This window comes from Lycium barbarum, chromosome 4, assembly GCF_019175385.1.
Source record: "Lycium barbarum isolate Lr01 chromosome 4, ASM1917538v2, whole genome shotgun sequence".
Taxonomy (NCBI): Eukaryota; Viridiplantae; Streptophyta; class Magnoliopsida; order Solanales; family Solanaceae; genus Lycium; species Lycium barbarum.
Genome location: NC_083340.1, coordinates 82,307,958 through 82,452,136, shown reverse-complemented (window position 1 = coordinate 82,452,136; position 144,179 = coordinate 82,307,958). Strand labels below are relative to the sequence as shown.

Here is a 144,179-nt window from a genome sequence, read left to right as displayed (position 1 = left end):
TCAAGTGTAAGCAAACCCATTAAAGATCATTCAAGTCAAGAAATCCGAATGAAGAAAAACTAGGATTTTTCCTCAAGTGGAGTATTTCGACTAAAGCTTGTTCCTACAACATATAAGGTAAGATTTATGGTATTTATATGTTGTTTAAGGAATTTGGAAGTTGAAATGCTTGGATTTTAGAAGAGTACAGCAAAATGGGTCATGAAAGATTAATAGTGACGTTTTGAGAAATAGTTTGAATTGAATCATGATTGTTGTTGTGTTGTGACATGAATGGGTTATAAATAACGTTAAGATCATGAAATAGGAATTGTATGTAAATTTACAAACACAAAAGCAAGAATACCCTTCCCTTTCCCCATTCTAAGGGTGGATGATTTCCTAGGTGATAAACAATCTATCAAGGCCCCTAGTATTCATTTACCATCAATTTATACAATATTCTATCAAATATTCCCATTACAAATAGTTTTCTATGGTAACGACACCATTTTTATAAAACCCTAGGTGTCAAATGACTTAGTTTATGATTCTAAATGTTCAATTTATGACAAATAGCAACTAATCTATCCATTTAAATGATAAATAAGTGATAATAACCCCAACCCATCAAATTTAGAAAGTTTATGGACATTCTAGGATTTCTACTTTACTTTCACCATTAAAGACCCATGAAGATGATTACAATAATGAAGGGGAAGGGAATGATAGAAAGAAAAGTAATGGAACTTACCTCTCAAGGTTATCTTGCCCTAGCTTGAAAATTCTCTCTAGGTGCTTGTTGGGAAGTGTGTTGGGGTTTTGTGAGAAGAGAAAATATAACAGAGTATATAAAATTCGGGCTCCTGTTTTACGTCGACCGCTATAGCGGTCATCACGCCGCTGCAGCGGTACCGCTATAGCGGTCAAGTGACCGCTTTAGCGGCCCACCACGAAACCTCAATGACCGCAATGGCGGTCCATCCACCACTATAGGGTTGCCGCCATAGCGGTATATTCCTCGCTACAGTGGCCACCAAGGAAATGTATGGCCGCTGGCAGCGGTACTTCCACCACCACAGCGGTACATTTTAGGCAGTGAGCTCTATTTTATCTAGGTTTTCCCCCTATCACCCCACAGTTCATCCAAGGACTCAAAAACACAACACAACACATGTACACATACAAAAAGATGCCCTACGAATCCACCCGTGGCCTCAGAATTCCCAACGGAGTCCTAGTTTCCTATAACGATCGGAAGGGTCGTTACATGGTAAGTGCTTTCTTCTGTGGTGCTGAATTGCCAAAGTTCATTACTCATACTAATTTGGTACCCTTGCCAAATAAGGATATCATTTGGATCAGGCTGGGTTTGTTAACGGGAGAAGCATAGTGGAAAATGTGCTACTTACTCAAGAAATTATTGCAGATATTAGACTGAGAAGTAAGACTACTAATGTAGTAATGAAACGGGATATGGCAAAAGCATATGATAGGGTGTCTTTGCTGTTTCTGACAAAGACTTTCAGAAGAATGGGTTTTTCTGAGGGACCGATAGACATGGTTTATATGATCATTAAAAATAATTAGTATCAATACTTAGTAATGGGCAACAACAGGGTTTCTTCCAATCATCTAAAGGGATCAAATAGCGTGATCCATTGTCACCTACTTTGTTTATATTGGTTGTAGAAAGGTTAACCAGGAATCTAAATGCTTTACATCAGGTTCCACAATTCATAGGGTATGGGATGCCTAAATATAGCCCAAGGATTAATCATCTGAATTGAATCATAGTTTGAATTGAATCATGATTGTTGTTGTGTTGTGACATGAATGGGTTATAAATAAATTTAAGATCATGAAATAGGCATTGTATGTAAATTTAAAAACACAAAAGCAAGAATACCCTTCCCTTTCCCCATTCTAAGGGTGGATGATTTCCTAGGTGATAAACAATCTATCAAGGCCCCTAGTATTCATTTACCATCAATTTATACAATATTCTATCAAATATTCCCATTACAAATAGTTTTCTATGGTAACGACACCACTTTTATAAAACCCTAGGTGTCAAATGACTTAGTTTATGATTCTAAATGTTCAATTTATGACAAATAGCAACTAATCTATCCATTTAAATGATAAATAAGTGATAATAACCCCAACCCATCAAATTTAGAAAGTTTATTGACATTCTAGGATTTCTACTTTACTTTCACCATTAAATACCCATGAAGATGATTACAATAATGTAGGGGAAGGGAATGATAGAAAGAAAAGTAATGGAACTTACCCCTCAGGGTTATCTTGCCCTTGCTTGAAAATTCTCTCTAGGTGCTTGTTTGGAAGTGTGTTGGGGTTTTGTGAGAAGAGAAAATAAAACTGAGTATATAAAATTCGGGCTCCTGTTTTACGTCGACCGCTATAGCGGTCATCACGCCGCTGCAGCGGTACCGCTATAGCGGTCAAGTGACCACTTTAGCGGCCCACCACGAAACCTCAATGACCGCAATGGCGGTCCAACCACCACTATAGGGTTGCCGCCATAGCGGTACATTGCTCGCTACAGTGGCCACCAAGGAAATGTATTTTATCTATTTTATCTAGTTTTTCCCCTATCACCCCACATTTCATCCAAGGACTCAAAAACACAACACAAAACATGTACACATACAAAAAGATGCCCTACGAATCCACCCGCGGCCTCAGAATTCCCAACGGAGTCCTAGTTTCCTATAACGACCGGAAGGTCGCTACATGGTAAGTGCTTTCTTCGGTGGTGCAGAATTGCCAAAGGTCATTACTCATACTAATTTGGTACCCTTGCCAAATAAGGATATCATTAATTCATTTTCTGACATGAGACCTATTAGTCTGACCGATTTTTGAAACAAGATCTTCTCAAGGTTAATACATGAGAGACTGGCTGGAATTCTACCAGATATAATTTCTTTGAATCAGGCTGGGTTTGTTAATGGGAGAAGCATAGTGGAAAATGTGCTACTTACTCAAGAAATTATTGCAGATATTAGACTGAGAAGTAAGACTGCTAATGTAGTAATGAAACGGGATATGGCAAAAGCATATGATAGGGTGTCTTTGCTGTTTCTGACAAAGACTTTCAGAAGAATGGGTTTTTCTAAGGGACCGATAGACATGGTTTTTAGGATCATTAAAAACAATTCGTATCAATACTTTGTAATGGGCAACAACAGTGTTTCTTCCAATCATCTAAAGGGATCAAATAGGGTGATCCATTGTCACCTACTTTGTTTATATTGGTTGCAGAAGTGTTAACCAGGAATCTAAATGCTTTACATCAGGTTCCAAAATTCATAGGGTATGGGATGCCTAAATATAGCCCAAGGATTAATCATCTGGCATATTATAGGATCCTATTTTCCTCAGATGATGGGTTTTCACTACAATTAATCATGGAAGTTTTGGGGAAACGTGAAGGTACATCAGGTCAGAAAATTAATATAGAGAAAAGTGCAGTATATTCACATCACAATGTGACAGGGGATATCAAGGTGATTGTTACACCTCGGAAAATCTTCCGTTGGTACGCAAGTGAATGAACTAGTGAGGAGTATGAGTATACGATGTTTTCATGGGCGAGCGATGACATTCGATGATTCTAGCTGAGAGTTCTAAGACGTTAGAGATGGGGGAAGAGGATTGCCAAGAGAAGGCAAAGTATTTGATAAGCATCGGAAAGAAATTACGAGTGACGAGTTAGTAAGGGCTTAATGATGTCTTGGAGAAGAGTGATAACGTCCCTTGGATTGGTATTGAAGTGTTGAACAAGTGTTAAGAAGGTTCCATAAGGATTGGAGATCAAACGAGACGATGAAACGAACTTCGGGATCACTGGGGATTATACGGCCAAACATACTGGCCGTATAATTTATACGGTCCGTATGTTTGGGACCGTATAATCAACCCAGATTGGCCAAACTCTCTGGACCAATTGTACGACCAAACATACGGCCCGTACAATTTATACGGACCGTATGTTGGTCCGTATGTTTGGTCGGGACAGTTTTTGTCCAATAAATGTAATGGACCAATGTTATTTCATTTCATTTCTTCTTGACACCCCTTCTCTCTTAAACATCTCTCTACATATGTTCCACAAGTCTTCAAGAGTTTTTAGTGATCAACAACACAAAATAAGTGAATCAAGTGTAAGCAAACCCATTAAAGATCATTCAAATCAAGAAATCCAAATGAAGAAAACTAGGGTTATTCCTCAAGTGGAGTATTTCGACTAAGGCTTGCTCCTACAACATATAAGGTAAGATTTATGGTATTTATATGTTGTTTAAGGTATTTGGAAGTTGAAATGCTTGGATTTTAGAAGAGTACAGCAAAATGGGTCATGAAAGATTAATAGTGACGTTTTGAGAAATAGTTTGAATTGAATCATGATTGTTGTTGTGTTGTGACATGAATGGGTTATAAATAACGTTAAGATCATGAAATAGGCATTGTATGTAAATTTACAAACACAAAAACAAGAATACCCTTCCCTTTCCCCATTTTAAGGGTGGATGATTTCCTAGGTGATAAACAATCTATCAAGGCCCCTAGTATTCATTTACCATCAATTTATACAATATTCTATCAAATATTCCCATTACAAATAGTTTTCTATGGTAACGACACCATTTTTATAAAACGCTAGGTGTCAAATCACTTAGTTTATGAATCTAAATGTTCAATTTATGACAAATAGCAACTAATCAATCCATTTAAATGATAAATAAGTGATAATAACCCCAACCCATCAAATTTAGAAAGTTTATTGACATTCTAGGATTTCTACTTTACTTTCACCATTAAAGACCCATGAAGATGATTACAATAATGAAGGGGAAGGGAATGATAGAAAGAAAAGTAATGGAACTTACCTCTCAAGGTTATCTTGCCATAGCTGGAAAATTCTCTCTAGGTGCTTGTTGGGAAGTGTGTTGTGGTTTTGTGAGAAGAGAAAATAAAACTGAGTATATAAAATTCGGGCTCCTGTTTTACGTCGACCGCTATAGCGGTCATCACGCCGCTGCAACGGTACCGCTATAGCGGTCAAGTGACCGCTTTAGCAGCCCACCACGAAACCTCAATGACCGCAATGACGGTCCATCCACCACTATAGGGTTGCCGCCATAGCGGTACATTGCTCGCTACAGTGGCCACCAAGGAAATGTATGACAGCGGTCCGCGTACCGCTGCAGCGGTACTTCCACCACCATAGCGGTACATTTTAGGTAGTGAGCTCTATTTTATCTAGTTTTTCCCCTATCACCCCACATTTCATCCAAGGACTCAAAAACACAACACAAAACATGTACGCATACAAAAAGATGCCCTACGAATCCACCCGCGGCCTCAAAATTCCCAACGGAGTCCTAGTTTCCTATAACTACCTGAAGGGTCGTTACATGGTAAGTGCTTTCTTCTGTGGTGCTGAATTGCCAAAGTTCATTACTCATACTAATTTGGTACCCTTGCCAAATAAGGATATCATTAATTCCTTTTCTGACATGAGACCTATTAGTCTGGCCGATTTTTGTAACAAAATCTTCTCAAGGTTAATACATGAGAGACTGGCTGGAATTCTACCAGATATAATTTCTTTGAATCAGGCTGGGTTTGTTAATGGGAGAAGCATAGTGGAAAATGTGCTACTTACTCAAGAAATTATTGCAGATATTAGACTGAGAAGTAAGACTGCTAATGTAGTAATGAAACGGGATATGGCAAAAGCATATGATAGGGTGTCTTTGCTGTTTCTGACAAAGACTTTCAGAAGAATGGGTTTTTCTAAGGGACCGATAGACATGGTTTTTAGGATCATTAAAAACAATTCGTATCAATACTTTGTAATGGGCAACAACAGTGTTTCTTCCAATCATCTAAAGGGATCAAATAGGGTGATCCATTGTCACCTACTTTGTTTATATTGGTTGCAGAAGTGTTAACCAGGAATCTAAATGCTTTACATCAGTTTCCAAAATTCATAGGGTATGGGATGCCTAAATATAGCCCAAGGATTAATCATCTGGCATATTATAGGATCCTATTTTCCTCAGATGATGGGTTTTCACTACAATTAATCATGGAAGTTTTGGGGAAACGTGAAGGTACATCAGGTCAGAAATTAATAAAGAGAAAAGTGCAGTATATTCACATCACAATGTGACAGGGGATATCAAGGTGATTGTTACACCTCAGAAAATCTTCCGTTGGTACGCAAGTGAATGAACTAGTGAGGAGTATGAGTATACGATGATTTCATGGGCGAGCGATGACATTCGATGATTCTAGCTGAGAGTTCAAAGATGTTAGAGATGGGGGAAGAGGATTGCCAAGAGAAGGCAAAGTATTTGATAAGCATCGGAAAGAAATTACGAGTGACGAGTTAGTAAGGGCTTAATGATGTCTTGGAGAAGAGTGATAACGTCCCTTGGATTGGTATTGAAGTGTTCAACAAGTGTTAAGAAGGTTCCATAAGGATTGGAGATCAAACGAGACGATGAAACGAACTTCGGGATCACTGGGGATTATACGGCCAAACATACTGGCCGTATAATTTATACAGTCCGTATGTTTGGGACCGTATAATCAACCCAGATTGGCCAAACTCTCTGGACCAATTGTACGACCAAACATACGGCCCGTACAATTTATACAGACCGTATGTTGGTCCGTATGTTTGGTCGGGACAGTTTTTGTCCAATAAATGTAAGGGACCAATGTTATTTCATTTCATGTCTTCTTGAAACCCCTTCTCTCTTAAACATCTCTCTACATATATTCCACAAGTCTTCAAGAGTTTTTAGTGATCAACAACACAAAATAAGTGAATCAAGTGTAAGCAAACCCATTAAAGATCATTCAAGTCAAGAAATCCGAATGAAGAAAAACTAGGGTTTTTCCTCAAGTGGAGTATTTCGACTAAAGCTTGTTCCTACAACATATAAGGTAAGATTTATGGTATTTATATGTTGTTTAAGGAATTTGGAAGTTGAAATGCTTGGATTTTAGAAGAGTACAGCAAAATGGGTCATGAAAGATTAATAGTGACGTTTTGAGAAATAGTTTGAATTGAATCATGATTGTTGTTTTGTTGTGACATGAATGGGTTATAAATAACGTTAAGATGATGAAATAGGCATTGTATGTGAATGGACAAAATCGTGTGTTATGGTATTGAATATGGAAAATTGGAAGTGAATTAATAATATGGATGATGTAGATGACTAAAGGCTATTGTTATGATATTGTAAATGTATTATTGACGATTCGGAGTTGAATTACGATATGGAGGAATGTTGTATAAATAAAGGAGATGCTGTCCGATTTTCCCTAGCTTTAGCCATTTATGCTAGTTGTCAATTCTAACGATAGTATGACCTTGATGAAGGTATAAACGCAAGCGTGGAAGGGAACGTGCAAGTGTTATATAGTTGAATAAAAAGGTATGTAAGCCTAACCCTTCTTTCATAAGGGATGGTTCTTTGGCCAAACGTCTAATTCTCCTATAAGACTATGATTCCCTTCAAACGATTTGATTCTCCGAGCTAGTAAGCTCCCGATGCTCGATGTGCTATGATTGTACTAAGTTTCTCGTATGACGAGTAAGCCTATAGGGTAGATGTAACGATAATGACAATGATAGTAATGATGATGAGAATAAAATGATGCTAAAGATGCTTATGAGCTATTATATGTATGTGTGCCTATGAAGGGCTATAATAAGACCTCGAGCTTATGACGCCGGGTAAGAATATATGTATATGAATATGTATAGAGTATGTATATGATTATGAAATGCGCACGCACTTCTGCAAAAGGTACGGATAACCCTGAAGCCTTGGTAGGGCCAGGTATGTATGACCTTGAGCCTTGTTTGGCCAAGTATGTATGAAACACCGAACCTTTATGGTCGGGCACGCTATAGCTATATATATATGTGTGTGTTTGTGTAAATGACATCAATATGAGTACAAATATGTTATAAAACTGAATGTGAAGGTAAATAAATACGGATATGGATGTATGTACACAGATACGCAATAGAAATGGAATGTCCTTGTGGAAAGCAAGTAAGTGCTATGACGACGATATTATTATTATCTCCCATGTTATGCTATCTCATATGTTGACTCTTAAGCTTTCGTATTGATATTGATCATGCTTTATATAATCGGTACATTCTTCGTACTGACGTCCTTTTGTTTGTGGACGATGCGTCATGCCCGCAGGTGCACAGGGAGACAGGCTCGATCCATAGCTATATTTTTCAGGGACTACATAGCGGAGCTCCATTTCATTCGGAGCTATAGCTTTTGGGTACTTATTCTTTTGTGTACATAATTATGGGCATAGCAGGGTCCTATCCCGCTCATGTGATATGTTATAACCTTCTTAGAGGCTCGTAGACATGTGTATGTGCTTAGATGTGTTTGTCCTTTTCGGCCTATATTTTTTTTTTGTATGTCATTTTGTTGGCCTTGCGGCCCATGTACATTGATGTGGCATAAATGCCTGTGATGATATAAGAAATGTTGGCGTCCAATTGGGACTAGTATGATTGATGGATAGAATGCATTATTTGGTTTATGGCTCACTTAGACATTATGTGAAAGTATGTTAAAGGGGTGCCCGGGTGGGGTAGCGCCGGGTGCTCGTCGCGGCCCTAGTCGGGTCGTGACAGTGATTGTGGAAATAATTACTGGAATAGGTAGAAAAGATTTCCCGTTCACATATTTGGGTTGTCCAATTTTCTGGAGCAGAAGAAGGAAGTACTATTATAATGCTACTTTGATGAAGATTCATGAATAGACTTCAATCTTGGAGGAAGAGACGTTCTAATCAAGCATGTGTTACAAGGGATACCTATACATCTCTTATCTGCTATGAATCCCCCAGATAGTGTCATTAGGGAAATGCATAAAATCTTTGTTAATTTTTCTAGAGTAACACTATAGGGGGAAAGAGTAGACATTGGACTACTTGGATTAAGATGTGCATTGCAGAAAAATGCGGAATGGGCCAATGCACCTCCCCCGGTATGGCAAGAGTTTGTTGATGCCTTTCTCCGTCATTATATGCCTCCAGAAGTTCGGCGAGCTAGGGCTGATAAATTCTTAAATTTGAGGCAGGGTAGCATGAGTGCTCTAGAGTACAGTCTCCGCTTCAATTCCTTGGCCAGGTATGCTTCGGCCATGGTAGCGGATATGGGTGACCGGGTACACCGATTTGTGAAGGGCTTAGGACCACACTTGATGGATAGATGCTTGACTGCGTCCCTTCATGGTATGGATATTGCACGCATTCAGGCATATGCTCAGAACTTAGAAGAAAGCCTACAGTAGCGGAGAAGTGAACGCGAGCAGGATAGGGGTCATAGCAATAAGGCCAGATCTTCAGGCCCGATGAGTGAGTCCAGAGGCAAACACAGGCAGCAGTTCCCTAGACATTCAGGCTATTCTATGACCAGTGCATCTCCACGGTTTTCAGGCCAGAGACTTGATAGATCTGCTCGTTCAGGGCCGAGTCCGAGCTATTCAGGACCTCAGTTCAGAGATGATTCAGGCCAGTCAAGGCCACCTGTACCATGATGTTCCCAGTGTGGGAAGTTGCATTGGGGGCGATGTTGATTGGGCTCAGATGGTTGCTATTCATGTGGTCGACCAGGCCATATCATGCGTGATTACCCCTCAGTACATGGTGGAGGTAGGACGCAGCCATCAGGGTCGGTAGCCGGATCTTCAGCATCTGCACGCCCTACAGGGCTAGGTTCACATGCGCCAGTCGGCCATGGTACAGGCAGAGGGAGAGCTCCCACTTCTAGCGGTCCTCAGCACCGTATTTATGCTTTGGCTGGACGCCAAGATCTTGAGTCTTCTCCTGACGTGGTCACAGGTATATTATCGGTATTCTCTCATGATGTATATGCTTTGAGTGATCCGGGCTCCACATTGTCATATGTTACTCCCTATATAGCGGGTCGATTTAAAATTGAGCCGGAGTTGATCAAACCTTTCGAGGTGTCTACACCCATGGGTGAATCGGTAATAGCTAGCCAAGTATATAGAGATTGTGTAGTTGTGATATGTGACCGTCGTACTATAGTTGACTTGCATGAACTAAAGATGGTAGATTTTGATGTCATTATGGGTATGGATTGTTTGGCTTCTTGTTATGCCAATATTGATTGCCGGATGAAGATGGTTTGTTTCCAGTTTCCGGGAGAACCAGTTTTAGAATAGAAAGAAAATACGGCATCACCAAAAGGTAGGTTTATTTCCTATCTAAAGGCAAGGAAAATGATCACAAAAGGGTGTATTTATCATCTAGTACGAGTTCAAGATGTAGAAGCTGAGTCACCGACTCTACAGTCAGTTCCAGTGGTGAATGAATTCCCGGATGTGTTCCCGGAAGAGCTTCCAGGCCTTCCTCCCGAGTGGGAGATTGATTTTGCTATTGAGGTGTTGCCAGACACTAAGCCTATATCTATTCCTCCCTATAGAATGGCTCCCGCAGAATTGAAAAAGTTGAAGGAGGAATTGGAAGATTTGCTTGATAAAGGCTTCATTAGGCCTAGTTCATCCCCGTGGGGAGCACCCGTATTGTTTTTCTGAAAGAAAGATGGCTCGTTGAGAATGTGCATTGATTATCGGCAATTGAATAAAGTGACGATTAAGAACAAATATCTTCTTCCGAGGATTGATGATTTATTTGATCAGTTGCAAGGTGCCAAATGGTTTTCAAAGATCGATTTGAGGTCCGGGTATCACCAAGTGAGAGTTAGGGAGAAAGATATCCCTAAGACAGCCTTCAGAACGAGATACGGCCATTTTGAGTTCCGGGTAATGTCATTTTGGCTAACCAATGCGCCGGCAGTGTTCATGGACTTGATGAACGATGTGTTCAGGCCCTTTCTGGATTTGTTCGTGATTGTATTCATCCACGATATCTTGGTGTTTTCTAGATCCAAGGCAGAACATGCGGATCATTTGCGTATTGTCCTTAGAGTTCTTCGAACTCGAGAGTTGTTTGAAAAGTTTTCCAAATGCAAGTTCTGGTTGAACTCAGTGGCATTCCTAGGGCATATTGTTAAAGTCGATGGTATTCGAGTGGATAGCCAAAAGATTGAGGCTGTGAAGACTTGGCCACGGCCCACAACTCCTACGGAGGTACGTAGCTTTCTGGGCTTAGCAGGTTATTACAGGAGATTCATTGAGGGTTTTTCTTCTATTTCTGCACAACTTACAAGATTGACCCAGAAATCGGCAAAGTTTCAGTGGACAGATGCTTGCGAACGTAGTTTCCAAGAGTTGAAAGATAGGTTGACTTCTGCACCAGTCTTGACACTTCCAGAGGGATTGGAAGGATATGTCGTTTATTGCGATGCTTCAGGTGTTGGGCTAGGCTGTGTATTGATGCAACATGGCAAGGTGATTGCGTATGCTTCAAGGCAATTGCGGAAACATGAGCAGAATTATCCTACCCACGATCTAGAATTGGCCGCAGTGGTTCATGCTTTAAAGATATGGAGACATTATTTATATGGTGTCCATGTGGATATTTATACCAATCATAAGAGCCTTCAGTATATTTTCAGGCAGAAAGAGTTGAATTTGAGGCAACGACGATGGCTAGAGTTGCTAAAAGATTATGATATTGATATCTTGTATCACCCCGAAAAGGCGAATGTTGTAGCTGATTCTCTTAGCCGCAGATCTATGGGAATTTTATGTGATGTACGACCGGAGAAGAGATAAATGACTCGTGAGCTTCAGCAATTAGCTAGCCTAGGTGTCCGAGTAGTGGACTCAGGTAACAAGGGAACTACTATTTAGAATTCAAAAGTTTCATCGCTAGTCGCGGAGGTGAAAGAGCGGCAATACGAAGATCCCATGCTAATGCAGTACAGAGATACACTCCCCCAGAAAGAGGAGTCATCATTTGATATTTCAGGAGACGCAGTCCTTCAATGTCGAGGCAGATTATGTGTTCCCGATGTGGCGTGGCTACGCCACCAAATATTGAGAGAAGCTCATTGTTCCCATTATTCTGTCCACCCCGGAGCGACAAAAATGTATCATGATCTCAAGTCTGTATATTGGTGGAATAGGATGAAGAAAGATGTAGCGGAATTTGTGGTTCAATGTCCTAATTGCCAACAAGTGAAAATCGAGCACCAAAAGCCGGGCGGATTGTTGCAAGCTATAGAAATCCCAACTTGGAAGTGGGAAGTGATTAACATGGATTTCATTACAGGCTTACCCCGCTCTCGATGTAAGTATGATTCTATATGGGTGATTGTTGATAGACTCACAAAGTCAGCTCACTTCTTGCCAGTCAGGACGACGTATGTGGCTGAAGATTATGCAAAACTATATGTTAAAGAGATAGTGAGACTCCATGGTGTTCCAGTATCGATTATCTCAGACAGAGGAACTCAGTTTACAGCTAAATTTTGGGAGTCTTTCCAAGCGGGTTTAGGGACCCAAGTGAGCCTTAGCATGGCATTTCATCCACAGACCGATGGGCAAGCCGAACGTACTATCCAGACTCTTGAAGATATGTTACGGGCATGTATGATAGATTTTGGAGGTAGTTGGGATGATCATTTGTCACTCATTGAATTTGCTTACAATAATAGTTATCATTATAGCATTCAAATGGCACCGTATGAGGCTTTATATGGGCGAAAATGTAGATCCCCAATTGGGTGGTTTGAAATAGGAGTGGCTCAGTTGATAGGGCCAGACTTGGTCCAACAAGCCATAGAGAAAGTCAAGCTCATACAAGATCGGTTGTTAGCGGCCCAAAGTCGTCAGAAGTCCTATGCGAATAATCGTCGAAGAGACTTAGAGTTCAAAGTTAAGGATTGGGTACTCTTGAAGGTGTCGCCAATGAAGGGCGTTATGAGATTTGGCAAAAAGAGGAAGCTTAGTCCCCGGTATATAGGGCCTTATGAGATTGTGCGCAAGATAGGCAAGGTGACCTATGAGTTAGATCTACCTCCCGATTGGAGTCAGTTCATCCAGTTTTCCACGTCTCGATGCTCCGGAAATGTATTGGAGATCCTACCAGGATCGTCCCAGTAAATGATGTGCAAGTGACAGAGACATTGACCTATGAAGAAGTACCCATTGCCATACTAGATAGGCAAGTACGGAGGCTTAGAAACAAAGAGGTGGCCTCGGTTAAGGTTCTATGAAGAAGCAGTAAACGAGAGGAAATGACGTGGGAAGCGGAAGAAAGCATGCAATCCAGATACCCACAGTTATTTCAGCCCTTGGAAGAGATCCAAGACGAAACGTCAAGATCATAAGGTATGTATGTTTTGTTTTTATGCTTTTGGGTCGTGTGTGGCCAAATTCTATTGCTATTATGTTGTTGCCCGGTGAGGCATTGTTATTGTGGGTTGTTATGATAGGATGGTAGTGCCATATTACAGAGGAAACTCTGGCGAAATTTTTATAGAATCCCCGAAGACTTTAACATTCGAGGACGAATGTTCTTAAGGGGGGGGAGAATGTTACACCTTGGAAAATCTTCCGTTGGTATGCAAGTGAATGAACTAGTGAGGAGTACGAGTATACGATGTTTTCATGGGCGAGCAATGACATTCGATGATTCTAGGTGAGAGTTCAAAGATGTTAGAGATGGGGGAAGAGGATTGCCAAGAGAAGGCAAAGTATTTGATAAGCATCGGAAAGAAATTATGAGTGACGAGTTAGTAAGGGCTTAATGATGTCTTGGAGAAGAGTGATAACGTCCCTTGGATTGGTATTGAAGTGTTGAACAAGTGTTAAGAAAGTTCCATAAGGATTGGAGATCAAACGAGACGACGAAAGGAACTTCGGGATCACTGGGGATTATACGGCCAAACATACTGGCCGTATAATTTATACGGTCCATATGTTTGGGACCGTATAATCAACCTAGATTGGCCAAACTCTCTGGACCAATTGTACGACCAAACATACGGCCCGTACAATTTATACGGACCGTATGTTGGTCCGTATGTTTGGTCGGGACAGGTTTTGTCCAATAAATGTAAGGGACCAAGGTTATTTCATTTCATTTCTTCTTGACACCCCTTCTCTCTAAAACATCTCTCTACATATATTCCACAAGTTTTCAAGAGTTTTTAGTGATCAAAAAAACAAAATAAGTGAATCAAGTGTAAGTAAACCCATTAAAGATCATTCAAGTCAAGAAATCCAAATGGAGAAAAACTAGTGTTTTTGCTCAAGTGGAGTATTTCGACTAAGGCTTGTTCCTACAACATCTAAGGTAAGATTTATGGTATTTATATGTTGTTTAAGGTATTTGGAAGTTGAAATGCTTGGATTTTAGAAGAGTGTAGCAAAATGGGTCATGAAAGATGAATAGTGACGTTTTGAGAAATAGTTTGAATTGAATCATGATTGTTGTTGTGTTGTGGTTATAAATGACGTTAAGATCATGAAATAGGCATTGTATGTGAATGGACGAAATCGTGTGTTATGGTCTTGAATATGGAAAATTGGAAGTGAATTGAGAATATGGATGATGTAGATGACTAAAGGCTATTGTTATGATATTGTAAATGTAGTATTGACGTTTGGGAGTTGAATTACGATATGGAGGAATGTTGTATAAATAAAGGAGATGCTGTCCGATTTTCCCTAGCTTTAGCCATTTATGCTAGTTGTCAATTCTAACGATAGTATGACCTTGATGAAGGTATAAACGCAAGCGTGAAAGGGAACGTGCAAGTGTTATATAGTTGAACGAAAAGGTATGTAAGTCTAACCCTTCTTTCATAAGGCATGGTTCTTTGGCCAAACGTCTAATTCTCCTGTAAGACTATGATTCCCTTCAAACGATTTGATTCTCCAAGCTAGTAAGCTCCCGATGCTCGATGTGCTACGATTGTACTAAGTTCCTCGTATGACGAGTAATCCTATAGGGTAGATGTAACGATAATGACAATGATAGTAATGATGATGAGAATACAATGATGCTAAAGATGCTTATGAACTATTATATGTATGTGTGCCTATGAAGGGCTATAATAAGACCCCGAGCTTATGACGCCGGGTAAGAATATATGTATATGAATATGTATAGAGTATGTATATGATTATGAAACGCGCGCGCACTTCTCCAGAAGGTACGGATAACCCTGAAGCCTTGGTAGGGCCAGGTATGTATGACCTTGAGCCTTGGTTGGCCAAGTATGTATGAAACACCGAACCTTTATGGTCGGGCACGCTATAGCTATATATATATGTGTGTGTGTGTAAATGACATCAATATGAGTACGAATATGTTATAAAAATGAATGTGAAGGTAAATAAATACGGATATGGATGTATGTACACGGATACGCAATAGAAATGGAATGTCCTTGTGGAAAGCAAGTAAATTCTATGACGACGATATTATTATTATCTCCCATGTTATGCTATCTCATATGTTGACTCTTAAGCTTTCGTATTGATATTGATCATGATTTACATACTCGGTACATTCTTCGTACTGACGTCCTTTTGTTTGTGGACGTTGCGTCATGCCCGCAGGTGCACAGGGAGACAGGCTCGATCCATAGCTATATTTTTCAGGGACTACATAGCGGAACTCCATTTCATTCGGAGCTATAGCTTTTGGGTACTTATTCTTTTGTGTACATAAATGTGGGCATAGCGGGGTCCTGTCCCGCTCATGTGATATGTTATAACCTTCTTAGACGCACGTAGACATGTGTATGTGGTTAGATGTGTTTGGCCTTGTCGGCCTATATTTGTTTTTTGTATGTCATTTTGTTGGCCTTGCGGCCCATGTACATTGATGTGGCATAGATGCCTGTGACGATATAAGAAATGTTAGCGTCCAATTGGGACTAGTATGATTGATGGCTAGAATGCATGATTTGGTTTATGGCTCACCTAGACATTATGTGAAAGTATGTTAAAGGGGTGCCCGGGTGGGGTAGCGCCGGGTGCTCGTCGCGGCCCTAGTCGGGTCGTGACAGTAATTGTGGAAATAATTACTGGAATAGGTAGAAAAGAGTTCCCGTTCACATATTTGGGTTGTCCAATTTTCTTGAGCAGAAGAATGAAGGACTATTATAATGCTACTTTGATGAATATTCATGAATAGACTTCAATCTTGGAGGAAGAGTCGTTCTAATCAAGCATGTGTTACAAGGGATGCCGATACATCTCTTATCTGCTATGAATCCCCTAGATAGTGTCATTAGGCAAATGCATAAAATCTTTGTTAATTTTTCTAGAGTAACACTATAGGGGGAAAGAGTAGACATTGGACTACTTGGATTAAGATATGCAATCCAGAAAAATGAGGAATGGGCTTTAGATCTATGCATGATGTATCTATGGCACTATACTGTACTGTAAGATCTGGTGGAATTTCATAACTCTACCTTCATTGTGGAGTTCATACATGAGTAATAAATACAGTAAAAAGATACATCCAATTATTGTGCAATGAAAAACTAGAACACAATCCTGGAAGAAAATGTTACAAGCAAGGGACATTATAGAACATCACATTTGGTGGCAGATCAAAATAGGAGATGCTCAGTTCTGGTATGACAATTGGACTGGTTTGGGAGCTCTTTACTATGCTACTGATACTGGTATTTATGATGAAGGGATTCAGAATGTGAATGAGATGGTTACAGATGGAAGATGTATGTTGACAAACTTGCAGAAGTTTTACCTGAGGAGATTGTACAGCATATCACTAGCACTATAATTCCTCCTAGTGTAGAGAACAAGATGGATAATCCTTGGTGGATACTTGATACAAGAGGGGAATTCTCTGTTAAATCAGCATAGGATTATTTAAGACTAAGAGGACAAAAGCAAGAGGTCTATAAGAATATTTGGGTCAAAGGACTGCCTTTCAAGATTTCTTTTTCCTTTGGAGATGTTGGAAATTTAAAATTCCAATAGATAATGTGCTGAAAAAGGTGACTTTTAATCTAGCTTCTAGATGCTGGTGTTGTGTTAATCCTAAGAGGGGAAACAATGCAACATCTTTTTGCTAAATCATATGATGCATACAAGATCTGGCCTTATTATGGTTCATGTACAGGGCTGAATTTGGAAAGACTGCAAGTACAACAAATCATTGCCAAATGGTGGACAATAGCTAGCAATGAAAGATTAAAACCCATATATCAAGCTTTACCAGCTGTGGTGATGTGGGAGTTGTGGAAAAGAAAGAACGCAATCAAACATGGAAAAGGAAGATCAGTTGGAAGATGTGTCTATCAAGTGTTTCAAACTATTCAGAGATTTGTACAATATATAAATCTTTCTCTTACTAAAGTTCCTAATAGTTGGAGTGAGTTGATTCAGGTCATGGAAGGATATAAGCCAAGACTGAAAGTTACTAAAGTGATGTGGCAGCCACCTTCACTGGGCTGGCTCTTATGCAACACTGATGGTGCATCAAGAGGCAACCCAGGTAGAGGGCCATATGGATTTGGAATCAGAAATGATAGAGGGGACTTGGTTTATGTAGAAGTAGATGAAGTTGGATTTGCAACAAATACTGAAGCAAAGACATTGGCAATCTTAGAAGCAGTTACATTGTGTCATCAACAGCAATTGGACCAAATTATAATCCATACTGATTCTCAAATGGTTCAATAGGTTCTAAAAGAAGAAAGGAAACCACCATGGAGCACAGTTAGATGGATTGAAACAATCAGAGAGCTGATTGAGGGGAAGCAAGTCCAATTTAAACATATACTGAGAGAAGGGAACAAATTAGCTAATTCAATAGCTAATTTGGCACTGGATAAGGGACCTGTACAATATGGAAGCTTTATGGAGCTAGAAGTGGAACAAAGGAGGATCATCAATAGTGACAAGTCTCAAATACCATACCTGAGGATTAAAGCACAGAAATTGGGAAGCATAGGAGGGCAACGGAGAGGACTATGGGCCAATAAGCTATATCATCATGCTCAAATCCTTAGAGAGAAGAGCATGGTGGTATTTTTCACTAACTTTAGTTTCTTCTTTGCAGGTATACGGACCAAGGAGGAATCAAGAGCATAAAGTAAATATTTGGCAGTATACACAGTGCAAAGCAACCATAATAAGCAACAAAGTGGGTTCATATAACAAACAGTACAATAGCAAGAAGCAACAATACTATCAAGGTCACAAGCATATATTGTCTTTCACTAACACAAGCCAAGTAGACAAACCTGATGTACAATTGGTGGTATTAGTGTCTATAGGTGCTCATTCCAATGTACAAAAATCAAATCTACACGGTTTAGTCTTAGTCATGAAACATGAGAATCAGTACCTGATGAGGCAAAGTGTGAGAGTCCAGAAACCACGACTGAGAGCCGCTCAAGGTCAGCATACAAAGGGATCCAAATTGAACAAGCTCCAACAAAGTGCATGCATAACAGGGACAAGGTAAGAATACTTCAGTTGCAACAAGAAAGGAAGTGTCACGACCCAACTAGGGGCCGTGACGAGTACCCGATACTTGTACCGAGCACCCCTTATCTATCTCGTATAAACAGTGCCATATTTTTTTTTTTTGAAACATAGACTTGCAAACGTCGTTAATACTTTATACAACAACATCATAATGCCCAAACATCGTATATCTACTGAACCTGCCTAACTGTACATATCTGTCTACGAGCCTCTAGACATAGTGTAATTACACATAGAAAGGGCCGAGTACTATCGTGCCCGAATATACATATACAAAATAGTACCGCTGAAGTAAAGCTCCGGAACAACTGGAGCACTGTAGAGTACTGCTGATAAGCTCCTATAGATCACGTCCACCAGCCTGCTGACCTGCGCGGCATGAAACGCAGCGTCCACAAGAAGGGACGTCAGTACGAATAGTGTACCGAGTATGTAAGGCATGGAAAATAATAGAAGCAGTAATATAGAGCATGATTAACAATATCAGGGAATCATAGGATCGATAATGCAGCAAGAAAATAACCTGCACGTAGCGAGGCCCCTTCTCGGGCCGGCTTTCATATGGACTTGTCCCCTTTTTTTTTTTTTTTTTTTTTTTTTTTTTTTTTTTCCTTCTGCAACGTTTCTTTTTCGTAGACTTAGGAACTAGGGTTAATATCATGTTGCATTTTGTCACATTACGCTCTGCACTATCATAGTATGTCGTATCCGGTCATATCGTAGCTTATCACCTCACGGTATTTTATATTCTAGCGTATCATGTCATAGTGTGGCTTGCCACAATATAGTCTAGCTTATCATATCCTATCTTATCATATCATAGCATTTCGTGTCATAGTATATCATCTTATTACATAGCTTTCCTTTGAAAATCTCTTCTTATACATATATGTAAAAATAAGATGTCTCATATTGCCGAGGCGTCGGCAGCCGATCCATTTAGCCATAAATGTACTTCCCGCGTCCGGGCATCCCGCGTCCGGGACGATATCATGTCATGTAATGCCAACTGATCAGGTGGAAATGCGTGTATAACGCTCTGCCCTTATCCCCATCTTCCCCGTATACGTGTACATACATCATGCTTATATGTCAGCGTCTATAGCGCTCTGAATCTTTGATTATAGACATACTCTGGTATCATGTATGGATGTCGGCGACTATAGCGCTCTAGATCTTTGATTATATACACAGCTTGTACATACATATGTGTTTTACATACATTTACTTACATTATCTACATATACATATAGTGTATAAGCGTACAAGGGGGCCAAGGAGAATCATGTATCCATCGGAGTGACGTAAGGTCGGTGACCTCCGATTATCTTATGAAAGGATAGTGATCGTTTTGTCTTACCTCGGAAAGAAAACAAGTATTTAAGATGAGAGTATCAATGGAGGATAATATTATAATGGACGTAAAATAAAATCGGGGTATTATAGATGTCATTTCATAGACTTTGAAATCTTCTAGAAAATAAAATCATGGCTAGGGAATATAAATAAGTTTCAAGAATTAGCTTGTCACTTTCATGTTCGTATAAGATGCTTAGCTTAGTCGTCTTAGTCATAGGGTCATTCCGGTGGTACGTATTATAGGCATTCCCGCTTGTCTAACATCATGGTCATCCTTGTCATCACAGAGGCATCCTCGTTAGAGGAATCATAGTACTTATCTCATGGTAACAAGATCGGGATCAAAGGTTCCCTTCGGGTTCACTTGAAGTACATCAACCAATACTATAGGAAAGTCCGGGGGTAGCGGGCCCACCTCGGGCCGGATGAGGTGGCGTATATTATTTACATATACTACAGGTCATGACATTACTTGTGAGGGTTCTAGGGTGATCGGGTCCCATTTACGCACGTCATAGAGGTCTAGGAGGTCTTTCTATCATTTTGCGCACTTTCTACTTCAATTCAATTGAATGAAAAGTTGAAAACTTTAGGTGCGGATTCCGGGGATTGAGGTCGTCCCCGAGGCTTGTGCCCGACTTCTTACAACCAAGACATGCCATAGAAAGAAGGGTGAAGCCTTACATACCTCTCTCCGCTCCTTTAGCTACTCCAAAATCGCGTCACAATCTCGTCAAAATCTGCAATTTGGTCAAGTTTACCAAAACTTTCATTAGTATACTTTGAGTTAGAATCTTAAGGAAACATTTGGCTACCGAAATTTCGACAGCACTTCCCCTATAAATACCCCATCCCACCAAGTTCAACTTGGCTAATTTCAATCAACAACAATCCCGGGAATTCAACCCGGCCAAAATATCAACCACAATTCCAACAACAACAATACTAACAACTTCCATATTCAATCCACTTACTACTTCTTCCAAAACTTTCTAACTTTTATGAAAACAATGACAACCTCATAATCTATATTCCAACAACATCATACTAAATAAAATTGACTCATTCTCTTCCATTTTTTCCATAACCACACGGCCAACACCAACATACACACTACAACTTCTCAATATTCATTCAACTTCCATTTTTTTTTTCCATATATCATTCACAACAATAACAACCAAACATTAAATAAATTATTGAAGCATGGCTCATACACATATATACATACACACGGCCATGTACTATATTTCTCTCCTTCATAAATTTCATCCATTTTAGCATACTACAACACATATAAACCATGTATAACACATAAAGCAAGGTTAGAATTTTACCTTTATTCTTCAACTTCTCACTTGCTTATCTCTTGGAAACCTATATGATTTTGAATTTTTCTTGCTCCAACAACAACTTCACCTTGTTGTGCACCCTCTACTTGATAGAAAATAATTTTTGGAGAGATTTTTTTCAATTTTTCTTGGAATTTTTGTTCTTGGCCGAAAGGCCTTGGGGTTTCTCCCCTTCTTTCTTTCTTTTGAGTTCTTGAAATTTCTAGACACTTAATGGATGAAGATGACTTAGTCATCCCTTATATTGACTAAGTCTTATTTCATATTGGGCTTGGACCCTCTCCAAGGCCGGTTGGGCCTATAAATTCCCAAAGAAAACCTTCAAGCCCATTTATATTTTGGGCTACTACTTGAAATTCTTGAAGGAAATTTTTCCAACTTCCAATTTTGCCCTTCGTCTTCCTCCGTATTTCCACGAGTCATGTCGTGAACTCCCCTTCATGCTCTTGACCTTTCTCATTATTTCCACTCCTAGACTCTTCATAAACAACTCAAGTGCCAAACACAATAAAATGTAGCCTCGCTTGTCGTTTTCCCGCGATTGTCTTGAATTATCCAATTACATAAAACGCGGGGTATAACATCCTCCCCCCCTTTAGAACATTCGTCCTCGAATGTTAAACTCGCCTCATAGCGTAACACATCATTTCGGGGAGGTCTCCGTTGTAGATGCCTCATGTCACTTAACATGTCCACCTTAGGAGCTTAGGTTGCCCTCTTTGCGATCTTCACAGTTGTAATTCCTCATTCGTGGCGTCTGCCGCGTCTATCCCCTCACTAGACATGTTCCCGCACACCGCCTTATCATAAATTCCTTGCATTAGATAGTGTGGACTTAATATCGGTCTCACCCTGTGACATCTGTACTTTTCTCCTTCGTTCCCAAAGCTTTCTGTTGTCATGGCTCCCCCTTTCTTGTTAGTTTAGTCCGTCTCGGCCTATATGACTCGTATGGGGTTTCTAACCACTTTCCACACCCCAATTTACTTTGAGCTGCCTACTCTTACACTCGTCTCTTGTTTTCACAGTTACGAAATTTTCAGCATATTTCCCAGGGGGTCACCCATCATGAAACTACTCCCACCTGAGCACGCTTAACCTTGAAACTCTGATGCATTTCAGCGTCACGGTGTTAGTATTTTTACTTCCGCTTCCCCGTACTACCTATATTATATAATATGGGGTAAGTTGGGGTCTCAGCAATGTTTGAACACCCTCGTAGCGAATATTTCTCTTTTAATGACTATTTTAGCCTTCGCAATCACAAAGATTCACTTTTTACCTGTGCGGGTGACTATTCCTCACTCTAATATCCAAATTCTTAGTATGTTTAGCAATACAAAAGGGCAGGGTTGGATAAGATAGAATCCGAATCAATTAATGCACATATTATAGAAAATACCAATAAAAAAAAAGTACCTGTGGCCGCATCAGCGGGAGGCTCAGGGTCCTGTCGTCCTGTCAGTGCATATATACGGTGTGGAGGACCGGCTGCGCTGGGTATCCTTCCTCTGCCTCGGCCACGACCTGCTGGAGCCTGGGAGGCCTGTCCCTGAGGGCGTACGGTCGACGATGAACCAACTGCGGACCCGGTAGGCTGGGCTCGGTCTCCGTCATCTCTCAATGGGCAATCACGCATCAAATGGCCAACCCGCCCACAAGTATAGCAAGCACCCGTACCTGCGCGGCACTCTCCCGAGTGTGGCCTGCCGCATCGAGCACATCGTGGCGGGGGTGACATTATCCTGCCAGCATCAGCCCTAAACTGAGATTCTGAGGCTCGGGTACCTTGATCCGGTCTCGAGTGAGTAGAACGGTCAAACCCCCTATCAGCAAATCGAGGAGGTGCACTGGCCGCCGGTTGGTCTGAGTACCCGAATTGCCCCTGTGTCTGTCCCCCTCTGTACTCACTTCTAGTCCTGGAAAACCGGCCTCTCTTTCGGGAACCCCTGTCTGGATAGCGCTCCTCCCTCCGTGGCTGATATTGTTCTTCCAAATTTTGGGCGTGGGCCTGGATACGGGTAATAGTCATCCCGTCTTGGAGTGAGGCCGTCAAGCATTCTTTAACCAAATGTGGCCCTAACCCACTCACGAAACGGTGCACATGATCTCCCCTATCCGCTATCATAGCTGGGGCATACCTGGCCAATGAGTTGAAACGAAGACTGTATTCCCGAACACTCATATTTCCCTGTCTAAGGTTTAGGAACATGTCGGCTCGAGCCCGTCGAACCTCTGGCGGTAGGAAATGTCGTAGAAATGCCTCTGTAAACTCCTGCCAGACCGGAGGGGGTGCATTTGCTCCCCTCGAAGATACCCAACTGCTATACCACAGAACTGCCACATCCCGCAGTCTGTATGAAGCCAACTCTACGGACTCCGTGTCAGAAGCATGTATAATCCTCAGAGTCCGCAGCATCTCATCTATAAAGCTCTGCGGGTCCTCCTCTGGCTTTGATCCATAGAACTCTGGCGGCTTCAGGGTAATAAAGTCTCGGGCCCTTGCGCTTACCGCCCTGTCTCCCGTGTCTATATCTTGCCGCTGAGCTTGTGCGGCAACTAACTGGGTCAATAACTGGATGGCCTCTGCCATCTGCTGGCCCGGAGCTGCTGGCGGTGGAACTGGGGGTGCGGGGGCTGGAGCGGGAACTCTTCCCTGCTCTGCTGGTGCAGGGGGAGCAGGAACGGTCTGAGGGGGAGCCTCATTATGAGATTCTTCTTCTTCTAGCTCCCGTTCAACTCTGCTGGCCGCCACTCTCTTGGCTTTCTCGGCCATCGTAGCCTTTTTCTTCGGCGGCATTACTGAAACCATAACATAGGATTAGGAAAGGAATGTGGAAGCCTGGTAGCATAGCTCTATCGCACGATCTTAGAATGCAAAGAAGGTCATATTTCCTAAATGCCCTGTAGCCTCCTGCCTATAAGTATGGCGCGCTACACACCCATAGACAAGACTCTACTGGACACGGCTCGTAGACAAACCCTAGGACCGAACTGCTCTGATACCACTTCTGTCACGACCCAACTAGGGGCCGTGACGAGTACCCGATACTTGTACCGAGCACCCCTTATCTATCTCGTATAAACAGTGCCATATTTTTTTTTTTTGAAACATAGACTTGCAAACGTCGTTAATACTTTATACAACAACATCATAATGCCCAAACATCGTATATCTACTGAACCTGCCTAACTGTACATATCTGTCTACGAGCCTCTAGACATAGTGTAATTACACATAGAAAGGGCCGAGTACTATCGTGCCCGAATATACATATACAAAATAGTACCGCTGAAGTAAAGCTCCGGAACAACTGGAGCACTGTAGAGTACTGCTGATAAGCTCCTATAGATCACGTCCACCAGCCTGCTGACCTGCGCGGCATGAAACGCAGCGTCCACAAGAAGGGACGTCAGTACGAATAGTGTACCGAGTATGTAAGGCATGGAAAATAATAGAAGCAGTAATATAGAGCATGATTAACAATATCAGGGAATCATAGGATCGATAATGCAGCAAGAAAATAACCTGCACGTAGCGAGGCCCCTTCTCGGGCCGGCTTTCATATGGACTTGTCCCCTTTTTTTTTTTTTTTTTTTTTTTTTTTTTTTTTTTTCCTTCTGCAACGTTTCTTTTTCGTAGACTTAGGAACTAGGGTTAATATCATGTTGCATTTTGTCACATTACGCTCTGCACTATCATAGTATGTCGTATCCGGTCATATCGTAGCTTGTCACCTCACGGTATTTTATATTCTAGCGTATCATGTCATAATGTGGCTTGCCACAATATAGTCTAGCTTATCATATCCTATCTTATCATATCATAGCATTTCGTGTCATAGTATATCATCTTATTACATAGCTTTCCTTTGAAAATCTCTTCTTATACATATATGTAAAAATAAGATGTCTCATATTGCCGAGGCGTCGGCAGCCGATCCATTTAGCCATAAATGTACTTCCCGCGTCCGGGCATCCCGCGTCCGGGACGATATCATGTCATGTAATGCCAACTGATCAGGTGGAAATGCGTGTATAACGCTCTGCCCTTATCCCCATCTTCCCCGTATACGTGTACATACATCATGCTTATATGTCAGCGTCTATAGCGCTCTGAATCTTTGATTATAGACATACTCTGGTATCATGTATGGATGTCGGCGACTATAGCGCTCTAGATCTTTGATTATATACACAGCTTGTACATACATATGTGTTTTACATACATTTACTTACATTATCTACATATACATATAGTGTATAAGCGTACAAGGGGGCCAAGGAGAATCATGTATCCATCGGAGTGACGTAAGGTCGGTGACCTCCGATTATCTTATGAAAGGATAGTGATCGTTTTGTCTTACCTCGGAAAGAAAACAAGTATTTAAGATGAGAGTATCAATGGAGGATAATATTATAATGGACGTAAAATAAAATCGGGGTATTATAGATGTCATTTCATAGACTTTGAAATCTTCTAGAAAATAAAATCATGGCTAGGGAATATAAATAAGTTTCAAGAATTAGCTTGTCACTTTCATGTTCGTATAAGATGCTTAGCTTAGTCGTCTTAGTCATAGGGTCATTCCGGTGGTACGTATTATAGGCATTCCCGCTTGTCTAACATCATGGTCATCCTTGTCATCACAGAGGCATCCTCGTTAGAGGAATCATAGTACTTATCTCATGGTAACAAGATCGGGATCAAAGGTTCCCTTCGGGTTCACTTGAAGTACATCAACCAATACTATAGGAAAGTCCGGGGGTAGCGGGCCCACCTCGGGCCGGATGAGGTGGCGTATATTATTTACATATACTACAGGTCATGACATTACTTGTGAGGGTTCTAGGGTGATCGGGTCCCATTTACGCACGTCATAGAGGTCTAGGAGGTCTTTCTATCATTTTGCGCACTTTCTACTTCAATTCAATTGAATGAAAAGTTGAAAACTTTAGGTGCGGATTCCGGGGATTGAGGTCGTCCCCGAGGCTTGTGCCCGACTTCTTACAACCAAGACATGCCATAGAAAGAAGGGTGAAGCCTTACATACCTCTCTCCGCTCCTTTAGCTACTCCAAAATCGCGTCACAATCTCGTCAAAATCTGCAATTTGGTCAAGTTTACCAAAACTTTCATTAGTATACTTTGAGTTAGAATCTTAAGGAAACATTTGGCTACCGAAATTTCGACAGCACTTCCCCTATAAATACCCCATCCCACCAAGTTCAACTTGGCTAATTTCAATCAACAACAATCCCGGGAATTCAACCCGGCCAAAATATCAACCACAATTCCAACAACAACAATACTAACAACTTCCATATTCAATCCACTTACTACTTCTTCCAAAACTTTCTAACTTTTATGAAAACAATGACAACCTCATAATCTATATTCCAACAACATCATACTAAATAAAATTGACTCATTCTCTTCCATTTTTTCCATAACCACACGGCCAACACCAACATACACACTACAACTTCTCAATATTCATTCAACTTCCATTTTTTTTTTTTCCATATATCATTCACAACAATAACAACCAAACATTAATTAAAATAATTGAAGCATGGCTCATACACATATATACATACACACGGCCATGTACTATATTTCTCTCCTTCATAAATTTCATCCATTTTAGCATACTACAACACATATAAACCATGTATAACACATAAAGCAAGGTTAGAATTTTACCTTTATTCTTCAACTTCTCACTTGCTTATCTCTTGGAAACCTATATGATTTTGAATTTTTCTTGCTCCAACAACAACTTCACCTTGTTGTGCACCCTCTACTTGATAGAAAATAATTTTTGGAGAGATTTTTTTCAATTTTTCTTGGAATTTTTGTTCTTGGCCGAAAGGCCTTGGGGTTTCTCCCCTTCTTTCTTTCTTTTGAGTTCTTGAAATTTCTAGACACTTAATGGATGAAGATGACTTAGTCATCCCTTATATTGACTAAGTCTTATTTCATATTGGGCTTGGACCCTCTCCAAGGCCGGTTGGGCCTATAAATTCCCAAAGAAAACCTTCAAGCCCATTTATATTTTGGGCTACTACTTGAAATTCTTGAAGGCAATTTTTCCAACTTCCAATTTTGCCCTTCGTCTTCCTCCGTATTTCCACGAGTCATGTCGTGAACTCCCCTTCATGCTCTTGACCTTTCTCATTATTTCCACTCCTAGACTCTTCATAAACAACTCAAGTGCCAAACACAATAAAATGTAGCCTCGCTTGTCGTTTTCCCGCGATTGTCTTGAATTATCCAATTACATAAAACGCGGGGTATAACAGGAAGGACAGATCTATTGAACTGAAGATTTACCTGAACATGGAGATATCGAAGCAATTCGACATCTGGAAGTGTGAATCAGCAATAAAACATTAGATTAACATCATATGGCATGGTCATCATCTTCACACGATCAATGTGGACAAGAATCATTGAACAATGGATACAGAGCGAAAGAGAAGGCACCGGAGAATTAAGGCACAATTAGGAAAGTAGATAAATATAAAATGTTTCAGCTGTTATTTGGTTTTGATTTTTTAATTGGGCCTGACTCGTCTATGGGTTGGGCCTTCAAAGACCAATTTTGATTTTCTGAAAATTAATAAAAAGCCATATGGGCATAATTCGTTAAAAAAAAAATTAAAAGACAAAAATGCTCTTGAGTGCCTCGGGAACTGGACCAACCCCTCTACCAAGTTATAATCGACCCTCCGGATCTCATGGAATTGACAAAATTTCCAAAAAGGTTCTTATACACAAAAGTCAACTTTTGGTCAATCATTTTTCACTTTAAGCCTCTAATTCCCTCAATTTTGACCAAGACTTACCTGACTACCTCGGGAACCATTCTACCCATCCCCACACAGCAAACACACTCTAACGGAGCTAGACGAAGGGTCAATAGGGGTAAAAGGGTCAAAACGTTCAAACTACCAAACGGGTCGTTACAACAAACCATGTAACAACCTCCCAGACCCCTTTCATACTTAGGATGGACATGACTGGTTCATTTTAACCTATATTGTCTTGTCTTAGTTTAACTTAGCATGAAAGGATTGATAGTGCATCCTTTATATTACTTACTCCTTTAAACCTAAACTTTCAGTTGGTTTACCAAGTAATAATGACATAGACCCCATCACATAAAACACCCTCCAATAATTCTCAACACAAAACAGTTCATGGATACACCATTGAAAGCCAAAGCTAAGTTCATAATCACTTGAATAAGCAAAACAGTCATACAGGGTATGAAAAATGTAGTCATTTGTCTACACTAACCACAAGTAAAGCATAAAGCATATTTCCTTGAACATAGTTAATTAGTCACAACCTCAATAGGCTTTCCCAATCAATAACAAACCCTAACAGAAGGTTCTCTATATGTTAACCACAACACAGGAAAATACTAATCACATTTGGCTCATACTAATAACATAACCATATTACTACATGTTTAAACTACATTATAGGCCAAGAAGTTCTTATTAACACAAAGTGATTAAATCAGATTTCATTAAGTAACTAACCAAGCACATAATTAACTAAAATATACATATGCTGGGACATACTTACTATAATTGAACTAAATTAATTAGCACTAAACACCTGAATACATACGACTATAGTTTAACTAATCTACCTAACACAATAACATGAACACATATAAACTAAGCTAAGCTAAGCAGACACAAACACATGCTAATAGACACTAACTATGATTAAACTAATTTAACTAGGAAACTAATAAACGCATGATAACACATAAACTTAAAATCATACAAACACATAAATAGGAAAATTACTAAAATAAAAGAGAAGGAAATGGAATTACCTTTTTCAAGTGCGGCCTTTGGTTAAGAATGAAATTGGAGATCTTTTGCTCCTCAAACCCCAACCCAGCCACAAAGCAAAAATATTTTTTTTAGAAATTTCAAAGAAAATAAGCAAGGGTTCTAATTCTAGTCGGATCCCTTTGCTAAAACTCCAAATCTCAGGTTTTTGCACTGTGAAAATGCTTGTCTGTCTAACAGGATGGGGGTTCTTTATATAGAACCCCAAAATCTTAAAAATCAAGTCCACAGCTGATGTGGGACTTTGAGTTTCAAGGGGATTTTTCTTGAATCCATGTGATTTGTTGAAAACCAATAGAAATCGTTGAAAACAGAGAACAAAATGACAAAACTAATTAAGACTTGGTCTTTCTTTTGTGTCGCACCCCGAACCTGGACATGGACGTAACACGGCAGTCGGTGCCTGACTACATGTGACCGAGCGAATCATATGGCTAGCTGAATCAATATGGGACATGAACTAATGCGGAATATAATTTAAAAACATGAATATTCTAGATAAATCATGAGTCATCATAATAATATCAAAAATACAATTTTGAACATAAATGCGAAAATAGTTTAGAAACATAGTTGTGTAGCCACCAAGGCTAACCATAGATGTGTAGCCCACAAGGCTAACCATAGATGTGTAGCCCACAAGGATAAACATAACTGAATATTGAACATGACACAATGACTAGTCTATGAAACCACTGACATGAAAATACTGAACTGCTGCCAGGAAAAGACCCCGACATACCTGATTGTCTGACACAACCCAACTTCTGAATAGTAAATGATAATGCCCCGAAGTAAATGGGGCACACCAACTAGCTGATATGGAGGAATACTAGCGAGCCGATCCCTCATCCTGAAAATTATCACCTGCTACGTGAAATGCAAGCCCCGGGCAATAGGGACATAAATATACTGGAATGTAAGCTGTAAACCGTAACTGAATACTCTAAAGCAATAAAAGTAACTGAAAACTAGAAATGACCATGATCTGCATGATCGAGTTGTAACATGAGTAAAACTTTTGTAAGTGGGAGAGCCTTAGTATTGTGACGGTTCGCATTTTTGCGGGCGGGTTCAGCGCTCGGAAAAGCTTCTTCGAAATCGTTAGTGCTCTTTCGGACTTTGTTTTAAAAGAGTCGTCACCTAATTTTTAGGAAATTAGGAAAACCAGTTTTGAAGGGTTTATTCATACACCGTGAAAAAATCTTTCTTAATCCAAAGTTCTAGGTAAGGGTTGCGGTGATCCCTTATGAAAGGTGTTAGGTACCCTAGTATTAAGGATCTGTACTATACGGTTAACCTTCGGATTCCAATGTGTGAGTATTTGCATGAACTGTTTATTTGGTGTTTATTTCCCGAAAAAAGTTTGTGATTTTGCATATCATTTTTTTAAAATAATTGGATATATTCCCTTTACATATAGGGTATTTAGGTTCGGATTTATAATATCCGGATACAATTAGTTCCTTTCATATATAAGGATAATAGTAGTTTTTGTAAAGATAAAAAGTTCTTTAAAAGTATGGGATAAATAAATTTTGTTCCCTTGACTCATACATGGTCCGGGTTAATACGTTTCTTATAACGTCCTTATCTAAAACTTTATGTTTACAAATAGTTTACATGGGTTTAATTTACAAGTGTCTGTTTACATAACCAACTAACTTTTGGTCCTGGAATTTATCTTTAAAACCCAATTTGTTTATAACATAAGAATGACGTTTTCTGACATGGGCTTTGGACCAAATTTATGCTCCTTTTCTAAAAGAAATGATCAAGGTTTGTTGCGTTTTTTGCCCAAATTCTCATTTCTTCTTTTAACTACTGGGCTCAGCCTAAAACATGTTTTCTCTTATTTTTTTTCTGAAAAAAAAAAAACATTGGTTAAGTTGGGCCTAAAAATATGATTTTTAGTTTGGGCCTCAGCCCTCAAAATTCCTCAAACTTTTGTCTGCATTAAGCCCAGAAAATATGTGCGTTTTGGTACACAAATACACTACATATGCATAAATTTAAACATCATTTTCTGACTGGTTTTTAGTCCAAAATTACTTATTTATGGCATTTTAAAACATATTATTTAGGCGCATTTTGAAACCTATTTTTTCTGCCTGGACTTTTGGAAAAAAAACTTATTTAAAAAAAGACGTTCATCTTTAAAGAAAAAATGTCAAGCCTGGTCTTTCCATGTTGAGGGAAAATGATAACAATATATTTTGTAGTAAAATGAAACTAGTCCTTTTCATTCCTTTACTAATTTTAGCCATTTTTTATTCTTTCAGAAAAAAACTTTTATATTAATTCGGGTTTTGAAAAGATCACGTTGGGGGCCTAAGGTCGAACTAAACGGCATATGTACCGTTTACCAATGATGCCTAGTCCAAACCATAAATGATTCCACTAATAATGTGAGTTTGTTTTACAACATACAAATACAACACTTTAATCAATAGAGGAACTAGCATAATGAAATTTAACGAAAGAGGGATATGCTAGGGTTGTGCCAAACCCCCTAATGGACCATTTTTACCTATGGTTGGGCTTTCGTGTTATGCTTACCCATGACTGGGCCTTTAACAATATTAGCTTCCCTTTTCTGTTCTTGGTTTTAACAGTTTTTTTGAAAGAAAATTTCCTATTGGGCCTTTGGTCTAACAGGGTGGCTGGACTCCGGCCCAAATGGCCATGCAGTAGGGAGGAGAAAAGGAAAAGGAACCAAATTAGTCTATGTTTGCTGAACCTATTACTAGCATAATTATATGCATATACATACATATACACAATTTGATTATAACTGCACAATTAAAGGGCTTGATCAAACAATATTGGCTTCACTGAAACTGCAACTCATACCATACCAAAGGGAAAAAGGTTGTCACCACTCTTATTCCCGACACCACACAAGTTCCAAGGGGTTTCACGAACCCCAGGAATGGTTGGACATCGGGGAATGGCTAGACCTATCCCCCAAACCAGTGTTGCCATAGTATACAATCAGAGCCCCAAAGTTGTGCACAAGCATCATCACACAGGGAAGTAACTCAAAATCATGGCACGGAGACTGAGGCAGATATTGCAATGCAATGATGTATAAAATAACATAACAGCTTCCAAAGACTTAGTCAATAGGTGATACAAACAAACCATCCTCTTTTACTCATGTATACATACTGCATATAACTGGCCCATTCTCTTATATACGCACAGTATACTTATGATATACACATGTGATGTGTATCCCAAGTCTATACCATGTGTATATTCCTCTTCCTTTTCATTAACCTATACATATTCTGTGTATATCCACACTCTATGTGTTTAACTTTAGACCTCAAGATCATTTCATTCACCTAATTAATCCTTGTCCCTTAGAACAGTGTCCAAATATATAAACTAAAGCTAATTCAACTCTAATTTAATTCCTGTACTTATCAAATAAATAATTCACTAGTTTCCCATGTTAGCAGACCTCATAGTAGTAAGTTAGAGCTGTTTAATGTAGTAACAGGAACACAGTAAGGAGATGCGGATAAAGAGAAAAAATCGTATAACTTAGGATCATCAAAACAGGGTTGGAACACCAAGAAGTCTGAAACTAAAACAACATTAACTGAACTGAGACTGTGCAGTTCATATTCTCAGGAAAAAACAACCACAAAAATGAACTTTTATCTTAGTCAAGCAGTAGTAAGAGCATATATACACAAGATTTCATGTAAATTGCCACTTGAATAAAAGAGAGAAAGGACCGGCTATATATGTCACCAAGTCCCACAAAAAAAAAATAATGGCATAATGTTTAAAAAAAAATCATTGCAACTCATGATTTTTAACTCCTAACAGGACACATGTTATCAACAGCCTTAAACTAGTCCATTTTCCTTAGAAAGAAAGCAAAATCACCCTATTGAAATAACCAGTTTCCTCTTCTTAACTTCCTAAGTTCCCTTTAGACATTTAAACACGTTAACTTTCCTACCCTTTTTATCTCCATCCTTTGGTAAAATGGTGAGATTTAAGGAAGACCAATGCACCCTCACAGAAGGAATGCCCCCCATGGTCCATAGGTTGTGTCATGACACCCCTCATTTGGAGGGTAGGTACAATGAGTCAAGCTAAGCTTGACTCTTTCCTGACCCATCTTTGAGGTGTCTTGAAAATACCACCCTATGCCAAGTGGTTCAAACTGTTTTTAAGCGTACTCACAATATCCTCAAACAACAACATTAAACCAATTTCAGCTTATCACTATTCATTTTTTTAAAAACACAGACTCAGTATTCAATTATCTCATCCCCATAGTTCTGGACATGATAGGATTTTAAACACACCAACAATATAGAGACAGACCTTATTAAACAGAGTACCACTTTACCTTTTCAATTCAAGTTACATTACAATGCACCTTAAAGTCTAAATGCAACCGTTCAGGTTCAAGAGTAAGGATTCTCACTAACCTTAGGTTAACTAAAATGCCCTCTTCAAACCAAGTCTAGCACACAATACAGACAGGTCTAAACATAATTGTATCATACAGGTTTTTGAACATATTCATTCTAAAGCAAACATAAAATCAAGCAAGTTGAGCTGTACAACATGAATCTAGGTCCTGATGGATAACTTACCCTCAGCACTTAGCTAATAGCAATTTTTTAATCCCTTTAATTATGGCAGAAGATGTGACAGACCCTTACCCTTTGTTTTAACTTGGTTTTAAATAGCATAAAGCCTCAAGGATCCCCAAGGCATGATAAACTCTTCCTAACCAATCCTGTCATCTTTGTGAATCCCACAGTCATGGGAACAAGGTTTAGGAGACAAGAAAACCTCAGGGTCCTGGAAGAGAAATAGGATAGGGTGAGGTCATCACCTCCCCATCCCTCTCCTGAGTCTTACTTTCAGTAAAAAGGATTAAAGGCCCCACTGGTCACTACCTCCAGTTCATGCCTAAGCTCACCTTTTACTCTCCCAAGGCAATCTCAACTCCCTTGCCTTATCCTCATGCCTAATGGCAATCACCAAGACCTTGTGGTCAAGATTTATTTGACACTATCCTTAGACCAAATTTCACCTAAACACCTAGTTGATCACATAAGTTAATAGTTTTAATCAACTCAGTTTATGGTCTCAACTATGCAAAACTTATTTTGAATTCCTTTTAGACATTACTACTTTGAAAAGGTTTGAACATCTTAATCATTTAAAAGCTTAAGTTCAGACTGAGCACCAGCCTTTAGACTCAAACAACGCTTTTTCACTAGTTGATTAATCATTTTTAATAGTCAAGAGCATATTAGGACTCAATTACCCCTTTTAACCCCATTAGACCTCTTTTGAAAATTCAAGCATGAATTAGACATGAAAAGTGGAGGGTCTGATAACATGCATAGTCAAGACTAGACTCTGCTTAAATGATCAAACATGACACACCATCATCCTAATTGTATCTAGGTGTCCTGATTCATTTTAGATGATTTTTATAACTTTATAAACTTACATTAGCTTATAATGGACCATTTGGGAACCTGTTACCAAATAAATGAACCTTAATCCCAACCTTCATTTTAAATCTCCATATCATATTCTAGAGTGTTATTGCTTCAACTTACCTTTAATGTATAGCATACAACTACTCAAAGTTATTTTAGGCTAATCCAAACATATTCAAACAAACTTATGTAGACTCAAACCCATTCAAATGCAAACAAACCCCTTTTAATCTTTACTCTAATGCCTTAACCACATCATGAGACTCCTATAAGTGTGCCTAGACTCTTTAAACCTTATTTTGATCCAATCATGATCTGTATTTCATCCTAATGATGACTCATGCTTTCTAATTGACATAGACATAGTATACAGACCTATGAAAGCAAATTGAAGAGTCAAATTTGACATAGTCTCATCCAAGAAAGAGCAAGTGCCTTAAATGATTTAAAATGGATCATCACAGTACCTTAGCAATCTATTACATTCAAATAGGATCAGTATTGGTCTGTAAGTTCACTAAATTACTATTATGAATTCTGTAATCATATTTTTTGTCATGTTTAAGGTTTGCAGCCAAACAGGAAACTCCAACAACTAATAAAATACATAACAATCTGCTCAACCATATCTATAGAATAACATCAACATATTATCTAATCTCATACCTTCAGCCCCATTAACAACCAACATTAAGGTTTAAAGAGGTATCTTTTGAGAATAAGGAAGTAATCCCCATTTCCAAAACATCTAATGAACCTTAAACATTACCTAGAACATCACATTGTCACATAATTGAACCAAAAGTAATTCAAAAACAAACTAACATCAAACAAGCTACTATCACACAACAAAACTACTGAGAAATAACATCAATAAGCAAAAAAGATAAAATGTTACCTTTTTAAAGTGCAGTCGTGATCAAAATTGGACTTGAAAGCCTTTTGTTCTTCCAAAACCACTCTCAACCAACACCAGAATCGAAAACAAGAAAGAAACAAATTTTTAGAACTAAGAAGACCTCAACCTAAGTCAATAGTCTTAAAATTTTTATACTAAAAGGCTTGAATTTAAGGTTTCTAGCCTCTTTTAAATTTTTCCGACCTTTTTCTTTGTTGAGGGTGGGGTTCTATTTATAGAACCCCAAAAATTGTTCAAACCCTCAAAACAACGATGTGGGATAACTGATTTTTCCCCAGAACATAACTTGTAAATTGAATCTATGGCTTAAAACAATTTGACAACGAATGAATGGCCAGATCTGAGCCTCATTCGACTCAATCCAAACCCTTCATCCCTAACCAATGAAAATCAAGCAAATGAACACGATACAAAAAAAATCAACTTTGTCTAAGTAATTTCGAAGAAAAACAAAAGGAAAAGAAATTGTTACCCATTTTGGAAAGATATAGGTAAAAGCAACCTTTGAATTAATTCTTTGCACATAAATAACACTACAAAAGTTGTGTACTTCACATTTGCATTGTAATATTTTCATTTTTGGGACGAGAGAGAAAGGAAAAGGCAGGCGGCGGCTTAGGGTTTTTGCAAGAAAGAGGAAGAGAGAGAAAGGGAAAGGGCGTTTGAAAAAAATGAAAAGAAAAGGGGGTATACCCCCTTTTATCAGCTTTGACTGAGTTGGGCTGGGTCCTGGTCTGGTTTGGGCTGGGCTCGGTCCAATTTCTTTATATTAAGGTTGGCCCCTTTGTATACATATATATGTATACCTAGTGTATACATGTATATGTATACCTAGTATATACATATATATAGAGAAAAAAATATAATATGATAATTAAATAAAAATTAAAATTGATTATTGGTAATAATATCTTAATTACAGATAAAATTAGGACATAATTATCCTATTAAAATAATATTAAAAAAAATGGCCAACTGTGTAAATGGGCTTAAAATTGTTAATATGGCCTTAATTGATTTTAATCCAACTGATATTTTCAATTATGGCCACATTTGGCCTTAATTAATTTTAATCTAACTAGTTATTTCAATTATGGTCATATTTGACTTAATTAGTAGATTTAAAAATTAAATTTCATTAATGACTGTAATTAATTTAAGCCAATGAATTTGATTATTTCAATTAAGGCCATTAAGAGGCTAATTTTACAAAAATGGCCCCAATTTCCTTAAACCATGAATTGGTCAAATTAATTATGGCCATAACAAAATAATTAAATAATTTAAACATCAATTTGCAATAAGGACCACTTAATTGACTAATTAAAACATTTATAGATAATTATAAATAATTTTGACAAATTACACAATTATGCAAAAAAATTAAAGATTAAAGGGGTGAAATGGTTAACTATTTAAATTACTCAAACTCCTTGAATTGAAGGGAATAAAGTATTTGCTAATTTTTACTTTTGATAATTTAAACCATTAAATAGGTGATTATTATTTTAAAACAAGATACTCTTTTTTCTTTTGATTAAATCTAACAAGCATCTCATAAATGTTATAAAAGTACAAATTAACTTCTAAATAAATTTGTGATGTCCTGGAAAAACCTTTTCATCAATTTAAAGAAGTAAAATATTGATCTCAATAATTTATAAAAATTATTTAATGTGCATAGCTCATTTTATTTATTTTTCAAGGACTCTGAGTGATTAAAAATAATTACAGGAGGTCAAAAATTAGGTGTCAACAAGTATAACCGACAACATGAAATCATCATGTGGGTATGCGGAGTCTGGTCTCTGGCCCCGCCAGCAAAGTGATCTCATACGTTGCCAGGGTATGACACACAAACTGACATGAAAGGATCCAATCAATAGTCTAAAGGTATCGTCCTAACTAATCAGAGCGATCCTTAACCTAAGTTGGCATATTTAGTTTCAGGTGTTTGAACTTTCTCAATAAACTATGCTAGTCCCAAAAATACTAAAATGTACATGGTTGGATTAAAGCTCAAAAATTGCATAAACATGGTTTGTAAATAGTTTTACATGAAAATCTGTATAAATATGTATATAATTTCTGAGACATGAAAACATGTAAAAATCCATATAATGGAACAATGTAAATTCACAACTGGTATCTGAGAGCTCGTGAAAAGGATGACACGAGCATACATGGATTATGGACAAGTTCATGACAATCGTAATAATATACATGAATATAAATATTGAAAAATGTTGATCCCACTTTTGGATAGAAACCCTACATACCTGTAAACACTCCAATCTGACAAACTAGTTTGCTTTTCTGACGAAGAACGCCCAAAACCCTGAATCACTTGAGAAGGATTACCTTGAAAATCCTATGTTTTTGTTTAAGAATCATGTGTTTAGTACTAGGATTGATTAAGAATTGTAGAGATGTTCATATGTTGATATGGGGGGTTTGAGAGGAGAGAAAATCACTCTTGAGGGGTTTTCTACGTAGTTGGAATGTCTAATAGATGAATTTAGAGTGAAGTGTTAAACTTATATAACAGCACATTTGGACGCCTTGGCTCGCCAAGTGAGCTTTATAGCAATGTCCTACCTCGCTTTGAGCTTAGTTCAGTGAGCTCACCTATCCAAAATGTACTTAGAAAAGATTTCTGGAATTTTTTCCTTATGGTCCCTACACCTTGCTGAGCTAAGCCTATGGCACGACTATGTCTCGCTTTGAGCATAGCTCAATGAACTTAGGCTGAGCTCTATAGCAATGTCCTACCTCGCTTTGAGCTTAGCTCAGTGAGCTCACCTATCCAAAATGTACTTAGAAAAAAAAATTGGAATTTTCTCCTTTTGGTCCCTACACCTTGCTGAGCTAAGCCTATGGCACGACTATGTCTCACTTTGAGCATAGCTCAGCGAGCTCCTAAGTCCATTTTCAAACTTAGTCAAAATTTCACATATTTGACTTTTGCATGGCTTGCCTTGCAGGGGCGAGGTCTATTGTCAGCTTTACACGACCTTAGTGTCTGTCCTGAGGTAAACCTATTTCTCGCCTGTGGACAGAACACGTTACCTAACCTATTCTATAAACGTGTTTTGCAGAACAAAAACAAACAGAAAGGTAAAGGACACAGTAATTTTATGTGGAAACAACCCGGCTCAAAAGGTGATAAAACCCACGACTTACAAACCTGTAGGATTTCCTCAACAACTTCACTACAACAACGAGCCAACAGCAAATTCAAGTTACAGACCTGTAACCTAGGAACTAAAATCTAATCTCTATCTTACTAATTACACTCTCACTAGCAAGCAACCTTCAAATTGTAAACTCCTACTTGAAGTTGAATTTACAACAATTGTTTGTATCTTCTTATAAGCGAATAAAGATAAAACTCCATAGAACAAACCTAATACATGATATCTAGACTTGTGAACTGGACAACATTATACAGTAAAACAGTTCCTTCAATCCTTCTTCTTGTCCTAGGGATGCAACCCTGGATTCTTGAATATTCTTGTATATATCTTATTAGCTCAATATTCTGAATTCTCTCTTTATGGGTGCGTGAACTTCTTCTTGGAAAGACCTGGATATATACAGCCCTTGATGCCCTGCAGATTGGTGAATACAAAACCTTGTCCTAGTCAGTCAATGTCATGTAATAGGGTGTGTGTAGTATTTGGATTGTTGCCTTGTTGAGTCTGCTTCTAATACTTGTAGAAGGCTTATTAATCCCTAAAAATATAACAAGAAATATTTCATATTTGATCACCAAATTCTTTTCATAATTCTGCAAATCCTAGTTGTTGTAGAAGCCCTGGAACATGCTCACAAACCTGGTTCGTTTGCCTCTAAATCTCTGTACTGTCTAAGATAGAACATTTTATTGTACCTGTTCCACCAATCTCTTTCATTCCTCATCTGCTGTTGAGCTACTGCTAAGATCTTGGCTGGAACATATTGATAGACCTGTTTCATATAACTGTAAACTCTGTGTCTGCAACTGGTCAACTTCACCTCTGATCACTTTAAGCTCTTCTTCAAATAATGTCTTCTCTTCTAGGTCATTCATCCACTCCACCTGATAACCTGTGATCATTCCTCTTTCTACATATGATGACTCTTTGGTTTAGAATTTACATACTTGTTCTATTTCTTCAATGAACTGCTTCTTTCACTAAGTCATCTATTCTCCCTTTGCTACCTCGTTCAGTTGTCTTATTCATTGAATTATTTATGTTTCATATTGAACATCTCTGTAGGTTGGCTTTACTATGTTTGTCTGCTTATTTGTATCTGATGGAACATGCTTATGGACCTGATTTATATGCATCGCTTGCAGTTGTCTCTTGCGATCAATCAGGTGCATTGCATTCTTGCTCATTCAAAGTGTTTGGAACATCTGCTTCAATTAGCTATAGGTATAGTCGGGTATGTCTTCTTCATGGTATCATGATCAATCATTCATCTTCTTTTTTCAATCATCAAAACTCATATATGCCAACAAATTCCTCCTTTTTGATAATGACAAACTCTCTGTCTTTTCTGTGCTCATTGCACCATATTTTAAACTGCTCCTTCAACCTGCTCCAAACTCTCAAATGTTTGACTTGACTTCAATTTAATCTTGTTAGTATATGAGTCATACTGCTGATTAGCACAGTTCACTCTTCCCCCTTTTGGCATCATTAAAAAGTTAATCCCAATTTATGGTTAGAAGTATACTCATGGTCACTAGGGCTATTGCATATACACAGATAAGAACATTTGCTTGTTTAGTCAAGAAAACATTCATGTCATACAATTTTAGGCACAAATTAGTAAGTTATGCAATATATTTTTGATGTCAGCAAATACAATTCTAGTCCCTTGGTTACAACCACATACAACAGATCATCGAAGCTGGACTCTTAAATTTGTACAAGGATATTTTTAGGGAAAGACTAATCTTATGGAGTTCTGGCTACTGGGGTGACTTGGGTTGGAGGATTTGATTGATTCCAATTTCTTCTTAGCTTTGAGATCTCCTTCCTCATGCAGGTTTTTCCCCCAAGAAGACCCACTATTTGCTTTCACCAGTTTTTCCCATGAGGACCAAGATCCGAATTGTAATTCTTTTCTTGATGGTGAGGGGTTCTAATTCTGTTTCAACCTTTCATATTTCTTCATGAACCCTTATATCTCCATAGCTCCTTTTTCGTAATAGCTCAGATGGATCCTTTTTAGGTGAGCTTGTATCAATGATTTTCTCCATTATATCCCTTATTTTTGAATTTTTCACGTATTCCCCCTGTTTATGTGCTCCAACCAATGCTCTTTTCCCCTTCCTCTTTCCAGTTGGTAAAATCATTTGGCCATCAAGAAAAGGTGTGTTTATGAGCACAATGTGAGGTACATATTTTGATTTGGAGGGATCAAGGGAGTATGAGGAGGTAGGAAGCTGATTGGAGCTTGAGAAGTATTTATACATCTTGTATTTTAATTGAGCTCCGAGGTGAGAGAGATGGGATGAGATTTGTTCCATGATCTATTGACTACAAGTCAAAGAACATACCTAACGCATATTTTCAATCTTTGATCAAAGACCTGTTTCTGTGACAGTCATCATACTTAGACTTTGCAAGATCATGAGCTTACCCTACCTAGTCAAGTTTGAGGGTTACATGTGCAGCTTTAATCCTTTCCAGTGCTAGCGTAAACTAACTTTTATAAGCCTGGTGAGAACCCTTCATTATTGTAGTTCGTATACACATGATCACACAGTTTTCCTTTGCCATGAACGGGTCCTACCATTTTACTCCCTGGTTTTTAGCAATTCATCTCCCTTGTGTACAACACCTGTTCCTATTTGACCGTCTTCTTTTAAACCGAGGAACATGTTCATAAACTTGTTTCATGCATATTCCCCCTATCTGATTGCCTTTCTCCTTTTGATAACCCTCCTTTCTGCAGAACCTTCTTCCTTCTATCTTGAGAGTGAGCAGAATTATTAATGTTTTTCTCCCTTCATATATTGAGCAAGCACTAGTCATAAGTCATTGTAGCATGCTCTTATACTCCTCTTTCCTGGAAGGGAATCAGGGATTCGCTTTGGGCACCCACGTAAGCTTGGGTCCCTTTCCTTCACTCATGGGATGCATCAATTCCTTCTTTGTCCATTCTGGAAATGTCCACATGAACCTATTTCCAACAGTTGTAGCTTCCTTCTTGACAGATTTGGTGTTCTTCTTAGAAATCTTTAGGTTTTTTATCTTATAACTTATGTTACTGGACATTCAATTTTGTAGTGCCCCAACTTTCCACACAGAGTGCATAAAACCTTTTCTGATACTTCATGTTCCATTGTTCTATCAAATCCCAATCCTGTAGTAATATTGTCCGTACGACTCGTGAGATTTGAAAGTAGTTGAGAGGCTTGATTCCATCGATTAGATTTTTCAAGATCAAGCTCTATTTTTTAAGCAGTTTTGAGCTAATATCTCTGGATTTTTCTTTTTCCAACTACAGCTCCCTTCTTACTCTTTTCAATTTGGACTCAACCTTTAGTTGCTCATTATTGGCCTTATACTCTCCTCCTTTGAGTATCACTTTCAGAACTTCATATTGAAGACTCAATATGGATGAACCAAGTTGAGAGACCTGTTCTTTCAACAATTGATTCTCCTATTCCATTTTGACTCTACATTCTTCACTCTTCGGTAGTTGATCCTTCATATTTCTGAGCTCATTGAGTGACTTATCTCTTTTCATGCTCATCTCAATGTCTTCCTCCATGACTGACTCTAGATGATCATCAGCCATGGGTGCAGTGTGATCAGCCTCCTCCTCAGAGTCATCATTAGATCCCAAGGCTGCTACCATACCTTTTGTAGTCTCCTTATTTTTGCTAGCTTCCTCTTTTCTTTCTCTGCCTTTCTCTTCTTCCATTCTATTTCCCACAGTAGGAAATCCTTAATCAGGTAATCTAATTTATCACACATGAAACATCCACCACCTTGTCCTCTATCAAAACTCCTTCCTCTTTCAGAGTTTTTTCCCAACTGATATTCCTTTCTAAGGAAATTTCTAAAATTCCTCGTAATCAGGGCCATATCTTCTTCATCTTATTTATTTGTGTCATTGAGAGCTAACAACCTTTCTGAGCTTCCTTCTTTCATTCTAGCATTCTCCATGTCCATCTTATAGGTTTTTAAATTTCCCACTAATTCATCTAGCAACATCTCTTCTATATCTTTTGCTTCCCTGATGGCTATAACTTTCATCTAGAAGGATTTTGGTATGGTTTGTAAAATTTTATCCACTAATTCTTCTATGGAGATGATCTTTCCAAGTGAGGTTAATTCATTCACAATGGAAGTATATCTAGTGAACATCTTTGCAATAGCCTCTCCTGGCTTCATTCTGAAATTCTCATAATCAGTGGAGAGCATAGCTTTTCTAAATTTCCTTACTTGGCTTGTTCCTTCATGGGCAGTATTCAAGGCATCCAAGATTTTCTTGGCTGTAGTACATCCAGAGATTCTATTGTACTCGTTTGGCCCAAGCCCACAAATTAGAGCGTTCTTGGCCTTTGCATTTTTTTCGAGTATCTTGTAATCTTTTTCACCATATTCAGCCTTTTCTTTTCTCACTTTTGTCCCATCTTGTTTCTTCTTAATGGGATAGTTAGGGCATTCTATCACTCTATCCCATAATTCATAATCTCCTACTTGCGGATGATCTTCCATTCATGTCTTCCACCATTGATAGAATTTTCCATTGAATAATGGTGGCCTTATGGTGCATTGACCTTCTGAATGTCCTGTAGGTGGTGTAGCATTCAACGGGATCTTCTCCAAGGTGTTAACCCTTTGAGGAGAACCTACCTTTATACCAATTTTTAGCTTTGTACGACCTGAGTGTCTGTCCCGAGGTATACCTACTTCTCGTCTGTGGACAAACACGTTACCTAACCTGTTTTATAAACGTGTTTTGTGAAATAAAAACAAACGGGAAGGTAAAGGACACGGTAATTTTATGTGGAAACCACCCCGGTCAAAACGTGATAAAAACCATGACCTACAGACCTGCAGGATTTCCTCAACAACTTCACTACAACAACGATCCAACTACAAATTCAAGTTACAGACCTGTAAACTAGGAACTAAACTCTAATCCCTATCTTACTAATCACAGTCTGACTAGCAAGCAACCTTCTAATAGTAAACTCCTACTTGAAGTAGAATTTACAACAACTGTTTATATCTACTTGTATGCTTCTATGTAAGCGGATAAAGATACAACTCAGTGGCACAAACCTAATACAAGATTTCTATACTTGTGAGCTAGAAAACATTATACAGTAAAACAGTTCCTTCAATCCTTCTTCTTGTACTAGGGATGCAACCCCGAATTCATGAATATTAGGATGCAACCCCGGATTCTTGAATATTCGTGGATGTAACTTCTTAGCTCAATATTCTGAATCCTCTCTTTGTGGGTGCACGAACATCTTCCTAGAAAGACCTGGATATATTTAGCACTGGATGCTCCACAGGTCGGTGAATACAAAACCCTACCCTAGTCGATCAATGACATGTAATAGGGTTTGTGTAGTATTTGGATTCTTTCCTTGTTGAGTCTGCTTTTATACGTGTAGAAGGATCACTAATCCCTACAAATATGGCAAGGAATCCTTTATACTTGACCGCCAAGTTCTTTCCATAATTCTGCAAATCCTAGTTGTTGTAGGACTTGCCCTCGAACATATTCGCGAACATGTTTGATCCACCTGGTTCTTCTGCCTCTGAATCTCTGCACTGTCTGAGATAGAACATGTTCATGTACCTATTCCACCAATCTCTTTCATTCTTCATCTGTCGTTGAACTGCTTTTGAGATCTTGGATGGAAAATGTCGACAGACCTGTTTCATATAACTTTAAGCTTTATGCCTGCAACTTCTCAACTTCACCTCTGATCACTTTAAACTGTTTTTCATATAATGTCTTCTCTTCTAGGTCATTCATCTACTCCACCTGATGATTTGTGATCATCCCTCCTTCTGCATATGATGACTCCTTGTTATAGAACTTGTTTTGCATACTTGTTCTATTTATTCAATGAACTTCTTCTTTCACTGAGTCATATAATCTCCCTTTGCTGCCTTGTTCAGTTGTCTTATTCATTGAGTCATTTATGTTGCATACTAAACATCTCTGTAGGCTGGCTTTACTGTGTTCGTCTGCTTGTCTGTATCTGATGGAACATGTTTGTGGACCTGATTCATGTGCATTGCTTGTAGCTATCTCCTGCGATCGATCAGATCTTTGTACCAGTTCCATGTGCATTGCATTTTTGCTCATTCAAACATTGCTCAATGTTTGGAACATTTGCTTCAATTATCCCTAGGTATAGCCTAGTATGTCTTCTTCATGGTATCATGGTCAATCATTTATCTTCTTTTGTCAATCATCAAAACTCATATATGTATTAGTCTAGCTAATGCCAACATATATGAAAAGCCTTGGCCTCACTTTGAGGCTCGCTTAACGAGCTCTTACGACTCTGAAACACTTAGACAAATTTTTCCCTTCTGATTCCATGGTTCTATACTTTTGTTCGGAAGTACAAAATGTTACAATATCTTCCCCTTGGGATCATTTGTCCTCGAATGATGGATCATGGTTAATAACACGGCTATACATGGCTTAAGTACATGAACATGAGGAAACATGACATGGAACATAGGGACTGAAATGACATGATTACATGGAAACATGAATGTTGGGAGCTGAGATGTGTGTAGTGGATACATGAACGTGAAACATGAGACATGAACACACATGAGGCATGACATGGATATGAAAGGTATTTACCTTAGATGTTTTCTGCTTGCTCCTCAACCAAGTGGGGATATCTGAATTTCATGACCTCTTAAGCTTCCCATGCAGCCTCTTTGACTTTCTGACTCCTCCATAATACTTTTACTAAGGCCATTTCCTTAGTCCTCAGCTTGCGAACCAGACGATCAAGAATAGCCACATGGAACTCTTCATAGGTTAGGCCATCCTCAACCGTTATACTTTCGGTAGGAACAACTAACGACGAGTCTCTCTCACACTTCCTCAACATGGATATATGAAACACTGGGTGCACAAAAATGACATCTTACGGTAACTCGAGTTCATAAGCCACTTGACCAATCCTTCGCAGGATCCTGCATGGCCCGATATATCTGTGACTAATTTTTCCTTTCCTTCCAAATCTCATAACACCCTTCACATGTAAAACTTCAAGGAACACCCAATCATCGACCTGAAATTGCAAGTCTCTATGCTGCACATCAGAATAGGACTTCTGGCGACTGTGAGCCGTTTTCAAATGCTCCAGGATCAACTTCACCTTTCGCTACTTTTCTCGATGTCATTGGGATCTAATCCTTATTGACATCCGAACATATAAGGACGACTTCTTTTAACATGTCTTATATTTTTCCTCCTTTGACCCACTGTCGTCATCAGAACGCTTAACCTCTGTTTGGATGGCCGTTACCATGCTTTCATAATGTATTGTATGGTATTGTATGGTATGGTATTGTATTGTATTAATGAATATAGTGTTTGGATGAATTGTATGGTTTTATGGTTTAATAAAAATTTATTGTTTGGTTTTATTGTATGGTACTGTATAATAACATGTAAGTTTACTAAAATGCCCTTAACCCTTAATTACAAACTAGTTTTTATATATTAATAAATTTAATATAAAGGATAAAATAGAAACTTTAAAAATAAGTAGGTGGTGGGTGGGGGTAGTCATTGGGGGTGGTGTGGGAGCGGGCTGGGGATGGGGGTAGTAGATGGTGGTGAGGTGGTAAAGTGGAAGTGAGTGGTTGTGGGGTGGGTGGTGGTAAGGGGTAGCAGGTGGTGGTAGGGGTGGTAGCTGGTGAGGGGTAGTGGTGGGGGTGTGGTGGTGGGTGGTACGGTGGGGGTAATGAGGGGTAGTGGTGGGGGTTGTGGGTGATAGGGTGGGGGTTGATGTTGTGGGGTGGGGTGGTGAGTGGTAAGGTGGGGGTGGGTTTGGGTGTGATGGAGGTGGGTGGGGTGAGGCAAAATGGGAAAATGAAATACGTAACCACACAAAACCACCTAATTCGTGGTTACAAATATTGGGCTTTTTCATGGTTATATAACTAAGAAATTGTAACGGGTTTACAACACCATACAACATAATTTTAAAAACAATGGAAACAAACATGGTTTCATAGAAAACAATATAATAATGAACCACAGGAAAGAACCATCCAAACAGGTGGCTTGAGACTTGACCAAAGATATTCCTATATAACAACGATAAACACATATGATAAGAGTAGGACTTAGTCTTTGAATGTTAGCGCAACTGGGTGCGAATGTGTTACACCTCGGAATTTTTCATTCATGCACAGTGATTAGACTGACGAAGAGTACGACTTATGCGATGTTTTGATAATTAAGAAATAGCGTTTGACGATCCTAGTCGAAATTTTAAAGACATTGGAGGTGAGGGAAGAAAGTTGTCAAGGAAGGCAAGGCATGCGTTGTGTATCGGAAAGAATTATGAGTAACGAGTCAACGATGGTTTAATGAAGCTTTGGAGAAGAGTAATAACGTCCCTTGGATTGGTATTGAAGTGTTAAACAAGTGTTAAGAAGGTTCCATAAGGATTCGAGATCAAACGAGTCGACGAGAACGAAATCGGAACAGCTGGGCATTATACGGCCCAACATACTGGCCGTATGTTAGGCTGTATATTTATCCAACAGGGGCAAAGTTCACTGGACCAAACATACGGCCCGTATTAAAGATACGGACTGTATGTTGGTCCGTATATCCTTGACGGGTCAGATTTTTGTGTATTAATAAGGGACCCAAGTTCATTTCATTTCATTTCCCATTTCACTCCCCTTCTCTCTAGAACACTCTAGAATTCTCCCCACTCTTCAACTACAAGAATTCAAGAGAAAACCATGATCAACTACATCAAACCCACAAAATCAAGTGTATGAAACCTATCAAAGTTCATCTACACCAAGAAATTTCAAGGGAAGTGAGCTAGGGTTTTGGTGCAAGAACAGAAGTTCCACTCAAGGCTTATTCTCCCATCATCTAAGGTGATTTTTATGATCATTCCATGTTGTTTAAGGTATTGGAAGGCTAAGACACTTGAATTGTAGAAAGATATAGAAAATGGGTCATGAATGTGTGAATAGTGTCATTGTTGAGTAGTAGTTTGGGGTGAATTACGAATATTGGTATGTTGTGATTGTAAGCATGTTGAGAACGACATTTAGAACATGGAATAAGTATTATATGTGATAGAATGCAATAATGAATTATGACCATGATTATGGAGAAATTGGAGTGAAATTACGAAATGTGGGTAATATAGACGAATGATGATTGTTGTTTACGATATTGTGAATGTCGTTATCAATGTTTGGGAGTTGATATAGAATGTGGGGAAAGTTGTATAAACAAATGAAATGCTGCCTAATTTTCTTTAGCTTTAGTAAGCACGTTTAAGTAATCGATTAGCTAATGCTAACGCGAATTCTCTTGAAGGTAGAAACGTGGGCATCGAAGGAGAACAAGCAAGCGATACATTAGTTAAACGTAAAAGGTATGTGAGGCTAGTCCTTTATTTCTATGGCATGAATCCGATGGCATGATTTTTCCTTCTTCTCCATGAATTCTCTAAATCCCGGAAAACTAAGAGTCTATGTTCATGAATAGCTATATGAGATAAGAGATATGTTACGAGCCCAATAATGATGATGATGAGCTTGAGTCTAAAGATTCTATAGTTCATGATATGATGTTCCTATAAATTTAATGATGTCATTTATTGTATACACTCACCTTATCTACTATTTCCTTCAAGGTGAAGCAGAATACTTATAAATGTTCCACAATGGAATCGGGTGTTCATGACCTTATGTCACCTCGATAAAGTATAGCTATCTTTGAGTTATTATACATGCATTATGATGAGTACATGTTGATGATATTACACCGTACCTATATGGACGGGCAGCTTAATGATTATCACACCGTACCTATATGGCACGGGCAGCGCCACTAGTGGACAACATGAGATGGTACAGCGGACGCGGGAGGCCTGGACGCAGGCTAATTATTATCACACCGTACCTATATGGATGGGCAGCTTATACATTTATGCATACATGATATGACGATGATTATGAAGTAAGCCAGCATGCATTATTTCTTTTATAATTTACAGGCAGTTACAGTTGCTCCTTATTTGATGCTTCCTTTATATCATTGACGTATTGTTATTATTTGTGCCACTCATACTCAGTACAATGTTCGTACTGACGTCCGTTTTCTTTGGACGTTGTGTTCATGCCCACAGGTAGACAGGGAGGTGATCTTGATCCAGACTCGTAGGAGCTATTAGCTAACTTGAGAGCACTCCATTGTTCCGGAGGTGCCGTGTCACGACCCGGCTAGGGGGCCGCGACGAGCACCCGGTGCTACCCCACCCGAGCACCCCCTTATCGTACATAACATAACATCTAGGTGAACCATAAATCAATTCGTGCTTTTCTTATCGTTAATCATATTGATCCCATTAGATGACCATCATCATTTAACATATCATAGGCATCTAAGCCACATCATAAGTACAAGGCCGACGAGGCCAACAAAAGATACAAAACATGGGCCGACATGGCCGAACATCTCTACCCACATACACATGAATACGAGCCTCTAAGAGTATGACATATCGTATGAGCGGGACAGGACCCCGCTATGCCCATAATTATATACACAAAAGAATAAGTACCCAAAAGCTACGGCTCCGAAAGAAATGGAGCCCTGCTATGCAATCTCTGAATAAGCAGCTATAGATCAAGTCTGTCTCTCTGTGCACCTGTGGGCATGACGCAGCGTCCACAAACAAAAGGACGTCAGTACGAAGAATGTACTAAGTATGTAAAGCATGATCAGCATCAATATAGAAGCATAATAGATATCATATGAAAATAGTATAGGAGGGGAGACAGTAATATCATCATCATCATGTCGCTTACTTGCATACATCGTCGTTCGTATCCCATAATAATACTCGTACCATACTTGTGCTCATATTCGTATACTTGTCCTTATTCGTATTCTTATACATAGTCTTATCACACTCATATTCATATTATATACATAGCCATACACTTATATACATACATAGCATTTACATAGCATACCCGACCTCATAGGATCGGTGTTTCATACTTACTTAGCCAACCAAGGCTCAAGATCATACATACCTGGCCCTACCAAGGCATCAGGGTTATCCGTACCTTCTGCAGAAGTGCGCGCGCGTTACGCAATCATATACATACTTTATACATAGTTATATACATATAGTCTTACCCGGCATCATAAGCTCGGGGTCTTATCATAGCCCTTCATAGGCACACATATACATATATCATAGCTCGTAAGCATCTCTAGTCTCATTTTCCTCTCATCATCATTACTATCCTCATCATTATCGTTACATTTACATTATAGACTTACTCGTCATACTAGGAACGTAGTATAATCATAGTACATATCAAGGGTCGTGAGCTTATGAGCTCGGAATGTCAACCATGTGAAGACAACATACTCATATAGAGGAATTTAGGAATTTGGCCAAGAACCATGCCTTATGAAAGAAGGGTTAGCCTTATATACCTTTCCGTCGAACTATTCTACACTTGCATGTTCCCTTCCAATGCTAGCGTTTATACCTTCATTAATATCATAACAATGGCCATTAGTCATTCACATTATCCACATTATCTAGATTCCTCAATTTGCCTCTAATCCACCCACATTCATGGTCATAACACCCATCTTCGTCCATTCGTCTAAAGTGTTTAGTTCATGATCTCAATACCATTTATAACACATTCATATCACAACACAACAACATTCATAACTCAATTCAAACTATTTCTCAAAATGTCACTATTCATCATTCATGACCTAGTTGACCACATTTTCTACAATCCATGTATTTTAATTCTCCAATACCTTAAACATCTTGTAAAAATCATGAATCTTACCTTAGAAGTTGTAGGAACAAGCTTTGGTTGGTAATACTCTTCTTTGAGCAAAACCCTAGTGTTTCTCCATTTGGATTCCTTGACTTGGATGATCCTTGATGATTCCCTTATCCTTGATTCACTTGTCTTAATGTTATTGATGGCTTATAATTCTTTAAAACTCATATAATAAATGTAGAGAGAAGTGGTGTAATGTTGTAATGAAATAAAATAAGTCTTGATCCTCATATTTAATGAATTGGAAAATCTGTACTGGGTGAACAGTGGTCGTCCATGGAGGTTTACGGTCCGTATTTCAGTTTACGGACCATCCCTCGTGGTCGTTTTTAAGCTTAATCAGAACCAGAAACTTTGGCCTGCATGCATGGTGATTTACGACCATGGTTTACGGGTCGTAAATCACTTTACGGTTCGTCCACCAGGTCGTATTTAGCCATTTCCTCAGCTGGCAGAAAGTTGAAGTTGGACATGCCAGTTTACGACGTCAAGTTTACGGACTGTATTGCACTTTACGGTCCGTATTTTGCACTACACGACCACTGGGCAGTTTTGCCAACTTTCAATTTTTTTCTCATTTCTCGACTTTTCATTCTAATCATCCACATCCCTTCACATACATTTCCCATGAAACATTATACACTCACACTCCTCGCCCACATTATTATTCCATTTACTTGCGTACCAACGGGAAATTTTTCCGAGGTGTAACATTCTACCCCCCTTAGGAACATTCGTCCTCGAATGTTAAAGGCTTGGGGAATTCTATAAAAATTTTGCCAGAGTTTCCTCTGTAATGTGGCACTACCACCCTATCACAACAGCCCACAATAACAATGCCTCACAGGGCAATAATACAACAGCACTAGAAATTTGGCCACACACGACCTGAATGTATAAAAGGGAAAACATGCATACCTTATGATTTTGACGTCTCGACTTTTCATTCTAATCATCCACATCCGTTCACATACATTTCCCATGAAACATTATACACTCGCACTCCTCGCACACATCATTAGTCCATTTACTTGCGTACCAACAGGAAATTTTTCCGAGGTGTAACATGTCGTGATTATTCTTTTATGTATATATGTATATTTGGGGCACGACGGGGTCCTGGCCCATCCATATGTCTAGTACTCTAGTAGAAGCTCGTAGATACGCAGGTGTGGGCTATATGGTCTCACGAAGTTGCTATTGTACACCTATATATATATATTATCATTTTGATAGCCGAAAGGCTTATGTATATAAAGTATTTATGTTTCCAAATGAAAAATAATTTTCTTATAATATGAGTATGATGAGTAGTAGAACGAGTGGTGCTCGGTGGTTAGCCGCGGGTACCCGTCACAACCCCTAGTCGGGTCGTGACAAAAGTGGTATCAAAGCAGTTCAGTCCTAGGAAGTGTCTACGAGCCGTGTCTAGTAGAGTCTTGTTTATGTTGTGTTTCGCGCCACATTAATAAACAAGAGGCTATAGGGCATTTAAGAAAAATGACCATCTTTCATCTTAAGAGATCGTGCGGTAGAGCTGTATTATAAGGTTTTCCCCTCTCTAAGAGTGTGTTATGATTTCAGCAAAGCTGATGAAAGGAAAAGCTACGGCAGCCCAGAAGGGCAAGATGGTGGTTGAAGAAGGGCTTGAACGAGAGCCGTCTATAGATATGGAGGAGGGCGAACCCCAGAATAAGGCCCCACCTCGATTTTCCCATACTTCGCCCACTTTCGAGGATCAAAGGGGAGCTTCAACTTTAGCTCCAGCACCCCCTGTTCCTCTACCAGATGCCTCAGGCCAAGAGATGAGGTAGGCTATTCTTTTACTGACTCATTTGGTAGCCGCTCAAGCTCAGCGGCAGGATGTGGGCCACGATAACAAGGGTTGGAGAAAGGGATTTAATTCTTCAGGGTTGATCATGAGTTTAGGGGTGATCCGAGGCAACAATTCTCTAGGCCCTCAGTTCGTTCAGCAAGAGGTGCTCCTCCGCAGTTTCCTAGACCCAGATTTGATGGATCTACTTATTCTAAGTCACCCCAGAGTCTCAGAGTTTCCAGTTCTCGGATTCGGAGTGGTTCTAGTCATACTAGATCCTCGGTACCACGATGTACTCAGTGTCGCAGGTTACATTGGGGACCGTTCTGCTTGGGCTCGGATGTTTCTTATACCTGTGCTCGGCTAGGCCATATCATGCGCGACTGCCCATGGAGTCGTGGTAAAGGTAAGGTTCGGACTACGGGAGTGGTATCTGGCTCTTCGTCGTCAGTACGCCCCTCAAGGCCAAGGCCACAGATGTTAGTAGGTGGTGATAGAGACCAAAGAGGAACGCCCAGTCCAAGTGGATCCCAGCATCATATCCATGCGTTAGCTGAGTGACAGGATTCTGAGTCTTCCCCTGATATTGTTCCAGGTATATTGTTAGTATCCTCTTATGATAGGTGTGCGTCGATTGATTCGGATCCTATGTTGTCATGTATCACCCCGTTGTGATGATTGTGTTGAGGTGAAAAATCTTAGCCAATCCGATAATTTGAGATGACTATATTTGTTAGTAACCTAGTAATAGCCAGAATCGTGATTTATGAGTAAGTTGATTGACAGTGAGTGAATATAAATAATATGTGTATGTATATAGATAGTGGAATTCTAGACCGTGTGTGCAGGCACAACTTATGAGACAAGCCTTATTATTTATATCCTTTAATGGTAAGTGATCTTGTGTTGTTCAGTTTCGTATTATGTGTGTTACGATATATGTCCTATTGAGACATCGGACGTGTTTTCTGGGCTATGTGCAGGCTTGGGATTGTTATGCTTACAAGAGAAACTCTGCCGAAATTTTCCTAGAATTTAAAGGAGATAAGATATAAGCTTGAAATATGTCCTAACGGAAAAGGATGCTGTGCAACCAGGTAATGGCAGGACGAGATCAAGTTAGGAGTATCATTAACAACTACACGAGATGAGTTAAATACTATTGAATTGATAGTGGCAGTAGTTATAAGAGCGACATTGATACGGTAAAGAGAAATTCTTGGTAGTAGTAAAACATAACATGGAAGAGAAAGGATAACTCCAATAAAGTGTGATACTGGAGTATTGATTGGATGGATAAGTGCGAGTAAGATACGATAAGTTTACTAGCAAATAAAGTAACAGTACCCGGAGACAAAGGTACGAATACGAAGGATTATAATGAATGAGAATACGTTAGTAAAACAATTTATATGGTAAGTGTAATAGGTCTGACTAGAAAGAGTAACAGGTTGAGTATGCTTACTTCACGAGGTTTATTCTATTGTATAAGCGGGATTGCGAATGAGATCAAGAAGTGTCACTCTATAGAGTTGATTATGATCAGGGTATAATGAGAACGTAATAGGAATGGTAATACAAAGTATAGCGAGGAAACGACTAAAGATGTGACATGCTCTATATGAATAAATAGTGAATGCAAATATGAAACCAACAAGCGAGCCATGGAGCAGTAGATGAGAAATTTTATAAGACCTGGTTAGGGGAAAGTCCAGCATAGGGGTTCCTCAATGACAGAAATGATAGCAAGCAAAAGGGGGAAGTCAACTTGAAAAAGAAATCAAAGAAGAGTGAGATGGCAAAGTAGTAGTTGTTTGTGATTGGCATAATCAAGAATATGAGCGATATTTTTAGCCGGATGTAAAAGACCAAGACTACAGAAAGATGAATAACGAAAGGATCAACACAATAAGGATGAGAGGAGATGATCAAAATGAACAGTATAAGTTTTGAAAGCAAAGAATGGATTGTACAAAGGTAGTATATTCTAAAGGGCAAGCGGTACTAAGTTAAGAATAGGGTTCCTCATGTGAAGAATAAAGGATTGATTATAAAATGGGAGGAAATAAGATAAATTGAGGAGGAAGGAATGTAAAGGAATAAGAATGGGAATAGAAAGAGAAGGAAATACGCCACAAAGTACGCGCACTTAAGAAGTAGTCATGTTATGATTAAAGGAAGGTGCATCTCCTACGAATATCCTATACCAAGTTAGAACGAGTAAAGTATATGAAGTAAAGAGTTGAAAATAAAAAGGTGATCATGAGTTATGAGTTACCATACGACGATAAAGCGATAGAGTAAAGCTATCATCAACGACAAATATAATACGACTATGATTGGTCTTGAAATCAGTGTTGAGTGCAAAACAAGAGTAAAAGAATATGAGGCATGAGGGGTATTAGTGGCGTATGAGACTCAGGCCCTGGAAAACAAAGATGACGTTACAAGTGAGGTTATATGGATGGTATGGATAACTACACCTATTACTATTGTGAGCATCCCTATGGGACAGAAGTTGTTAATTGGAGCGGATTTAGGCATTGACTCATAACTACTAGATGAGCTAAGTAAAGATACATCCTTGTTCGGATTGCTATATCGGTTGTATTATTTGGTTACAAGACTGCAAGGTGAGTATGTTAAGACTTCACACATGAATTATTGTAGTTATAAATTATGGGAAACGGTATGAATAAGATGTAGTATATTGAGGGGTCTATGAATTCAAGATTTGAAGGTGAGGCAACGGATTTGAGAATGGTACAAGTAAAACCCTTAAAGGGGGGAAGCGAATAAAGAGGATACAAGTGTGGAGATTGAAATGATGGACCCTAAGATGTGACAGATATAGACTCTAAAATAAAGAGTGAGAGTTATGCAGAAATGAGTCTAATGACTAGTGAATAAACGAACACGAATTGAACGGGCATCTGAACTGTAATGGAGACCATTCCCAAAGACCTTGAACAAACGTGACTTTGAGAGCAGATAACTCAAGGGATATTGTAAAAGATAGCGATGCTATACTAGAATGGAGACAAAGGCACTAATGGTAGAGTTGTATTTAATGATATTGCTATTTATGAGTGACAATTAAGAAAGGAACCTAAGGTTTTCTATAGTAGAACATAAGATATGATAATCAAGGAACTAAAGGAAGGAAGAGTGCACGATGAGATAAGCTGCTACAGATAGACAAAAGACTTTTGGTATGAATGATCACCGAGCCTAGTCATGGTCGGGTACACGAAACACCGAACCTTCACTGTCAAGCATGCTATGTAAATGATATGTATATGAATATGACCATGGATACGAAATGTAAATGAGTACGATTATGTAACTTGCAGATTTTTATGCGTCGCCAATGAAACCAAGTGGGTACTTAAAAAGGGAGTAAGAGGTAAAACAAGGATAATGTAATCATGATGCTCCAGGTCAGTTGAAGGAAAACATATGGTAAATTGAGTTGAAATGTTGAGTTGGGATTATCGTTAGGGGCAAATAGGACAATTACTTGGAATATGACAGAAGTACATGCTATACGCTTCCTACGGTAGCCCTGGGGTGTGACAACTTACGAATGAAATAAGATCACTGAATGGAAGGGAAGCTTAGTCCCCGATGCATTAGGCCTTATGAGATAGTGTGCAGAATAGGCAAGGTGGCTTATGAATTAGATCTACCTCCTGATTTGGAGTCAGTTCACCCAGTTTACATGTCTCGATGCTTCGAAACTATGTTGGAAATCCTACTAGGATCATGCCAGTAAATGATGTTCAAGTGACAAAAACGTTGATCTATGAAGAGGTACCCATTGCCATATTAGATAGGCAAGTACGGAGACTTCGAAATAAAGAAGTGGCCTCAGTTAAGGTCTTATGGCAGAATAACAACCGAGAAGAATGACTCGGGAAGCGGAAGAAAATATGAAATCCAAGTGTCCGCACTTTTTTCAGCCCCGGAAGACATTCGAGACGAAACATCAAGATTATGAGGTATGTATGACTTCTTTTTATGTATATAGGTCGCGTGTGGCCAATTCATATTACTATTGTGTTGTGGCCCTGTGAGGCAATATTATTGTGGGATTTCGTGACAGGATGGTAGTGCCATATTATAGGGGAAACTCTGGCGAAATTTTCGTAGAATTCCCGGATAGTTTAACATTCGAGGACGAATGTTTCCAAGGGGGGAAGAATGTTACACCTCGAAAAAAATTTCGTTCATGCACAGTGAATAGACTAATGAAGAGTATGACTTATGCGATGTTTTGATAAGTAAGAAATAGCGTTTGACAATCCGAGTCGAAATTTTAAAGGCATTGGAGGTGAGGGAAGAAAGTTGTCAAGGAAGGCAAGGCATGCGTTGTGTATCGGAAAGAATTATGAGTAACGAGTCAATGATGGTTTAATGAAGCTTTGGAGAAGAGTAATAATGTCCCTTAGATTGGTATTGAAGTGTTAAACAAGTGTTAAGAAAGTTCCATAAGGATTGGAGATCAAACGAGTCGACGAGAACGAAATCGGAACAGCTGGGCATTATACAACCCAACATACTGGCCGTATAAATTATACTGGCCGTATGTTAGGCTGTATATTTATCCAAGAGGGGCAAAGTTCACTGGCCCAAACATACGGCCATACATACGGCCCGTATAAAAGATACGGACCGTATGTTGGTCCGTATATCCTTGACGGGTCAGATTTTTGTGTATTAATAAGGGACCCAAGTTCATTTCATTTCATTTCCCATTTCACTCCCCTTCTCTCTAGAACACTCTAGAATTCTCCCCACTCTTCAACTACAAGAATTCAAGAGAAAACCATGATCAACTACATCAAACCCACAAAATCAAGTGTACGAAACCTATCAAAGTTCATCTACACCAAGAAATCTCATGGGAAGTGAGCTAGGGTTTTGGTGCAAGAACAGAAGTTCCACTCAAGGCTTATTCTCCCATCATCTAAGGTGATTTTTATGATCATTCCATGTTGTTTAAGGTATTGGAAGGCTAAGACACTTGAATTGTAGAAAGATATAGAAAATGGGTCATGAATGTGTGAATAGTGTCATTGTTGAGTAGTAGTTTGGGGTGAATTACGAATATTGGTATGTTGTGATTGTAAGCATGTTGTGAACGACATTTAGAACATGGAATAAGTATTATATGTGAGAGAATTCAATAATGAATTATGACCATTATTATGGAGAAATTGGAGTGAAATTACGAAATGTGGGTAATATAGACGAATGATGATTGTTGTTTACGATATTGTGAATGTCGTTATCAATGTTTGGGAGTTGATATAGAATGTGGGGAAAGTTGTATAAACAAAGGAAATGCTGCCTAATTTTATTTAGCTTTAGTAAGCACGTTTAAGTAATCGATTAGTTAATGCTAACGCTAATTCTCTTGAAGATAGAATCGTGGGCATCGAAGGAGAACAAGCAAGCGATAGATTAGTTAAACGTAAAAGGTATGTGAGGCTAGTCCTTTATTTCTATGGCATGAATCCGATGGCATGATTTTTTCTTCTTCTCCATGAATTCTCTAAATCTCGGAAAACTAAGAGTCTGTGTTCATGAATAGCTATATGAGATAAGAGATATGTTACGAGCCCAATAATGATGATGATGAGCTTGAGTCTAAAGATTCTAGAGTTCATGATATGATGTTCCTATAAAGTTAATGATGACGTTTATTGTATACACTCACCTTATCTACTATTTCCTTCAAGGTGAGGCAGAATACTTATAAATGTTCCATAATGGAATCGGGGGTTCATGACCTTATGTCACCTCGATAAAGTATAGCTATCTTTGAGTTATTATACATGAATTATGATGAGTACATGTTGATGATATTACACCGTACCTATATGGACAGGCAGCTTAATGATTATCACTCCGCAACCTATATGGCACGGGCAGCGCCACTAGTGGACGGCATGAGATGGTACCGCAGACGCGGGAGGCCTGGACGCAGGCTAATTATTATCACACCATACCTATATGGACGGGCAGCTTATACATTTATGCATACATGATATGACGACGATTATGAAGTAAGCCAGCATGCATTATTTCTTTTATAATTGACAGGCAGGTACAGTTGCTCCTTATTTGATGCTTCCTTTATATCATTGACGTATTGTTATTATTTGTGCCACTCATACTCAGTACAATGTTCGTACTGACGTCCGTTTTCTTTGGACGTTGTGTTCATGCCCACAGGTAGACAGGGAGGTGATCATGATCCAGACTCGTAGGAGCTATTAGCTGACTTGAGAGCACTCCATTGTTCCGGAGGTGCCGTGATTATTCTTTTGTGCATATATGTATATTTTGGGCACGACGGGATCCTGTCCCGTCCATATGTCTAGTACTCTAGTAGAGGCTCATAGATACGCAGGTGTGGGCTATATGGTCTCACGAAGTTGCTATTGTACACCTATATATATATATTATCATTTTGATAGCCGAAAGGCTTATGTATATAAAAGTATTTATGTTTCCAAATGAAAAATGATTTTCTTATAATATGAGTATGATGAGTAGTAGAACGAGTGGTGCTCGGTGGTTAGCCACGGGCACCCGTCACGGCCCCTAGTCGGGTCGTGACAGAATGGGACAGACTTGAGTCATTTAACAAAAATATGATCCTAATATATAGCATAAAGCACTAGCATAGGCATGACATGAATATGTCAAATCTGTGTAGAATACTTTTGAGATAAGTACCACAGGGTACTTGAAAATATCTCCCTTTGAAATTGAAACATACCTTACTTCAAACCTTACCTTGTTCGCTCTGAAACATAGATATGAATACCTTGGCTCATCTTGCTTTTTACAGTAAGCGGATCATAAAGGATTGATAGAGAAGGAATCAATGGTACGAAACATATGAGACACTTCATTTTAGAGCATAGACATGACATGGGTACATTGAACATGAAGGACGTAGCATGAAATATGCATAGACGGAAATGTGATTAAGGTAGCATAAAACGTGAATACATGAATAGCATGACATAGGAATGGGGACATGTGCAACATGACATTTACATGAGTATATCGAAGCTACATACCATGGCGTTTGGACATGATTTCATGAGCATTGAGGTAAGAACAAGGCATAAGTATGACTTGCATCGAGTACAATTGTACGCTTCACTCTTGGGTCATGAACATAGGGCATGGATAAAGCACTACCTTTAGAACTTAGATATACTGAAAGAATGTGACATGGTTCAACATAGCTTACTCTTATCACTGTAAGTCAACACCATCCTCATAAAATAAAGCTCATGAAGAACGGATCATAGGAATGAATACTTCGTTCATCAAGCACCTAAGACATGAGTAGAAAGTCACTTTGAACATAAGCAGAGCATAGGTACTTAGGGAAAGAAAAGGGCATCCTTTGTGCCAAATTACAAAAGGGCTTCAAAAATCCCCTTGGAAAGGAAACTCATCATTTGTCCAACATCTCCTTTACTCATAACCTTTCCCCATAATTAATTATTATCATCATGATCGTGAAACATTAATAAGAGGAACATAAGCACGAATTACATAGAATCGTGGGTAGGAAGTCCATCTTGACTTACTTTCATCATTACCTATCAACATCATTGTTATGATACTATTATAAGTGGAATGCATAAAGAAATGGATAGTGGATATGAGTATGTGGGGATGTGGATAGCATAATTATTGGGGTCAAAATAAGTCATTTACCTTTGGCATTCTCCTATTGTTCAAGGAATAGGTGTGGATCCCATAGGAATTCTAGTTTTTTTTAACATTTGGAAAGCATTTAGAAGCTAGAACATGGACATGGGTATATAAGCTCAATAGATACGTGTCATGAATACGGTTTTAACTTTAGACGTAGGCACAACCTGATGTGCGAAGATTGATAGAACATTTCTTTCGCATAGCTTACTATCTTTATGGAATCTTAATTCCTAAATCATAAACGTGGAGCGTAAGCTCTATCGTGGGCATGACATAGAAACGTAAGATATGAGTAGAGTACATCTAGGCATAAATACCACATGGTACTTGAATTACTCTAAAATTGGAATCATATGTAAGTAGAGTACTCTAAAAGTAGAGTACTTCAAATTTTTCTTTCTCGACACTTTGATATATGGAACGCATGATATACCTGGGTACCTTATAGTACTATCTCCCCCTTAGTTCAAAAGCTAGCATTTAAAGCGTGTGGGTCACTTAAGTTTAGCAATAAGTAGTCATCCGATCATCTTTCTAGTTCCGCCTCTAAGACTATCACCATAAGACTTCACTTACTTACCTACCTTATCTATTACCCCTCAAAATAATCCTTTAAAGAAAAATTAATAACACCACGCCCTCTAATGCTGCCCAAAACACTTAAACAAGTTAGGATTATGTCAAGAGACTCAACATCATCTAATCATACCTCATGCTCGAACACTACCCTCTTTAGCCACATGCATAGTCACACTAAAGTATGTTTACATCCTTAAAAGGAAAATTAAAATAGTCCACTTTGAACTTTCAATCACAAGATAGCCACATAAGACAAAGTAGATCTAGGAGCACAGCAGGTCATACATATCAAGCAGGAAAAACTGTTGGTATACCTAAGACAACATTTGGCGGCAGCGCCTCTAAATCGTAACGACCTAACATACCATGACAATGGGTCTGACCCCTACTTGATCCTGACACTTCACCCCTACCAGTGCCTCGGTATGCCAATGTCATGGGCTAGGAACGGTGTTGTTCATGTGGTTGCGGCTGGTCCGGTGGGCTCCACCACTATTAGTATTGCCATACCTAGCCGAGAGCAACCTCTCTACATGTGTCCTCAGAAATCACACTTATAATACACATCATATTCATAGGACACTCTCCTGCATGCCTTTTGCTACGATTGTTGCAACGAGGATGTCACTGAAACTCTAAACCCATACTATTATGAAACTGGGGGCATTCCCATTGTAGATCTCCCAATAGTTTGCAAATGAAGCATTCACTGGCGTCCTTATGATAAGCAGATGAGCGACGCTCCCCAGGGCCTAACTTGGGGAACTTGGTCCTCTTGTGGGCCCCTCTTACGACAATGGTAGCATATTTCGAGTCTCACGTAGCATTCACCTAAGTGGCACTTCCCACATGTAGGGAAATTTGGTATGTTGGTAAAAGCGACCCTCTTCGGTCTTTTTGTTGTACGAGCGACTCTATTAGGAGTCGGGGCCAGAGTTGCATTACCGAGAGGGAGAATAAGATCATATCCCCTCGAAACAAAGGCTTCAAATAAACCAAGGGCTCGGTCCATTTTCTCCTTTTGGTGACTACCCCTTGTTGAGCTAATCCTATGGCATGACTATGCCTCACTTTTAGTGCCACGGCCCAATTTACGAATCATGATGGCACCTACACTATCCCCCCGGTAGGCGGACCATCCCCAAATTATTAATTAAGTATAGGAAGGGGAAAATGCGAAAGTAAGTACAAATAAGCTATATAACAGTCTTAATAATATAAATAAGTGCGGAAATGATAACTTAGTCTTTGGAACCCCAAAATCTTGTCAAACTCATACAAGAGCCTCTAAATACAATGCAAGTTTGAAATACAAGATAGAAAACTATCTGACAATCTAAATAGTCGGGAACATAAGATAGGAGGATATCCAGGGGCTGCAGAATTTTCTGATGGCTCACCATGTAACCTGGAAGTGGACCACCAGGGATCAGTCACAAGGCCTAACGCTGGATCAAGAATCAGTATCTTCACCTAAACAAAAGTGCAGCAAGTGTAGCATGAGTACAACCACTAGTACTCGTAGGTACCATAGGCCAACAACGAAGGGAACAAAAATATAAGATATAAAGATTGAAGTCAGCATTTAATGCATCAGTTCAACATAACTTCACCACTATGCCCAATTGAATCAAAATTAACACTAAGGTAACCAACACATAACATATAAGGAGAATAACATATGGACACATGAGTGCACGAATGCAATGCAATGGCCAATATCAAACCTGATACACACACGCTAGTGGTCATTCTATCTAGTAGTGACCCATTGGGGACTCGCAAGGTCTATATACATGTCACTGTACAGCCCGAGGTCCTTTCCCTTCGGACTGTGACCACTCCCTATACCGTCCAACTTTACCTCTGAATTGTGAGACATCACTGTACCGCACAACTTTGAGAACAATAACCTTACCTTATCCTCATCCTTATATCATCTAGTATCTTTCCTTTGATAAATGGGGAATGAATGCAACTGTTTAATATTCCATGTCAACAGCATTATGAACTAAAAGTACGAATATGCATGATCAACTCGATACACATGCCAACTCATAAATCCATTGTAATATCCTTTTACAATTATACGAGATATGAAATGATGAGGTAAACAATCTAGTCAAATCACGACTATCATAACCCATATAAACAGGCACATAACAACCTAAGTGGATTATCACCACAACCACGCTTGAAGGCTCAACATGCGTGGATTTATCACCACAACCACGCCTGAAGACTCAACATGCTTTCCCCGTCATTCTAGCTACCCAACAGTATACACCGGTACCCACCCAAGTGCTCATCGTAATCACATGGCTGCCACACATTTGATGAGGTGGATGCCACGTGGCATGCCACCTCAACACCCCTAGCCCACTTTACCCCTCCCCTCTATTTGTTCTTCCACCACTAAAATTTTCTTCCCCTCCACTGCCATTACCGCCACGACAGAACACGCCCTCTGGGATTATTATTCCTTTCTCTAATTTACTACTTCCCATTGTCACTACCCACAATCAAATTGGAAACAAACTTAAATTTCCCCAAGAGGAGCGTCCTTCTCTTCTTCATTCGGAGAAAGAGCTTCAGCACAACAAGTCTCCTAGCTTGGAGACTCTCCAACATCACATCTATCCAACTCCGTTGCCTCAACATTGACCGCAAAATTGCATCTCACTACTTCATTCTCTCTTCTCTCAATTCCCACCTCCACCACCACAATCCCAATTATCAAAACAATCTCAACATCTACAGGCTTTAATGTCGTATATTTATAGATAGCTATTTAATTTACCTTAAATATAGTGATTATTTAGTTTATTTTTATTGAATAATAAGTAGTAGTACTAATTGTTAAGATGAATTTAGAAAATAAAGGTCATTAACCAAAAGTACATTCGTGTTAGCTTTTGAAGTTTGGAATATGGTGTTGTATCAGGAAGTGATATTCGATTACCTGTTGAATTCAGAATTACTATTCTGTTGAATTATTAATAATAATCCCAGAGGGCGTGTTCGTGGTGGCAGTAATGGTGACAGTGGCAGTGGAGGGGAAGAAAATTTTAGTGGTGGAAGAACAAATAGAGGGAAGGGGTAAAATGGGTTAGGGGTGTTGAGGTAGCATGCCATGTGGCATCCACCTCATCAAATGTGTGTGGCAGCCACATAGGATCGGATGTCCATCTTGGACAACTTTAACGGATGAGGGGTATATTTGGCCCCAAAGTATAATAGTAGGGGTATATTTGATCCTAAAGTATAACGAATAGTGTATTTGGCCCTTTTCTCATAGTACAGGGGTATATTTGGCCCTTTTCCGAACATGAAATCTACATTAAAATGCTATTCTATAGGTACCCATATTGCCATAAAAGAATTTGGTTCAAGAAAGTCAACCTAAACTCCGTTCCAAACCCCGAAGGTCAAAATAGTAAATTTATTGTGAAACTAAGGTCAACATAGTCAAATTAGTGTTCTACAAGCTCATACGAACCCAACAATACCCATATTTCTATACTTGAGTTCGGAACCCTCAAATGGTCCCAAAATATTCAAACCCGAGCCCCAAGGTAAAAACAAGAAATTGAATTTAAAATCATGTAACTCATAGTCTAAATAGTCCATAGCCTAAATTTTATGAAAATCTAACCACAATTTAGCCTTAAATTCCACTATTTAGTCAAAAACCTCAATCTATGGAAAATTCTTATTTTTCTATGTGGATTCATGGATTGGAAAGGAAATTCAAGGATGAAATCACGGATTAAAGTCTAGTAGGGAGTTAGAAACTTACCCCAATGAAGAATCTTGAATTTAGAACATGAAATCACCCAAAACCGAACTCTAGAACCACAAATGTTTGAGAATGAAGTCTCCCCTTCGAAATTCGGAATTAAATCACTTTTCAGTGATTTCCTTCATTGCAATCGCGGAGACCTGTCACGATTTTGACCAAACGCGACCCGGCCCAATAAATGTTGCCTTCGTGAACGCGAGGCTTCGCGCCTGGGCCGGCCCAACCAAACTCCTCTTCGCGAATACGAGGAGGCCCACGTGAACGCGGCCCCTTCCTCGCGAACGCAGAGAAGGACATCAATAACTAGGCACCAGAAAATTCTGATGTCTATCAAACTCGGAATGGAAACCCAAAACTCACCCGGAACCTACCGGACACAAACCAAATATGTAGACTGAGTATAAACCCTAAAGGGTGGATTATTTTCAATGTTAATTTTTTGTGGAAGATAAAAAAGCTATATTTAGAATAATAAAGAGAATCTATTCAAATTCATATTCAAAAATGGGATTATCAACTATACTTGATTGGAAAAACCAGCCAATCTACTCTCCTTTTTTTGGTCTCCCCCTTGTAACTTGATAAATCATAAGAGAAGAAAAAATAACATTGAAAATGATCCACCTAAATGTGGATCATTTTCAATGTTAATTTTTTAACGTTGTTGTCACGATCCAATTTTACTAAGTCGTGCAGGCACTTACCCTTCCCACCTCGGTAGGCGAACTCTTACCCCAACATTCACAGTATGATAGAAATAGTGGAAGAAAGTAAATTAACGTAAGTCTAACAGATATAATATAAGTAAGTAAGGAAGTAATTGAAATCCACCCCAATATCTGGTCTGGTTATACAAGAGCATCTAAACCAAAATACTACCAGACTGAATAGTGGTAATAATACATAAGTAGTCTCAAATCATATCTCATAATGAAAAGTAAGTCTTAAGTAGTAGGAAGAGTCTTCGGGCAGCGAACGTCCTCATGGTCACCCTGAATAGACTTGAATCAACAACCTTGAACTATCAGCCACAAGTGATAGAAGCGGATTCAACCTGGTACTCTGCATTCATAAAAGAATGCAGCAAGTGTAGGTCAGTACAAACAACACGTACCGATAGGTATCATAGCCGACTAAGACTAGCTAACGTATATAAAGAAAACAAAGCAAGATAAACACGTAAAACAACAAGGTACAAGTCAACACGAATCAATAACCACAGTACAAGTCATCACCTATGTTATAGCATCTAAGCCCAACTATGCCAAGTCTCAGTATAACCAATCTGAACCAATATATCACAATCATATCACAACCATGTCATAGAAAACCAAGAGGTAAATCCAATGCAATAATGTATGAATGATGAATGCAATGCATATGCACCATACACGTGTACTCCGACGATGGAACATCACATCTCGGCAGCACAACCTATAGGGGACCCGCGAAGCCCATTTACCAATCACTCCGCACACAACCCAGAGATGACTCCATATCCAACCAATACGCCTCATGTCAATCATTCCGCACACAGCCTAAAGACGACTTGATATACAATAAGTCTCAGAATTGTACCGTCACTCCGCACACAGCGTAGAGATGACTTGTATCAAAGGTGTCTCAATGCATCTGTATTTCCTTCTGACTTTCCATCCTCAGTACCATAACAAGGAAATATCAATGTATCATGGAAATAAGTATGAATACGATGCAATGTAATATCAAATAACTAATTCAATCTCAAACAGTACCACACATGGCACAGAAGTAATATCAATAATAAGGCTACACAAAGCCACAATGGAATCACAATTCTCATTTTAGTATCAAATAAAAGTAAGGTACTGCAATATCATAATCATGATATATCACTAATCACCAATATCCAATGTCTCAATGTGGCAACGAGCCAATAAGTAAATAGAACAAGATAGGTCTACAACACAATGGGGTGGCTAGCCCCCAAATCATTCAACAATGCCAAACCTAAGGCAATATCCAACCTAACTTCATACCCAAAGGTTTACATGCATTCTCCGACAATATCATCTAAACATAAGCTTTGCTAATCGAAGTCTCACCATAAGGTAAACCGTAACCTACCTGGAAAGCCGAACAGCAAAGTCTCCAATAGTCAAACCTTGGTTTTTCCTTCCTTTGAGTCTCGTGTTAATGGAAGTCTAATCGTAACTGAATTATGAAATTAAAATCAAGAAGAAACATCATTCAACCCTTCTATTCAAGACCCAAATCCCAACCTATGGAATTGGGTTTATGAACTAAAGAGATGAAATTAGGAATCTATAGGTCTCAATATGAAATTAATGTTCTAGGTGATTAATTCCCATCAATTATAAGCTAGAATAACTAACAAATCACTTAAATTCATATTCTAGGCAAAACCCCCAAATTTGGGTATAAACCCTAACTTTCAATTTCATAAATTACACACCACTAATGAAGAAATCATGAAATAGTAGACTCTAATCATCAATCACATGCTTAAAGGAGCCAACCCAACCATTAATTCGAGATTTAATAGCCTAGAATGAAGAACCCACAAAACCCTCTTTCAATTCACCATTTCTTAAGGAAACTAGCATGTTTAATGGATTCCTAAGATGATTAATGTAACATGGAATGGAAAGGAAGGTGAAAGAACTTACCACAATAATTTTCTATGAAGAACAGCCTTGAATGCTCCCAAAATGCTCTAAAGTCAGAATGGTATTGAATGAACAACTTAGGGCTTTTAATACACATTTAATGAACTCAACTGGCTGTCACCCGCTTCTGCGCTCACTCGAACGTTTCAGTGGTCCCTCTTCCGCGGTCCATGCCCAATGCACAAGGCCACTGTAGCGGTAGGGTCACCGCTATAGCGGTACCGTTGTCGCGGTCCTGGTGCCGCTATAGCAGGACACCAGACACCAGAAACTTCTTAAGTTTTATCAACTTATCCCGAAATTCTAACTATCACCCGAGACTATCTGCTCGCAAACCATATATGGAGATATACATAAAAACACGCTCTACTCGCGGCCTCAGAATTTCCAACAGAGGTCTCGTTGACCGACTCAACCCTCGATAACTCAAAACTAACATCCCAACCTAAGTCCCAAAATGCACCCGAGTGCTTTGGGAACCGAACCGAATCTACACACGAGTTTTAAAAGATCATCTAGACCTCTCGAAATCGATAAATTCTCGAAAAAGGTCAGTTTACCAAAGAGTCAACTTCGAGTCAACTCTTTTTCTCTTTAATCCCAAATTTCTCACAAAGTCACCCAAATCATATCCAAAGACCTCGGAAAGCATGTCAACAGTTCCCTTAAGTCAAATGTGAGCTAAACAAGCTCGGGAAAGGGTCAAAAGCATCGAAAAGGCAATAACGACCAAACGGGTCGTCACAGCTATGAACTTGCTCGTGCACTTGGATTTCCCAAAAGATGTCGTCTTGACCCGGGGTTGACCACGGCCACAACTTATAATTACAACGAATGACCCAAATCACACCTGTATGCCTCGGGACCCAAAGCAAAAGCTCAACTAAATCATAAACGACGTTCCGGACATATTGGGATCGATGAAACTTCAAAATGATAAAATTACCCCTAAAGTTGACTTTGGTAAAAAAAAATCCATTTCCTCAACTTAGAAATCTCTAAAATTGTCAAAAACACCAAAACCCGCCCGATTGCCTCAGGAATCGGGCCACTTGTCCCCACAAGTCATAAACACCAAAATGAAACTACATGAAGGGTAATTTGGGGAAAATATAAAATGCCTAAAATGACCAAACGGATCATTACATCGATCTTAGCTCAACGAGTTCCTAGGTCCATTTTCACACTTAGTCAAAATTTCATGTTTTTCGATTTTTGCATGGCTTGCCTCGCTGGGCAAGGTCTATAGCTTTCCTTGGCCTCGCTTAGCGAGCTCCTACGGCTCTGAAACACTTAGAAAAATTTTGCTCATCTGATTCCATGATCTATACTTAGTTCGGAAGTACGGAATGTTATATTTTGGACAAAAAAGCAAAAGAGAGAGGAAAGAAGAGTTTTACCTCTTTCGTGATAGCTCAACGACGGAGAGAACGTAAGTGGAATTAATGCTCTTACCCATTTTGGATGGTCAAGGCCTGATACAAGGTTGAACCTCTGAAACTTTGCCATTTTAAGGCTGTGATGACAGAAAAAAAAAAAAAATGGGTGGTGGTTAGGGTTTCTCGTTGAAACCCTTGCCAACAATATAAATGAGAGTGTATTTGGTATTTCTCGAAACTCAAGGTGGTCGGATTGTGTTGGCAGGCCCAACATCTACTATATTCCAGTCATCCGAATCTGTATCCGATGCCATAGTACTTGAAGCAACAGAAACAACAAAGCATGTGACATAAGAAATAAAGACTTAGAAAAGTTTTCACACTCAATAGTAATTTTCTAGACCGTATTCCCCAAGAATGACGCTAAAATTTGATACACTCAAATTACATACTTTAATAGGCATAAGCAGTTGTCATCAAATATATAACCCAAAAGAGTTGGGTATCGAATCCTACAAGGAATACAGTAAAGAACATTCACTATTTTCGTGTTAAACTCCATTTCTTGGGTGACATATTTTAAAGTTGATTTTTCGTTTTGTTTAGAAATGATTAATGCTAATGATTATCAAATATTGATTAATTGTAGAAGATATAAGGAAAGGAGCTAGGGTTGTGATACTTTTTACTAGGTCATGCAATTGGGTTTAATTTCTAAAAGTTAGGAATAGCTGCATATCATAGGTAGTGGGGACGAATAGTCTGTTTGGCCAGGCTTGTAAAATTAACTTATTTTGAAAAGTGTTTTTTCATAAGTGCTTATAAAAAAAAGTGCTTTTGGCGAAAAACAGTTTGTGTTTGGTCAATTAATTTAAAAAACACTTTTGAGCAGCAATTTATATTTAGCCAAACTTTTAAAAAGTGTTTCAAAGTATATTATTCTCAAAAGTGCTTTTGGACAGAAGCAATTTTTTTAGCTTCTAAAAAACTGTTTGTGCTACTCCTCAGAAGCATTTATTTTCTCCCAAAAATTTGGTCAAATATCTCACTTTTTTTAAAATAAGCACTTATTGAAGAAAAAAAATAAACACTTTTGGAGAAAAATAAGCTTGGCCAAACAGGCTATAAATTACTAGTGGGAATGTATCAGTACACCCCCTTGACACCACACTTGGACTTTCTCAAGTCTATGGTGTTTAATCCTTAATTATCCACTCATGCCTTAGTTAGATTCCTTCCCTTGAGCTGAGCTCAATTCAAGTTTTGATGGTTGATAAACAATTTATAAGAATGATTGGCAAACGACACACAAGAATCAGGTCCTAATTAATCCAATTTAATAACTGTAGCGGAATGATTAACCCAAATATTAAATCCTAATAATAGTAGTAGTAAAAAAATTGCTGCTCAAACCATGATTAGACGCAGTAATTTTCTTTGTTCCTCTGTAATGCTATCCAGCCAATTCCAAACAAGGGAAAGCAAGCCTTCCCATCATTTTCTGTCTCCTTCCCTAATACTTTAATATTGGAAAATATTCGTGAGCAGAGTATATATATATATATATATATATATATATATATATATATATATTGCCAAAGCTTGATATTCCCTTACATTTGAAATTGCACGTCAGAGCAATGAGAGAGCATCATGTTCAAACGCCATTGAAGGAGTTCGGAAATCGCCGATCCAAATCTATCTCCGATCAAACTAAGAAGCCTGTCAAAGTATACACATAAGCTTTTTTGTGTAATGAACAATAATCATATTGTTTTCTCTTGTTATATATATATTGATCATCTTACTTATTTGTATGTGCAGACAACTAGGAAGAACTTGAATCCTGTGTTCGAATCGCAAGGCGCCTCAGTTTCTGAAAAGGAATCGATCGATAGTTCTCTAATTTCAGATGATCATAATCTCCTCACTGAGGTAATTCCGAAATGCATCAATTTTAAAGCTATATATATCTGCAATTTCATCAGTAATTGTAGTTATAGTTAACAGCGAGCAAGTTAACTCCAAATTCTTCTCTAATTTTGAGGTAATTCAGAATATGTGTGTGTGTTTGTCTGTCTGTGCGAATTTTCATCATTAATTGTAGTGTTCACGGAAAATTTTCTAGTTGAGTTAGCTGAATCCGGTCGTTTCCAATTTCCGTTTGTAATTTTTTGAATTTTTGTTGATTTGAAGTGTATTTTCTCTGTATTAATGTGTATTTGAAAACAACCTACTGTTTCGGCTATGAACTTCGTTTTCACTAGTGTAGTGTGTGTCTGGTTAAAGTAGTACAAGTATGCAATTCGCTTAGACTCCACTAATTTATTTAAAATCTGTCCATAACTTCTTGCACTTTTTTGCGATAATATATGGTTTTATAAGCTATTTGTATCCCAGTTATGCAGATACATGTTTCATTATGAATTGAGTTTCATTTACTTGTATACCTCATCGTATTGAGATGTAACTTTCGGATCCCTATTCCTTCCAGGAGTTGGTGTTGATTCAAGAAAGTTCTCCTTCATCAGAAGCAGTTGATCCTCTTGCTAACCTGACTCCATTGTCATCAACACTAACTTCTGAATGCACTGGCTCGAATAGCGGTAGTGATGTGAAGTTTGGTTTCATTGAGGCCGAAATGGCGGTAACGTACCTAAGAGAAGCTCAAATGCAAGTTGTGAATGCAACAGATATTGATATTAGGTATAAGAAGCTTCTTGATGCGGTCATCAACACTGTAGTTGAACAGTTCTATGGACTGCCAGAAGACAATAAGGACTGCTATAATACACTTGTCTTAAACAAATTCCATTTGGTGATGCTCACTTTCTCGCTCTGGATAATTGCTATTTTCATCGGGTTCTTTGTTCGTTCTGGCGAAAAGGACTCTTCCTATGGAACTCTGCCTACCTAGTTATGTTGCTATCACAGTTGCTGATTTACACGTGATTGCAGGTATATTTTCTCTTTTCACCTATGGTATCTTCATTTTGCGCAGGTGCATTCGTGTCAAAACATATTCAAAACAAGTGTTTGTAATTCTGTTTTGGTTCTTCATTTTGGCATTTGGTACGACTTGTGTGAATCATAACTGTGTTGAGTATGGAATGTATGTGTCAAAGAGATTCAACCCTGCAATCTGTTTAGGCCTGCAATCTGTTTAGGTTTCTTGCTTGCTTGTTCTTCTACCCTACTATTACTATGGAGTTGAATAATTACATTGCCTTTCTGTTACCAAGAGCTAATTGATTGGTAATCCTTTTAGACAATCATTTACGTTCTCATCTAACATTGGAGCTTGAATTCTATTTACACAGTAAGAGTAGAAGTCTTGCCCATTATTTGTGTCATGTATAGCTGGATTTTAATTAGAAAATGTTACAATTATCTAACAAAAGCAGTGAACAGTAAATGACACCAAAGTGAAATTAGCTTTATACCACTTCTTAGAAAAAAAAAAATATGCGCATGTGAAAGTGAAATTTGCTCCATGTGATGCAACTTCCAGTACTTGTAAGGAACGTTGCTGTGAACAATGTTGATCACCATAAGATGCTAAATGTGAAAAACAAGTATAGAGAGACCATTGATCCACTCCATCTCGTTGACCAACCACGGTCCTTGCATATTTTTTCTCTTTGGTTCAACACAAACGCAGCACTTGCTGATTCATTTAGTGACAGTAGCAAATATTGTTAAGTTTTCTGAAATTAGAACATCTTATGGATTAATCAAGTTGACCTTGTATGGAGGAAATACTACCATGTGCTTTTCTTTATTCTGGCTCAGATTCTAGAATGCGGGACATTTTGATTTAGGAAGTATAAAGCCACGTTGTGCACCGTTATTCCAATATAGGTCTATCACCGGAAACGTCAAAATTAACTTTTGATAATTTACAATTCCGATATGTTGAAATCATTTCTATTGCCTCCCACGACCAAGAACTAATGCGTTTACCAATATTTCGATCAATCATTGTTATCTAAACCTGCGGTTTAAAATACATAAAATTCTCGCAAATATTTGACTGACTCGGAAGACGAGATACCGCGTTGAGAATTTTCGTAATGACCAGGGTTGATAACTTTTGGCTCCAGAGAAATATGTTAACCGTCTATTGTTAGACGTAGAGCTGACCTAACCAAAATCAATCTAGAGATCCTCTCGGATGACAAATACCCGTACCAAAACATAGGTTGAATCCCTAAAAGGGCAAACTTATAGAAAACAGACCAATTTGAAGCAATCTGTCATACTAAAGAAATAGCACTCATGGAAACAGAGATGAGCGCGGAAGGAATGGAGGTGATTCATATGGCTGAGAATGGCATGTGATTGTTAATAGACTGTCTAAATGATACTTTAGGCAAGTTAACCAGTTGCAAGTACGTACATAAAGAGAAGTTGAGCCATTGCCAGTTTCAACAAAAAGAGACTAAGTAAACCTGATAGATGCACCATACGACTTCCCTTACTAATTAGGAACGGCGTCAAATCACCGGGAGATGTTAAAAACTTGAGAGAGAAACTACAGAGAGACCACATCTTTAAGAATCCAACCCAAAGCTGCTTAGAATTAACTTTGATTTCAAATTGCAATAGAGCTCGTTGATGTTCCTCCTTTATTCCAGAACAAACTCGGGTAATTTTCATTTTGGTTGAGATACAGATAGATGCAACTTGAGAATAGAATGCACTTGTAAATGAGTTCCGTCTGTTCAAGCGAACAATTTGATGCAACCAAATGGAGGACCTCTTCAAGATTCTTTTGATGTCTGTTCCAAAATTAAAAACTTCTGGGAAAACATAGTGCATATAGAATGAAATCTTGTGAGACTTCTCAGGTATAGAAAAATTTTCTAAAGGCATGTTGAAGAATTTCGCAGCTTAAAATTGGAAAAAATTGCCTCAACTCTATGGTGCAACTGACAAATCAAAGACCAAGGAAAAAAGAAGCTCAGCCCCAAAATCTACTAATGAAGCCCTTCTTATCTTTCTTCATCCGAGCGTCCAGCAGTGGGAACTCAATAAGGTTATAAGCCAGGTCCAACACGATGGGATTGCGAGGAACTGGTTGGAAGGCAGGTGGAAAAGTTTCAATTCGCGGAACAGCCTTCATGTTGGCTTCACCAACAGCTGATTCGTATGTATCCATTTTTTCCATGAGAAGTTTCTCCATCTGAAAGAAGTATTACAAATGGATTACACACGTTGCGGAAATCAGAAGAGCACAAACAGAAATGGAACCAGAAACTAGACAAACTAGAAAAGGAAGAATGCAAAATATAATGCCTAAAAAGCAACCCCGAACAAATAAAGATGATAAAGGATCCAATTCTTGGAATACAAAACAGATAGGCAATCAACTGCCATGGAATTAATTAACAAGTAGCATGAACATGACCATTTTAAGTAACTACCACATATTGAATATCAAAAGTTTATCAAAGGCAGAATTATTTGTAATACCTGGTGCTTCAAACATTCAGGTTAGCCTAATCTGTACCAAACCAAAACTAGAAGAAAATGGGAAAGGTTGTGCTAGCTTATATAGAAGTACCAAGAAAATATGCCCAACAATTGGGAGCATCTAGTACTAAATGGATAAAAACCTAAAAGAACTGTAAAAGTGGAACTTCTACTTGGGGCGGATTTGTGTCAAACACAATGCTGAAGTGCTCAGTGAGAATTATCAATGAAGAAACACTATTCTTGTTCATGTTTACATGACCACAATTATAACACGAAGAAATCCCCCAACAGCATTATCATTTCATAAGTTGAAACCTTATCCAGCACAAACACTTGAAAAGCAACGGAATTTACAACTTCATTTCACAATATGCCTCTTGATTTGAGGAATCATGCACACAAAATGCAGTATCCTCTGAAAGATACGAGATGCAGTGTTAACTAGATTCCGAATTACCACGAATTTAAACCTCTTAGTTCAAACAATTAATGTTCCAACCCTCACGTTAGGAATCCAAACTTTCTTTCTTCAATGTCATCAAAACCAATCAGAAAAGGTCATAGATGAAGTTGGTTGGAAGTAGTTCAACGACATAGAAAAACTTCATGGGTTCCTTCCCTAGTTTCAGATAGTAATCTAAGAATGTGTGGTTCCATATGCACCAAGAACATCGAAGAAAAGGTGAAAACTACAAAATATTAACTAATGGGAATCATCAAAATAGTACTCATCAGACGTATGGAAGGACAAATAATACCTTTTTATCAGTTCCATTTAATGAGATATTTGAAATCTTTTTCGAGAGATTTTCTGGAGCCTTTTCCTCCTCCATAATTCCTTTGGCATGCTCAACACAGCTGTTAGATCTGCTCTCATTATACAGTGCTTTCAGTTCCTTGATCATGACCTGATACAGATAGAGAGAGAGAAAACAATGACGAAAGGAGAAACAGAAAGGACGAATTATTCACACTCATAATCATTTACTGATTAAAGCGAACATAAGTAGAAAAAATAATAATGCTATAATTATGCTTCATAATTTACTACTTATATAAGGGAGAGTAGTAGCTGAAGGTCAACATGGCTGCTTAAAGTCATAAAAGCCATTTTTATGGCATTGTGGTCATTTTGTCTCACTTTTGTGCATTGTTTACTCGTAATATAGACTCTAGTGCTTTGTTGTGCACTCAAATGACGAAAATACCAGGAATCTTTCACTTAAATGCCAAGCGTATCACACCTTTTACAACATGGGCCCATGAGGGTTTTGACGTAAACGTGTCAAAATAGAGCAATGTTATTGGCTGACGGAATACTTTACTTTGGCTTCCATACAAAATTAGATGTGCCTTGACCAACTGCCCTTTGCTTCTATCATCACATTCTTTCTCAGCACCCTCCCCCAACCAAAAAAAAAAAGAATACGGTTGTACTTCCCCACGTGACCCATCCCCCCAACACTTTCTTGCCCTCTAGTATTTCTCCAGCAAACCATAAGATACAATTCCTTCCTCTCTATGTAGTCTGCACACATATATACATGAATTTTAAAAATTCCTTACCATTTTGTGGGAAAATCTTTTATATTACTTGTAGTTATTTTGCAGAAAAATTATTGGGTGAAAATATTGAATTAATTTACTTGCTTTGTCAAAAATATTATTCACGTAATAAGGATCACCTCATTATTTTTTTAATTTCAAAGATTTTATTCAGATTTCAGTTTAAGGTCAACTTTGATTAATTTCTGGATAAAGAAGATATTTTTTTACAATACGTAAATTTGTTCAAAAATAAAACAAGATAAAAACCTAAACTATACATAGTATTTAAGAGAAGAAATAATACTTAGGTAAGTATCCGGGAACTTAAGAGGATTATAATAAATTATGATATTAAAGAAAAGGAATAATTACTATATTGAAAATGAAAATATATAACAAAGATTAGATGGTGACCCTCATACTGTGCCATCATTTTTAAAGACGAATAGAATAATAATTTTATAGCTTAATGTTGGATCTTAGACACATTTTGTTATGTACCCACTTGTCCTAGAGCACATTTTAACTCATTAATTAATAATACCAACTATCCAAAAAGTAAAATAAATCAAGCATATATTTTTTATTTATAAAAAGTAAAAAGTATAATAGAGCAACTTTTCACTATTTTTAACATCAGTTTCAAGACCAAATACCGTTAAACTAAATAATGATTCAGAAAATTTTCCCATTTTGTGGATTTCATTGGATATGTTGTCGTTGAATGATATCAGAAAATTTTAAAAAAAATGAATTAGCTATTATATTTAAATTTTTTAGTAACATATAAAAAACAATTGTAAATATTAATGAGTATAAAGATACATTACTAAGTTTAAAACTATAGAAGTTCATATCACATTTAATCTTTTAGGAAAAATTTAATCAACTTAAGTTTAATATTGTAGAAACTGTATTATACTACAAGTTAAAAGAAAGATCTTAAGATGATTAAACTTGTGAGGAAGTTCCGAAAATTGTGAATAGATACAGATACACATTTGAACATTTTGAAGTAGAATTCTTTTGGAGTTGGGCACGTGTCTAGCACAGGCATCTTCGTACTAGTTCATCCTATAAGAAGCAGCTAAGAAGCTCTATCATTGAAGATTTAGAGCACATGCACAATCAATTTAATTATTAATATAATAAAGCAGGTAGTTTGACTGATTAAGTACTTACCTGATCAGCAGCATTAGCGGACTGCAGTTTCTTAAGAGCTGCATCAGCTAAAGAACGAGCTCGAGAGTACAAGGCATAAGCTTCTGTCCTCTTTCCGGCAGAACTATAGGACTTTGCTAAGTAGAAGCACCTGGCGGGAAATTGAAGTAAAAGCTTTTAATTGATTTCAAACAAGAAGATACTCATTCTAGGACTATGTTAAAGCTACACAAATCTGCAACCTCGAAAGCCCAGTAAGATCCTGAAAAGATAAGATGACTAGCGGTTCATGGGGGAAAAGGGGCAAGAGGACTGGATAACAAGCCTCATCACAGCGCAAAAGCAAAATTATTTGTCAGAATAGGCTTAAAATAGAAGGATCAGCAAGATTCGTAATGTCTAGCAACAAGTTGAAATGAATGCATCAAATTACAGGTATACCACATCAAAATGAACAAGTGCGGAATGAAACTCAATCCATGTCATGAAGTTACAGACAGGAGGCAAATATACTAATCCAATGATGTCCTTCAATAAGATGATGAACATTTTATTATAGTTTAATAGATATTGGCACTGGAACCACATTCAAATTACTCCAAACAGACAAAGTACAATCATACATAGTATCACTGACCCATAATTTCATTGATCATCACGTGAGCATTTTGTACATTGAAGGTTTTTTTTTTTTTTTTTTTTTTTTGGAAATTGTGTTTTTTGTACATTGAAGTTGTACAACTTCCTCATCTGGGACATTAAAAGTTCCAGATCTCCCTTTCGTAAATTGACTAATCATACATAGTACCCCTGACCCATAAGAAATGCTAAAACAATATGCTAGTCTCTTTTTTTTTTTTTTTTTGATAGGTACAATATCCTAGTCTTCACTCTCCCCTTCTTACCAGAAACTTCATTTCAACTATCACATAACGAAAAAAACAATGAAAGATCAAAAAATAATGAACTAATAGAAGTCAAACCTTTCTGCTCGGAAAACCATACTTTTCATTTCGCACTCTTCAGCTAAGGCAACTTCTTCCATTTTTCTATCTCTACCAGAACTAACTAGATCAGAAAGATCAGCAGTATTCTGCACCAGAGAAAGCAGGTAATAGTGCAGTCAAAAATTGGATAAGGTGAGTCTTGTCATATTGCCAATTGCACTGATTAAGAATGTAATTAAGAAAATAACGCTCAGAATAATTGTTACCTGTAACAGTAGATCATACAGCCGAACAAGCTCCTCGGGCTTTGCGACCTTTTCATTTTTATCATCACGGACCTTGTTGAGCTTGCTTTTAGCTATTTTGACTAGCAACTGATTCCGTTCAATGGTTCGCTGCCCTAAAATTGCACCAATGGCTTTATCCAGGCCACTTAACTCATCCTTCACATTTTCCGAATTAGCAGCCGTAACCTAGAAGAAAAACCATGTGTGTAAGATGAACCAATTCAGGACGTTAATGTATGCAATATCAGGATCAACTTGAAATTTACTCACCAGATCATTCCGGATGCAGCTCCTGGCTTCGTGATATGCTGCAAATATTTTGTCATATAACACTAGTTTCTTCTCCGCTGGAAGAGAATCAGCGGCTGAGCCATGGATATCTTTCTCCAGTTCCTGAGCTGATGAGTTTTACAGTGCATAATATAAGCTTGAGATAAAGTTAAAACCAACATGATGTTTTCAAGACAGATATGCAAATATGCAATTAGTTGACCAAAATCCAAAGTGGTTAAAAGTTACTCACTCCCATTTCAATTTATGTGGGAGTGTTTGAGTGGGGACGAAGTTTAAGCAAGAAAGAAATTATTTTGGATCTTTTAGTCTTATATACATGCCATGATATTTTTGAGGTTATAAAAGCACTAGTGTCAATTGGCCAGTGCTGAGCCTGGGTCCAAACTACATTAAAATTTATATTTACAACCTTTTTTTTGTGTGTGGTTTTTTACTCTTGCTTTTTATTTTATTTTTGTAACACTATATTAGTTGTAAAGGTAGTTCGACAATTTCTCAATGTTTCTAAAATATTGAATCATATAAAAGTTTTTGTAAGTTAGAAAACAACATTTTTCTTAGGATATATTTAGACTTCCTTTTTATTTTCAAACAAATGTATGCACCAAAGTTCTTCTCCTTTTTATTATACTGAAATGTTTTGGGGTAACAGTCTCTAATGATTCAAATTGAGTTTTACCTTATGTTGGATTAGCCTATTTATTTTTTTCTCAACTAAACTTATATTGGCTAACCCATTTTTTGGGAAAATAAAATATTTACCATAATAAAAAAATATTTGATGCTACAAATTGCTGTATGATGACGTCAACGAAGTTAACTTATAAATAAAATAGCATTTAAAATTAAATAAATAAAAGTCTTTGTATGACGAAATACTTTTGTAGATGTTCCATCATATTAAATTATGTTCCATCATATTAAATTATACAAAAGGAACTACAAAAGTTCATAAAATTATTTATTTTTCTTACTTTAATCTTTCCTTTTCCTTAAAAAAACATGTTAAGAAATGATATATTTTTTATTAATTTAATTTAATTTTAAAAAAAAAATTATATTGTAATTTTTTAAACGTGTATGTAATTACTTTTGTCAAATATTTTTAGATATATCAAAATAATTTTTAATTTAATGATTAAGCATGTACTGAGGTAGAAAGAGAATGTCATGATAATTTACTTGTCTATAATAAATTTTATACGAATAAAATAATTTGAAACAAGTTTAATAATCAGTTCCACATAAAAAATAAAAAGACAACAAACTTTTTGATCAATTTTAAATTTGATTGAATAAATAAATTTTTTTATAGTGTCACTATCACCTTTTTCACATCGTCACTCCTTGTAGCATTAAAAATACCCCTATAGTTATTCAAATTTACCAAAATTAAAGCTTCAATTAGGGGTAAAATCGATAAAAAATATTTAAATTTGGTTGAATAAATAGATGTTTTTGTAGTGTCACTATCACCTTTTAAATATCATCACTCTTTGTAGTATTAAAAAGCCCGTATAGTTATTCAAATTTATCAAAATAGATGATAACTTTGAAGGTAATTAAAGCTTAATTTGGGGGTAGAATGGACAAAAAAAATCATGTGAGGACTACAAAAGTTAGGGATTCTCCCTTATATATGGTAGTAATATGCCATTAAGGGTAAAATGAAAAGTTTATAAGTTAAATTGTTTCCAACTATAAAAAGGTGCCATTCTTTTGGATCAAACTAGCAAGGAAGGAGTGCCACATAAAATGAAACAAGTGGATTATTTCACTAAAGATGCAAAAAAGAGGAGAAATAAACCTACATTATAAGCCTCTCAAGTTCAAGCCAGTGAAAATTCTCATTTCCCACTGAGGTTTGCAAAAGCAACAACGTTGATGTACTTTTTTTAGGTATGATATATGCATCTGTATATTTCATTCTTTGTAAGATAATGGACTCGTTTCACTATGTATAACATAGCATTCTTCGTGGGCATTTCCTTACAATGTTTGCCTCATCTTGTTACATAATTTATACTTCATTATATTTATCACCACTGTCGCTGGAACTAGACATGTAAATCTGCCACTGTTAACATGCTTAACATTAGAAGGCAACTCATTAGGGTCATGGAGAGTGCTCTGCAACCTACAAGGACTTCAAGGACAGACATCCAAAAGCTCATGGAAAATATCAAGGGATGCCTAGAAATGCTTCGTTGCAAAAAGAACACAAGTGTGCAGACCAAAACCCGAAACTAGGATGAAAGAAATAAAATTTGATTTAAAATAGTAGACTAGAAGAATTCCAAACTCATAGACCAAAAAAAAAAAAATCTAATGTTAGAACCTCCAGTAAGTTGGCTATTGATACATTTTTCAAACCTTTTGCATCGAAGTAATTACATACCTTTCAAAATGGACACCCGTGTCTTTGCATTTGAAATTGGAAATCTATTTCCAAGCCAATGGAATTCTGTCATAGATGCTGCCTGCTGAGATATTGCCTCTGCCATAGCAGCCTGTAAACAAAGAAAAGAGAGTGATAGATCAATTAGGAGCAAATAATCCTCAAAACTCATTTTTCAAAAAATTCTTGAGAAAGACAGCACCCTGAGTACAATGGAAACATTGATATCTTACAAAACGTTAGTGCCTATATATCGTACAAGCTTTTATTTTATCAGGCTAAATGGTAGATACACTCAGAAATGACAGCTCACCTCCAACTTTGCTTTGAAAAGGTCCAGTGCAGGCCCTTCCATTTCACCGATGGAAACGAGTTCAGAAGTTTGTAAGTTAGACTCACCAATCTTGTGTAAGCAATATCTAATACTAGGTTCCAGTTCCTCAACCCGCTCACGGCACAATACTTGGTTCTCTAGATCTCCATACTTCCCAAGTTCCTCATACACAGCCCTATCCAAATTAGTCAGAAAGTGAGCATTCAAGACCTTGTTGAAACAATAGTATGATTTAAATTAGAGATGCGGATATGGAGAGCAGGACAATGAAGAGATTGTTCTACAACTTCCTCTATGGATAGTGTTTGAAAACAAACAAGACACACTGGCCATTATACTGTCAGCAATAGAGAAGTATACATCTCCATAAAGACTATGTTACCTGGCGCTTTTGAAGCACTTTAGAGCAACTTCCCAATTTTGATCTTGTTCAAACAATAAACTCCCTTTCATGTATGCAGCATAAGCCTGCAGATCAGGAAACAAGATTGCTCAATCACACTATAAAATAAATTTCTTGAAGATTTCGGTCAATAATTAAATACTATATTGAGTTGCTTTAAGCATTGAAATACAAAATGAAACACCACACCTACACAAGAACAATGAAAAAAAATAATGACAATACTAAAAGGGTGTGATTAGAAAAGGAATGGAGGTGTTCAGTAATTTAGATTAATTCACTATCGTCTATGCAAAATTTCCAAAAAAATCCTATTTTGACAATCTGCAAAGTTTGATTCTCTTTTTTTTCACAAGGTAAATAATTTTACTAATCATAGAAAATCTCCCACATACAAGCAGTATACTAAAAAGTAGAGAATTAACAACATAAAATGATTCTTTACAATTGATTCTCTGTTCTACCACCAACATATAAAGGCAAGGTGAATAGCACGACCAATTTTACTAACTTAAAAACAGATTTTTCATTATACCACCTCCTTAAGAGCAAATATGTATAAGTTCTCATTGAGCAAAGAAACTTGATAAACCAGGTCGCCTAAATGATTAGCCACACAAAAAGGCAGACAGATTGGTGGAAAGGGCGGCTTTAAAACCGTTATTTAAAACCGGATTGATAGAGAAGAAGCTGCATTTTTTCATCTTCTGAGAGTGTAGCTGAATATAACATCCTTGACATAGCCAACATTAATAATTGTAGTCGAACAGATTCCCTACTGTCCCGTGTCCACCACAAATGACTAACAACCTCTCGATGTAGCTACATGTGGACCACGCTTTTTTTTTTTTTTTGGAGGATTGTAACAGTAACTATATATCCACAGTATACTACATCAAAAGTGTAGTCCCCCTTCCAAAGTATTACAACTTACAGCTTAAGTCTCCTATCTATATAGCTTTGTCTTACAAATAGTCTAAAACATCAAGAATATCTTCAGTTTGCTAAGACTTGCTGTTTACACCAAAAATAATACAGAGCTAAACAATTCATTTTAAACTTCCGCAGACCATTTTGTTTGCCCTCAAAGCATTTTTGATTTCTTTCTTTCCATACTGTCCACCATATACATGCTGGGACAATCTTCCATATCTCCTCCTTTCTTGCAGCATTGTCATCCCTGTTCCAGCAGCTAAGAACTCCTCTAACACTTCCTGGTTTCATCCACCTGATCTTCCTCAGACTGATGAATATCTTCCATAACTAATCTGTCCATCTGCAATGCAAAAAAAAAGATGGTTGATTGTCTCTGCTTTTCCCCAAATAAATAGCATCTAGAGTACAAATGGAATCCCCTTTTGTTTAAATTTTCATGAGCCAACACTGCTTCCTTTGCCAACAGCCAAGAAAAGCAATTTACCTCATAGGGTATTTTTACTTTCCATATCATCTTCCATGGCCATCCTACCTCCTGATTGTTTGATGCGTTCATGTTCCTGTGTGCTGAATTTACAGTGAACATCCCTTTACCGTCAATCTTCCATACTATAGTGTCCCTTCCCCCTGTTAAATTATTGAAATGAGCAACTGTTGAGTAGAAAGCTGCTATTCTTTCCATTTCCCAATCATTCAAGTGTCTTATGAGATGTAAATTCCAACCCTGTCCTGTCCATAGCTCAGCCACAGTGGCTTGTTGTTGAAGGCACAAGGTCTATAAAACTGGATATAGTTGCTTTAGAGGTTGATGACCAATCCACTTGTCAGAATGAAACTTTCAGACCATTCCAACTTTGAAACTGGATCTATTTAGGACTAAAGGCCATAAATTTCTGATTGCTCTCCATACACTACAACCATATGGTGTTGTCACCACATTTGTCACCCAGTTATTCTCCAGACCATACTTTGCAGAGATGACCTCCTTCCATAGCATATTGTTAGTTGTTGCAAATTTCCATAACCACTTCATCATCAAACTTCTGTTTTGCATTTTCATGTCTCTGATCCCCAGACCTCCTCCTTTCTTCTTCATTGTCAGTTCCTCCCAATTGACCAGATGAGACTTTTTCTTTTCATTGCCCTGCCGGAAGAAATCCGTTCTTAAGGCATCAATTCTTTTTATCACACTAACTGGAGCAGGAAATACTGACATCATGTAAGATGGTAGTGAATCAAGCACACTATTAATCAAAGTCAGTCTTTCCTCCCAAGGAAAGATACCGACTTTTCCAGTTTGTCAGCCTCTTTTCACACTTTTCAACCATTCCATTCCAGATTCCCTTAGACTTGCTTTTTGCTCCCAAAGGCATGCCTAGATATGTTGTTGGAAGCTCTCCCACTTTACCTCCCAACGTTTCTGCCAAGTTTTCCACATTTGCAACTTCATTGATTGGATAGATGAAACTTTTCCCCCAATTGATAGTAATCCTGATACTGCTTCAAATATGATGAAGATAACCCTCAAGATTAGAATCCGTTCTTCAACTGCTTCACAAAAAACTAGGGTATCATCTGCATATTGCAAATGAGTAACTTCCAAGATGTTTGCTCCTCTATTGTCCACCTGAAATCCCCTGACCCAACCTTTTTCCTTGGTTGTTTGGATCATGTTACTCAAACCTTCCATTGCTAAGATGAAGAGAAATGGGGCTAAAAGGTCCCCGTCTCAAACACCTCTGAGATGGAAAGAAACTTTTAGGGGTTCTGTTGATCCAGACAGAGAATCTGCCTGTGCTAACGCATTGCTTTATCCACCTGATCTTCTGTAACTTTTAGCTGTGGTCTCCAATCCGCTGTCTCAGTGTACAGTTTCTCATAGTAAGCAACAATTTCGTCTTGTATCTCTTTTGGATCAGTAATGGTTTCTCCACTAACCTCCAACTTGCGAAGAAAAGAGCTTCATTCTTTTGGACCATGCTTTCTCTTGAGCATTTGCACATACACCAGCTAATATATGTATATTTCCTCCCCTCAAAACTTCAACAGCAAGTTTGGCCCCCTAATTGTCATCAGAATGAAGCTCTTTTCTTCGCTTTTATCTTTTTTATCCAAGTAAGTCACTTGGGTAGATTTGTTTTATCCTTCCAAGAGCATAAGCTACTACCTAGACAAGGATACTAACACTTAGGAATTTACTCAAGTTATGAAGTCATTCGAAAATATAAGGCAAGTCCACTATGTAAGCTTCAAACCGGTTCCATTAACAAATTAAAGATAATTGTGGTAAGTGGACGGTCAATATAAAAAAATACTTATAATTTGATATTCATGATAATATATTTGTTTGGATCATATCCGCTTATAGGTGCACCACTATGGTAATTAAAGGTGCTAACAAGGGACGAGATAAAACTAAAATAACATTGAGAGGAATTGTCTCAAACGTTCTACAATTGTAGGAATCACTGCTGACTTAAGTAAGAACAAAACAGAATAGAAGCAAAAGATCTATTCATTGATCAAGTAGAAGAAAAAGATCCATATAGGCAATAACAACTAGTCGGGGTTAATACTCAATTGTGGTTTTTACACTTAAATTAGGTCCAATTTGAAATAAATACAAGATTTAGAGAACATCTAATTTGCATCACAAGACGAATTACTTACCAGTATTATAATGACATGGACCCAAATAGAATGAAATATATAGATGATTCTGTTCTCTCTCTTCTCTCTCCTCTCTCTCACCAACGGTAAGTTTGCTCCTCCTCCCCCCTCCCCCCCCAACCCCCACCCCACCCCCCCCAACCAAGCCACCCCAAACGGCCACCGGCCGGCCAGATCTCTCTCTCTCCTCTGTTCTCTCTTTTCTTTCCTTCTTCCTTTTTTGCTTTTTTCCCTCTTTCCCTCTCTTCTACCCTGCGACCGAAAATCCTCCACCACTAGGTTTCCGGGCAGTGATTCCAGTCGTGAACAGTGATTCCGGCCGTGAACAGTGATTCCGGCAGAGAACAGCATTTCCGGCGGCGAACAGAGATTTCTCGGTGGTGAACAGGTTTTATTTACTTGGAGTTGATACCTCCAATAGCCCATTTCCCGTCTTTTAGCCTTATAAATTTTGCCTGCTCCACATATTTCACTGCTTATAGACTATTGCTAACTTGTGCTTTAGCATTGACCCTTCGTTTGTCTTAGATTAACCTTTCACTAGCGTATATTTGCTTTACTGGCTTTGGTGAGGGATGGTAGACTAGGGTCATGTTCTCGGTTGGGATCGAGGGCCACGGTTGGGAGGGCTAAGGGGGTTGAGGGAGCTTCTAGGTTGAGAGTAGGGTCTTGGAATATTGGGACTTTATCGGGAAAGTCCATAGAGTTAGTTAAGATTCTTAAGAAGAGGAGGATTAATATAGCTTGCGTCCAAGAGACTAAATGGGTAGGACCTAAAGCTAAGGAGGTGGACGGGTACAAGCTTTGGTTCTCGGGCAAGTCGAGGTATAGGAATGGGGTAGGGATCTTAGTAGATAGTGAGCTTAGAGATCAGGTGGTAGAGGTTAGGAGGATCAATGACAGGATGATGGCGATTAAGTTAGTCGTTGGAGGGTTCACCTTGAACATTATTAGTGCCTACGCGCCACAAGTGAGTTTGGACGAGGAGGTAAAAAGGCGCTTTTGGGAGGACTTGGACGAAGTGGTGGTAAGTATGCCGCCTACTGAGAAGTTATTCTTAGGAGGAGATTTCAATGGGCACATTGGGTCTGTTTCAAGGGGTTATGACGAGGTGGATGGAGGATTTGGCTTCGTGAACAGGAATGGTGGAGGAGTCTCACTCCTGGATTTTGCAAAAGCTTTTGGATTGGTGGTAGCCAACTCAAGTTTTCCGAAGAAAGAGGAGCACTTGGTAACCTTCCGTAGCTCGGTGGCTGCGACGCAAATAGACTTTCTGCTTCTTAGAAAAGATGATACAGGCCTCTGTAAGGACTGCAAGGTCATACCGAGTGAGAATCTTACGACCCAACATAAGCTATTGGTGATGGATTTGGAGATAAGAAGGAAGAAGAAGAAGAGGGTCGTGGATGACCGACCGAGGATTAGGTGGGAAAGTTTGACTCCGTCTAGTGCCCTAGAGATGGGGGAGAAGTTGATGGCTATGAGAGCGTGGGATAGTAGGGGGGATGGGAGTAGTATGTGGGATAGGACGGCCAGTTGCATTAGGGAAGCAGCTAGAGAGGTATTGGGGGTCTCACGAGGCCGCCGTGGTGGGCACCGAGGGGATTGGTGGTGGAATGGAGAAGTCCAAGGGAAGGTCGAAGCAAAGAAGCAGACATATGTGAAGTTGGTAGATAGCAAGGATGATGAAGAAAAGCGGACGAACAGGGAAAAGTATAAGATGGCAAGAAAGGAGGCGAAGTTGGCAGTTTCGACGGCTAAAACGGCTGCCTTTGAACGCCTTTATGCAGAACTAGAAGACAGAGGTGGGGATAAGAAGCTATATAAGCTCTCCAAGGCGAGAGAGAGAAAGGCACGCGACTTGGATCAAGTGAAGTGCATCAAGGACGAGGATGGTCAAGTGTTGGTACAGGAATCTCGCATTAGACAGAGATGGCAGTCATACTTTCATGAACTCTTCAACGAAAGAGGGGACAGAGACATTGTGTTGGGAGACTTGGAGCACTCGGATAGGCGTCGCAACTTTGGATATTGTAGGAGTATAAAGGTTGAGGAGGTTAAGGGAGTTGTTCGTAGCGCAGGGGAAGAGCGACCGGACCTGACGAGATCCCTGGGGAATTTTGGAAGAATGCAGGCAGGGTAGGCTTGGAGTGGCTGACTGGGTTGTTTAATGTCATTTTCAAGACAGCGAAGATGCTGGAAGAATGGAGGTGGAGTACAATGATTCCCGTGTACAAGAACAAAGGAGACATTCAAAGCTGCAACAACTATAGAGGTATCAAGCTGCTAAGTCACACTATGAAAGTGTGAGAAAGGGGGGTGGAAATGAGGGTGAGCAGAGGTATGTCTATTTCAGAGAACCTGTTTGGATTCATGCCGGGGCGCTCGACTACACAAGCCATTCATATTGTAAGGAGATTGGTGGAGCAGTATAGGGAGCGGAAGAGGGACTTGCACATGGTATTCATTGACCTAGAAAAGGCCTACAACAAAGTGCCAAGAGAGGTCCTATGGAGATGCTTAGAGGCTAAAGGTGTACGTACCTGTGGTGTACATTAGAGCGATAAAGGACACGTATGATGGAGCTAAGACCAGGGTAAGGACGGTAGGAGGAGACTCGGAGCACTTCCCTGTTATGATGGGGTTGCATCAGGGATCAGCTCTTAGCCCGTTTCTATTCGCCCTGGTGATGGATGAATTGACGCGACAAATACAAGGTGAGGTGCCTTGGTGTATGTTGTTCGCGGATGACATAGTCCTGATTGACGAGACTCGCAACGGAGTTAACGATAAGCTGGAGGGCTAGAGACATACGTTGGAATCTAAAGGATTTAAATTGAGTAGGACCAAGACAGAATACTTGGAGTGCAAGTTCAGTGACCTACCGCGTGAGGTTGACGAGGAAGAGAGGCTTGGTACCCAGGCCATTCAAAAAAAAGAAAGTTTCAAGTATCTTGGGTCTATTATACAGGGAGATGGGGATATCGACGACGATGTGGATATCGACAACGATGTTTCACATCGTATTGGTGCAGAGTGGATGAAATGGAGGCTCGCCCCCGGAGTGCTGTTTGATAAGAAAGTGCCACCAAAACTTAAAGGTAAGTTCTACAAAGTGGTGGTTAGACCGACCTTATTGTACGGGGCGGAGTGTTGGCCAGTCAAGAAATTTCACGTTCAGAAGATGAAAGTCGCGAAAATGCGAACGCTGCGGTGGATGTGTGGGCACACTAGGAGGGATAGAATTAGGAATGAAGATATCCGAGACAAGGTGGGAGTGGCATCGGTGGAGGACAAAATGCGGGAAGCGAGGCTGAGATGGTTTGGGCATGTGAAGAGGAGAGACACAGATGCCCCAATGCGGAGGTGTGAGAGGTTGACTATGGACGGTTTCAGGAGAGGCAAAGGGAGGCCGAAGAAGTATTGGGGAGAGCTGATTAGACAGGATGTGGCACAGTTTCAGCTCACCGAGGACATGACCGTAGATAGGAGGTTGTGGAGGACTCAGATTAGGATAGAAGGCTAGGTGGCTAATCCTTTCACCATAGTAGTTGTAGTTTTGCTCATTTGTTTATTGCCATTTGATTTCTGCATTTGATTGCTGCTTATATTTGTTGGGTCGTTGTACTTTAGTTATCTTAGTTATCTATAGTAGTTAATGCTCCTTTCTTTCCGAACTGCTCTACCATGACTTGCTCGTTTTTGTTATTCCTTGCTTTCATATTGTTTTCGATATGCTTGGTCTTATCTAACCTTTTGTCTTGTTTTTCCTCTCTTGTTCTCCTCTCTTGAGCCGAGGGTCTTTCGGAAACAGCCGCCCTACCTTTCAAGGTGGGGGTTAGGTCTGCGTACACTCTACCCTCCCCAGACCCCACATGGTGGGATTATACTGGGCTTGTTGTTGTTGTTGTTGTATTCATATTGTCGGACCCAACTAATTTTAGGATTGAGGTATAGTTGGTCGTTGATTAACAAGTTGAAGAGACACATATGATAACATAAGATGACCTGACACTTCTCCCATCTAAGCTCTTCAAATGCTAATTCCTGAAACTTTCATACAACAAATGGCCCTCCTAAAGTCTAAAACTTCAGACGTTCTTTAAAGGGTAAGGTTCTTAACTGGAAGTAAAAATTCCTCATGGACCAAAATGATTACAGCAACAACCCAGTGAAATCCCACAAGTGGGGACCCATAATGATTGTTGCTGGATAAAGCTGTGGTAGTGCCAGCTATTAGACAGTAAATCTGTGAATTAAGTCCAGTGTTTTTCAGAAATAAATGCAGTTTTAACACTGACAAAAGCAAAATTTGAAAGGTAAATGGAGAAATAAGTCGCCAAAGTTTATGGATGATGCCACATGTCTTGGAGTTTATGGATAGTTGATAAGACCATCAGAAAGGTTTGCAATATGATTCGTGCTGCAATTTTTTGGTGTATTTGGACTGAGAGGAACAGAGATGTTTTGATGATACCTCAACTCCCATTCAAGCTCTTAAAGCCAAATGCTTAGTTAATCTTTTTTGCTGGACAATGTTGTCCCCAGTATCTAATACTGAACAAGTTTTTAGATTTTATTAGTACTCTTTAACTTTAGAAGGAATCAATGTATGGGGGCCTGCAATTCTCTTTTGTATTTTTGCCTATCTGTAATTATGCATCTACATGATGCTTTTCTGATGAAACATCCTACTTCATATCAAAAAAAAAAAAAAAAAAAAAAGAAGAAGAAGAAGAAGAAGTCACAAAAGCATCTGTTTTCTTGTATAATTTTAAGTCATAAGATATTAACATATGAATCAACCTTATCCACCAAAATCTGGAACAGATATTAACATATGAATCAACCTTATCCACCAAAATCTGGAACACAGTTATTCTTAAGGACCCATGGCTTTCCTACCACCACTACATTTTATCCATTAGTGGCATGAGTTCTCTTTGCCTGACTTTACATATTTCAGAAAAATCATCCTTGTCGAAAGAAAATGAACCATAAGACTTGAAGAATAGCAAGGAAAAAGCATTTTGAGAAGATCAACAACTCAGCATCTCTTTTTTTTCCGTTTTTTCTTCTTTTTTTTTTTTTGGGTAACTAACATTGTATTAATTACCAAGTGCCAACATTACAAACCATAGCCAGTTCAACACAACTAGCTATCCCAAGAAAGAGAAACAAATAAAGCCTAAGCTGGACAAGCTACAAAAGTACAGTAGAAATAATAGCTAAAACAAGCTAGAACAGCATGCTATGTACCAAATTTTGGACACCATGAGATGCTCCAACATAACACATGTAGGCAATCTCTCTAGCTATAACCTCTGATTTCTTTCCATCCAAATGGCATAAACACATTCTGCGTAAACAGATTTGAAGATGTGAGCTTGTTGGGTCCTTCCCTTGGCATTTTGAATTATCCAGGCTACATGTTGTTCCCAGTCAGAGCCAAGCCAACTCTGTTTCTGAAGCCAGAGAAGAATCCTATTCCACACTGCTTTTGAAAATGCACAACTCATGAACAAATGATCTCTTGTCTCAGGGTAAGCATGACACAGTGCACACTCCTCATCAACAACTATATCCCATTTTGCTAGTCTATCAGTAGTAAGCAGTCTACCTTGTAGTTGCAACCACATAATGAACTTGGCCTTAGGTCTAGCATCATTCTTGTACATCACACATTTCCAAGGTACTCTCGGATAAGTAGGCAGCAGCTGAGTATAAATTTGCTTGGTCAGGCTACCTGGAACATTTCGAATCTGCACCTGTTCTAAAATTTGTCTTGCTTCCATAATTTGTCTAATAATCCAGCAAGCTCTAGCTTTGGTAAGAGACTGGCCTTTGAGGTAGAACTCATGGACCCACTTGATCCATAACTTGTCATCTTTGTTAGCAAGATCCCAGCACGTCTTAGCTAGAGCAGCTCTATTCCAGACCATTATATTAAGGAGGTTTAATCCTCCAAAAGTTTTGGGCAAACACACCTTTTCCCATGAAACAAGGGCCTTCTTAGTAATAGTATCAGTGCCAGACCGTACAAAACTTCTACAATATGCATCAATCAGTTTAAGCACCTTGACTGGCATTTGGAACAATTGGGACCAGAATGATTGAACTCCAAATAATACAGATTGAACAAGTTGAACTCTCCCAGCATAGGAGAGCTTCTTAGCTGTCCAAGATGTAATTCTGGCCATATTTTCTCTATTAGAGGTTGCCACTGAATGAAAGAGATCTTTTTAGTGGATAAAGGAACTCCCAGATATCTAAAAGGCATCTCACCAGCAGGTATACCAAGATTATGCACAATTCTGTCCCTTTCCACCTGAGCAACTCCACCAAAATATATAGAACTTTTCTGTAGATTGGCTTGTAATCCTGAAGCTTCTGATAACTGTGTAAAGGCTTGGTGAAGTGCATTGACTGAATTCAGATCTCCTCTAGCAAACAATAACAAGTCATCTGCAAAGCTCAGATGAGTGATCCCCAGCTGGGAACATCTAGGGTGAAACTTAAAGCATTTGTTTTCTTTAAGTTCATATAGTTTCCTGCTCAAATATTCCATAGCTATTGCAATAAATAGGGTGAGATAGGATCTCTCTGTCTCAGTCCTTTAGCAGCATCAAATGGCTTTGTAGTTTCCCCATTCACCATCATAGTATAGTTGACAATTTGCACGCATTCCATTATCCAGGAAATAAATGTGGCAGGAAAACCCAATTCACACATAATCTGCTTCAAGTAGGGCCACTCCACAGAGTCATAGGCCTTTTGTAAATCAATCTTCACCATACATCTAGGAGAGGTGTTCTTTCTACCATAATCCTTGACCAGTTCATGAGCCAGGATGATGTTATCTGAGATTTTCCTTCCAGGGATAAACCCTGCTTGAGCATCACAAATAATACTAGCTATAACTTTCTGGATCCTAGAAGCCAAGATCTTTGCTATAATCTTATACAAGATAGTACAGCAAGCAATAGGTCTATACTCTTTTACTGTCAATGGATTAGGAATCTTAGGAACTAAGGTGATCATGGTGCAATTAATAGCTTTAAACAGTTCTCCAGAAGTAAAAAAAATGTTTAACTGCCAAAGTCACCTCATCCTTCAATACTGGCCAAGCTTCTTTAAAGAAATGGGAGTTGTAACCATCAATACCTGGAGCCTTATCATCATCTATATAGCCTGTAATATAGCCCACACATCTTGACCAGTAACATCTGCACATAACTCCCATCTCTGCTGCTGAGATAGGGTTGCGCCTTTCATCATTGTAAGCTTGTTAACTGCTGGAATTGAAGGAGCAGCTTACCCATAAGGGACTTATAGAAAGCAATAATTTCTTCTTTAATGGCTAGAGGGTCAGTCAATTGAGTACCAGCAAGGGATGTGAGTTGTAGTATCTGCTACTTCTGTGTTCTATCTTTAACCAAAGCTAAAAAATACTTGGTATGAGCATCACCAAGTTTTATCCCTTTTGCTCTAGCTTTCTGCTTGAGTGCACTTTCTTCCACTAATGACCATTTCTCCAAGTCAAGTAGGATCTGTTTCTCTTTTTCCCGCAGTTGATCAGTACATTGTGTAGTTATCAACTGCTGAGTCAAGTGCAGTTCCTCTCTAGCTAGTAAAAGTTTTTGGGAAATGTTCTTGAACTCTGCATTGTTCAGCTGCTTCAACTTGGGTTTAAGAGCCTTAAGTTTTAACCATACATCTTTCATAGGCAATCTATCCAAGTTGTGCATCCATATTTGCTCCACCATAGGTAGGAAATCTAAATGCCCTGCCCACACATTGAAAAATCTAAATGGAACATTAAGATTTCTAGCCATGATTTTGAGGGCCAATAGCATAGGGGAGTGGTCAGAAATGAAAGGAACCCCATAATCAGTCACTACATGACCCCATTGCAACATCCACTCATGATTGCCAAAAACCCTGTCTAACCTGCTACAGACCCTATCAGCCCCAACCTGTTTATTTGACCGTATGTAATACTCACCTTTCCACTGTAATTCAGAAAATATAAGTCCAGTGGTGCAATCAAAATAAGCTTTGGTCTCTACATAAGTGACTGGATTCCCAAAAATCCTATCCTGAGGGAGGAGCATTGCATTAAAGTCACCTACAATTAACCAAGGACTATGAATTCCAACTGCAACCTGCTGCAACCCTTGCCACAAAGTTTCTCTATGGTTAATTGCATTATAGCCATATATTATTGTAATTAAACAATCCAGGGTTCCTTGTCTGTCCTTGACATGGCAATGTAAGAACTGGGTATCCACTGTCCAAATAGCTACCTCATTGAGATTTGGATCCCATAATAACCATATCCTCCCATTCACCGCCTTCTAGTAGTTACTTTCCATCCCCAATATCCTCCCAATCACTGCCTTCTGGTAGTTACTTTCCATCCCCCAACTTGGGGCAATGTTATTCCATACTTGTTTAGCATTGTGTGATTTAACCTTTGTTTCAACTAGTCCAGCAAGCTTAATGCTCTTTATTTTAAGCAATTCCTCAACTCCTTTTGTTTATACAATTTATTCATACCCCTAACATTCCAAAAAAGCCAATTCATGATGAAGGTTTAGAGCCACCTCCTTTGTCGGGGCTAGAGTATGAGACACATTTGCCCTCTTTTTAGTTATCACAGTACCTATTTTTGCTGAAGGGCCTAGGGTAGGGAAATTTGCTAGATTAAGTTCAGGGCTCCTTATCTGAGTCTTCTCCTTCTGTGCAGCAGTTGAGTTTCAACAGTAGCAGAGTTCTCAACACTTAGTTACTAATGGAGCAGCTGGTGGATTAGGAACACTCACCGGAAGACTTTGAGCAGGAACATTTGTAACCATCTCATTGTTGGTAGCACCTACTTGGCTTGAGGAAGCAACATTAGATGTATTAATAGCTGGTCCCTTGGTTTGCCATTCCATATCCACTTTTCTATTTCCTCTTCTTCTCCTCTGTGGCACATTTCCATTATCAAGTTTAGGAGGTGGAGGGCATTGATGTCCTACTACTTGACATTTTTGGCAAAACTCAGGTTTCCAATCATATGCGACATCTTAGGTGAACTGTCTACCATTTGGATCCAATACTTGGATTGCTTCTCTGGTGACATTTACTTCAACAAGCATTCTAGCATAGGAAATACGAGTTTGCTTGGAAGTACATTCCTCCGTAAAGATGGGAGTTCCAATAACACTAGCTATCCTACTAAGTGAATTGCTAATCCAACAAATCATAGGGAGTTTTGGGAATTTAACCCACAGCGGAATCTCAGTAGGAACCTCAGTGTTGAAATCAAATTCAAGGGTCCAAGGTTTAAGGATTATAGGTTTATTGTTGATCAAATAGGATCCAGAATAATAGACTTCATTCAAATCCTCAATAGTTTGGAACTTAATGACATAGTAACCCTCTTCATGGAGATACAGATCTGGATCTCCAACTTGAGGCCAATTTTGACTACTTATGTTATACCCTGGGATAGCACCTATGAAATAGGCAATCAGCGCACATCGCCATTTCAATGTCTCCTGCTCAACCTCGTCTTTCTCCAATTCTGGTTGTCCATGAACAATTTGTGGGGGGATATAGGTGAGAGCATACCGTTTTCAGCTGATCTATTGTTCTTAAACAAGCCAGTCCATGCTAGTAACTTCCCTTTGTTATTGGACACACCAGTTGTTTGATCTAATGCCTCAGTCACAATGGGTGCAATTACTGTTCCATTAGAGCTTCCCTTAGCACCATCAACCCTTGCCGAAGGAGGAGTAGTAGTAAGGTCCAATCGACCCAAAGACTGACCATCGCCGGCGAAACCCGTACTCCAGAAGACACCGTTGATTTAGCACTCTGCACCGAATTCACATTTGCGGTCGAAGAAGAAGCTGCAGTCGCAGCTACTGGAATTCGAAATGGTACTAATGGTTGTGTTTGTTGACCTCATCCGCGTCCTTTTCCTTTTCCCCGACCCCTAGCCATGACCAAAAAAACTCAGTGGCGCACGTTAGCTATCGTACGCCGAGAGCCATGCTAGAGAAAGAGAGAAATTCAGCACCTCAGGGGTCGCGGATGACCAAAGGTTTGGACTAATGACTAAAATCAAACGCTCTCATGAGCAAGCATAATGCCATGTATATGAGATAATGAGAATCATGACAGAAGATGCATACCTCCGCTTCTAAAGATGTCCTTGAGTCTCCCTTTATAGAACATAATTCCTGGAAAAGATTAGCCCATTTAACCGCCTTTCTCAACCGACCAATGAGATAACTTCTTTGGCGTGCATTTGGTCCATCAGGCAATGTTTTCTTTTCCATAGCATGACTCCAGGCTCTCTCAGCTGTATAGAGAACCAAGTGAAGAAACCTACAAGGAGTGCAACTCATTGACATTTTCTTTAAACAAGTGTATACATTCAGGAGATAACAAAGAAAATAAGACTCATATTGGGCAGAGTAAGATTGTTCATAACTCAATGGAAACATAGATCACACTACAAAAAATAAGTATAATACTTCTCTTCTTGTACTTCTTCAACGAACTAGATCTTAACATGTCAACTTTTTAGAAATTAACTCAAGAAAATGCACCCAAAAGCTCCAAAAAAGGCGTCATGATAGCTTATTCAACATCAAACAATGTCAGATTTTTATTTTTTTTTATGACATGGGAACCCGCAGCCGCAACCCTTTGGGTGCGCACAGGGTAAACTCAGCTCCTGTGCAATAGCTCGCAAACCACACAGGAGAGGTAACCCGCACTAGGCAAGCCCCATGCGACGAGATCGACCCAGAAGGCAAATCTCCTGCTGTCGTAGGCATGTGAAAGTGGGTATGTCAGAAATTAGAACTTTAGATTTTAAAACATATAATTGTTGAATGACATAACCCAATACAGTAGAAACTCTTCTATTCCCGCTCTATTTTCCCTTCTCTGACAAACCTTCACTAGGCAATGCCTGCGTGAATTTTCAACTGATCTCTTTTTAATATGGCTAGAAATATATCATTGTAGTAATAAGTGTAGTCTAACGGTTAATCAAGCGGGACGAAAATCATGTGAGACTAGGATTTGGATCCCAACAAAGAAACACTAGACGATTTCTTTCCACTCACCTAAACCCTGGTGGATAAAGTTACCCAGTAACTCTAGTAATGGGAGGTAGCAAGTGCACGGTGGAATAGTTAAGCGACGTGCATGCTGACCCTGACGCACCAACTCACTGTAATCTTAAAAAAAAAAAAAAAAAAAAAAAAAAAAAAGAGGGGGATTTTGAGAATATTTAATTTTAGAGCTCCTTATGATGGACCGAACAAAATGTAGAAAATTCATAATTGAACCTAATTAGTTTGAGAGTGATGGGTAACTTTTATTGTTGTCATAAGTAAAAACAAATCTTCATACACATTTCTATATGCTTTGGCATGCTAGGGGTCCCTTAGTTCAAAGAACAAAAAAAAAAAAAAAAAAACCGTAAACTTTCAACAATCCATTATTTATATATTACTCCCTCATTCTCAATTTATGTGATACGCTTTTCTTTTTAATCTGTCCCACAAAAAATGATATATTTCTATATTTAGAAATAATTTAACTTAACTTCCTTTTTTACTCTTAATGAAATGATTTATAACCACACAAATATCTATGACTTATTTTAGACCAAAAGTTTCAAAAGTCTTCCATTTTTTCTTAAAATTCGTGCTTAATCAAACTATATCACATAAGCGGGCACAGAGGGAGAACCAAATCAACACTAGCAATAGAAAACATGACAAGCAAAATGCAAATACACACACCTGACTTCAGTGACCGTAGATACTGAAATGGGACGCTTAGTATACTTCAAACGTCCGTGAGTGAACTTGAGGGATTTATATAATCTCCTTAATCTAGCCGTACAATACCTCCTGCAATTTCTTAAACCTTTTAATACCAAAATCAGTCAAAACAAATGATACCTAAATCACTTATTCATGGAACAGGACCTGTAACGAGCGTAATCACCGAATCGCAATCCATGTTGCATTTGAGCAGATTTTAAAAGCTGTAACACTAGAAAACCATACATATTATATAAAAGTAAAATTGAGTGATGTAGAAGATTCGAATATTTATTGGAGAAAGGAAGGAAGAAGTTTCGGGAGTACCATTGACGGAGAACTTAGGGTTACTCATCTGATCAGAACTCTGATCGTCGATTTCCATGGCCGAAGTTTCCTTCTGTTTTGCCATTGTCAAGAATTAGTTTACCTACGTTTTCTGATTCACTTTGACGAGACCCTATCGGAGAAATGTCCTGCGTTTTTTTATGCGGAATTGTCAGAAATATACAGTCACTCACATTACAAAAAACAAATCAAAAGTTATATTTCAAAGCTTTGGCCCAAAAACTTTTTTAAACGATCTTATACACTTATATATATATATAAAAAAAAAAATTAAAAAAAATAAAAAATAAAAAAAAACAGATACATAATGTGTATAGGTGTTGGAAAGTATATAATGTGTAGGTATATATACTAAAAATATAATTATATAATATTATACACGAAAATATGCACTTACACACAATTATACAATATTGTATAAATGGGTATAAATATAGATCTAGACTGGTTTTGAATAAGAATTGGACTTTTATACAAGACAAATACATTATGTATATATGTGCACAAAAATATATAATAGCGTATAAGAGGTGTGTATACACCCATATATTTCTATTATACAATATTATATAAAAACTAACTCCAAGACCACTGATGACGGAGCAACAACAACCACTAGCCATCGGTTATTTATAACCAAAGTTCTAATTTTTGAAGCTTAGACTAAGTTGGCGTTTGGCCATGAAAACCAAATATTTTTCACTTTATATGGAATTTTGGAGTTGGAGTTGAAGATGGAGTTGTGTTTGGTTATAGTTTTTGCAACGAATATTTGGTTGTTTGAATGTATTGAAAGTGACAAAAGTGAAAACAAGGTTTTAGTTATTTTCAAATTCCAAATACAACTTCAAATTTTATTTGCAATTTTCATGGTCAAACTTTCCAAATAAAGTAAAATAATTTTTTAGAGTAAAGTGAAAAAATTTCATGGCTAACGGAAAAAGTGAAACATTTTCATGGCCAATGGGTCCTAAGGTGTCCACTTTTGCGAAGATAAAGGATATTTTATACTTTGGGAGTATATATATTAGGGATCAAGTTACTTCTATACCAATAGTTAAGGGGCTATTTTTTTGTTATAATCGTGGTGTCCGATCTACCTTGCATGAAATCACCTAGTGTTTTGTCAGGCTGGAAATTGAACTTGAAACCTCGTTGTGCTCAACCCACATCATTGACCAGTAGACCACACGAATACTAATTAAGGGACTTTTTAGATCTTACTATTGTAATGGACCATTTGACTGTGGTCCATGAAACTCTCTCCACAACCAAAAAAAAATTATTGTGAAGAAAATGAATATAAAGTTTGTGGATCCAAAAATATCAAATTTGAATTTACTTTTTTGTGAGATAAAAAAAGCCTCCTACAATTGTGTGAGGCATATTATTAAAAAAAAAATGCATAATAGGTATGACCATTATGTTTTTAATGCTTGCTTCATTTCTCATTTTCATTTTCAATTTACTATTTAATGAAAAAATAATTAAAAGATGGTCTCTTTTTTTACTAGAAGAAAAAGTACTACTCCCTCTATTTCAATTTGTTTGTATTAATTACATTTTTAGTCTATTTAAAAAAGAATGTCTCTTTTCTATTTTGACAACTCTTTAATTCTAACTTTCCACCTGGCATATTTAAGACCACAAGATTCAAAAGTCTTCTTTACTTTCTTAAACCCCGTGCTTAGTCAAAATCAGACAAACAAATTGAAATTGTGGGGTTATACTAATTAAATAGTAGCATTACAGAGAACTGAAATCGTGAAATTTTTAAAAGAAAAATGAATCAGATGGCCCTAAGTGACTAAGAGGTGGTTGGTGTGCATTATAAAATAAAAATCTTTGAAAATGGTTATTTCCGTGAACACATAAGGATAATGTAATTTTTCAGCTAGGTCATCCGGTAGTATGTCTTGTACAAAAGTTGATGGTATTGCAAAAGCGCCAGGTGTATTTGTATACTGATTTGTTGAGCTAGCTTATCTGCCCCTAAAGTTTGTTCACTTGTATATGCGTCGACTTAGGGATCAACAGTACTTGTAGTCATTAAATATAGTCATCTAAGAAGAATTGGTTCCAAATGAGTTGTGAATGACATTTTTCGCATCCAAGTTAATAATGATATTTTTAAAGTACTTGTGGTGTGCCAGTTGAAGGGCCTGAAAAAGTGCTGACAGTTCAGTATGAAAAGTAGGATTTGAATAGATATTTCCTGCAAAATCAAGCACTCAATTATCGACGGTCGTGAAAAACACATGGCGACCTGAAGATTTCATTGGATTTGGAATATTATTTATGACCTGTAACAATTGTCGTAACTAATTTAAAAGTTTGTTTGGTTCGTTTTTGTAATTAAGTCGGTTATAGTATTTAATATGCCTATTTGTGGTGAAAACATGGTCACGAAAAGAAATAAGGCTTGGATTGGAAATTTGTTGGTTCCATTAGCTTTGTATGAGCATTTGTGACTCGTAGGAACTTTTGGAATAGGATTTGGACTTCGTTTGGTCATGTTTAAGTGTTTGAATCATTGGCATAAGTCGAACACCTCTGATGCTTTAAAGTACCATTATATCCATTTGATGTTGGAATTGAGTTTTGATTGTTGGGATAGATGCGTATCGAAATTTGTGAACTGTAGCAACTTGAATCGTCGAATTCCGATGTCGTATGAGGGATTTATTGTTGTTCTAGTGTGAATAGCTACTTCTGATTTTTGGTGAGTTCGCAAATGCGAAATTTTGGTCGCAAATGCAAAGAAAGCTAGTCGCAAATGCGAAGACCCCTGTGTATAAAATTTCAGACTTTGTCCATTTGGTATTTTCATCATATGTTGAGTTCTAAAACTCCGCTTGAGGTGATTTTTGAAGCATTGTCGTCTCAACGAGGGGGTAAGTATCTAACATTTATGTTTATGTTTTCCCATGATTGTTTCTGTTAGTATCGTATTATCCGTGTTTGGGTGGGGAAAATTAGGGTTTTGAACCCAAAAGTTGAAAAGTGGTAAATCATGGATTTGCGGAATCAAGATGATGGTTTTTTGTGTAGATTTTTTGAATTTAGACTAATTAAGCTATGGGTAAGCCAATTGTGAAATAAAATTCCAGTTTTGCCCTTGGGGGCTCGGGGTTAACTTTTTGGGTTCATTTTTGGGTTACGAATTAGAGTCTATCATGCGTGATGAGTTTGGTGACAAGTCAGTCAAGAAACCTCGCAGCTTTGGCAGTTATGGAGGTACCTCATATGGACGTAGGAGCCATCATGGTAGGGGTTATCGCCCTCAGTTCAGTAGAACAGTTCAGGCAGCAATACAGACTTCGACAAGCGGTTCTTCGAGTCACGATACCCATGGTTCGGGGTACAGTTCTCAGGGTTCTTATTCCTGACCAGAAGGTCGAGGTGGTCATTCAGGGTATTCTGGTCCTTCTCAGTAGCCTATGACTCCCTATGGGTGTTATGAGTGTGGAGACTTAGGGCATTTCGCTAAGGAGTGCCCCAGACTTAAGTAGAGTGGCCGACACTCCGGTTCTCAGGGTTCAGCATCTTGAGTAGTGGCATAGCCGACTAGGGGCAATGCGCAGGGTGGCAGAGGTGGATCTTCTAGTGCATAGACAGGCCGCGGTGGTGGTCGTGGAGGTCCACAGCCCAAGGGCGGTTGTGCTCATTGCTATGCGTTCCTAGGTAGACCAGAGGCGGAGGCTTCTGATGCAACAATTATAGGTACTAGTTTGGTTTGTTGCCGGTCAGCTACGACATTATTTGATCCAGGCTCTACCTATTCTTATGTGTCTACTTATTTTGCTTCGGGTTTGGATATGATGTGTGAGTCGTGATATTTGGCACAAATATCTAGAATTCATGTCACTTTCACTCTACTTCTTAGCACTTTGATCGCAGTTTTGAATGAGAATTGTTTTATGTGTGCTTATGTTGGCATGTTTGTATAATTAGGTACAACAAGGACAAATGATGGGTAATCCGAGCAATTTTGGTTGATTCCGAGGCAGTTGCGGTTTAGTCGAGTTAGCGGAAGGAGGTGGCAGCACTTAGCGTCAAAATAGACCACTGAAGGGTCTCGTGCATTGGCGGTGCGTCGCACAGCCAGCGCACAAATTACCCCTCTCTGAATATCAGACTTGTCATGCATTGGCTATGCGGCGCACAACGAAAGCACAGAGGCGCTCATGCGTAGCCATCCGTCGCATGGCCAATGCACAAGCAACGTCAGTTATCTTAATTTGACCGGGATTGGGCCAACTTATCACATTTTTTCCCTAGCATATAAATAGTCATTTTTAACATTAGAATAGCGGCTGGGATGATTTTTTGAGACTTGTAAAACGGCTATCTAGGTTTTTTATCCTTTCCTATTATTTTCTTTACATTGAAACCCTATATTATTCATGAATTCTTGCTTCTATTCTCGAATAATGCTTAACTAAACACTTTAATTATGGGGTTGTAGTGTAGCCATGAATATTGACGTTTGACAAGTGTTTGAATTAAAGTAGTTCATACGTATGCAATTGGTTCCTTACGTCTGTGCTTAATTTCTTGATTGTCTGCGCAACAATTGAGTCCTATTTACTAATTAATATACGTGCTTCGGAAAGACGTTGTTAGTTTAGAGAAGAAGTAAAGAGATTGTGATCTTATTATCCTTATAGTTGGGCTAGGATTTGTGACTAGGATACGAATATACTTAGTTACCGTAATGAATTACATACCGTACTCGTATTGCGTTCTTGACAAGTCAATTCCATAGGAATATAGGCGGCGAATTGTCTTGAATCGGCGGGTAGTGGTTCAAAAGAACACTACGAGATTAATAATCCAGTTAATTAGCAATTGTGAATGAAGTTATTAAGATAAGATACTTGAATGACTCAATAGGATTGGTGAACCAACCACGACCCTGGAATACTTCTTAATCCTGATAATAGCAATTCCCAACTATGTTCGTAGCACAATTTTTGTTTACATTGTCAGTTATTTAGTTTTTAGCATTAAGTTACAAAACAAAAACAAAAAAGCTTTATTTCTTACTTGCATAATTAGCAGTAATAGTTAATTTTCGTGAAGGTGTTGGTCATAAGTCTCTGTGGGTTCAACCATCCGATTTATATAATAACCTTATTACTTGACGACTACATACACTTGGGTGTGTGTTTGGATGCAACAAGTTTTTGGCGCCATTGCCGCGGACTTAGAAATCAATTGTTTTACTAGAATAAACTATTTTTGGTTTAGTTATCCAAGTATTAACGTCTTGATCTTAACTTCTACTTGATTGCAGATACTTTAATCGAATCCGGAGGACAGCAAGTCAAAACAATCTTGAGGAATTTGATCCTGAGCCTGAACGTACTTTACATCGGCGCAGGAGAGAGTTGAATTTGTTTCAGAATCAGTAAGCAATAATTGAGTTGCCTGCCATCATGGGAGCTAATGTTCCACCAGCGAAAGTGCGGGAAGTGGCAGTACCTTGTGTGGGTAATGTTACTTCAAGCATTGTCAAGCCTCCTATCGAAGGGCACTTTGAGCTGAAGGACCTATGATTCAGCTACTTCACTCCAGTGGGCAATTCACGGGAATGTCACATGAGGACCCTCAGCATCACATTAAAAAATTCTTGGAGATCGCAGATACTTATGTTACTGGAAGGGTCACTAAAGAGTATGTGAGACTGACACTATTCCCGTTTTCTCTGTTAGGGAATGCAAAGTACTGGCTATTAGCAGAGCCCGCCAATTTAATCACTACATGGGATGATTTGGCTACAACATTCTTGACAAAGTTCTTTCCACCAGCAAAGACAACTAGACTCAGAAGGGAGATTATGTCATTCAGGCAGAAAGAAAGAGAAAATCTGTATGAAGCATGGGAGTGGTTCAAGGGTCTTCTCAAAGATTGTCCTCACCACTATCAGACGAATGAAGCTCTGGCACATACATTTATTGAGAGTTCGCCCAACATAAGTCATCACTAGATACTGCTGCAGGAGGGCAAGTTCTTGATCTGAATTATGACGAATTTTTCACATTGTTAAACAGGTTTACTCAGAGCACTCTAGACTGGCAAGATGGCACAGGTGACCGTTCGACTAAGAAATCAACTGGAGTTCTTGAACTGGATAATTATACAGCACTATCAGCACAGATTGAAGCTATGCGAACTGAATTCAAGAGGTTCACTACTGGGCAAGCTAAACCACAGGTACATGTAGTGCAACAAGCCAACATCTTTTGTGAAGTTTGCGGAGAGGGTCACACCAGTGATGTGTGCCCAACAAATCCCGCATCAATATACTTTTCGGAAATGCAGGCAAGGGGCAAGGAAACAACAATCAATACGGGAATTCTTACAATCCAAATTGGAGAAATCATCCAAATTTTTTGTAGAGAGACAATCAGGGAAACCAAGCAGACCTATCAGCCAACACCAGTTACTCAAGCCCCCGCGAATATTATGGAAGAGATGATGAAAAAAATAATGGGAGATATGCAGAAGTTGATGTCAGACCAGCAAAAGTTGATAGCAGACAATCAAAATCGTGACTTGGCAGTGCGTAATCTAGAGAGGCAGATTGGCTAAATTGTTGGTGCACAGAACACTAGACCACCTGGGGCACTTCCAAGTGATACTGATCTAAATCTAAAACCATGTAATTCTATGACTCTTCAAAATGGGAGATAATTGAAGGAACTTTCTCTAAAGAAAACTAGTCGGGCAGAAGCTGAAAAAGAGAACATTGCAGGGGAGACAATCGATGAAGAAAGGGTAGTTCCGACGCTAGTGGTAAAGTAGCCACAGCTAGTGGTTGCAAATCCACCTCCTCCATTTAATCAACATTTGGCGAGACAGAAAGAAGAGGCTACTTATAAGAAGTTTCTTGATTTTCTTAAACAGGTCCATGTGAACGTTCCCTTTGTGGACATGTTGCAGGGTATTCCAAAGTATGCTAAGTATATCAAAGATATAGTACCAAACAAGAGACGATTCACAGAGTATGCCACAGTTGCACTTACTGAGGATTTCACTTCTCGTATTCAAAACAGGTTGCCCACAAAGCTGAAGGATCCCGGAAGGTTCACGATTGAGATTGCCATTGGGAACCAGGTTGTTGCTTGAGCACTATGTGATCCAGGCGTAAGTATAAATTTGATGCCTTTATCTATCTTCAGGAAGTTGGGTTTGGAATTTCCGAGGCCAACTACTATAGCTTTGCAGCTGGCGGGCAGATCTTTGGCTAGACTCGAGGGTATTATTGAATATGTATCAGTGCAAGTGGGGTCATTGATTATTCCTGCAGATTTTGTGATTTTGGACTTGAGCCTGACCAGGAGGTCCCATTTATTTTGGGGAGTCCATTCTTGGCCACGAGGAGAGAGTTAATCAACGTAGCTGTTGGGCAGCTCACTCTGAGAGTGCATGACAAAGTTGAAGTCTTCAATATGTACAAGGCCCTAAAAATGCATGTAGTGTATGAGGAGTTGTCAACCATTACTGTTTTCAATGAGAATTGTTGTATGTGTGCATTTGTTGGCATGTTTGTATGATTAGGTACAACAAGGACAAATGAAGGGTAATCTAAACAATTTTGGTTGATTCCGAGGCAGTTGCGGTTAGTCGAGTTAGCGGAAGGAGGTTGCAGCACTTAGCGTCAAAATAGACCACTGAAGGGTCTCGTGCATTGGTTGTATGTCGCACAGCCAGCGCACAAATTACCCCTCTCTGAATATCATACTTGTCATGCATTAGTTATGCGGCTGTCACGACCCGTCTAGGGGGGCCGCGACGAGCGCCCGGTGCTAGCCCACCCGGGCACCCCTTGGCTTGCACTTACACTTACATCTAGGTGAGCCACATAATTAAACATACATTTCTATTCATCAGTCATACTAGTCCCATTGGACAACAATGCCTTTATATCATCATTGGCATCTATACCACGTCAATGTACATGAGCCGACAAGGCTAACAAAATGATATACAAAATATAGGCCGACAAGGCCAAACACATCTAACCACGTACACATGTCTACGAGCCTCTAAGGAGAGTATGTCATATCACACAAGCGGGACAGGACCCCGCTATGCCCATAATTATGTACACAAAAGAATAAGTACCCAAAAACTATAGCTCCGAATGAAATGGAGCTCCGCTATGTAGTCCCTGAGAGTGTAGCTATAGATCAAGCTTGTCTCCCTGTGCACCTGCGAGCATGACGCAGCGTCCACAAACAAAAGGACGTCAGTACGAAGAATGTACTGAGTATGTAAAGCATAATCAATATCAATATAGAAGCATAATGAACAACATGAGAAATAGCACAAGATGGAAGATGGTAATATCATCGTCATAGGCACTTACTTGCCTTTCATAGGAACTTTCCATTCTAATGTGTATTTGTGCACATACATCCATATTCGTATCCATAATCGTATCCGTTCCATATTTGTACTCATATTCGTATTCGTACTCGTATCTATATCATATACATAATCATATCATATACAGAGCATTTACATAGCATACCCGACCACGCAGGATCGGTGTTTCATGCATACACTGCCAACCAAGGCTCAAGGTTACACATACTTGGCCCTACCAAGGCGTCAGGGTTACACCTACCTGGCGCTACCAAGGCGTCAGGGTTACACCTACCTGACCCTACCAAGGCGTCAGGGTTATCCGTACCATTTGCAGAGGTGTGCACGCATTACATAATCATATACATATTTATTTACATATCATACCCGGCCTCATAAGCTCGGGGTTCAATAATAGTCATACATAGATACATATACATAATAGCTCATAAACGTCTTTACTATTGTAGTTACTATCATCGTCGGCATCGTTATCGTCATCACTATTACCACCACAGTCGTCTTCCATATCATTGTCACTATTATCGTCATTCATCACATCTATCTTTATAGACTTACTCGTCATACGAGGAACTTAGCACAATCGTGGCGTATCAAGAATCGTGAGCTTACAAGCTCGGAAGATCAAATCATTTGAAAGATATCATAGTATTATAGAAGATTTAGACGTTTGGCCAAGGAACCATGCCTTATGAAAGAAGGGTTAGCCTTACATACCTTTCCGTTGAACTATTCTACACTTGCACGTTCTCCTCCGAAGCTCACGTCTCTACCTTCATTAAAGTCATACTATCATTAGAATCGATAGCTAGCATACATGAAAAAAACTAGAGAAAATCGGGCAACGTCTCCTTTATTTATACGTCATTCCTCTATAGCGTATATCAACTCTCAAACGTCAATAATACATTCATAATACTATAACGATAGTCATTATTCATCCACATTATCCATGGCCATAACGCACGACGACGTCCATTCTCATACATTGCTCATTTCATGTTCTCAACATCATTTATAACATATTTACATTACAACACATCAAGAATCGTAACTCAAGTTAAGCTATTTCTCAAAATGGCACTATTCCACATTCATGACCCATTTTTCTATACCCTTCTACAATCCAAGTATTTCAACTCTCAAATACCTTAAACAACATAGAAATATCATAAATCTTACCTTAGATGTCGTAGGAACAAGCCGTGGTTGATAATACTCCACTTGAGCAAAAACCCTAGTTCATCTCCAATGAGATTTCTTGACTTGTATGATCTTTAATGAGTTTTCTTACACTTGATTCACTTGGTTTATGTTGTTGATCACTAATAATCCTTGAATTCTTGTGGAATAAATATAGAGATATGTTTTAGAGAGAAGGGGTGAAATGTGGAAATGAAATAATAAACTTGGTCCCCCTTTTAATAACCCAAAATCTGATCTGAAATGAACAGTCGTTGAAAGTGCAACAGTGGTCGTAAACTCAGTTTACGGTCCGTATTCCAGTTTACGGGCCGTATTTCGTGGACGTATTTAATCATAATAGAACCAGAAAGTCAGGCTGAGACATGGTGATTTACGAACACAGTTTACAGGTCGTATTTCAGTTTACGGTCCGTATTTCAAGTCGTCTTTAACCATTCAAGCATTTGACAGAAAGTTGAAGTTTTGGAAGTTGAAATATGACATGGCAGTTTACGACCCGTAACGGTCCGTATTTCATTTTATGATCAACTGGCCAAAGTGCAAATCTGCAACTTTCCACATTTTCAGAACCTATAGTTAGTCATTATGGAGCATAACCTACCTCTTATTGCAATTGCCTTTGGAATCTAACTTAGGGTCGTCAAACGTCGTTCCCTTCTTATTAAAACATCGTACACGCTATGCCCTTTGTTAGCCTATCCACTATACGTTCGCGGGGAAATTTTCAAGGTGTAACAGCGGCGCACAACAAAAGCATAGAGGCGCTCATGCGCTGGCCATGCGTCGCATGACCAATGCACAAGCAACGTCAGTTATCTTAATTTGACCGGGATTGGGCTAACTTATCACATTTTTTCCCTAGCATATAAATAGTCGTTTTTAACATTAGAATAGCGGCTGGGACGATTTTTTGAGACTTGTAAAATGGCTATCTGGGTTTTATCCTCTTTTGTTATTTTCTTTACATTGAAACCCTATGTTATTCACGAATTCTTGTTTCTATTCTCGAATCATGTGTAACTGAACCCTTTAATTCTGGGGCTGTGGTGTAGCCATGAATATTGACGTTTGACAAGTGTTTGAATCTAAGTAGTTCATTCGCATGTAATTGTTTCCTTACGTCTATGCTTAATTTCTTGTTTGTCTGTGCAACAGTTGAGTCCTATTTACTAATTAATTTACGTGCTTGGGAAAGACGTTGATAGTTTAGAGAAGAAGTAAATAGATTGTGATCTTATTATCCTTATAGTTGGGCTAGGATTTGTGACTAGGATAGGAATATACTTAGTTACCGCAATGAATTACATACCAAACTCGTATTGCGTTCTTGACAAGTCAATTCCATAGGAATATAGGCGGCAAATTGTCTTGAATCGGCGACTAGTGGTTCGAATGAACACTACGAGATTAATAATCCGATTAATTAGAAATTGTGAATGAAGTTACTAAGATAAGATACTTGAATGATTCAATAGGATTGGTGAACCAACCACGACCCTGGAATACTTCTTAATCCTGATAAAAGCAATTCTCAACTACATTCATAGAACAATTTTTGTTTACATTGTCAGTTATTTAGTTTTTAGCATTAAGTTTCAAAACAAACAAAACATTTATTTCTTACTTGAACAATTAGCATTAATGGTTTATTTTCGTGAAAGTATTGGTCATAAGTCTCTGTGGGTTCGATATCCGATTTATATAATCACTTTATTACTTGACTGCCACATACACTTGCGTGTGTGTTTGGACGCTACAAGTTTTTGGCACCGTTGCGGGGGACTTATAAATCAACTGTTTTACCAGAATAAACTATTTTTGCTTTAGTTATCCATGTATTAACATCTTGATCTTAGCTGCTACTTGATTGCAGGTACTCTAATCGAATGCGAAGGACAACAAGTCAATACAATCTTGAGGAATTTGATCCTGAGCCTGAACGTACTTTACATCGGCGCAGGAGAGAGTTGAATTTGTTTCAGAATCAGTAAGCAATAATTGAGTTGTCTGCCATCATGGGAGCTAACGTTCCACCAGCGAAAGTGCGGGAAATGGCAGTACTTCGTGCGGGTAATGTTTCTTCAAGTATTGTTAAGCCTCCTATTGAAGAGCACTTTGAGCTGAAGCACCTATGATTCAGCTACTTCACTCCAGTGGGCAATTCACGGGACTATAACATAAGGATCCTCAGCGTCACATTCAAACATTCTTGGAGATTGCTGACACTTATGTTATTGGAAGGGTCATTAAAGAGTATGTGCGACTGATACTGGTCCCATTTTTTCTGTTGGGGAATGCAAAGTACTGGCTATTAGCAGAGCCCGCCAATTCAATCACTACATGGGATGATTTGGCTACAAAATTCTCGACAAAGTTCTTTCCACTAGCAAAGATAGCTAGACTCAGAATGGAGATTATGTCATTCAGGCAGAAAGAAGGAGAAAATCTGTATCAAGTGTGGGAGAGGTTCAAGGTTCTTCTCAGAGATTGTCCACACCACCATCAGACGAATGAAGTTCTGGCACATACATTTATTGAGAGTTTGGATGCCCAACACAAGTCATCACTAGATACTGCTACAGGAAGGCAAGCTCTTGATCTGAGTTATGGCGAACTTTTCACATTGTTAAACAGGTTTACTCTGAGCACTCCAGACTAGCAAGATGGCACAGGTGACAGTTCGACTAAGAAATCAACTGGAGTTGTTGAACTGGATAATTATACAACACTATCAGCACTGATTGAAGCTATGCGAACTGAATTTAAGAGGTTCCTTACTGGGCAAACTAAACCACAAATGCATGTAGTGCAACAAGCCAACACCCTTTTGTGAAGTTTGCGGAGAGGGTCACACCAGTGATGTATGCCTTATAAATCCCGCATCAATATACTTTTTGGGAAATACAAGCAAGGGGCAAGGAAACAATAATCAATACCAGAATTCTTACAATCCAAATTAGGGGAATCACCCAAATTTTTGGTGGAGTGACAATCATGGAAATCAGAAGCAGAACTATCAGCCAGCACCAGTTACTCAAGCCCCAACGAATAGTATGGAAGAGATGCTAAAAACGATGATGGGAGATATGCAGAAGATGATGTCAGACCAGCAAAAGTTGATAGAAGATAATCAAAATCGTGACTTGGCAGTGCGCAATCTAGAGAGGCATATTGGCCAAATTGCTGGTGCATAGAACACTAGACCACCTGGGGTGCTTCCAAGTGATACTGAACTAAATCCAAAACCATGTAATGCTGTGACTCTTCAAAACGGGAGAGAATTTGTCACGACCCGACTAGGGGCCATGACAGGTACCGGGGCTAACCACCGAGCACCGCTCATACCATTACCCATTGTACACATCAAGCGTCCATTCACTAATCTTATACTCAAATCATAGGAACACCATTTTGTTTTCACTTTGAAACATAATTACTTTTATGTACATAAGCCCTTCGACTATCAAAATAATATACACACAATAAGGGCATCGTGAGACCATACACAGAAGAATAAATCAATGGCACCTCCGGAATAATGGGGTGCTCTCAAAGTCTGCTAATAGCTCCTACGAGTCTGGATCACCTCCCTGTCTACCTGTGGGCATGAACACAACGTCCAAAGAAAACGGACGTCAGTACAAACATTATACTGAGTATGTAGAGCATGAATAAAATGAACATAGCAGAGAAATCATAAGACATAAGATGAAGATATAACCTGTTTGACCTTTAAGAATGGATGCATTTCATACATATATCATATATAATCGTAGTACATATATCACCATAGCACATACATCCCCATATCACATATATCATCATCGTTAACTCGCGTCCGGGTAACCATCATATGCCGCCCACTAGTGGTGATCATGTCCGGCCTTCTAGGCGCGGTGGAATCATAAGCAGCCCGTCTTAGCGGTGACATGTCCGGCCATTTGGGCACGGAGGGATCACAAGCAGCCCGCCTTAGCGGTGACATGTCCGGCCATTTGGGCACGGTGGAATTTTATCATCATGAGCACATCATAGACTTATTATTATTATACATCTCATAGGCATATCATGACCTTATCATAACTAGCATCACTATATCTTTATCATCAAAACATACATTAGAACTTGAAGACAACTATGGCTATGTCGGGGTGACATAAGGTCGTGAACCCTCGATTACAGTATGGAGTGATCATGATCATCATATCTCACCTTGAGGGGACTAACATTTTAAGGTGAGTGTACACAAGGAAAAGCATCAATGGAACCATACTTAGGATCATTAACCTCATGGACATCGTACCTCACTTTAAGATTCTTTATACTTACACATCGTCATCATTATCATCGTATTCTTGACATATTTCTCATCTTTATCTCATAAGAAACTCTTTATCGACGTTGACTCATAGTTCCCGGAATGTAAGAAAGTCATGAAGAGGTAGGGAAAATAATATCATAGGAATCATATAAGGATCATTAGCTTCGTAGGAATGTCATATCATGAGCTTTAGGACTTCTAGACTTAGATTCATCATCAGTATTGTCATGCTCGTAACGTATCTCTTTTATTTATCTTGTATGAAGCTCTTTATAATCGTAGACTCATAATTTCCGATATGTAGGAAAATCATGGAAAGATAGGAGGATTCATGCCATAGGAGTCATGCCTTAGAAAGAAGGGACTAGCCTTACATACCTCTTTCGTTTAACGATTCCATCGCTTGATTGTTCTCCTTCAATGCTCACGTTTCTACCTTCAAGAGAATTCACATTAACATTAGCTAATCGATTATATGAACATGCTTACTAAAGCTAGAGAAAATTGGGCAGCATTTCCTTAGTTTATACAACTTTCCTCATATCATATATCAATTCCCAAACGTCTGTAATAATATTTACAACATTATAACCAACAATCTTCATTCATCTACATTACCCACATTCCACAATTTCACTTCAATTCATCCATAATCATGGTCGTAGTATACTAGTACGTTTTCTCACATATAATGTTTATCCCATGCCCTTAATATCATTTATAACATAATCATAATCACAATATATCAATAATCATGACTCATCCCAAGCTACTACTCAAAATCTCATTATTCTCATCTTTATAACCCATTTTCTATCTCCTTTCATAATCTAAGTCTTTTAACCTCTCAATATCTTAAAAAACATGGAATGATCATAAAACTTACCTTAGATAGTGTGGGAATGATCCTTGAGTGGGAAGACTTCACTTGAGCCATGTCACGACCCGACTAGGGACCATGACGGGTACCCGGGGCTAACCACCGAGAACCACTCATTCTATTACTCATCATACTCATTATACATTTCTTTAATATTCACATACTCATAATCATAGGAAAACCATTTTTCATTTGGAAACATAATTACTTTTATATACATAAGCCCTTCGGCTATCAAAATAATACATATATACAATAGTAATATCGTGAGACCATACTACCCACACATGCGTATCTATGAGCCTCTACTAGAGTACTAGACATATGGACGGAACAGGACCTTGTCGTGCCCAAAATACATATTATATATATATATATATATATATATATATACACACAAAATAATAAACCAAGTAGCACCTCCGGAGTAATGGAGCGCTCCTGTAAATCTGATGATAACTTCTACGAGTCTGGATCACCTCCCTGTCTACCTGTGGGCATGAACACAGCGTCCAAAGAAAACGGACATCAGTACAAACATTGTACTGAGTATGTAAGGCATGAATGAAATGAACATGGTAGAAAAATCATAAGTCATAAGGTGAAGACATAACCTGCGGAACCTCTAAGGGTGGATACATTTCACACATATATCATATATATATATATATATATATATATATATATATATATATATATATATATATATATATAATCATAGTACATGTATCATCATAGCGCATACATCATCGTATCATATAAATCATTATCATTAACCCGCGTTCGGGTAACCATCATATGCCGCCCATTAGTGGTGATCATGCCCGGCCATTTAGGCTCGGTGTAAACATAGCAGCCCGCCTTAGCGGTGACATGCCCGGCCTTTTAGACTCGGTGGAATCGTGTGCAGCCCGCCTTCGCGGTGACATGCCCGACCAACTAGGCACAGTGGAATCGTATCGTCATATAATCAATCATAAACTTATCACTATTACACATCTCATAGGCATATCATAGTCTTATCATAACTTAACATCATCATACATTCATCATTGATCCTACATTAGAACTTGGAGGTAACCATGGCTATGTCGAGGTGACATAAGGTCGTGAACCCCCGACTACGTTATGGAGTGATCATAATCATCATGTCTCACCTTGGAGGGACTAGCATTTTAAGGTGAGTGTACACAAGGAAAATAATCAATGAAACTATACTTAGGATCATTAGCTTCATGGACGTCTTATATTACTCTAGGATTTCTTCATACTTATACTCATCATCATCATTAACATGCTCGTGTCGTATCTCCTTTCTTTACCATGTGCGTAGGTAGCTTTTTATAGTCATGGACTCATAATTTCTAGTATATGGGAAGATTATGGAAAATTGGGAAGATTCATGCCTTAGAAGGAAATGATTAGCCTTACATACCTCTTTCATTTAGCTATTCTATCGTTTGATCGTTCTTCCTCGTTGCTCGTGTTTCTACCTTCAAGAAAGTTCATACTCATATTAGATAATCGATAACATAATCGTGTTTGAACTAAGGTTAGAGAAAATTGAGCAGCATCTCCTTTGTTTCTATTTCTCCGTATCTTATATCAATTCCCAAACATCCATAACAACATTCACAATATTATAGGCAACAATCATCATTCATCTACATTACCCACATTTCATAATTTCAGTTCAATTCCTCCATAATCATGGTCATGGTTCACTATTGTGTTATCTCACATATAATACTTACCCCATGTTCTAAATATCATTTATAGCTTACTCATAATCACCCCATATCAATATTCATGATTCACCCCAAACTACTACTCAAAATGTCACTATTCCATATTCATAACCCATTTTTTATACCTTTCTACAATCCAAGTGTTTCAACCTTTCGATACCTTAAATAACATGAAAATACCATAAAACTTACCTTAGATAGTGTAGGAATAAGCCTTGAGTTGAAATATTTCTCTTGCACCAAAACCCTAGTTCACTTCCATTGATATTCCTTGGCTTGGATAAACTTTAATGTGCTTCTCACACTTAATTTTGTGGGTTTGATTTAGTGGATCCTTGATTTCACTTGGATTCTTGTTTATGAAGTGTGTGGAAGTTTCTAGAGAAGTCTTGAGTCATGGAGGAGAAATGGGAATGAAATAAATGAACTTGGGTGCTCTTTTAATAAATTAAAAATCTGTCCCGACATTATTATACGGACACTTACATGGTCCGTATAAATTTATACGGTCCGTATAAGTGACCGTTAAACTGCTTCAGCAACCATCCCTTTCTGTGTCAATTTGACGGCACATTATACAGTCCGTATAAATTTATACGGTCCATATAAGTGACCGTGAAATCACCCCGTCAACTTCTCGCTTCTGTGTTCATTATACGACATATTATAAGGTCCATATAATTTTATACGGTCCGTATAAGTGACCGTATAATCCCATCAGTGAGGGACTTCACTGGGACGATTCTGCGGACCGTATAACATTATACGGACCGTATAATCGGCCGTAGAACCCACCTTTACTCCGATCTTGTTCTCGTCACTTCGTTTGATCTCCAATCCTTATGGAACCTTCTTGACACTTGTTTAACACCTCATTAACGATCTAAGGGACATTATAATTCTTCTCCAAGGCACTATTAAATGAACATTAACTGGTAACTCGTAAATCCTTTCCGATACCTATCGTATGCCCTGCCTTTTCTTGGCAAACTTTCTTCTCTTACTTCGAATGTCTTTGAGACCTTAATTAGGGTCATCAAATGTCATTCCTTACTTATTCAATTATCGCATTCTCGTGCTCTTCATTAGTCTATTCATTATGCATCAACGGGGAATTTTTCGAGGTGTAACAAGCCAAAAACCTAGTTCCTTTCCAATGGAATTTCTTGACTTGGATGAACTCTAATGAGTTTCTTACACTTGATTTCCTTGGTTTGATGAAGTTGGTCCTTAGTCTCTCTTGGATTCTTGTAGGTGAAGTGTGGAGAAATATTCTAGAGAGTTCTTGTTACACTTCGGAAAAGTCCCCGTACATGTACAATGCATAGACCAACGAAGGGTATGAGTGTGCGATGTTTTACTAAGTAGGGAATGACGATTCATGAATTTTTGGAATTAAGAAAGTTGTAGAATTTCATTTCAGCCAGTGGTCATAAAATGAAATACGGCCCATAAAGTGATTTACGGACCGTAAAGTGCCATCGTCCTTCAACATTTCAAAATTTCAACTTTCTGTCAAATGCTTCAAATGGTTAAAAACGACTTAGAATACGGACCGTAAATTGAAATACGGCCCGTAAACTGGGTCGTAAACTGCCATGATCTTCAACCAACCTTTCTGTTTTGATATGCTTAAATACGACCATGTTATACAGCCTGTAAACTGGTGTACGGTCCGTAAACTGTGGTTTACGACCACTGTACACCCCGACTGTAGTTCATTAAAAATCAGATTTTGAGTTATTAAAGGGGACCCTAACCTCATTTTATTTCATTTTCTCATCCATACAACTCAAGAACTCTCTAGAGAATTCTCCAAAACACTTCATCCAAGAGAGTCAAAGGAAAATCAATGATCAACAACACCAATTTGTGAAACTAAGTGTATGAAACCTAATTGGAAGTCATCTTCTTCAAGAAATTCCAAAGGAGGAGAGATAGGGTTTTGGTGAAAGAGGAAGAACTCCACTCTAGACTTGTTCCACCCTCATCTAAGGTAACGACGTGACCTCGAAGGAAGGCAAGTGATAGATAACGTAGCTAAACGACAAGGTATGTGAGGCTAGTCCTTTTCCTTCTATGGCATGAATCCCATGACATGATTCTCTTCCCTTTCCATGATTCCCCTATATGCCGGAGAGCCAAGAGCCTAAGATCATGAATAGCTATATGAGTCAAGAGATATGATATGACGCTCTTCTAAAGTAAATGATGTTGTTCCTTGTGCACACTCACCTTATATACTAATCCCTTCAAGGTGAGGCAGAATGTTCATAATGGCATCGAGGGTTCACGACCTTACGTCACCTCGATAGAATGCAGTTCTTCTAGAGTCCTTGTGCATGTATGATGATAAGTATATTTTGATAAGCATATCATTATAAATATTTTATGATGAGCATGTCATGATTACATCACACTGGGCCTAGTTGGCCGGGCAGTCACCGCGAAAGCGGGCAGCTATACGATACACCATGGCCAGTTGGCATGGGCAAACACCACTAGTGGGCGGCATGAGATGGTACCCCGGACGCGGGAGGCCTGGACGCGGGCTAATGTTACTGATTATCACACCGTACCTATATGGTCGGGCAGTTTAGATACATATACATATGATATGCATACATGAGATGATGATATGCATAAGAGTAAGTCAGCATGCATTAGTTTTCATATGATTCCCAATCAGGTACAGTTGCTCCATACTTGATGTCTCCTTTACCCTCTTGATGTGTTGTTATTGTTCATGCCTCTCATACTCAGTACAACATTCGTACTGACGTCCGTTTTCTTTGGACGCTGTGTTCATGCCCATAGGTAGACAAGGAGGCGAGCTCGACCCGGATTCTTAGGAGCTGTTAGCTGATTGAAAGCACTCCATTGTTCGGAGGTGCTTATGATTATTCTTTTGGTACATATGTATATTTCGGGCATGACGGAGTCTTGTTCCGTCTACATGTATAGTATGTCAGTAGTGGCTCGTAGATGCATAGTGTGGGTTAGATGGTCTCACAAGTTAGTACAACATGCATGTATATATTATATATATTATTTTGATGGCCTAATGAGGAATTTGTATATATATATAGACTGATTATGTTTTCCACCGGAAAATGACTTTCATACAATTATGAATGATAAAGAAGCGTAAATGACTATGACAAGAGAGGAAATAAGGGGTGCTCGGTGGTCAGCCTCGGGTACCCGTCGCGGCCCCTAGCTGGGTCGTGACAGTTCTAGAGAGATGGGGAGTGAAGGGGAAATGAAATGAAATGAACTTGATCCCCATATTAATAATACACAATCTGTCCCGTCTTGTTTCTACGGACTAACATACGGTCCGTATAAATTATATTGACCGTATGTCTGGCCATAGATTTGGTCCAGTGAATGCTGCCAATCTGGGCTAAATATACGACCTAACATACGACCAGTATAATTTATACGGCCATTATGTTGGGCCGTATAATGCCCAGCTATTCCGATTTCATTCTTGTCGACTCGTTTGATCTCCAATCCTTATGGAACCTTCTTAACACTTGTTTAACACTTAATTAACAATCTAAGGGACGTTATAGCTCTTCTCCAAAACATCATTAAATCATCATTAATTCGTTACTCATAAATCCTTTCCGATACATAATGTATGCCTTGCCTTTCTTGACAAACTTTCTTCTATTACCTCGAAGGCCTTCGAAATCTCAATCAGGATCATCCAATGCTATTTCTTACTTATTGAAACATCGTATACTTCATGCCCCTAGTTAGTCTATCCACTGTGCATCAATGAAATTTTTTCCGAGGTGTAACATTTTTCCCCCCTTTAAAAACATTCATCCTCGAATGTGGCCATACACGACCAAAAGCATTAAAAGTAAGGTATTGCATTGCATACCTGGGGCAACATCGTTTCATCTTGAACCTCCTTTAGGAGCCATCATTTTAATCCTCTAACACACACTATCTATATCATTCCCTTTGAATAGCTGAAAATGAGTTTTTCTTCTTAGTAATGACTCTCGGGTGCAATACTTCCCCGATTCCTCAGAAATATCCTTTCAAGAGATATAAGTGAGTCGCTTTCCTGATATAATCCTCGTTGATACTCGGACTCATCAGTCCCTTTTCTTTCTCAATAATGGTATTAAGTTCCACATGGTTTACAAATCCCTTCCGCTTTCTTTGCTTCCCTATGACCACGATAATGGTATTGACCCACATCTGTAGAGTCTAGATAAACTCAATCTGAGGTGTCCTGTCATAGGTGTCCGTCGTCGACTTCCTCAAAGGCCTTATAATTTTTGAGAATTTCATAACCATTTGGTAACTGTCGGAAATTTGCTATAACCATAATGGTACAAAAATGAAAATTCCAAGGCGTAATATTTTTTTTGGTAAAAGCCCCCCTTCATTCAGTGATCTTATTGCATTCGTAAGTTGTCACACCCCAGGGCTGCCGTAGGAAGCATATAACATGTAATTATATCATATTCCAAGTAATTGTCCTATTTATCCTTAACTATAATCCCAACTCAACATTTCAACTCAATTCACCATATATTTTCCTTCAACTGACCCGGAGTATCATGACCACACTATTCTTGTTTACCTCTTATTCCTCTTTTTAAGTACCCACTTGGTTTCATTGACGACGTATAAATACTTGCAAGTTACATAATCATTCTTGCGTGATTCATGTACATACACATATATACATATACATGTATCCATATCCGTATACATATTCATGTCCATATTTATATCCATAGCATACCCGACCTTGAAGGTTCGGTGGTTTTCGCATACCCGGCCACGACAAGGCTCGGTGTCATACATTCCAAAACTCTTTTGTCTATCTGTAGTAACTTATCTCATCATGCTCTCTTCCTTCCTTTATTTTTCCCTTGATTATCATATCTTATGTTCTACTATAGAAAACCTTAGGTCCCTTTCTTAATTGTCGCTTATAAATCGCAATATCATTAACAACGACTCTACCGTTAGTGCCTTTGCCTCTATTCTAATATAGCATCACTATCTTTTACAATATCCCTTGAGTTATTTGCTCTCAATCTCACGTGGTTCAAGGTCTTCGCGAATGATTTCCAATACAGTCTCCGATGCCTGCTCAATTCGTGTTCGTTTATTTACTAGTCATTAGACTCATTTCTGCGCAACTCTCACTCTTTGTTTTAGAGTCTATATCTGTCACATCTTAGGGTCCATCGTTTCAATCTCTACACATGTATTCTATTTATTTGCTTCCCCCCTTTAAGGGTTTTACTTGTATTCTCAAATCCATTGCCTTACCTTCAAATCTTGTTTTTATATATCCCTTACTATACTACATCTTATTCATGCCGTTTCCCATAATCTATAGCTACGATAATTCATGCGTGAAGTCTTAACATACTCATCTTGTAGTTTTGTAATCAAGTAATACAACCGACATAGCAATCCGAGCAAGGATGTATTTTACTTAGCTCATTTGGTAGTTATGAGTCAATGTCTAAATCCGCTCCAATTAACAACTTTTATTCCATAGGGATGCTCACAATAGTAGTATGTCTAGTTATCCATACCATCCATGCAATGTCACTTACCCTCTTCTTCGGTGCTCAAAGTTCACTTGTAACGTCATCTTTGTTTTCCAGGGCCTAAGTCTCATGCGCAACTAATACCCCTTATGCCTCATACTCTTTTACTCTTGTGTTGCACTCAACATTCCTTTCAAAACCAATCATAATCATATTGTATTTGTCGGTGATGATAGATTTGCTCTACGGTAAACTCATAACTCATGGCCACCTTTTTCTTTTCAACTCATTACTTCATATACTTTACTCGTTCTAACTTGGTATAGGATATTCGTAGGAGATGCATCTTCCTTTAATCATAACACGACTACTTCTTAAGCGCGCGTACTTTGCGGCGCATTTCCTTCTCTTTCTATTCCCATTCTTATTCCTTTACATTCCTTCCTCCTCAATTTATCTTATTTCCTCCCGTTTTATAATCAATCCTTTATTCTTCGCACGAGGAACCCTATTCTTAACTTAGTACCGTTTTTTCCTTTAGAATATACTACCTTTGTACCATCCATTCTTCGCTTCCAAAACATATTCTGTTCATCCTGATCCTCCCCTCTCATCCTTATTGTGTTGATCCTTTTCCTAACAATCGTCCTATTTCGTTATTCATCTTTCTGTAGTCTTGATCTTTTACATCCAACTAAAGATATCACTCATGCTCTCGATTATACAAATAACAAACTACTACTTTGCCATATCACATTTCTCTGATTCCTTTTTCAAGTTTGCTTGCTATCATTTCTGTCATTGCGAAGCCTCTATACTGGATTTTTCTAACAAGGTCTTATAAGCTTTCTTATCTACTGCCCCATGGCTTGCTTGCTGGTTTCACACTTGCATTCATTCTTTATTCATATAGAACATGTCACATCTTTAGTCGTTTCCTCACTATACTTTACTTACATTGTATTACAGTTCTTGCCACGCTCGCATTATATCTTGATCATAATCAACGCTATAGAGTGCCACTTCTTTACCTCGTTCGCAAGCCTGCTCGTAAAATAGAATAAACCTTGCGAAGTAAGCATACTCAACCTGTTACTCTTTCTAATCAGCCCTATTACACTTACCATATAAGTTGTTTTACCAATGGATTCACATTCGTTATACCCCTTCGTATTTCATACCCCTGCCTCAGTCATGCTGCTACTTTATTTTGCTAATAGACTTATTATATATTACTCGTGCTTATCCATCCAATCAATACTCCAGTATCACACTCTATTGGAGTTACCATTCCTCTCCTATGTCGTGTTTTAGTACTACCAGTCTCCCTAATTTACTCTAGCATTTCTCTTTACCTTATCAATGTCGATCTTATAATTACCGTTACTATCAATTCAGTAGTATTTAACTCATCTCTTGTAGTTGTTAACGGTACTCCTAACTTAATCTTGTCCTGCCATTACCTTTTGCACAACATCTTTTCCCGTTAGGACATATTACAAGCTTATATCTTATCTCCTTTAGATTCTATAAAAATTTCGGTGGAGTTTCCTCTATATTTCTTACTATCCCAAAACCTGCACGCAGCAAATACCAACAATGCCTCACAGGGCCAATATATATGTACGACATATCTCAGCCACAAAGGGATCCCACTTTCAAGTAAAAGCACAAAGATGTCAAAACTTACCTCATATATCACACTTCGAGATGTACCTGATCCTTTAGTGATATGCCATGTTATCCCTTCCTATTTACTTTCCCTTTCATCCTTCAGCTTTACATTTCAATCATACCTCAATATTCTTACCTTACTCGACTCACATCATTCATACCGTCGCTTACTTTTGTTCTGATTCATTCAATTTGTTTAGTTCACAAACTTATAACTGAACTTATCATCAAGAGATACCTGTAGTCAATTCCTCTGTTGTACTGACATCGACTTACGTATATGACAACCAATCCATTTTCATATAAATAAATATTCCGATAACGTAACCTCAACGAAGGGGCTTACCTCCGTAACTTTCAATGTCATCAATCACTTTCTTGTGTCAATACCGTTCTTCTGCTGCAATCAACGGTTAGTATGAGGAATCTCATTTCCTATGGCTTAGCTCTATCGCACGACCTTAGAGATGAAAGAAGAGTAACCATCCTAAATGCCCTGTAGCCTCCTGTTTATAGATGTGGCGCACAACACACCATAAACAACACTCTACTAGACACGGCTCGTAGACACTTCCTAGGACTGAACCTAGCTTTGATATCACTTTTGTCATGACCCGACTAGACGGGTACCCGGGGCTAACCACCGAGCACCGCTCATACCATTACCCATCGTACACATCAAGCGTCCATTCACTAATCTTATACTCAAATCATAGGAAAACCATTTTTTTTCACTTTGAAACATAATTACCTTTATGTACATAAGCCCTTCGGCTATCAAAATAATATACACACAATAAGGACATCGTGAGACCATACCACCCACACATACGTATCTACGAGCCTCTACTAGAGTGCTAGACATAGGGACGGGACAGGACCTCTTCATGCCCAAAACATATATATACACAAAAGAATAAATCAATGGCACCTCCGGAATAATGGGGTGCTCTCAAAGTCTGCTAATAGCTCCTACGAGTCTGGATCACCTCCCTGTCTACCTGTGGGCATGAACACAGCGTCCAAAGAAAACAAACGTCAGTACGAACATTGTACTGAGTATGTAGAGCATGAATAAAATGAACATAGCAGAGAAATCATAAGACATAAGATGAAGATATAACCTGCTTGACCTTTAAATTGGATGCATTTCATACAAATATCATATATAATCGTAGTACATATATCACCATAGTACATACATCCCCATATCACATATATCATCATATGCCGCCCACTAGTAGTGATCATGTCCGGCCTTCTAGGCGCGGTGGAATCATAAGCAGCCCGCCTTAGCGGTGACATCTCCGGCCATTTGGGCACGGTGGAATTACAAGCAGCCCGCCTTAGCGGTGACATGTCCGGCCATTTGGGCACGGTGGAATTTTATCATCATGAGCACATCATAGACTTATCATAATTATACATCTCATAGGCATATCATGACCTTATCATAACTAGCATCACTATATCTTTATCATCAAAACATACATTAGAACTTGAATACAACTATGGCTATGTCGGGGTGACATAAGGTCGTGAATCCCCGATTACATTATGGAGTGATCATAATCATCATATCTTACCTTGAGGGGACTAACATTTTAAGGTGAGTGTGCACAAGGAAAAGCATCAATGAAACCATACTTAGGATCATTAACCTCATGGACATCTTACCTCACTTTAAGATTCTTTATACTTACTCATCGTCATAATTATAATCGTATTCATGACATATTTGTCATCTTTATCTCATAAGAAGCTCTTTATCGACGTTGACTCATAGTTCCCGGAATGTAAGAAAGTCATGGAGAGGTAGGGAAAATAATATCATAGGAATCATATAAGGATCATTAGCTTCGTAGGAATGTCATATCACGAGCTTTAGGACTTCTAGACTTAGATTCATCATCAGTATTGTCATGCTCGTAACGTATCTCTTTTCCTTATCTTTTATGAAGCTCTTTATAATCATAGACTCATAATTTCCGATATGTAGAAAAATCATGGAAAGATAGGAGGATTCATGCCATAGGAGTCATGCCTTAGAAAGAAGGGACTAGCCTTACATACCTCTTTCGTTTAACGATTCCATCGCTTGATTGTTCTCCTTCAATGCTCACGTTTCTACCTTCAAGAGAATTCACATTAACATTAGCTAATCGATTATATGAACGTGCTTACTAAAGCTAGAGAAAATTGGGCAGCATTTCCTTAGTTTATACAACTTTCCTCATATCATATATCAATTCCCAAACGTCTGTAATAATATTTACAACATTATAACCAACAATGTTTATTCATCTACATTACCCACATTCCACAATTTCACTTCAATTCATCCAAAATCATGGTCGTAGTATACTAGTACGTTTTCCCACAAAATGCTTATCCCATGTCCTTAATATCATTTATAACATAATCATAATCACAATATATCAAGAATCATGACTCATCTCAAGCTACTACTCAAAATCTCATTATTCTCATCTTTATAACCCATTTTCTATCTCCTTTCGTAATCTAATTATTTCAACCTCTCAATATCTTAAACAACATGGAATGATCATAAAACTTTCCTTAGATAGTGTGGGAATGAGCCTTGAGTGGGAAGACTTCATGTCACGACCCGGCTAGGGGGCAGCGACGAGTACCCGGTGCTACCCCACCCGGGCACCCCCTTATCGTACATAACATAACATCTAGGTGAACCATAAGTCAATTTGTGCTTTTCTTACCGCTAATCATATTGATCCCATTAAACGACCATCATCATTTAACATATCATAGGCATCTATGCCACATCACAAGTACAAGGCCGACGAGGCCAACAAAAGATATACAAAACATGGGCCGACATGGCCGAACATCTTTACCCATATACACATGACTACGAGCCTCTAAGAGTATGACATATCGTATGAGCGGGACAGGACCCCGCTATGCCCATAATTATATTCACAGAAGAATAAGTACCCAAAAGCTACGGCTCCGAAAGAAATGGAGCTCTGCTATGCAATCTCTGAATAAGCAGCTATGGATCAAGTCTGTCTCCCTGTGCACCTGCGGGCATGACACAGCGTCCACAAACAAAAAGGACGTCAGTACGAAGAATGTACTGAGTATGTAAAGCATGATCAACATCAATATAGAAGCATAATAGATATCATATGAAATAGCATAGGAGGGGAGAAAGTAATATCATCATCATCATGTCGCTTACATGTATACATTGTCGTTCGTATCCCATAATAATACTCGTACCATACTTGTGCTCATATTTGTATACATGTCCTTATTCGTATTCTTATACATAGTCTTATCACATTCATATTCATATTATATACATAGTCATTTCATATACATAGCATTTACATAGCATACCCGACCTTATAGGATCGATGTTTTATATATATACTTGGCCAACCAAGGCTCAAGATCATGCATACCTGGCCCTACCAAGGCATCAGTGTTATCCGTACCATCTGCAGAGGTGTGCGCGCGTTTCGTAATCGTATACATACTCTATACATAGTCATATACATATAGTCTTACCCGACATCATAAGCTCGGGGTCTTATCATAGCCCTTCATAGGCATACATATACATATATCATAGCTCGTAAGCATCTCTAGTCTCATCTTACTCTCATCATCATTACTATCCTCATCATTATCGATACATTTACATTGTAGACTTACTCGTCATACGAGGAACATAGTATAATCATAGTACATATCAAGGGTCGTGAGCTTATGAGCTCGGAATGTCAACCATGTGAAGACAACATACTCATATAAAGGAATTAGGAATTTGGCCAAGAACCATGCCTTATGAAAGAAGGGTTAGCCTTACATACCTTTCCGTCGAACTACTCTGCACTTGCACGTTCCCTTCTAATGCTAGCGTTTATACCTTCATTAATATCATAACAATGGCCATTAGTCATTCACATTATCCACATTATCTAGATTCCTCAATTTGCCTCTAATTCACCCACATTCATGGTCATAACACCCATCTTCGTCCGTTCGTCTAAAGTGTTTAGTTCATGATCTTAATACCATTTATAACACATTCATATCACAACACAACAACATTCATAACTCAATTCAAACTATTTCTCAAAATGTCACTATTCATCATCCATGACCTAGTTGACCACATTTTCTATAATCTATGTATTTTAATTCTCCAATACCTTAAACATCTTGTAAAAATCATGAATCTTACCTTAGAAGTTGTAGGAACAAGCTTTGGTTGATAATACTCTTCTTTGAGCAAAACCCTAGTTTTTCTCCATTTGGATTTCTTGACTTGGATGATCCTTGATGATTCCCTTATCCTTGATTCACTTGTCTTAATGTTATTGATGGCTTATAATCCTTGAAAACTCATATAATAAATGTAGAGAGAAGTTTTAGAGAGAAGTGGTGTAATGTTGTAATGAAATAAAATAAGTCTTGATCCTCATATTTAATGAATTGGAAAATCTGTGCTGGGTGAACAGTGGTCGTCCATGGAGGTTTACGGTCCGTATTCCACTTTACGGACCGTCCCTCGTGGTCGTCTTTAAGCTTAAGACAGACTAGAAACTTTGGCCTGCATGCATGGTGATTTACGACCATGGTTTACGGGCCGTAAATCACTTTACGGACCTGGTAGTTTACGGACCGTATACCAGTTTACAGTCCGTATTTGCACTTTACGACCACTGGCAGAAAGCTGAAGCTTTTGTATGGCAGTTTACGACTGCCAGTTTACGGACCGTATTGCACTTTACGGTCCGTATTTTGCAATATACGACCACTGGGCAGTTTTGCCAACTTTTAATTTTTCTCATTTCTCGACTTTTCATTCTAATCATCCACATCCCTTTACATACATTTACCATGAAACATTATACACTCGCACTCCTCGCACACATCATTAGTTCATTTACTTGCGTACCAAAGGGAAATTTTCCGAGGTGTAACATTTTACCCCCCTTAGGAACATTCGTCCTCGAATGTTAAAGGCTTGGGGAAGTCCATAAAAATCTCGCCAGAGTTTCCTCTGTAATGTGGCACTACCACCCTGCCACAACAACCCACAATAACAATGCCTCACTGGGCAATAACACAACAGCACTAGAAATTTGGCCACACACGACCTGAATGTTTAAAAGGGAAAACATGCATACCTTATGATTTTGACGTCTCATCTTGGACTTCTTCCAAGGGCTGAAATAATTGTGGGTATTTGGATCGCATATTCTCTTCCGCTTCCCATGTCATTTCCTCTCGATTGTTATTTCTCCACAGAACTTTAATTGAGGCCACTTCTTTGTTTCTAAGCCTCCGTACTTGCCTATCTAATATGGCAATGGGTATTTCATCATAAGTTAACTTTTCTGTCACTTGAATATCATTCACTGGGACGATCCTCGTAGGATCTCCAACACACTTTCGAAGCATCGAGACATGAAATACCGGATGGACTGACTCCAAATCCGGAGGCAGATCTAGCTCATAGGCCACTTTGCCTATTTTGCGCACAATTTCGTATGGCCCAATATACCGGGGACTGAGCTTCCCCTTTTTGCCAAATCTCATCACGCCCTTCGTCGGCGACACTTTCAAGAATACCCAATCTTTCACTTCGAACTCTAAGTCTCTTCGACGATTATCCGTATAGGACTTCTGACGACTTTGAGCCGCTAGCAACCGATCTTGTATGAGCTTAACTTTCTCTATTGCTTGCTGGACCAAGTCTGGCCCTATCAACTTAGCTTCTCCGGTTTCAAACCACCCAATTGGGGATCTACACTTTCGCCCATATAGAGCCTCATACGGTGCCATTTGAATACTAGAATGATAACTGTTATTGTAGGCAAACTCAATGAGTGGCAAATGGTCATCCGAATTTCCTCCAAAATCTATCATACATGCCCGCAACATATCTTCAAGAGTCTGAATAGTACGTTCAGCTTGCCCATCGGTCTGTGGGTGAAATGTCGTGCTTAGGTGCACTTGGGTCCCTAAACCTTCTTGGAAAGACCCCCAAAACTTGGCTGTAAACTGAGTTCCTCTATCGAAGATAATAGATACCGGAACGCCATGAAGTGTCACTATCTCTTTAAGATAAAGCTTGGCATAATCTTCTGCCATATAGGTCGTTCTGACCGGTAAGAAATGCGCTGACTTTGTGAGTCTATCCACGATCACCCATATGGAATCGTACTTACGTCGAGAACGGGGTAACCCTGTAATGAAATCCATATTAATCACTTCCCACTTCCAAGTTGGGATTTCTATAGCTTGCAATAAGCCACCCGGCTTTTGGTGTTCTATCTTCACTTGTTGGCAATTAGGACACTGAGCTACGAATTCCGCTACGTCTTTCTTCATCCCATTCCACCAATATATAGTCTTAAGATCATGATACATTTTCGTCGCTCCGGGGTGAACGGAGTAACGGGAACAATGAGCTTCTCTCAAAATCTGATGGCGTAGACCTGCCACATTGGGAACACATAACCTGCCTCGACATTGGAGAACTTCGTCTTCCGAAATGTCAAATGATGACTCCTCCTTCTGAGGGAGTGTATCTCTATACTGCATTAGCATGGGATCCTCAAATTGTCGCTCTTTTACTTCCGCTACTAACGATGAAACTGCTGAATTCTGAATAGTAGCTCCGCTGCTACCTGAGTCCACCACTCAGACTCCTAGGCTAGATAGCTGCTGAAGATCACGGGCTATCTCTTTCTTTTCTGGTCGTACATCACTTAGACTTCCCATCGACCTACGGCTAAGAGCATCAGCCACAACATTTGCCTTTCCGGGGTGGTACAGGATTTCAACATCATAGTCTTTTAGCAACTCTAGCCATCGTCGTTGCCGCAAATTCAACTCTTTCTGCTTGAAGATGTACTGGAGACTCTTATGATCTGTATAAATATCCACGTGGACACCATATAAGTAATGTCTCTATATCTTTAAAGCATGGACCACCGCGGCCAATTCTAAGTCATGGGTAGGATAATTCTGCTCATGTTTCCGTAACTGTCTAGAAGCATACGCAATCACCTTACCATTTTGCATCAATACACAGCCTAGCCCGACGCCTGAAGCATCACAATAAACGACATACCCCTCCAATCCCTCTGGAAGTGTCAAGACTGGGGCAGAAGTCAATCGCCCCTTTAACTCTTGGAAACTACGCTCGCAAGCATCTGTCCATTGAAACTTAGCTGACTTCTGAGTCAACTTGGTGAGCGGTGCAGAATTAGAAGAGAAGCCCTCAACAAATCTTCTGTAATAACCTGCTAAGACCAAAAAGCTACAAACCTCCGTAGGGGTCGTGGGCCTTGGCCAAGTCTTCACCTCCTCAATCTTTTGGCTATCCACTCGAATACCGTCAACTGCAACAATGTGGCCCAGAAATGCCACTGAGTTCAACCAAAACTCGCATTTGGAAAACTTCGCGAATAACTCTCGAGTTCGAAGAACTGCAAGGACAATACGCAAGTGATCCACATGTTCTGCCTTGGATCTAGAATACACTAGGATGTCATCGATGAATACTATCACGAATAGATCCAGAAAAGGCCTGAATACATTGTTCATTAAGTCCATAAACACTGTCGGTGCATTAGTTAGCCCAAACGACATTACTCGGAACTCGAAATGGCCATATCTTGTTCTGAAAGCAGTCTTAGGGATATCTTTCTCCCTAACTCTTACTTGGTGATACCCGGACCTCAAATCAATCTTTGAAAACCATTTGGCACCTTGCAATTGATCAAATAAATCATCAATCCTCGGGAGGGGATACTTGTTCTTAATTGTCACTTTATTCAATTGCCGATAATCAATGCACATTCTCAAGGAGCCATCCTTCTTCCGGACGAATACGGGTGCTCCCCACGGGGATGAACTAGGCCTAATGAAGCCTTTTCCAAGCAAGTCTTTCAATTTCTCCTTCAACTCTTTCAACTCCGCGGGTGCCATCTTATAGGGAGGAATAGATATGGGATTAGTGTCTGGCAACACATCAATCGCAAAATCGATCTCTCGCTTGGGAGGAAGGCCTGGAAGCTCTTCCGGGAACACATTCGGAAATTCGTTCACTACCGGAACTGACTGAAGAGTCGGCGACTCAGCTTCTACATCTTGAACTCGCACTAGGTGATAAATACACCCTTTCGTGATCATCTTTCTTGCCTTTAGATAGGAAATAAGCCTACCTTTTGGTGATGCCGAATTTCCCTTCCACTCTAAGACTGGTTCTCCCGGAAATTGGAAATGAACCATTTTCATTCTACAATCAACATTGGCATAACAAGAAGCCAACCAATCCATGCCCATAATGACATCAAATTCTACCATCTCTAGCTCATGCAAATCAAACATGGTACGACGATCACAAATCACAATCACACAATTCCTATATACTCCGCTACCTATTACCGATTCACCCACGGGTGTAGACACCTCAAAAGGCTTGATAGACTCCGGCTCAATTATAAATCGACCCGCAATATATGGAGTAACATATGATAATGTGGAGCCCGGATCAATCAAAGCATATACATCATGAGAGAATACCGATAATATACCTGTGACCACGTCAGGAGAAGACTCAAGATCTTGGCGTCCAGCCAAAGCATAAATACGGTGCTGAGAACCGCTAGTACTGGGAGCTCTCCCTCTGCCTCTACCATGGCCAACTGGCGCATGTGAACCTGTCCCCGTAGGGCGTACAGATGCCGAAGATCCGGCTACCGACCCTGAAGGCTGGGTCCTACCTCTACCATGAACCGAGGGGCAATCACGCATAATATGGCCTGGCCGACCACATGAATAGCAATCATCTGAACCAAATCGGCATCGACCCCAATGCATCTTCCCACACTGGGAACACAGTGGTACGGGTGGCCTTGAATGGCCTAAATCACCTCTGAACTGAGGTCCTGTATAACTCGGACTCGGCCCTGAACGAGCAGATCTATCAAGGCCCTGGCCTGAAAACCGTGGAGGTGGACTGGTCATAGAATAGCCTGAATGGCTGGGAAGCTGCTGTCTGTGTCCACCCCTGGACTCGCTCCTCGAACCTGAAGGTCTAGCTCTCTTGCTATGTCCCCTATCTTGCTCACGTTCATTTCTCCGCTGCTGTAGGTGTTCCTCTAATTCCTGAGCATGTGCCTGAATGCGTGCAATATCCATGCCATCCTGCAGGGACGCAGTTAAGCATTTATCCATCAAGTGTGGCCCTAGGCCTTTCACAAATCGGTGCACCCGATCGCCCATATCTGCTACCATGGCCGAAGCATACCTAGCCAAGGAATTGAAACGGAGACTATACTCTTAGGCGCTCATACTGCCTTGCCTCAAATTTAAGAATTTATCGGCCCTAGATCGCCGAACCTCTGGGGGCATATAATGACGGAGAAAAGCGTCAACAAACTCTTGCCATACCGGTGGAGGTGCATTGGCTCCCCGCGAAGCCATCCAAACCGTATACCACTGGATTGAGACATCCCTCAATCTGTAGGACGCTAGCTCTACCGACTCAGTGTCTGAAGCATGTATCAACCGGAGCGTCCTTAGCATACCATCAATAAAGTCCTGGGGATCCTCCTCCAGTTTCGACCCAAATAATTCTGGGGGTTTCAAAGCAATGAAGTCACGGGCCCTTGCACTTACAGCCCTGTCACCTTGTCCTGCGCTTGGCCTCTGAGTCTGGGCCGCAACCAACTGAGTTAACAAATTAATAGCCTCTCTCACGTCTTGGCCCGAAGAATTCGGTGGAGGAGCTGGAGCTGGGGCTGAGGCTCCCACGTGCTCCTCGGTAATAGGCACTGTCAGGGAGGACTGAGATTGAGCCGCACTCTGGGACTCATCTTCCTCTACTACCGGTGGCGGTGCTCTTTCAGCCCGCTTTTCTACCACCGTCTTGCCCTTTTGGGCTGCTGTAGCCTTTTTCTTTTTAGGCATCTCTGAAATACACAACACACGATTTAGGAACAAGAATTCCTTACATCATAGCTCTATCACATGATTCTTATGAAGAAAGAAGGTCATATATTCCTAAAATGTCCGCAGCTTCCTGTTTATAAGTGTGGCGCGCAACACACCCATAACCAAGACTCTACTAGACACGGCTGGTAGACACATCCTAGGACTGAACTGCTCTGATACCACTTTTGTCACGACCCGGCTAGGGGGCCGCGACGAGTACCCGGTGCTACCCCACCCGGGCACCCCCTTATCGTACATAACATAACATCTAGGTGAACCATAAGTCAATTTGTGCTTTTCTAATTGATAATCATATTGATCCCATTAAACGACCATCATCATTTAACATATCATAGGCATCTATGCCACATCACAAGTACAAGGCCGACGAGGCCAACAAAAGATATACAAAACATGGGACGACATGGCCGAACATCTCTACCCACATACACCTGACTACGAGCCTCTAAGAGTATGCCATATCGTATGAGCGGACAGGACCCCGCTATGCCCATAATTATATTCACAGAAGAATAAGTACCCAAAAGCTACGGCTCCGAAAGAAATGGAGCTCTGCTATGCAATCTCTGAATAAGCAGCTATGGATCAAGTCTGTCTCCTTGTGCACCTGCGGGCATGACGCAGCGTCCACAAACAAAAGGACGTCAGTACGAAGAATGTACTGAGTATGTAAAGCATGATCAACATCAATATAGAAGCATAATAGATATCATATGAAATAGCATAGGAGGGGAGAAAGTAATATCATCATCATCATGTCGCTTACTTGCATACATCGTCGTTCGTATCCCATAATAATACTCGTACCATACTTGTGCTCATATTTGTATACATGTCCTTATTCGTATTCTTATACATAGTCTTATCACATTCATATTCATATTATATACATAGTCATTTCATATACATAGCATTTACATAGCATACCCGACCTTATAGGATCGGTGTTTTATATATATACTTGGCCAACCAAGGCTCAAGATCATGCATACCTGGCCCTACCAAGGCATCAGTGTTATCCGTACCATCTGCAGAGGTGTGCGCGCGTTTCGTAATCGTATACATACTCTATACATAGTCATATACATATAGTCTTACCCGGCATCATAAGCTCGGGGTCTTATCATAGCCCTTCATAGGCATACATATACATATATCATAGCTCGTAAGCATCTCTAGTCTCATCTTACTCTCATCATCATTACTATCCTCATCATTATCGATACATTTACATTGTAGACTTACTCGTCATACGAGGAACATAGTATAATCATAGTACATATCAAGGGTCGTGAGCTTATGAGCTCGGAATGTCAACCATGTGAAGACAACATACTCATATAAAGGAATTAGGAATTTGGCCAAGAACCATGCCTTATGAAAGAAGGGTTAGCCTTACATACCTTTCCGTCGAACTACTCTGCACTTGCACGTTCCCTTCTAATGCTAGCGTTTATACCTTCATTAATATCATAACAATGGCCATTAGTCATTCACATTATCCACATTATCTAGATTCCTCAATTTGCCTCTAATTCACCCACATTCATGGTCATAACACCCATCTTCGTCCGTTCGTCTAAAGTGTTTAGTTCATGATCTTAATACCATTTATAACACATTCATATCACAACACAACAACATTCATAACTCAATTCAAACTATTTCTCAAAATGTCACTATTCATCATCCATGACCTAGTTGACCACATTTTCTATAATCCATGTATTTTAATTCTCCAATACCTTAAACATCTTGTAAAAATCATGAATCTTACCTTAGAAGTTGTAGGAACAAGCTTTGGTTGATAATACTCTTCTTTGAGCAAAACCCTAGTTTTTCTCCATTTGGATTTCTTGACTTGGATGATCCTTGATGATTCCCTTATCCTTGATTCACTTGTCTTAATGTTATTGATGGCTTATAATCCTTGAAAACTCATATAATAAATGTAGAGAGAAGTTTTAGAGAGAAGTGGTGTAATGTTGTAATGAAATAAAATAAGTCTTGATCCTCATATTTAATGAATTGGAAAATCTGTGCTGGGTGAACAGTGGTCGTCCATGGAGGTTTACGGTCCGTATTCCACTTTACGGACCGTCCCTCGTGGTCGTCTTTAAGCTTAAGACGGACTAGAAACTTTGGCCTGCATGCATGGTGATTTACGACCATGGTTTACGGGCCGTAAATCACTTTACGGTCCGTCCACCAGGTCGTATTATACCTCTTCCTCAGCTGGCAGAAAGTTGAAGTTTGGCATGCCAGTTTACGACCTGGTAGTTTACGGACCGTATACCAGTTTACGGTCCGTATTTGCACTTTACGACCATTGGCAGAAAGCTGAAGCTTTTGCATGGCTGTTTACGACTGCCAGTTTACGGACTGTATTGCACTTTACGGTCCGTATTTTGCAATATACGACCACTGGGCAGTTTTGCCAACATTCAATTTTTCTCATTTCTCGACTTTTCATTCTAATCATCCACATCCCTTTACATACATTTCCCATGAAACATTATACACTCGCACTCCTCGCACAAATCATTAGTTCATTTACTTGCGTACCAATGGGAAATTTTCCGAGGTGTAACACTTCACTTGAGCCAAAACCCTAGTTCCTTTCCAATGGAATTTCTTGACTTGGATGAACTCTAATGAGTTTCTTACACTTGATTTACTTGGTTTGATGGAGTTGATCCTTACTCTCTCTTGGATTCTTGTAGGTGAAGTGTGGAGAAATGTTCTAGAGAGTTCTAGAGAGAAGGGGTGTCACGACCCAAACCGATGGGCCATGACTAGTGCCCGAGCTGGGCACCCGTATACGACCCGCTAGATATAATCAGACTGAAACTGAAAACAATATGACACTCTGTAAAAGCATGCTGTGAACTCATCATATCATACCTCAGAAAGAACCTGTCTGCTGAGAAGTCACAGTTAACCAAAACATAACAAATATGCAAGCCGACAAGGTTGCAGCTATACACGGGGACGTCCAAGACGAACTACATCGATATAGCTAACCAAACCGTATATACACAATCCACATATGTCTACAGACCTCTAAGTGTGTAACAAAGTCTACGTCAAAAGGGTCTGTACCAAAATAACTCAAGCTCCGGAACAATGGAGCTCTCCAAGCAGCTGGGCAGAAGTCCTAAGCTGGAGCATCACCAAACTGAGTGTCACGACCCGTCTAGAGGGCCGCGACGAGCACCCGGTGCTAGCCCACCCTGGCACCCTTGGCTTACACATATACTTACATCTAGGTGAGCCATACGATTAAACATGCATTTCCTTTCATCAATCACGCTAGTCCCATTGGACGGCAACATCTTTAAATCATCATTGACATCTATGCCACATCAATGTACATAAGCCGACGAGGTTATCAAAATACATACAAAATATAGGCCGACAAGACCGGACATATCTAACCATATACACGTGACTACGAGCCTCTAAGAAGAGTATAACATATCACATGAGCGGGACAGGACCCCGCTATGCCCATATTTATATACACAAAAGAATAAGTACCCAAAAGCTATGGCTCCGAATGAAATGGAGCTCTGCTATGTAATCTCTGAGTAAGCAACTATGGATCAAGCCTGTCCCCCTGTGCACCTGCGGGCATGACGCAGCGTCCACAAACAAAAGGACGTCAGTACGAAGAATGTACTGAGTATGTAAAGCATGATCAATATCAATATAGAAGCATAAATAGCAACATAAGAAATAGCGTAGGATGGGAGATGACAATATCATCGTCATATGCACTTACTTGTCTTTCATAGGAACTTTCCATTGCTAATACGTATTTGTGTACATACATCGTTATCCATATTCCATAATAGTACCCGTACCATAATTGTGCTTGGATTCGTATACATGCCCTTATTCACGTTCATATACATAGTCGTATCATATTCATAATCACGTCATATACACAATCATATCATATACATAGCATACCCGACCACGTAGGATCGGGTATTTCATACATACTTGGCCAACCAAGGCTCAAGGTTACTCATACCTGGCCCTACCAAGGCTTCAGGGTTACATCTACGTGGCCCTACCAAGGCTTCAGGGTTACATCTACCTGGCCCTTCCAAGGCGTCAGGGTTATCCGTACCATTTGCAGAGGTGTGCGCGCGTTTCGTAATCGTATACATACTTATTTACATATCGTGCCCGGCTTCATAAGCTCGGGGTTCCATAATAGTCATACATATACTAGCTCATAAGCATCATTTCTATTAACATCATTATCATCATTGTCATCATTATCGTCATCGATATCATTATCACTATTATCATCACTCGTCACATTTTCCTTAATAGGCCTACTCGTCATACGAGGAATTTAGTACAATCGTAGCATATCTGTCACGCCCCAAAACCCACTCTAGACGTGACCGGCATCCGTCGTCACGAACAACATCGGAAGAACCTAAACAACACAATAATGATACTTGAACCCGCCAGGTTCAACATTCGCCTCCAATAATTTATAAATTAAATGTAACACATCATGAACACATGAATTAAATCAGCGGAAGTCTTTATAAGTAATAGCCATCAACGTGGCAAACACCCATTAAGTCGTACGAGACTTTTGACAATCTACCCACAATTCTGACAACTATCTAATCTATGGAGCTTCTAAGAGACGTAACAATCGTCAAACTTCGGGACGCAGCCCATAATTTCCAAAATAATAAACAAACAGGAAGTGTCCCACGAACAAGGATGTGGGCTCACCAAATCCGCAGCAGTAGCAAGTCCTCTTAAGCGTCGATAGTATTACGAATCTGCTCTCCTTCGTTACCTAACATACCATAAAAAACAACAATGGTATGCCTGAGTACTTTCGTACTCAGTGAGTGTCTCGAGGACAAGTATTATGAAAGTACAATATAATAATACATAAAGAAATCAGTTCTGAAGAGATGGCATAAAAACAGTCATTCCACTTTGTGATTCTCAATATCATTTATTAAGCAGTTTATAAAGCCATAAATCAATATAAAAACAGGTATTAAGCATATCATATGTACATCAGTAAGAATTATCAAAACCGATTACAAAGCCTTTTGTCAATTTATAACTTCAAATATGCCTTGTTCATTAATTAAGATAGTCACCAACAATTCCATAAAAGAATAAGTATGTCATACATCCGCTCTGGCTAACCTGCAGCCCGCAGCTGAGGCGCCTCACGGTTTTGTTCTGGCCATCCGCTCTGGCTAACCTGCAACCGCCTTTTTGTGAGGATCGACTCACTCAGGTATTGTCCACGTGTACGCGCAAATCTAATCCGACGGTCCCTGACCGCTGCATGCAGCAGCACCCCAAGCGCGCACGCTTGCAAGGAATCGAACCCGCGACGCCACACCCATTTACACTCCCGAGGGAGTCGCCTCATACCAATTGAGCTGGCCATCCGCTCTGGCTAACCTGCAGCCCGCAGCTGAGGCGCCTCACGGTTTTTGTTCTGGCCATCCGCTCTGGCTAACCTGCAGCCCGCAGTTGAGGCGCCTCACGGTTTTATTCTGGCCGTCGCATAAATATCGCGCATAGCGCACCACACCGGAATATATAATTCTCGGTGGCTATCCTTCCTCCTGAACAGCTGGGCATAAACGTAACAATAAAGTTCATGGCATAGAAGCCAATTCACAATTTTATCTCCAAGCAGTCACACCATCAATAACATCAAAGTTCATTACGCATGTCGATCAATGAAAGACATATTAACTTAAGGCCTTACCATTTACCATGCTAAGTATTTCATTCATGAATTCCATATCACCACAAGCGGCTCAAAGGCAACAAGATACGAAACAACCACTCGTAGGCAAACTAATCAAGCAATTGATACTTCGGTCTAGGAAGCAACGGAGGCTAGTAGTCCTCTGGACTAGCACAACTTGCCCATACAGGCCCAAACACAAACAAAATACAAATCATGTCATATTACCAAATTATCAATCATGGCTTAGAGCCGAATGTCACTCCTCAAGTCATCATCTCAAATAGGGGCATTTCGAGTTACAACCGATTTAGAATCGTATTTAAATATCTTATTCAATTTCAAGTTTAAGAAACCCATTTAACAACAAAACAAGTTGAAGGTCCAACCTTTAGAAGATTAAGTCCAATCATCCAATAATGGGGAAAAACGAGTTTCACAAAGTAGTATAGTTCGTATAAGGTTCAATGCGGGCTTGAACCTACACACGCATGACCTTGTCTAAAAGAAATCATCTTTGTAGTCAAATTATCATCACGGACCATTATGCCATATTGAAAGAATAAGTCATTCCAACCAATGTTTGAAAACGTATAACTTCTTTACAAAATATTTCCATGTCCCAATTCATCAATGAAAATGTCATTACCAATCCTTAACCATCATTTAGACATGAATTAGCATTCAAGAAACATGAAAAGATTACTTTTCCTCCCATTCATTAAAGAATCTTGAATAAAATTTATACTTCCAACAATAGTTTCAAAAAGAGTGATTTTCATCCAAAATAAGTTATTTAAAAGAGAGACATACGAATCACAATCAAAGAGTTTATAAAAATCGATCAAAAGAATATGTTCAAAAGAGACATACGAATCAAAATCAAAGAGTTTATAAAAATCGATCAAAAGTGTATGTTCAAAAGAGACATACCTTAACTTCGTGCTTTTGAGCATATCACAATGTCTTTCAATTCCTTCAACTTTAATCTATAGCAATACAGGTCATAGGGATTCTATATTATCAACAATATCCATGCTTTGATCATCCAAGCATTTTGTCAAACACTTGGTGGGCATGAAGCTCCACAACCTTCATTAATGGTGTTTTCTTCACCCAAACCCTATTCTATTACTTCTAGCTGATTCTACAATCTCAATTAGATGTAATTAACATCATTCTTCATCACCCATATGAGTACAACAATCCCAAGTCAACAATCCAAAAACCCTAGCATAGTTCATATAATTCTCTTTATCAAACCCATTTACTATTCTACCAAGAATTCATCAATTCACAACTATAAATGATTAGGGAGTAGAAGCATTACCTTTAAAGTCCAATCCTCTTGAATTCGGGTTCTAGGGTTTCCACATCCAACAAAAATGTTTCAATCACAACTCTATGGATTAGAAGGGTTTACTCAAGTTAGAAAGGGATTAGAGACTTGGATTCAATCTAAAATTATGTTAAAAACTTACCTTGGAAGTTCTTGAAGTTTAGGACTTGTTCTCTCTAAATTTGGGATGAGTTTTCGTGAATGAGGTGTGAAGGAATGAAGTGAAAAGTGTTAAATGAAGTTTTAAACTTATTTTCAGACCCATTTTACGCCCAATTTTACGTCCCGTACAATTTGTACGGACCGTATATCATACCGTATAATCATTCCAGTGATTTGGACATTCTGGACCAATTATACGGCTGGAATATACGGCCCGTATAATGTTTACGGTCCGTATGTTCCACCGTATAATTTTTACGGTCCGTATGATTTCACCGTAAACTGACAGAACACTGTTTAGTAAAACGGGCATAACTTTTTGTACAAAATGTTGCTCGGGCTGGGCGACCTACCGTTGGAAAGATATTTCAAAGATCTACAACTTTTATCAAGAAAGTATATCCAAATTATCAACACCGTTTCATGAAACTCTCCCAGAAGACAGACCTACCAAAACTTAGGCGAATTTAAGAGCCTTTAAGAACTTCGATTGTTGGTTTGACTTCAAAACGACCGTCTTCCACCCGAATTCATTAAGAATGGATTCACATAGATAAAATATCATCTTAATACTAGATTTTAATATCATCTCAAGTTTACGCGGTGTTACAATATCGAGAATCATAAGCTTAGTAGCTTTGAAGGTAGAAGCATTTGGAGAACATCATAAGCTCGTAGAAGATTTAGATGATTGGCCAAAGGACCATGCCTCATGAAAGAAGGGTTAGCCTTACATACCTTTCTGTTGCACTATTCTACACTTGCGCGTTCTTCTCCAATGCTAGCGTTTCTACCTTCATTGAAGTCATACTATCATTAGAATCGATAGCTAGCATATATGACTAAAGCTAGAGAAAATCGGACAGCATCTCCTCCATAACGTATCTCAACTCCCAAACGTCAATAATAAATTCATGATGCCATAACAATAGCCATTACTCATTCCCATTATCCATATTTCTAGACTTACATTCAATTCATCCATAACCATGGCCATAACACACACGACGTCTATTTACATACATTGTTCATCTCATGTTCTCAACATCATTTATATCGTATTTACATCACAATACATCAAGACCCATAGCTCAATTCATACTATTTCTCAAAATGACACTATTCCATATTCATGACTCATTTTTCTATACTCTTCTACAATCCAAGTATTTCAACTCTTAACTACCTTAAACAACATAGAAATATCATGAATCTTACCTTAAATGTTGTAGGAACAAGCTTTAGTTGATAATACTCCACTTTGAGCAAAACCCTAGTTTATCTCCATTTGGATTTCTTGACCTTGGATGATCTCGATGGTTTTCTTACACTTGATTCCCTTGATTTATGTTGTTGATCACCAAATATCCTTGAATTCTTGTGGAATATATGTAGGGAGATGTTCTAGAGAGAAGGGGTGTGATGTAGAAGTAAAATGAAATAAGCCTTGGTCCCCATATTTAATAACTTAAAAATCTGATTTGAAGTGCACAGTGGTCGTAAACTTGGTTTACGGTCCGTATTCTATTTTACGGACCGTCCTTCGTGGTCGTATGTAATCATATCAGAACCAGAAACTCAAACTGAGATGTGGTGATTTACGGACGAAGTTTACGGGCCGTAAACCACTTTACGGTCCGTATTTTGGGTCGTTTTTAACCATTTGCTCATTTGGCAGAAAGTTCTTGAGAGAAGGGGTGTGATGTAGAAGTGAAATGAAATAAGCCTTGGTCCCCTTATTTAATGACTTAAAAATCTGATTTGAAGTGCACAGTGGTCGTAAACTTGGTTTACGGTCCATATTCCAGTTTACGGACCGTCCTTCGTGGTCGTATTTAATCATATCAGAACCAGAAACTCAAACTGAGATGTGGTGATTTACGGACGCAGTTTACGGGCCGTAAACCACTTTACGGTCCGTATTTTTGGTCGTTTTTAACCATTTGCTCATTTGGCAGAAAGTTGAAGTTTTGGAAGCCAAAATACGACATGGCAGTTTACGGACCGTATACCACTTTACGGTCCGTATTTCATTTTACGACCAACTGGCCAGAATGCAAACTTGCAACTTTTCACATTTCCAAAACCTATAATTATTCATTATGGAGCATAACCTCTCTCTCTCATTGCGATTGCCTTCAGAATCTCACTTAGGGTCGTCAAATGTTATTTCTTACTCGCGGAAACATCGTTCACTCGTACTCATCACTAGTTCATTCACTTGCGTACTAACGGAAGATTTTTTGAGGTGTAACACTGAGTGTCTGTACCTGCGGGCGTGAAACGCAGCCCCAAAGAAAGGAGGTCAGTACGGAAAATGTACTGAGTATGTAAAGCATGAAGTACAATAATGAAGATCATGACTGAGTAAAAGATGACAGGAGATAAGTATGATAATTAAGGAATACCAAAGCATCTGTGCTTTATGAGATGTGTCATGCATATATATAATATATCGTACCCGGCCCATTATGGGACTCAGTGAATGAAGTCATATACATACATACCGTACCCGGCCCTCTAGTGAGGGGCTCGGTGAAATAATTATATATATACCGTACCCGGCCCTCTAGTGAGGGGCTCGGTGAAATAATCATATGTATACCGTACCCGGCCCTCCAGTGAGGGACTCGGTGAAATAATCGTATATATACCATACCCGGCCCTCTGGTGAGGGACTCAGTGAAATAATCATATATATACCAACCCGACCCTCTAGTGAGGGACTCAGTGAAATAATCATATATATACCGTACCCGGCCCTCTAGTGAGGGACTCGGTGAAATAGTCATATATATATACCGTACCCGGTCCTCCAGTGAGGGACTCGGTAAAATAATCATATATATACCGTACCCGGCCCTCTAGTGAGGGACTCGGTGAAATGAGTCCATAACAATGTGCATGAATAGAATATTAGGAGCAATCATGTACAAACTGATTCATCGTTTGAGGTTTGATAGAATAATTAAAATGAACCAACACTTGAGAATCAATGACAACTGTCATGTTAAGTACCACTGAGAACTAGAGTTCATTGGAGTCATGTATGTTCGTCGTTCACTCGCTTTATGTAGTTCATGCCATAAAGAAAGAAGGGATAGCTTTACCTACACTTTGGAGCCTTTATAAGTAGAGTCATCATCAATGAGTAAAATTGAGAAAATCTAGAAGTAGCTCCACATTCTCATATTCGCTTTGAAATCATAAACCTGAGTTCTTAAAACACGAAATCATCATCATCGTTTTCTCCATCATAAAATCATTCTTATCCTCCACATCATGAGAATCTTTAAGAACCATGGAATTTTAGTTTTTGAAAACAAGAAGGTTACGGAAACATTTATGAAATCATACCATAGGAATCATGCCTTTGAAAGAAAGGGATGAGCCTTATCATACCTGTTCAGCCTTCAATTATCTACACTTATTCATCCGAGCTCGCAAGTCTACATTTAAGAGGATTCACACAATCGTTAGACTCATCGTAGTATATTTGTGCTAAGCTCTCAAGTCAAACTATTTTATATCCTGCTAAAAATCGGGCAGCATCTCCCCTGTTTATATGCCTAGCCCAGAATCTCAATTCAGCAACCAACAACAACAACAACAATACCAACATCAATAACATCATTTCCAACACCAATATGTACCATAAAACAGCCCACACGTTGTTTTCCAACTTCCATAACTAACCAACTTACTACACAATTATTTAACGACTTTATCTCCATAATTAAGTCTTAAATAATACCAAAAGAGAAAGATTCATACCTTCTTTATTGTTAAGACCGCAATATCCTCAGTATCCACGCTAAAATCTACCGCAAAACAATACTAGAATCACAATCATGCGTTGCCCGGACCTAAACCACTACTCCGCTACTTGAAAATTGCTCACTTTTTGATTCCCTCTCTCTCTCTCTCTCTTTAAATTTTTGGAATTTTCTGGGAAAATCTGATGAAAAAAAGGGGGTTCTTACCCTTTTTATAAGGGTCAAATTCGGGTCGGGTACTGTAGCATTTCACTGTAGCAGCATTGTAGCAAGTTGGTACTGTAGCAGTACTGTAGCACGCGTTTCTGCTCTGTCAGCTGAACTTGTAACGTCCATAATTCTCTACTCCAAAGTCCAATCGACGAGCGGTTTGTTGCGTTGGAAACTAGACTCGACGAACTTTATTTTAGGATTTTCTTTCACCTTAAAACACTTCATATGCTAAGAGATATTCGTACACCAAGTTGGACCAAAATTTTCACACAAAACATTACCCATCCTTTTTCCAAAGTCGTACTACTCCATTTCTTCCACTCATTTCCTCATAAAACCTTCTGGTATACCTTATATACATCCTTCCTCATTAAATATACTTAATAATGCTTGCTCCTTATATTGCAAAGTGGTTTTACTTAACCATAACTCAACGTACTTATGTTTTAAATTTGATAAATACTTCTCGAAGATACGCGGTGTAACAAGGGGAGTGAAGGGGAAATGAAATGAAATGAACTTGATCCCCTTATTAATAATACGCAATCTGTCCCGTCTTGTTTCTACGGGCCAACATACGGTCCGTATACATTATACTGACCGTATGTCTGGCCGTAGATTTGGTCTAGTGAATGCTGCCAATCTGGGCTAAATATATGGCCAAACATACGGCCAGTATAATTTATTAGCCAGTATGTTGGGCCGTATAATGCCTAGCTATTCCGATTTTGTTCTCGTCGACTCGTTTGATCTCCAATCCTTGTGGAACCTTCTTAACACTTGTTTAACACCTCATTAACAATCTAAGGGACATTATAGCTCTTCTCCAAAACATCATTAAGTCATCATTATTTTGTTACTCATAAATCCTTTCCGATACATAACGTATGCCTTGCCTTTCTTGGAAAACTTTCTTCTATTACCTCGAATGCCTTCGAAATCTCAATTAGGATCATCCAATGCTATTTTTTACTTATTGAAACATCATATACTTTGTGCCCCTCATTAGTCTATCTACTGCGCATCAACGAATTTTTTTTGAGGTGTAACAGAATTGAAGGAACTTTCTCTAAAGAAAACTAGTCGGTCAGAAGTTGAAAAAGAAACCATTGCAGGGGAGACAATCGAAGAAGAAAGGGTAGTTCCGACGCTAGTGGTAAAGTAGACACAACCAGTGGTTGTAAAGCCACCTCCTCCATTTAATCAACATTTGGCGAGACAGAAAGAAGAGGCTACTTATAAGAAGTTTCTTGATTTTCTTAAACAGGTGCCTGTGAACGTTCCCTTGGTGTACATGTTGCAGGGTATTCTGAAGTATGCTAAGTACATCAAAGATATAGTTGCAAACAAGAGCCGATTCACAGAGTATGCCACAGTTGCACTTACTGAGGAGTGCACTTCTCGTATATAAAACAAGTTGCCCATAAAGTTGAAGGATCCTGGAAGTTTCACGATTGATATTCCAATTGGAAAGCAAGTTGTTGCTCGAGCACTATGTGATCTAGGTGCAAGTATAAATTTGATGCCTTCATCTATCTTCACGATGCTGGGTTTGGGAGTTTCGAGGCCAACTACTATAGTTTTGCAGCTGGCGGACAGATCTTTGGCGAGACTCGAAGGTATTATTGAAGATGTATTGGTGCAAGTAGGGTCATTGATTATTCCTGCAGATTTTGTGATTTTGGACTCGAGCCTGATGCGGAGGTCCCATTTATTTTGGGGTGTCCATTCTTGGCCACGGAGAGAGCGTTAATTGACGTAGTTGCCGGGCAGCTCATTATGAGAGTACATGACAAAGTTGAAGTCTTCAACGTGTACAAGGCCTTAGAAATGCCTGCAGTGTATGAGGAGTTGTCAGCCATTACTCTTTTAAATGATTATACTCGAAGACCACTCATTGCTTCTCGAGACCCATTGGAGAGAGCCTTAGT

At 38.9% G+C, this 144,179-nt stretch overlaps 2 protein-coding genes and 2 non-coding genes across 4 annotated transcripts; 1 reads left to right on the top strand and 3 right to left on the bottom strand.

Annotated features, from left to right (window-relative positions):
- Positions 1–69,815: 69,815 nt before the first annotated feature.
- On the top strand, positions 69,816–71,711 carry LOC132636113 (uncharacterized). The gene is made up of 3 exons (XM_060352819.1): positions 69,816–70,300; positions 70,395–70,505; positions 71,065–71,711. Exons 1-3 carry the CDS (start codon positions 70,211–70,213, stop codon positions 71,485–71,487), a joined length of 624 nt encoding a protein of 207 aa, XP_060208802.1. The 5' UTR covers positions 69,816–70,210; the 3' UTR covers positions 71,488–71,711.
- A 1,610-nt stretch (positions 71,712–73,321) lies between these two features.
- LOC132636112 (uncharacterized) lies at positions 73,322–97,427 on the bottom strand. The gene is made up of 13 exons (XM_060352818.1): positions 97,191–97,427; positions 97,029–97,095; positions 96,840–96,950; positions 95,211–95,406; positions 81,400–81,485; positions 80,997–81,192; positions 80,684–80,795; positions 78,262–78,389; positions 77,971–78,177; positions 77,741–77,850; positions 76,779–76,908; positions 74,807–74,956; positions 73,322–73,755 (listed from the first exon to the last, which is right to left on the bottom strand). The coding sequence occupies exons 1-13, from the start codon at positions 97,273–97,275 to the stop codon at positions 73,534–73,536; spliced, it is 1,800 nt and encodes a 599-aa protein (XP_060208801.1). The 5' UTR covers positions 97,276–97,427; the 3' UTR covers positions 73,322–73,533.
- Positions 97,428–103,035: 5,608 nt separating this feature from the next.
- On the bottom strand, positions 103,036–103,142 carry LOC132638881 (small nucleolar RNA R71). The gene has a single exon (XR_009581942.1). It is a non-coding gene; the product is annotated as a small nucleolar RNA R71 (small nucleolar RNA).
- Positions 103,143–109,212: 6,070 nt separating this feature from the next.
- LOC132638982 (small nucleolar RNA R71) lies at positions 109,213–109,319 on the bottom strand. The gene has a single exon (XR_009582033.1). It is a non-coding gene; the product is annotated as a small nucleolar RNA R71 (small nucleolar RNA).
- Between the last annotated feature and the right edge of the window lie 34,860 nt (positions 109,320–144,179).

Coding starts and splice junctions, on each gene's coding strand:
- LOC132636113 (XM_060352819.1), top strand. CDS start 70,211: ATGAGAGAGCATCATGTTCAAACGCCATTGAAGGAGTTCGGAAATCGC. Junction 70,301..70,394: donor AAACTAAGAAGCCTGTCAAA/GTATACACATAA, acceptor TTGTATGTGCAG/ACAACTAGGAAGAACTTGAA. Junction 70,506..71,064: donor ATCATAATCTCCTCACTGAG/GTAATTCCGAAA, acceptor TATTCCTTCCAG/GAGTTGGTGTTGATTCAAGA.
- LOC132636112 (XM_060352818.1), bottom strand. CDS start 97,275: ATGGCAAAACAGAAGGAAACTTCGGCCATGGAAATCGACGATCAGAGT. Junction 95,407..96,839: donor TCTACGGTCACTGAAGTCAG/GTGTGTGTATTT, acceptor CACTCCTTGTAG/GTTTCTTCACTTGGTTCTCT. Junction 77,851..77,970: donor TGTATGATCTACTGTTACAG/GTAACAATTATT, acceptor TCTCTGGTGCAG/AATACTGCTGATCTTTCTGA.